Source organism: Theropithecus gelada, chromosome 4 (genome assembly GCF_003255815.1).
Source record: "Theropithecus gelada isolate Dixy chromosome 4, Tgel_1.0, whole genome shotgun sequence".
Classification (NCBI taxonomy): Eukaryota; Metazoa; Chordata; class Mammalia; order Primates; family Cercopithecidae; genus Theropithecus; species Theropithecus gelada.
The window spans coordinates 34,559,828-34,694,152 of NC_037671.1; the positions used below are offsets into that span (position 1 = coordinate 34,559,828).

Here is a 134,325-nt window from a genome sequence, read left to right on the forward strand (position 1 = left end):
AAGGAAGACCATGATGCAGACCACCTTCCTGTTTCCAGACCCTAACTTGAGCTCGCTGTTCTAAGGCACAAAGAAAGAGACAACAAAAAGGGGACTCATTCCAAGGAGGCTGTATTCCTGTTGGTCTCCCAGGGACAGACTGGTCTTACTTCAGCCAGCAGGGCCTCCAGCCGCCGCCGGAGGGCAGCATTCTCCCGGCGGAGCTGCTGGTTGTCAGCCAGCACTGCCTGCAGCCGAGCCTCCAGCCCCTGCAGGTACTCTTTCTTCTTTCTCCGGGACTGGCAGGCTGACTCCCGGTTCTTGATCATTCGCTGCTGCCGCTTCAGCAGCTTTGCCTAGGCACCCGAAAGGTCAAAAAATAATGACAGATGAATTGGCAGAGGGGGACTATGCTCCCAAACCCCAGGGAATGATTTACCCAAAGCTCACACGGCCACTCCCCTGCCTTCCTGACCCACCTACACAGCCAGAGAGGTTTTTCCTCTCTACTCAGACATTCTAGGGAAGGGGCCCTTCTCTCAAACATGCCCTGCTACTGCTTCTTAGAGGTGGGAAAGGTTACAGTGCAGGAAGAACTTTCTCCATGCTGGTGGAAACTCTTTCCTTGGTAAGTCTTTCTTCCTGTCAACCCACATTTGTAGGGTTCAAAGTTTAACCTTGTTATACCACTTATACAGTCCACCTGATTTTCCCCCAGGAGGCAGCCTCCCTCCCCAGCTATGGCCACGACCGTAGTCGTATCGTACAGTATGACTTCCTTGCCTTTAATTTATGGAGACCAACCCCATTTCTCCATCTGCAGTGACAGCAAACCTAAAGCACCCTAAAACTACCTGGAGTTGATATTCACATAGAAACAGAAGTCCACTCGGACCCCCAGAATGATCTAATGGGTCTGCTTCCTCACTTTTTGCTCCTAGGTCTCAACTCCCTCCTCATCCCACAGTTCTCTCCATGACAGACTTCCCTCTTCCCTTCCCATCACTCGCCCTACTCCTCTCCTCCCCAACACTTACATCCACTTCAGGCGGGCAGGAGTTTCCAGGCATAGGAGCAGGAACGATGCTCTTCCTCTCAGGCCGTGGTAGAGAGGCAGCAGGCCCTTCAGGCTGGACTCGAATAGCACCCTGGATGAGGACAACTGGGGATACTGGGGCAAGTGAGCAGAGGAGGTCAGAGGGTTGTGCGCTAGGTGGGGTCCTTGTGTCCACACCCACACCAGAGCACCCAAGGATTGGGAGCCTCAGTGGTTGCAAGCTCCCTGACAAGGTCAATGCAGCCCGCCTCCTTTTCTCCTTCTTTAATTATTTTATTTTCTTTTATCTTTTTTTTTTTTTTTTTTTTTGAGGCGAAGTCTCGCTTTGTCTCCCAGGCTGGAGTGCAGTGGCATGATCTTGGCTCACTGCAACCTCCACCTCCTGGGTTCAAGTGATTCTCCTGCCTCAACCTCCTGAGTAGCTGAGATTACAGGCGACTGCCACCACTCCCCACTAATTTTTGTATTTTTAGTAGAGGCAAGGTTTCACCATGTTGGCCAGGCTGGTCTTAAACTTCTGACCTCAGGTGATGCGCCTGCCTCAGCCTCCCAAAGTGCTGGGATTACCGGTGTGAGCTACCACGCCCGGCCCTTTTCTTCTTTTTCAGTACCTGGGGGTGGCTGGACGAGGGGCTGCAGAAGGACGGTGGTGCTGGGAGGCACAGCTCTGGGTGGCATTGGGACAGTGGTTAGCACCACAGGTTTGGGCTGCAGTGGCGGCTTCCGGATGGGCAGGGCTTTCCCTGAAGGAAGGTGAGAGAAAAAAACAAGAAATGTCAGGACCACAGGCCTCTCACTAGGGATTCCAAGTGTCAGGAGACCCCATTACCTGAGGACCCATCAGGGGATGGGCCCATGCTGATCTGGACAGCTCCAAGTGAGGGGGCTGGGACATCCCATAGGAGGCACCCTGAAGGGGATAGGGACTCTGTCTTCACTTCCAGGACCTCCTCTCCTATAAAAGCCTATGTGGGGCATTCCAGAGATACGTTAGTCAGGAGGAGTGTCAAGGAGAAGGAGCTGAAGAAGAGAAAGCTCTCATACCTCTAGGTCAGGAGGAACTCACTGGAGCACCTGGAGGGAGGAAGGAAGTTGGTGCTCACCTGGCTGGAGGAGTCGGCTGAGAGCAGGGAGGCCTCAGAGTTGATGGAAGAACATGGAGAGACAGGTTCTATCTTGGTCTGGACATCTGTGGGAAGCAGGATGAGGCAAAAGCTGGATATCATGTAAACACTGAAGGGTTAAGAGGGTTAAGATGAGAGGCTGGGCGCAGTGGCTCACACCTGTAATCCCAGCACTCTGGGAGGCCAAGGCGGGCAGATCACCTGAGGTCGGAAGTTCGAGACCAGCCTGACCAACATGGAGAAACCCCATCTCTACTAAAAATACAAAATTAGTCAGGCATGGTGGCACATCCCTGTCATCCCAGACACTCAGGAGACTGAGGCAGGAGAATCGCTTGAACCTGGGAGGTAGAGGTTGCGGTGGGCTGAGATCGTGCCATTGCACTCCAGCCTGGGCAAGAAGAGCAAAACTCCGTCTCAAAAAAATAAAAAAGAGCGTTAAGATGGGGAAATGGGTCCTTTCTCTTTGAACCTGAAAATAAAACTCTTCTGGCCCTAGACTGCAGGCAATCCAGGAGGGGAAGTCACAGAGCTGCTCACCCGCTGGCTCTCCACACCACTTCGCCTAGTGCTTCCCTTTCTCCTTCAGGGGCTCCTCTAATTTTTCTCATCCTGGCTCCATGTTCCTCAAGGCTGTTCTTGCCCTTCTGCTTTTCCCTCTTTCTTGTTCACAGAACTTGTCTATTCACATAGAATAGGCCTGAGCAGTGGAAGGTGCAGGGGGTCTCCAGCATTTACATGGCCCAAATTCTGATCTTGCTGGATTTCCACCTTATCCTGGCCCAATGCATCTCCATGCTGACAACTGCCAAGTCTGCATCTCCCCCTGGCTACTCACCTGCACCAGATTCTGACTTCCAAGCTGCCTGCTGGTCCCTTCCATTCTCACGCCTCAACAGTCACCCAAATCTAACCGGCCATAAATGAGGCTTCCTGATTGCCCTGTCACACAAGTTTTCCTCCTAGGCACCAAACAGCAAAGCCTCAGTCATCTCTGAGCCTTCACGGCCTCCATTAAATCTGCCTTTACGACTTGTTGATCACTCCATGAAAGAAAATGCTAGGCCCCATGTTGGTGAAATAAAATCCTTCTGAGGGCCAGATTCAGCCCACAGGTCAACAGTCCACCACTACCTCTGGTCCATACTGTTCACTTTGGTACTTAATTATATAACCACTAAGATTGCTTTTTAAAACTTCAATGTACATTTTTGAATAGATAATACGGTCATGATACAAATCCAAAGGAATAAAGGAAAATTAAGTGGAAAAAAAAAAATCTTCCCTTCCCTGTCCTCCAGCCACTCAGATTCCCTGCACAGAGGTAACCACTATCAGAACTATTTAACCATGGTTGGGCAAGGTGGCACACGCCTGTAATCTCAGCACTTTGGGAGGCTGACAGCCAACGCAAGTGGATCGCTTGAAGCCAGGAATTCGACACCAGCCTGAACAACATGGCAAAACCGTCTCTACCAAAAATACCAAAAAAATAGCCAGGCCTGGTGGCGCGTGCCTGTAGTCCTAGCTACTAGGGGAGCTGAGGCAGGAAAATCACTTAAACCCAGAAAACGGAGGTTGCAGTGAGTGGAGATCACGCCACTATACTCCGGCCTGGGTGACAGGGCAAGACTTTGTCTCAAAAAAAAAAAAAAAAAAGGGTAACTATTTAACCATGATGTATTATAACCCTCACAAAACTCCCCAAAAGTAAGAACTATATCTCATGTCCATTGAGGGTAAAGTACAGGCCCTCAAAAAATACCTAAGTATGGAGGAGAATCTGACTCTAATAACACTATCTGATGCAAAGCCACCAACAATCTTTTTGCTGCTAACGGCAGTGGGCGATCTCGGCTCACTGCAAGCTCTGTCTCCCAGGTTTACGCCATTCTCCTGCCTCACCCTCCCAAGTAGCTGAGACTACAGGTGCCCGCCACCACGCCCGGCTAATTTTTTATATTTTTAGTAGAGACGGGGCTTCACTGTGTTAGCCAGGATGATCTCAATATCCTGATCTCGTGATCCACCCACCTCAGCCTCCCAAAGTGCTGGGATTACAGGCATAAGCCACCGCGCCCGGCCTGCTAACAGTATTTCAATCCTTATTTTGTGTGTCTTCTTTATGACATTTATTAATCTGCTGGATATAATCTGTTTGTCCTTCCAAATCCACTCTCCATCTCTCCCTGCTGTGCTCTGAGATCCAGGAAGAACCTGAATGGACTGCATAAGTGGGCTCCCTGGTTGGAGTTCAGCTGGTGAGAGATGGTGCCAGGAGATCCAGAAGGTACTTTGAAATCAACAATCAACATGTCTACTGGGCATGGTGGCTTATGCCTGTAATCCCAGCACTTTGGGAGGCCAAGGTGGGCGGATCACTTGAAGTCGGGAATTCAAGACCAGTCTAACATGGAGAAACCCTGTCTCTACTAAAAATACAAAATTAGCTGGGCGTAGTAGAGTATGCCTGTAATCCCAGCTACTCAGGAGGCTGAGGCAGGAGAATCACTTGAACCTGGGAGGCAGAGGTTACGGTGAGCCGAGATCACACTATTGCACTCCAGCCTGGGCAACAAGAGTGAAGCTCCATATCAAAAAAAAAAAAAAAAAAAATCAACATGTCCAATGCTGAATTCATCATCTTCCCTGACCAGAAAGCCCCTGCTTTTGCAGTCTCCATCCAGTGAACAGTAACATCACCCACCCACAGCCATCCTAGCCACAAACCTCTTTGACTCCTCTCCCCAATGTCCAGGGGGTCACCACAACTCATCTGTTCCACTTCATTCTTTCTCAAGTCTGCTTTCTTCACGACGTCCGAATATCTTACTTGATTAACTGCATAAGCCTCTTCCTTGGTTCTCTTGCCTCCAGCCCTGCCTCTCTGCAACCCATTCTGTACTTTGCCACTAGAATCATCTTCCTAATCATATTGCTTCCCTGCTTAATTCTTCAAAGGCCCCCACGTATCCACAGGATAAAAGCTAAGAGCCCCTTAGCAGGCCCCTCCTGGCCCTGTAGCCTCTGCAGTTCCACATCACTCCCCAAATCCTTCTTATGCCCACTCTGAAGAAATGTAGGCTCCTCACACACAAGTCAACGTCCACACTGTCCTCCTGGCTAATTTCCACGTGTCCTTCAAAACTCTCAAGAAACCCTTCTTCCAGGAGCATGCCCCAGATTCAGCCCCAATGTGGATGAAATGGACCCTTACGAGCTTTCATGGTACCCTCTAATGATGTCTTTCTTTTTTTTTTTTTGAGACAGAGTCTTGCTCTTTTGCCCAGACTGTAGTGCAGTGGTGCGATCTTGGCTCACTGCAAGCTCCGCCTCCCATGTTCACGCCATTCTCCTGCCTCAGCCTCCCGAGTAGCTGGGACTACAGGTGCCCACCACCACACCCGGCTAATTTTTTGTATTTTTAGTAGAGATAGGGTTTCACCATGTTAGCCAGGATGGCCTCAATCTCCTGACCTCATGATCCGCCCGCCTCAGCCTCCCAAAGTGCTGGGATTACAGGCGTGAGCTACTGCGCCTCTACTGATTTCTATCCTAGAACGACCACACCTGTATTGACTGGTACTTGTCTTTCTCCCATTACTAAATCACAGGTTTGAAAGTCAGCATGGTGGTCAGGTCTTGTTCATCTTTGCATGCCCAAGACTCTGCTCAGTATCTGGCATGGAGTAGGTACTTAATAAATATTTCTTTTTTAAAATGATTATACCTCAGATATGATCACATCAATAAACATTTACTAAAGAAACAGCTACGAGTAAATAAACTTGAGAACACTTTAAAAACAGAATAATGTTAATTGTAGAATCTAGTTTAGTATATGGTGTTCTAGCCTTTCCGTATGTTTAAAAATGTTTATGGGCTGGGCGCGATGGCTCACGCCTGTAATGCCAGCACTTTGGGAGGCCGAGGTGGGCGAATCGTGAGTTCAGGAGTTCAAGACCAGCCTGGCCAACATGGTGAAACCCCATCTCTACTAAAAATACAAAAAATTAGCTGGGCGTGGTGGTGGGCGCCTATAATCCCAGCTACTTGGGAGGCTGAGACAGGAGAATCACTTGAACCTGGGAGGTGGAGGTTGCAGTGAGCCTAGATCACGCCACTGCACTTCAGCCCGGGCGACAGTGTGAGACCCTGTCTCAACAACAACAAAAATGTTTATAATAAAATGTTGGGTGGAGGGGAATCACACAGATAGATATGCCCTAAACTGCTCACGTTTTTAAAAAGCAAGTTGAATGGCATGACAGAATACTAGAACAAGAAAAAGAGAGAAAAATAATCTCCATCTCCTCAGCACTTCCCTTGCTGCGGTTCCCTGAAATGTTTCCTTTCCTTCCTGCCTTCCCTCCTGGTTTTCTGCCATTTCCCCTCCCGACCTTTTTCTCCCTGTCCTGCTGCCTGCACTTCCCCTCTATCTACACACACACACACACACACACACACACAACACATTCTCCTGTAGTAAAGCCGAGGATTTGAGCCAGGCTGTTATTACCTGAGCAATCATCAGAGGTGGGGACTACGTTGATCTGGACAGTTTCAAATGAGGATGTTGGGTCATCTCCCAGGAGACACAGTGGGGGTGCCAAGGACTCTGTCTTCACATGGAGCACCTCCCCTACCCCAAGAGCCTGGGTGAGAGTTGGTGTGGGGCAGGAGGCAGAAAGAAGGGCAAAAAACACGGGAGATGTTGACAGTAAGAGCAAGAACAAAAAGCTTTAGAAGTTTAGGGCTTACAAGCCATCAATTATTTGACATTCTGGTCTGAATGGTACTGAGCATCTTTCTATCCTGTTCATTCTTTCTACTTTATTTTTGGGAGAATTGATGAAGTCTCATGATTTCAAATATGGCCTTAGAGTGGACAACTTGGGCAAGAACAGTTCCAGAATTCTCAGCAGTTAATAACTCTCTTCTTCCCAGCCCCACATAACTCTTTATATTAAAAAGACCCCAAATCAGGCGTGGTGGCTTATACCTGTAATCCAAGCACTTTGGGATGCCAATTGGGAGGATCACTTGAGCCTAGGAGTTTAAGACCACTCTGGGCAACATAGGAAGACCCCATTTTTACAAACAATAATAAAAAAAATTAGCCAGGCATGGTGGCATGTGTCTGTGGTCTCAGCTACTCCAGAGGCTGAGGCAGGAGGATCATCTGAGCTCAGGAGGACAAGGCTACAGTAAGTCGTGACCATGTCACTACACTGTAGTTTGGGTGACAGAGGGAGGCCCTATCTCAAAAAAAAAAGAAAAAACAAAAAACATCTTCACTGCTAGATAACCAAAAGGGATGTGGAAAATGAGGATATTAAGGAAATGGCAAAGGTAGTGGAGAAGGCCCCCCCACACCTCACACACCTCATGACTCACAGCACACAAATCATTTAAATCATTTCTTTGTCACCCACGGGTGAAGGAAATGAAATAGAGTCCCTGCCACAGAGAGTAGTCGGGATATGGCTCTCTCACCTCGCTGGAGGGCTCTGTGGAGAGATGTGATGACTCGGAGCTGCGGGAGGAGGAAGAGCAGGGAGAAGACGGCTCAGACTTCACCTGAAGATCTGGAGGAAAGGGAGTTAGAAATTATCAGGAAGCAGAGCTTGAGAAGAGTCCAAAAAGTACCCAAGGACATGTCTGTGGGGATTCCCGCACCACAGCAAGGGAGAAGAAACAAAAATTGGGGATTGAAGGAGAGAGGATAGGCACTTACGTAGAGGTGTGAGAATATAGGAAGCTACGTAGTTTCTGGGAAACAGTGGGAAATGAGGGTTTCTGGAAAGCTGAGGGAACCACAAAGTCTACCTTACCTGGCAAGATTGGCAGGAGTTCCCATGGGGGCTCAGGGGGGCTGACATCCATCCCCACGTCCAGGGAGCTGCCGTCAAACTAAATAACGGAGGATATAAGAGGACAGGAGTGTGAGAAAGGGTGAGAAAGTAGGGGTGACTCCAGATGAGCTCTGGCCTGTGAATGAGTCCAGGTTCTGGGCTCACTTTCCACCCACCAAGGGTTAGAGAAAGGCTGGGGACACAATACCGGGACATCCTGCTCGGGGCAACGGAAGAGCTGCGTCTGCTCCTCGGCCACTTCATCTAGGCCAGAATACAAGGTGCTGTCTGCAAGGAATGCTGAGTGTCAGTGGGGTCGTTTGGTGGGCCCAGCCTACAGATCGCACACAAGCCCCCGCCCCATCCCTCATTGGCTCCGCTCGGCCAGACCCACCGCCCGCCCACTTGAAAAGTGATACAACCAGAGGACTTCAGCCCCTCCTTCTCCGACCCCGGAACAACTCGACGTTCCAGCAGGGAGCAGTTCTTCCCCGACTTTTGTATCCCCTTAATGCACGACGATCCCCCTGCTCCGCCCTCCCTCAGATGGCGGATTCCGTATTTGCCCAGACTTCCTCTTTAGGCCTCTGCTTCTTTCCCGCGTGCCTCAGGGACACAGTTTGCCATAGCCCCCTCCCCTCCCCGGGGCCTCACTCTGCAGACCCCAGTCCTCCGGGCTCAGCAGGTTGTCGGCGAAGAAACGCGTCGGGTCGGCAATCTCGCTGAGGAGCATCAGCTCCGCCATCTTTCCCCCCCACCCCCCAACCATGAGACGGTTCCCAAGGCCCGCCTCTCCCCATTACCAACTAATCAGTTGACTCTTTTAAAAAAGGGGGCGTCCCGGAAGCCCTACCGACCAGTAAAAGACCTGGATGCTGAGCACGTGAATCAACAGACGCGGATGGCTGTGTAGGCGGGCCCAATGGGAGCACTGCAGCAGGAAGTAACTTCCAGACAGTGCCAGACCCCCCAAGCGCATGCGCCAAACAGGCTCCAGTGATAAAGAGCCTGGGAGATGTAGTACCCAGTATTAAGGTCCACCATCTCCCCCAGCCACTAAGTTTAGTTTAGACAGCTTCTGTGTGTCTTCGGAGATAGCTAAGTCCCTCAAAAGGGGCGCAGTGGGACCACTGCTACCTCCTCTAGGAAGCCAAAAGCTGAGAATGGGATATGGGCTGAAACCTTCCCTCTGGCCCCCTACCCCCAAATCTCACAGCACAGACGACAATTCACAAGTTCCTGTCTCTTTTAAGGTTTAACTTTTAATCAGCCAAACATCTTGCGCAGACCCTGAGCCAGCCCAGCATCCTGCTTCTTCCCCTGAATGACCACCTTCCCCAGTTCCTCTTGGGCTGCCCGGTTTTTGGGATCTATCGCCAGCACCTTCTTGAGGTCAGCAGTTGCTTTTTCCAGGTTCCCAAGGGCAGCCTGGGCAACCCCCCTTCGGTATAAGGCCTTTAAATGGCCAGGCTCTCGCTCCAACACCCGGTCACAGCTCTGGGCTGCCAACTGAGGCTGCCCTAGCAACAACTGACAGGCAGCCAGATTGGCATGAAGGACAGTTCGTTCTGGAGGGCCAGGTGGGGGTAAAGTCAGCAGCAGCCGAAGAGCCCGTCCATAGCATCGGGCAGCTCCTTCAGCGTTGCCAGCTCGAAATAGTTCTGTGCCCCTTGCACGTTCTTCCCTGGCCAGAGCTTCCTTCTCGCTAGTCTCCAGCTCCCAGGAGTCCCGGCCTTGAGTGAAGGACGCCAGTGTGAGCCTGACAGGAGGTCCAGAGTGCCCAGGCAGCTGAAGCTCTGCTTCTTCACCTTGACACATGGACTCCAAGCATTTCTCTATGAGCTCCCCCCAAGTCTCCTCCCTCCATGGCCCTACGCCCATTGTTAGCTCTGTCCAGCCCTCTGGCGACCCTGATCCGAAAGGAAACCCCAAAGCCAGTACCCGGCAGCAGGAGCCTAGTTTGGGTTTGTCCAAGCCATGGCCACGGATTATGATCTTCTTGACAAAGCTCCCGTCGGGACAGTACCAGAGATCAGAAGCTTGAAGGGCCTGTGGCATCTGACTGGTTGATCCATGAGACTTATGAGAGTCTCCTTCAAGTTCAGCAACCAGTTTTTCAGTTCCTTGAGTATTCTCTAGAATTTGGCTGGCTGGATCTGGGCTTACTCCCAGCTCAAGTGTTTCGGTAGGAGGGTCTCGGGGCTGCTGCCTAATCTGAGTAACTGAATCAAAGTTCTCCCGAAGGTTCTTTTCCCACTGTTGTTGCGGCTGAGAGGTGTCCTTTTCTCCAGTTGTACTGACTGCTGGCGTCTCCATTTGAATGCTTGGTCCCTTCCACCATGAGTGAACAGTTTTGGTCAGAAAGGGATGAATCAGGTTCAGGTCAGCACCTGAAAAGAAAACCAAACAATGCTAATAGCAGGGTTCTTATTTAGACTCCTTTCTCGTCCTTTCCCATTCTTCTGAGACCCAGGCCCCCAGTCCTCAAAGTCCCCAATATTACTTTCCTCCAAAAATCTGCTCGAGCTTCCCCGTTCCACCCATATATAACTTAGAACTATATATTCCACAATTCCCTGCGGTTAAGGTAGCCGCGCCAACTACGGACACCCGGTCGGGTCAATAAGTACCTGCGCGGCCAAAGTGGCTAGCATGGTGACAGGAGGAGCCGGGCCACGGGAATCACCTCTCCTTCCAAAGCTAAATGGTTACTGAATACTGCCCTCGGAGCCTTGCCCCACGCGGAGAGGGCAGCCGGAGAGGGGAGGGGGGCGGGGGTGGGGGGGGCGGAACAACTAGGAAAGATACTGACGACTAACCCTGGAGTTCGCGAGACTCCGAATCTAGTCAATTCCTGGCAGCCAATCGGGAGGAGGGAGGAACTGGTTAGCCCGCCTATTGAACGTGACATCATTTCCTCCGCAACCATGAAGCTCTAGGCCTTAGCAACTGAGCAACTGAACTAGGCCAGAGCAACAGAACTAGGCAGAATCGAACAGAATTTGGCGAGGTCGGGCTGGCCAGGCCAGAATCAAAGTGGGCCAACATGGTGAGACCCTGTCTCTACTAAAAATACAAAAATTAGTAGGTCATGGTGGCGCGCGCCTGTAATCCCAACTACTCAGGAGGCTGAGACAGGAGCATAGCTTGAACTCGGGAGGCAGAAGTTGCAGTGAGCCGAGATCACACCGTTGCACTCCAGCCTGGGCAACAGAGGGAGACTCCAGACTCCGTCTCAAAAAAAAAAAAAAAAAAAGGTGGGCCGGGCGTGGTGGCTCACGCCTGTAATCCCAGCAGTTTGGGAGGCCGAGGCGGGCGGATCACTTGAGGTCAGGAGTTCAAGAACAGCCTGGCCAAAATGGTGAAACCCCGTCTCTACTAAAAATGCAAAAATTAGCCGGGCATGGTGGCGGGCGCCTGTATGCGAGCTACCCGGGTGACTGAGGCAGGAGAATGGCTTACCTGGGAGGCAGAGGTTGCAGTGAGCTGAGATCGCGCCATTGCACTCCAGCCTGGGCGACTGAGACTCTGGGAGGCCGAGGTGGGCGGATCACTAGGTCAGGAGATCGAGACCATCCTGGCCAACATGGTGAAATCTTGTCTCAACTAAAAACACAAAAAATTACCTGGGCGTGGTGGCTTTCACTCGCGTCCGTGTGAAGAGACCACCAAACAGGCTTCGTGGGACCAATAAAGCTTTTTAATCACCTGGGTGCAGGCGGGCTGAGTCCGAAAAGAGAGTCAGCCAAGGGAGATAGGGGTGGGGCCGTTTTATAGGATTTGAGTAGGTAAAGGAAAATTACCGTCAAAGGGGGTTGTTCTCTGGCGGGCAGGGGTGGGGGTCACAAGGTGCTCAGTGGGGGAGCTTTTGAGCCAGGATGAGCCAGGAGAAGGAATTTCACAAGGTAGTGTCATCAGTTAAGGCAGAAACAGGCCATTTTCACTTCTTTCGTGATTTTCCAGTTACTTCAGGCCATCTGGGTATACGTGTAGTCACAGGGGGTATGATGGCTTAGCTTGGGCTCAGAGGCCTGACAGTGAAGTGTGCCTGTAATCCCAGCTATGCTGGGGTGGGAGAATTGCTTGAACCAGGGAGTCGGAGGTTGCAGTGAGCCAAGATCGTGCCACTGCAATCCAGCCTGGCGACAGAGCAAGACTCCCTCTCAAAAAAAAAAAAAAAAGCCGGGCATTGTGGCGCACGACGGTAATCCCAGGCGGCGGGGGGTGGGGAGGGGATCACTTGAGGTCAGGAGTTGGAGACCAGCCTGGACAACATGGTGAAATCCAGTCTCTACTAAAATTTAAAAAACAAAAAAAAAAAAAGAAAATTTGCCTGGCGTAAGGCACGCCTGTAATCTCAGCTACTCGGAGGCTGAGGCAGGAGAATCGCATGAACCCAGGAAGCGGAGGTTGCGGTGAGCCCAGATGGCGCCAGGGCAACTCCAGCCTGGGCGACAGAGTGACATTCTGTCTCAAAAAAAAATTATAAAAAAAAAAAAAAAGTCCAGGCGCGGTGGCTCACGCCTGTAATCCCAGCACTTTGGGAGGCCGAGGCGGGCGGATCACGAGGTCAGGAGATCGATACTATCCTGGCTAACACGGTGAAACCCCGTCTCTATTAAAAATACAAAAAATTAGCGGGGCGTGGTGGCAGGCGCCTATAGTCCCAGCTATTCGGGAGGCTGAGGCAGGAGAATGGCGGGAACCCAGAAGGCGGAGCTTGCAGTGAGCCAAGATCATGCCACTGCACTCCAGCCTGGGCAACAGCCCGAGACTCCGTCTCAAAAAAAAAAAAAAAAAAAAAGTCAAAGTGTAGAGAAGTCCTGGAATGGAGACTGGGGCAGATGATGATAGAGTGGAGAATGGCAGAGGTGGTGGTAAGTGATAGTGGCAGCAGCCTTTTATCTGGAGACTTCAGGCCCTCCTATGTTAACTATCTTTATGTTTCCGAGCTCATTCAGTACAGGGTATTCAAAGATAAACCCTCGGGACTCTCTCTCCAACCGACCTTGTTCCTTGACTACCTGAGGCTTCTCTTCACCTTTCCTTTCACATCCATCATTGCCTTTCAAGCCCTCCTTCACCAAGAAATCTTAGTGCTTTTCAAACATAAGTGTGCATACATATCACCTAGGAAACTTGTTAAATTGCAGATTATGATTTAGGAAGTCTGGCGTGGGGCCTGTGATTCTGCATTTCAATAAGTTGGTTAATGCAGATGCTGCTGGTTCATGAACCACACTTTTTTTATTTTTATTTTTAGAGAGATGGGGTCTCCCTATGTTTACCAGGCTGGTCTCAAACTCCTGGCCTCAGGCTGTCCTCCCATCTCAGCCTCCCAAAGTGCTGGGATTATAGGTGAGCCACCACACCCAGCAATGAACCAATGGGATGAGATTCTAGAATGGTCTCATCCCATTGTTTCTCCCCTGGCTCTGTGCCCTTTTAGTTTATCCTACATTTTGCATATATAACTGGTGTAACCTGCTCCACTGGGTGTAGCAGGTCCTCCTCCTAATAGAAGATCTAGAGACCTATTGTGATTCAGTCTTGCTTGTCCAGCTACCTACACAGCCTGGGCTACCACAGTTCTCCAGGAAAGAAGGATCCTACTCTGAGTACCTCACTTTGGCTCCCTCTTCAGTTTGCTCTCACCATTTTGCCTCAGACTATAACGACCATGCCAGGACAGCCAGGAAGGGAGACAGTTTCATCATTAGCCAAAGACTGGTGTCAAAACAATTCCCTCCCTGTGTTTTTGTTTTTGTTTTTGTTTTTGTTTTGTTTTGAGATGGAGTACCACTCTGTCGCCCAGGCTGGAGTGTAATGGCAAGATCTCAGCCAACTACAACCTCTGCCTCCCGGGTTCAAGCGATTCTCCTGCCTCAGCTTCCCAAGTAGCTGGGATGACAGGCACCTGCCACCATGCCTGGCTAATTTTTGTATTTTTAGTGAAGATGGGGTTTTACCGTGTCGACCAGGCTGGTCTCAAACTCCCAACCAGAAGTGATCCACCCACCTCAGCTTCCCAAAGTGTTGAGATTACAGGCGTGAGCCACGGCACCAAGACAGGCAGATCACTTTAGGTCAGGAGTTCGAGACCAGCCTGGCCAACATGGTGAAACCCCATCTCTACTAAAAATACAAAAATTATCTGGGCATGGTGGCGGGCACCTGTAGTCCCAGCTACTCGGGAGGCTGAGGCAAGAGAATGACTTGAACCCAGGAGGCGGAGGTTACCGTGAGCTGAGATGGTGCCACTGCACTCCAACCTGGCGCCAGAGCGAGACTCCTCAAAACAAACAAACAAACAAACAAAACCAGAAAAATAAAAAGAAAAAAGAAAAATAAATGGAAGAGATTAATTGCAGGTGGAGGAAGCAGCACAAGGCGGGAGAAGTAAGGAAAGCCACTTAACACCCAGGATTATTCCTCTCCAGTTTGTGAGTCTCAGTTTTCCCAGGCTACTCCAATACTCCTTTGTGCTGCCCTGTTACCAGGCATTGAGCTGGTTGGAAGTTTTTACACTCTCACATTCCCCTGCATTCCATACTCACCACATGGAACCATATGCTGTACTTACTCTCTTCCATTTATTATCTGCACGAGAGACAAAAATTCTAGCTTTCCAAAAGCTAAATAAATTTCCCCTTCTGTTTAGCTTTGGTGGTTTCTGTGGCTTCTAGTTTTGTTGGGATTTGTGTCAAAATCGTTCCTCCCTCCTTTTTGGTCCCAAAGCATTTTACTGTGCTTCCCTTATAGGCAGGGTTTTCAAGCAGGAGGGAGGCAGCCTTTTCGGCAGTGAAGTGTTTAATGATAACAGCTTCACTTTACCAAACGCTGGCCATGCATTATGATCATAATACCCAGGATTGTTCTAAATGTCTTGTATATATTAGCTTATTTTCCTCTCACACAACTCTATGAACTGCTTATCCATTCAGTCATTCAAGAAATTTGTTTGTTTGGTTGGTTTTTGTTCTTGTTGTTGTTTTGAGATGGCATCTTGCTCTGTCACCCAGGCTGGAGTACAGTAGCGCGATCTCAGCTCACTGCAACCTCCACCTCCCGGGTTTAAGCGATTCTCCTGCCTCAGTCTCCTGAGTATCTGGGACTACAGGTGCGCACCACCATGCCTGGCTAACTTTTGTATTTTTTTTTTTTAGTAGAGACAGGGTTTCACCATGTTGGTCAGGCTGGTCTCGAATTTGTGACCTCGTTATCCGCCCACCTCGGCCTCCCAAAGTGCTGGGATTACAGGCGTAAGCCACCGCGCCCAGCCAAAGAATCTTTACTGAGGACCTCCTTTGTACCAAGCACTGAGCTACATGCTGGGAATAAGGCAGTGGAAAAAGTCTTGGATCTGTGGTAACTTACATTGAAGAGAAGATGACAGACAAAAAAAATCAATAAAATGTAATACAATGTCAGGCACTAATAAGTGCTATGAACACCATGAAGCAGGGTAAGGGGTAAGGGAATGGGATAGAAAGTGCTCCCAGCGGTGCATGGTGCTGTATTAACTTATTATTATTATTATTATTTATAGAGTCTTGCTCTGTTGCCCAGGCTGGAGTGCAGTAGTGTGATCATGGCTCACTGCAGCCTTGACCTCCTGGGCTTAAGTGATCCTCCCACCGCAGCCTTGTGAGTAGCTGGGACTGCAGGTTCATGCCACCATGTCTGGCTAATTTTTTTTTTTTTTGTAGAGACGAGGTTTCACTGTGTTATCTGGTCTGGTCTCAATCTCCAGGCCTCAAGCAATCCTCCTGCCTCTGCCTCCCAAAGTGCTGGGATTATAGGCAAGAGCCACTGTGCCTGGCTGTGGTACTATATTTAATCCAGTGATGAGGAAAAGCCTCCTTGTGGCGGTGATGTTTGTGCAGATATAAATGATGTAAAGGAGCAGTCATACAAATATCGGGAGGGAGAGTGTCCAGGAAAAGAAAAGAGAGTGCAAAGGCCCTGAGGTAGAAAGGAATTGGGTTTTTATATCAAATTCAGAAAGGAGGTCAGAGTGGGTGGAGCAGAGTGAGCAAGGGAAGGAGTGGTAAGGGATGAAGACAGAGAGGCGGGGAGAAACAGGGCCAGGTAGGTTTCAGAGGCCGTGGGAAGGTCTTTGTATTTTGTTCCACATGTGATCAGGAGCCATCAGAGGGTTTTGAGCAGGTAAATGATATCATCTGGTAATTTTAAAGATCACTCTGGTTTCTGCAGAGAGGGCAGACCAGATCAGTAAAAAATAGAAGCAGAAAATTCGATTAAGGGACAAATGAAGGGACAATGGAATCGTGGGAGCTTGGATTAGGGTAGAGGAGAGGGCCAAGAATAGAGTCCAGAGGCTCTCTAATATTTAAGGGTCTGGAAAAGGAATAGGAGCTGTCAGTGAAGACTGAGAAGGAGCAGCAATTAAGGAACTAGGGAATGCTTTCTTTCTTTTCTTTTTTGTTTTTGAGACAGGGTCTCCCTCTGTTGCCTAGGCTGGAGTACAGTGGGGTTATCACGGCTCACTGCAGCCTCGACTTTCCAGGTTCAAGTGATCCTCCTACCTCATCCTCCCAAATAGCTGGGACCACAGGTGAGTGCCATTATGCCCAGATAATTTTTCAATTTTTTGTAGAGACGGGGACTCCTTATGTTGCCCAGGCTGGTCTCAAACTCCTGGACTCAAGTGATCCTTCTGCCTCAGCCTGCCAAAGTGCTGGGATTACAGATGTGAACCACTGCACCTGGAAGGATAATTTTTTTTCTTCTTCTCTTTTCTTTTTTTTTCCCGACAATTTTAAATCCAAGCAGTATACCTGGTTGGTTGTTACATGATTACATTGCATACTGGTGGGGATTGGGCTTCTAGTGGTGTACCTATTACCCAAATAGTGAACATGGTACCCAATAGGTAATTTATTATTATTTTTTTTTTTGAGACGGAGCCTTGCTCTATTGCCCAGGCTGGAGTGCAGTGGCTCTATCTCTGCTCACCACAACCGCCTCCTCACCCCAGGTTAAAGTGATTCTCCTGCCTCAGCCTCCTGAGTAGCTGCAACTACAGGTGCATGCCACCATGTCAGGCTAATTTTCGTGTTTTTAGTAGAGACGGGGGGTTTTGCCATGTTGGCCAGGCTGGTCTCGAACTCCTGACCTCAGGTGATCTGCCCGCCTCTGCCTCCCAAAGTGCTGGGATTACAGGCATGAGTCACTGTGCCAGGCCTTTTTTTTTTTTTTTTTTTTTTCCATGACGGGGTCTCACTCTGTAACCCGGGCTGGAGTGCAGTGGTGTGACCCCAGCTCACTGCAACCTCTGCCTCCCTGGTTCAAGTGATCCTTCCACTTCAGATTCTCAAGTAGCTGGAACCACAGGTACATAACACCATGCCCAGCTAATTTTTTGTATCTTTGGTAGAGACCAGGCTTGTCTCGAACTGCTGAGCTCTAGTGATCCGCCTGCCTCGGCCTCCCAAAATGCTGGGATGGCATGAGCCATCACACCCAGCCAAGTATTTGGTTTTCTGTGTTTGAGTTAGTTTACTTAGGATAATGACCTCCAGCTTCATCCACGTTGGTGCAAGGGACGTGATTTCATTTTTTAAAATTTTTTTATTTTTTTTTTTGAGATGAAGTTTTGCTCTTGTGGCTCAGGCTGGAGTGCAATGGCACGATCTTGGCTCACTGCAACCTCCGCCTCCCACGTTCAAGTGATTCTCCTGCCTCAGCCTCCCAAGTAGTTGGGATTACAGGCATGTGCCACCACGCCTGGCTAATTTTTGTATTTTTAGTAGAGATGGGGTTTCACCACATTGGCCAGACTGGTCTCAAACTCCTAACCTCAGGTGATCTGCCCACCTCGGCCTCCCAAAGTGGTGGGATAACAGGCGTGAGCTACCGCGACCGGCCAATTTCATTCTTTTCTATGACTGTGAAATAATTCTTTCTTGTGTCCTCCAATTGCAAGGAGTTTAACAGCACGTCTGACCGCTACTCACTAGACACTAGGAGCACCTCCTCAGTTTTGTTGACCAAAACAACTCTAGACATTGCCAGATGTTCCTGGGAGTGGGATGGGAGGATCACCCACTCTTGAAAACCACTGATCAAGATGTCCCACAGGAGATACTTGGCAAGACAATGCACAGGTCAGACCCCCATGACAGAGAACTATCTGACCCAAAATGTCAATAATCCCTGAAACTGAGAAACCCTAGTTTAAACTCTAGTTGAGAACTTGTTCCTGGAACCAAGCCAGGTTCGGCTGCATTTTCTCGTGGCCCCATAATGAGAAGCAGACAAACTAGAAGAGAAGGGAATTTATTGCTGGGAGAAGATACAGAGAAGGTCGGAGATAATTCACCAGACCAATTCAAAGTGTTAGAATTTTCTTTTTTTCTTTTTTTTTTTTTTTTTTTTTTTGAGATGGAGTCTTGCTCTGTCGCCAGGCTAGAGGGTAGTGGCACGATCTCAGCTCACCACAACCTCCGCCTCCCAGGTTTAAATGATTCTCCTGCCTCAGGCTCCCAAGTAGCTGGGACTACAGGTGCCCGCCACCATACCCAGCTAATTTTTGTATTTTTAGTAGAGACAGGGTTTCACCATGTTGGCCAGGATGGTCTCGATCTCTTGACCTTGTGATCCACCCGCCTCGGACTCCCAAAGTACTGGAATTACAGGTGTGAGCCACTGCACCCGGCTAGTGTTACTATTTTCTTAGTGCTTATATAGGTTTAGGTTATGTGCCTACATGCAGTATGGCATTTACCTAAGTCTAATGGTAACTAATTGTGTTTCAACTAGAAGGTCAGAGGCAAAAAAGTTCTTGCTAAGTCTGATTAACATGTGAGGGCCCCAATACCTTCAAGGCCTGTCTACTGTGGTACTGGAGTGATTATTTCTATCTTATCTCCTTTACAGCTTGGTGCAGAGAGCTGCCTTAGATTCTCCAATGAATCTATTCAAACAGCTGCCTCTGTTACCTTGACTTGTCTCAGATATCATCGACCTGAGACAGGTCCTGGCACTAGGAATGTAAGACTGTCTCTACTATTTTGACTTGCTCTAACAAGGGAAAAGCCCATAGCAAGCCTCCTACTGACCATGTGTTTCATTTCTAGCTTTGATGTTTGGGCACCGATTTCCCTAGGTTTAACTATTTGCTCAATGTTAAGGCAATGCTGTGGAAATTTATCTGTGTAACTGGGGTGCTATGCAGGCCTGTCTGTGTGACTGTCAGGGAGAACTGTGCCTGCCACAAACTGACCCTCAACCATTGGATTTAGAAACTTGGAGGTCATTTGTGACTCTGACATGTGGTTTAAGTAGAGTGGTGGGGATGAGAGCCTGATTGAGGGAAATTCAAGAGTGAATGAGATGTGAGAAAGTGGAGGCAGTGAGAAGTTTTGTTAAGTGGAGAGAGAAGTGGAACACTGAGGGAGTGAGCTGGGTCAGGGGAGAGTTTTTAAATTTAAAAATGAATGCATTATTTTATACATGTAAAATTATAATTTATATGCACAAATATATATGTATTACAAAGCATAATTATGTGAACAGCAGGCAGCTTAAGAAGTAAAATCTTCCCAGCAGGGCGAGGTGGCTCACACCTGTAATCCCAGCACTTTGGGAGGCCCAGTTGGGTGGATCACCTAAGGTCAGGAGTTGGAGACCAGCCTGGCTAACATGGCGAAATCCTGTCTCTACTAAAACATTAGCCAGGTGTGGTGGTGCATGCCTATAATCCCAGCTACTTGGGAGGCTGAGGCAGGAGAATCGCTTGAACTCGGAGGTTGCAGTGAGCTGAGACTGTGCCACTGCACTCCAGCCTGGGCGACAGAGTGAGACTCCATCTCAAAAAAAAAAAAAAAAAAAAAAAAAAGCAAAAAACAAGAAGTAAAATCTTCCCCAGTATAGTTGAGGCTCCCTGAATTTCCCTTTCCAGATTCCTTTTCTGCCAAAGGGTAAGCACTATTCTCTGAATATTGTGCTTTTACTACATAGGTGAGTAGCGAAAGAGTTTTTTTTCTTTCTTTTCAGAGATGAAGTATATTATAGCATGTTTGTATAATGATGGGAATGTTGCAGTAAAAAGGAGTAAACTGATTAAGTGAGAGAGAGAGATAGGGGATAATTTCAGAGTAACATCTCTGAGCAGGTGAGAGGGAACAGGATTCTGGGGTACAGATGAGGTGGCAGGTGGGAGCACAGCTTCTCTGCAGTAGAGTTGCATGTAGACTGGTGAATTTGGGATGGGACCGTGAGGAAGTTCCCTTCTGAAAGTTTCTGTTTTCTCACTGAAATAGGAAGAAAGGTCATCATCTTGTGAAGTTGTGGTCTCAGATTTGGGGAATGTGAACCAAGTAGGGAAAGGCAAGCTGACATGCCACACTGAGGGCCCGCAGGAAGCAAGACCAGTCAGTATGACAGTGTGTTTCTCCCCAGCTGCTGAATGCCGGTGTGGAGCAGGCAGAGTGGGATTTGACCAGGGATAAAATGTGTCAGAGGAAGGGAGGCCAAGAGTGCAGGGTGAGGGCTGAGAGGCGATTACTGTGTTGAACCTTGGAATCTAAACTGGGTAATGAGGAAATGAAAAATTGAGATCAAACAACAATAAAAAGTAATAGAGTCAGTGGATGGGAGGCCCAGAGCGGGTTGAAGAATTTTGGGGATAGGAGTACGGGGGAACAACATGAAAAGACTGAGGATGAGATTTTAGAAGGGAAGCAGGTATTGGTGGCAACCAAGTTGAAGGTATGGCATGGGGAGAGAGGGAAGCAGGGAGAAATAAATCACTGCAAGAGAAGGGCAGGGTACTAGAGAATCTGCATGAACATTGAAAACATAAAAATAATAAAACGGGGCCAGGCACTGTAGCTCACGCCTATAATCCCAGCACTTTACGAGGCTGAAGCAGGTCGATTGTGTGAATTCAGGAGTTTGAGACCGGCCTGGGCAACATAGTGGGACCTCATCTCTATTAAAAATCAAAGGCCAGAGGCCAGGCCCAGTGGCTCATGCCTGTAATTCCAGCACTTTGGGAGGCCGAGGCGGGTGGATCACAAGGTCAGGAGTTCGAGACCAGCCTGGCCAACGTGGTGAAACTCAATTTCTACTAAAAATACAAAAAATTAGCCGGGCATGGTGGCACACGCCTGTAATTCCAGCTACTAAGGAGGCTGAGGCAGGAGAATTGCTTGAACCTGGGAGGTTCAAGGTTGAACCTAGGTTGCAGTGAGCTGAGATGGCACCATTGCACTCCAGCTTGGGCAACAAGAGCAAAATTCCATCTCAAAAAAAAAAAAACAAAAACAAACAAACAAAAAAACAGGCCAGGGCGGTGGCTCACGACTATAATCCCAGCACTTTGGGAGGCTGAGGCAGGCGGATCACCAGGTCAAGATATTGAGACCATCCTGGCTAACATGGTGAAACCCCATCTCTACTAAAAATACAAAAACAAAATTAGCTGGGCGTGGTGGCGGGCGCTTGTAGTCCTAGCTACTTGGGAGGCTGAGGCCGGAGGTGGGAGAATGGCATGAACCCAGGAGGCAGAGCTTGCAGTCAGCCGAGATCGCACCACTGCACTCCAGCCTAGGCGACAGAGCGAGGCTCTGTCTCAAAAAAAAGAAAAAAAAAAAAAATTTATCTGGGCATAGTGGCAGGCACCTGTAATCCCAGCTGCTCGGAGGCTGAGGCAGAGAATTGCTTGAATCCAGGAGGCAGAGGTTGCAGTGAGCTGAGATTGTGCCACTGCACTCCAGTCTGGGTGACAGAGCGAAACTCTGTCTCAAAAAAATACAAAATAGGCCGGGCGCGGTGGCTCAAGCCTGTAATCCCAGCACTTTGGGAGGCCGAGACAGGCGGATCACAAGGTCAGGAGATCGAGACCATCCTGGCTAACACGGTGAAACCCGTCTCTACTAAAAATACAAAAAAATAGCCGGGCGCAGTGGCGGGCGCCTGTAGTCCCAGCTACTCGGGAGGCTGAGGCAGGAGAATGGCGTGAACCCGGGAGGCGGAGCTTGCAGTGAGCTGAGATCCGGCCACTGCACTCCAGCCTGGGCGGCAGAGCGAGACTCCGTCTCAAAAAAAAAAAAAAAAAAAAAAAAATACAAAATAAAAATCAAAAAAATTAGCCAGGAGGATCACTTGAGCCTGGGAGATTGAAGCTCAGTGAGCTATGATCTTGCCGCTGCACTCCAGCCTGGGCGACAGAGCGAGACCCTGCCTCAGAAGAAAAAAGAAAAAAAGAAAAAGAGGCTGGGCTCGATGGCTCACGCGTGTAATCCCAGCACTTTGGGAGGCCAAGGTAGGCAGATCACCAAAGATCAGGAGTTCATAACCCGCCTGGCCAACGTGGTGAAACCATGTCTCTCCTCAAAATACAAAAATGAGCTGGGCATGGTGGCAGGCGCCTGTAATCCTAGCTACTAAGGCTGAGGCAGGAGAATCTATCGAACCCAGGAGGTGGAGCTTGCAGTGAGCCGAGATTGCGCCACTGCACTCCAGCCCGGGCGACAAGAATAAAAATTCTGTCTCAAAAATAAATAAATAAATAAATAAATAAATAAATAAATAAATAATAAAAATAAGAAAATGAAATGAGGTGGAAGTAGAGTGATCAGGTGCTGAATCTTCCATTGTTGAGGGGAATGATGACCCAGAATCTAATCATGGGGGAATGACAGTACCCATACAGATGTTATAGGAAGGCAGAGCCTCTCCTAGAGGATGGAGTCTCTGTCAATAGAGCTGCCAGAGCCAAGGGTGTCACCTGCAGAGCGAGGTGAGTCAGTAGGAAGAGGATCACACTGTAACATTTTATTTCCTCTTGAGGGAAGAGTTGGGTGAGGTTAAGAGATCTGAGATTAAGAAACAAACATTCCTAAGGAAAAGCAAAAGAAAGCTAAGTCATTTTTTATTCATCTCTCTCTCTGCCTAATTCCTTTCAATTCAATTGAGTTCAAAGATTGGTAGAAGAGGTTTTATCTGATGAGGATGGGAAAAACAGAGATAAGCCAGATTTGACTCCTGCTTTCAAGTAGCTCACAAGGTAAACTGTATAGGTCAAGATATCAGGTGGGAAGAGATGAGAAAATATGCAGATAACATGAATCTTAGATCTAGATACTTTTCTCCTAAAGAAAATTGCTTGGATTGAAGTCATTTTTTGGCCTTTCCACTCTCCCTGGGTGGTCCTTAAAGTGCCTGTAAACCTGTGATTCCCAACCTTGGCTGCCCTTTGGAATCACCTGGTCATGTCTTAAATACTGATGCCTGAGTTCCACCCCCAGAGATTCTTTTTTGTTTGTTTTTGAGATAGGATCTCACTCTGTTGCCCGGGCTAGACACAGTGGTGTGATCACTGCAGCCTCTGCCCCGCAGGCCCAAGCAATCCTCCTGCCTCACCCTCCCAAGTAGCTAAGACTACAGGCGAGCCATGGGACTTGGATAAATTTTTTTTTTTTTTTTTTTTTTTTGAGATCGAGTGCCTCTCTGTCACCCAGGCTGGAGTGCAGTGGTGCGATCTGGGCTCACTGCAACCTCTGCCTCATAGGTTCAAGCGATTCTCCTGCCTCAGCCTCCTGAATAGCTGGGATTACAGGCACATGCCACCACACCTGGCTGATTTTTGTAGTTTTAGTGGAGACAGGGTTTCACCATGTTGGCCAGGCTGGTCTTGAACGCCTGACCTCAGTTGATCCACTCACCTCAGCCTCCCAAAGTGCTGAGATTATACGTGTGAGCCACCACGCCCGGCCTAGGCTAATTTTTAAACTTTTTTGTAGAGATAGGGTCTCACCATATTGCCCAGGCTAGTCTCGAACTCCTGGGCTCAAACGATCCTTCTGCCTCGACTTCCCAGAGTGCTGCGATTACAGGTGTGAGCCACTTGCACTGGGCCCAGAGATTCTGATTTAATTGTTTTAGGATGCGACATGGGCTTTCAGATATTTCAGTGCTGCCCAGTGGATTCTAATGTGTAACCTGGGGTAAGAACCATTGCTCCAAGGAATGCATGAAGCTCTGTTTGGAAACCCACTACTTTAATCTAGCCAAGAGGAAAGAAAGATGCCTTTTTGCTACAGTGAGGGATGAATTGATCCGGGCCTTGAAATATATTATAGATAAAATTTGACCAAGTAGAGAGGCAGATGTGAGGAGGTGGAGAACATCATGAGCAAGAGCCTAGATGTGGTCTAAAGCCTCTGAAACTTGTGACAAGCTGCAAACAATTTGGTTTATAATAGGCAGAGATTTGGGAAGGAGGTCTAAGATTTGGGAACAGCTGGGCAGATACCTGGAGGTGGGAATGATGAGTAATTCAGTATGGTTAGAAATTAGAATGAGCAGAGAAGCTGGACAATTTTAAATTATGGAAGCTGTTAAAGGCCAGATTAAAATTTTGTAAATAATTGAGTAGGCAATAGGGAACCCTGAAGGGCTTTTGAGCAGTGGAGTTACATAAGTGTGTTTAGGAAGGCTGATCTGACAATAGTGTGGAGGGAGACTTGAGGTAGGGAGAGGTAGGAAGTAGGGAGACCTGTTGGGAAAGCTGATGCAATAATCCTAACGAGGTAATTTTTCCAGCAAGGGCTGGGGAAAAATTACAGATTCAAAAGACATTGTGGTGGCAGAACTGACTGGGCTTGAGAGCACACCAAAAATAAGGCAGGAGGGAGAGGGAGGAGGCAGCAAATTTCCAGATAAGGAAGTGATTGGGAAAACGGTCTATTAAGAGAGACAGGGAAGCAGGTTTTCTGTGGCATTTCATCAGTTTGTTTTGGAATGTGTTGATTTTAGAGGACCAACAAGCATCGTCCATGTAGCTATGATCTGCAGGCACTGGAAAGAACGTCTGCATGTAAAATACAGGTTGGAAAAGCATTTGATCAGCTGAGTCGAGTGAATGAGCTTTTCAAAGGAAAGTCTCAGAGAAGGGAAAAAAATCAGAGATGGACACTTAGCTGAAGGGAGGAGAAAAATCAGGGAGGGAAGGTAGAGGCGGAATGGTTAGAGGTCTGTGTGGAGGTGGGGGTGAAGGGAGGTCATATGTTTCTGAACCTGGGTGTGTGGGGAATTCAGGGTCAAGGGACAAACGGGAGGGTTTAGAGAGGCAGAGTACTGTGAAAATGCCATTGATTTGGGATCTGGGTAATTGGTTGCCATTTGAGAGAGAGATTTCAAGAGAATAGGGTGTGGATGCATATTTCAGCAAGTCAAGAAATAGTGGATATGAAAAAGAGACATATACAGACATATCTCTGATAGCAATATTCCCGGCCCCCCCGCCCCACTTTTTGGGATGGAGTTTCACTCTTGTTGCCCAGACTGGAGTGCAATGGCGTAATCTCGGCTCACTGCAACCTCTGCCTCCCGAATTCAAACGATTCTCCTGCCTCAGCCTTCCAAGTAGCTGGGACTGCAGGCGCCCGTCACCACGCCCGGCTAATTTTTTATTTTTAGTAGAGACAGGGTTTCACCATGTTGGCCAGGCTGGTCTCGAACTCCTGACCTCAAGTGATCCACCTGCCTCGGCCTCCCAAAGTGCTGGGATTACAGGTGTTAGCCACCGCACCCAGCCACGAATTCTGTTTTTCAAGAAGTTTGGTAAGGTAGGCACATTAAATCCAAAACATCCAAGGGAGAACCCATGATATTCATGCCTCACCCTACCCTCCTCCCACATCTCCTATCACATCTCCTATCTCAGTGCATAGCTAACCTTCTAGATTGTAAGCTCCATGAGGTCAGGGGTCACACCTGCTGTCTGGATGGACATCTCAATCAGCATCCAGCATGGAGTCTGCATGTTGCATACATGCATAAATTCAGGATAGGACCCTGTCCTGTGGGTGTACAACCAAAGACCCAAGCCCACTGCTGGCGCCATACCTTAATCACCACTCCCCTCACAAAAGAGGCCTCTTGGTTGATCTCAGGGTAGGAGAAGGCAATTAGTCCCAGAGAGACTTGAGAGGCCATTGACCTCCTCCCTGTGCTCCCATAGCAATCTGCTCTCTTTGCCTTTCCTATACCCCCTACAGTCCAGCATGTGGGGCTCTAATCCAAGTTGTCTGCCACCCTCCAGTCCACAGTCAGGAACAGCTATGGGCAGCTGGGATCTTTTCCTGGCCCCCATCACTCTATCCTTGACCATCTTCTTCACCATGGTCTGCCCTCTCTGTCATCTTGCCTTCCTGGAGTTCTGGGGATAGCAGGGAATGGAAAAGGGGTACTGGGGAAATAAAGCCTCACTGAGAAAATAAAGCCTTACTGAGAATGGACCCTAAGGTCTTCCCTGGTGGGTTCCCAGGGAGCTCCCCTCCATCCCCCATATTCATGTCTCTCTGGCGATCTGGGAATCTGTCTCCCTCACGTTAGTCTCTGTCGGGTTTTCTTTTTTTTTTCCCCTGGAAGAGGAGAGGAAGGGAAGTGAAAGGGGGAACCAAAAGCGGGGAGGGTCTTTGCGGGGCCGCAGTCTTTGGAATTGCGGGCAATAAATCAACTAAGTGTCTTTAATATTGTCTTTCAGAAGTTCACACACACTCACACACAGATCAGAACAAGGCGGGGGCCGCCGAGGGGAGCAGGGAGCGGGGACTTGGGAGGTCCCATAGCCTGGATTCCCTTCTGCCCGGCTGCCCAGGGGCTGGGATGGGTGGAAGGGAGTATTTACAGAGCGTTTACAGGCAGGTTTCTTATCCCAGGGAGAAGGATCCTACACCAGGAACTTCCCAAATGTCCTTAAAAAAAAAAACAAAAGGAAAGGTTCTGGGATTAGCAAGAAAATAGGCAGAGACCTAGGTGGAGGGACGAAAATGTACTTGGAAAAAACCAGAGTGTGTGGGCGCTACTACCCCAGGGCTCGGTCCTTTTGCCGTAAGAAAGGGAGGAGTCTGTCCGTCTGTGAGCGAGGCCTGGAGCCACAAACCCAATCACTGGACTGAATCACCCCGCGGAGAAGAAAAGAAGGCGGAGCCTGCCGACCTGGAGGCGGGGTTTTGTCTGAGTTGGGGCGGAGCTTATAGAGGAGGCTGGGTTTTAGGGACAAAACCGAGGTTGCTCGGCTGGGGGCGCTACACTTTGAGGGTGAGGGGACCTGGAGCGACTGAGGGTCCGGCGTTTGGCCGGAATCCCGGAAAGCGGCGTCCCTGGGACTGTGGGTTTTGGAGGGGTTCCTGAGGAACTGGATTCGGAGCTTGCTCGCAAGGCGAGACGTTCCGTGGAGGCGGAGTTTACGATGTATCCAAGTCTGACGGCCCCAGAAGCGGGTGTGCAGGGCGCCCATTGGGTCCGCGGTATGACTGCAGAAAGAGCCTGGGAGGTCGAGGGGCGCAGAGTGGGGCCGGACCGGGGGCGTTTTTAGGGATCCCAGTAGTTCTCGTGGTGCTGCGCGGCGATGATGATGACTACGGTGAGGATGGTACAGAGCACCATAGCCGCGATGCCCACGGCCAGGGAGATGAAGGAGAAGTTCCGGGCCTCGCGTGAAGCGATCTCGGCCGACACCATGTCTCCGCGGGCCAAGGCCGTGCGCACCTATGGGGGAGGGGTGGGGGAAGGAGGTCAAAGAGCTGCAGCCTCGTTCGAACGTCTCAGCCTTTCTCTGAGATGGCCCCAGAACGCCCAGAACTCCCTGCCCCCGTCCCCAAACCGAGTATGCCCCTGCCCCTTACCTGCACTGCCTTGAAGATGGCAATGATGCCAGTAGGCCAGAAGCAACAGATGGTGGTCAGCACCGCGATGGGCATGTAATCGTGTGGCGGGCGCCTCGGCTCCAGCAGGGCCAGCCCTGGGCCCTGGGGCGGCGGGGGGAGAGTGGAGGTCACGCCTGTCCCCCCCGGGGTCCCGCCTGCATATGGCTGTGGAAGGAAAGTTGGGGGTAAGGGGCATCACTCCGACCCTCTCCCAGCCTACCAGCGTTGGGCGGCTGGCAGAGTGGCTTTAAAAGCACAATTTTTCCTATGGCTTCTCAACATAAAGCACCCACTACCCTTCCAGGACACCCATAAATTCCACCTAAGCCCCCCTCCTCCCTTCCTTGCTTCATTAACCACCATATTCTTGGGCTTTCTACATTCTCTCTCGCAAGGTATGGTCCCACTGGGGCTGTCCTGGCCTCACATCAGACCTTGTTTCTTCCCTCCAGACACCTGCCAGGCGTCCCCTACCCACTTAGTCCCACGCTTCTCCCACATCCCTCTTGGTTCCCAGCTTCCATTTTCCCCCCCGCCAGGCGGTTTCCTACTTTCAGACCTCCTCTGAACCTCTAGGCTCCGATCCCCCTCCCAGGCCCTGACTTTGGGCCCCAGTAGACTCCTACTCCCGGGTGTCTCCCTAGTCCCTCCTGTCTCAGGCGCCCTTCTTTTTAGGGCTTGTGCCGGGAACATTACCTATTTCCTGCCCTTGTTCCTCTATCCTACCAGCCCCCTGCGTACCCCCAGTTTCAAGTCCTGCGCGCCCCCCTCTTTCCCATGTCCCTGTCTGCCCGGCACTCACCGTGCCCACCGGGTAGACCGGCACGTAAGCAGTGCAGGGCTGCAGCTGCAGGGGGTATCCGGGTGCTACGTAGCCCCCCAGCGGCAGCGTGCCCACAGTCCCCGCGTGCGTGGGCACCACGAAGCCAGGGGCCTGGGCAGTCTGGGCTGGCGCCGGCGGGGGCGGGGCGGCGGCAGCGGGCGGCGGCGGAGGAAGTGGGCCCTCGAAGCGAGTCTCCTGCAGGTAAGGGTCGGGTGGCATGCGGGGCAAGGTAGCGCAGCCGGGTGGGGGTGCCCCGGCAGCAGGGCCGGGAGGGGCGTGGTGGGGGGGTCTCGGCAGCGTGGCAGAGGAGGAGGGACCGCGCTGAGCGGTGGCCGCGGAAGAGGCCAGGCCCCCTGCCCCTAAGCGCGGGAGGGTGGCGGTGCCAGACTGATGGTAGTGGTGGTGGTGGTGATGGTGCGAGGAAGGGGCTGCCTGTGGCGGTGGGGCTGGGGGTTCGGCTGGAGGCTGAGGGGCATTGTAGGGCGGTGGAGAAGTGTGAGGGACTGAGTCTGGGAGTCCTGGGGGAGGTGAGTGGAGGAGAGGATAAGGGGAAAGATGACACAGTGATGAGTTGAGGAGGGGTAAGGGGAAACACAGTCGGTCAGGGATGGAGAAAGATAATGGGAGATACACATAGAGAGAGACAGGTGAGAAACCATCTCTAATTTGAGGGGCAAGAGAGGGGCTGTATCTAGGCCATCTGCCCCCGCTCCTTCTTCCTTCCAATCTAGTTTTGAGGTCACAACTCTCCTCTGCTTCTTTTGTGTCTTTTTCATCACCATGCACCCAGCTCTCACCTGCAAGACCCAGTGTCCTCTCCTTTGCTATAGCTGCCTTTGGGCTGGCCTATCCGAGCTAGTTCTGTGTGTGCGTATGTGTAGACATGCAACCCTGTGTTAATATGTGCTCAATTCAACAGTTGTATAAACACATGTGGGATGACATGTGTTCCCCTCTGCTATTCCTTCAGTGGGGGGAGGAGTGCCCCAACCTCTATGAGAATCTCAGGACCTCTTTTAGGAAGGATTAAGAAAAGCCCTCTGGATTTTGCTCCCTTGACAACCCCCATCTGGTCATGTCTCCATATTTCTTCACAGGATGTCTCCATGCCAGCCAGTGATTGTCCATCTGTCACTCCCAACGATGCCATCCCTGCAGAACCTGGCTGTACCTCCTTCACCCTCTCAACCTACCCCCCTGCCCATGTTGTTGGCAAGGGTCAGAGGCTGCGACTGGAAAGAGGAAAGGAAGAGAAAGGGGGAGACAGAAAGAGGAGGGGGACTGGGGGAGTGTTGAGAGCTGGAGAGAAGGGAAATGAAATAGAACTACAGCTAAAGAGGGTAAGGGAGGGGGTTGGGGCAAGGGGGAAGGAGAGTCTGGAGACAGTGGAGGGGGTGGGAGGTTTTGTTATTGTTTTTACCTGACTTTTCGGATGACATGCCTGCGGTCTCGCTGGGACAGGGTCCCTGCAGCCGGAGTGGGGGTCCCTGGCCGGTGCTGGAGTCTGGGTGCTGGATGGCGCAGCCGGCAGCAGCGCAGAGATGGAGAGATGAAGGCAGCGGCGGGGGGGGCGGGGGGGGGGGGGGGGGGGGGGGGGCGGGGGGGGGGGGGGAGCTTAAAGGGACCGAGGCGAGGGAGGGGGAGCGCTTCAGACGTTTCCCACTTGGTCTCTCTGCTCTCGGACCACCTCTCTTCTCCTCTCACCCTGGCATTCAAGCCCCCAGTTTGGGCTCCTTTGGAGTTGTCATGGAAACACGGAGGCTAGACCAGGCGAGGCGGGTGGGACTAAGGAAACGAAGGAGGGAGAGAGAACTCTCTGGAGTCTCCCCCTCCAAGACTCACTTAGTGATTATATTGTGGGAGGAAGTGAACAGGTTCTCAGTGGAGTTAATGACCCAGATGCCTCCAGGGGCACGTTGTCTCCCCGTCTTAGCTCCCTGCAAGGTGCCAGGGTCTTCTCCCAAATCCTTGGCCCCAGTTTCCCCCTATTTAGAAGAGATAAATACTTGTGTGTGAGAGAGAATTGTGCAGAGTTCAAAACTGCGATGGTCTGAAAAGTTCCCAGGATATGGTGAACTTGCCAACCTAGCAGTAAAGAGGGAGGCCCAGGTCTGTAATTCGGGGGGAGCTGGGCCTTGGGGGGAAAAGGGAGAGAGAGTTTGGGCGGTGTGCATACATACCTTCTTCATCCAGGACTAAGGAGCTGAAGCTCTTTTGGAGGGGGTAGGGAGTATGACTTAACTGCTCATTTCTGGCAGCTCTGTTGGTAATGTGTGCTGGTTTCCCCACTTTCCCTTTGCTTTTAAAGAGGCTGCTTAGAGTCTCTGGGCCGGTCAATGTTCAGATCCATTCCCTAAACCCCCCTACTCCCACCAACCACCTCCCACCAAGACGCATCTCCACCTCCTGAGTCGACCTGCGGTACAGCGTTATTAGTCTTTTTATTTGCTTATTGCATCTTGGGAACGCGTGGGTGGGTGAAGGGAGCAAGGATAGGAAGTCTATGGAGATTTACACCAGTTTTTTTTTTCTTTTTTTTTAAACAAAAACACAGCCAGATAATCATTATTCTTCCCTTACACCCCCCCAGCCCCCACCTGGGGCAGTCGCTCTCCCGGCTGCGTCCCTTTTCGTCCGTGTCCTAGCGGAGACTACAGAGCAGTACAGAGGCTCTCGCTGAAACCAGTCTCAGGCTCCAGAGAGTCAGATCACGGCTTCACACCAGTCGTTCTGGTCACTAGGCGTTCGCGTGAGCCCTCAACCCCTTACCGCCACCCCATCGTCACTCTACACCACTCCGAGAGCAAAATGGTTTGACTGAGACAAATTTAGACCAAGCAATGACCTTGTCAACAGAGAGAGGGGTTCAGACATGCTGAGAAATCCTTCTCTCTAGAGAAACGTCTTTAAATGCTAAGTAAAAACCCTAACAAGTAAAAGCCCTGAGGCACTAGGGTGTCGGGTAGGGATTATAGGCGGAGAGGTGGGACGCCTGAGGGTCTCGGTAGGGAGCCACCCACAGATAACTCAGAGAACCACATTGTGGGGGTCGCTCAGGTTGAAAGACTGGTCGAAATTACAAGGGCATGAGTCAGCGCATCCCTATGCGCCCTCCGCCCCTTGGGGGTGGGTCGCTTATAGGGAGGGGAGTAGAGTAGGGCAGGAGAAATTGGGCCAGGCTGCACTTAGCTCAAGGGGCCTGGAGGACTCTCCGCGTCTCTGGAGACAAGGGCACTACACGCACTTCAGAATGAAGAGTTGTAAGTCGCTGACCTGGGGCGGACTGGAGGGTTGGGTGGGGGTGGGTATTGAGGGGCAAGCCCGGGCTGGCATCAGCCCTCCAGGCCACCCTGCCACTCACCCAGCACACGGCAAAATGCAGAGGACTACCTTTCCCTGGTCCACCCCCCGGCCGCCCCTTGGGGAATGAAAACTTCGTGTTCCGCTGCGAGCCAGACGCCTGTATTGGGAAGTGGGGAGAATCAAGGCGGGGGAAATCGGACCTTTGGGTCGCTGGGGGCAACGAAGCCTGGAGAGGCCTTCTTTCCATTCCCATAATATGTTTGCTGCTTTTTCCTCTCCCCACCGGCCTAAATGGATCGCTCCGCCTATTTCCTCCCCAGCACCAAGAGCGCAATGGAATATTCCATTGCCCCTCCGGTACTGGGTCTGTGTAGCCTGGAACGCTCGCGCGGTTGCCAGAGAAAGCCCCGGACGTGACGGATTTGCGCGACCCCAAGCAGCCCGTCCTTCCCCCTCCCATCCGTCATTCCCCTGCGCTCTCTTTCCTCACCCTTTCCCCTCCCCCGTGGGTTCCAGTCTTGGGAGAAGTAAACAGCGGGTGGAGCGAGGCCTACGGACCCAGGCCAGGTGGGAGTTTGCACGCTTCAAGGGGCCTGGGCTGCTGCTCGGGTATTACAGAACTCCGCGTTGTTCATGGGTGGGAAGATGCTTTCATCCCTGAACCTAGGGAACAAGTCCCCCGAACGCTGAGTTGGGGGCGGGACTTCGGGTGCGCGTTGGTGCGTCAACGTGGTAGGGGGGTGTGTTTGTAGGGAGAGGGCTGGAGTAAGTTAAAAGTAGGCTATTTTGTGACAGGGACCTGGTGAGGGACCTGGTGTGGGACCGAGAGGAGGTGGCTTGATTGCCAGGCGTCTGTTCCGAGGAAGGAGGGTGTTGCCATCTCCCTCACAGGCCTTTATCACCCTTTTCTCAGGCGGGAGCATGCTGGGGCTCTGGGGGCAGCGGCTCCCCGCGGCGTGGGTCCTACTCCTGTTACCTTTCCTGCCGCTGCTGCTGCTTGCAGCCCCCGCGCCCCACCGCGCGTCCTACAAGCCGGTCATCGTGGTGCATGGGCTCTTCGACAGCTCGTACAGCTTCCGCCACCTGCTGGAATACATCAATGAGGTCTGGCAGGGGACACCTGGGTGCAGGGCGTTAGAGGCGTCTACTGTGGCAGGGGAGGGAGAGCGGGGAACTGAAAGCCACCCCTCTGGGCCTGCCCAGTTCCTCAGGGAGCTGGTGCTGGCGTGGGGGAGAGTTGGGGGACGGGATCCCTGGTTCTAGCAGGGTACAATAGACCTGTGGATGCGGGCCAGGGGTGGCGTGTGGGAGCTTCTTAGCCTATCCCCGGTGGCTGCATTGCCCCCTTCCCACAGACACACCCCGGGACTGTGGTGACAGTGCTCGATCTCTTCGATGGGAGAGAGAGCTTGCGACCCCTGTGGGAACAGGTGCAAGGGTTCCGAGAGGCTGTGGTCCCCATCATGGCAAAGGCCCCTCAAGGGGTGCATCTCATCTGCTACTCGCAGGGTAGGCGACTCCCCTGCCCCTAACTCCTAAGCCCTATCTGAGGCTTGATCCTTATCTGAGGGACACTTCCTAGTGTCCCTTTTTCTGAACCACATTGCTCCAGGCACAACCCTGGTACCTGAGCCCTTCCTTTCTGACTTCCCTCAGCACCTGGGTCTCATCTCTGTCTTGAATGGGAGGGAGGCTCCCTACACTGCTACCCCTTTGTTTCCTATTACCCATGGTTCTTGGACATAAGGGCAAATGGGGCAGGTAAAAACATCTTAGAATTAGAGGCAGGAGGCCCAGCATCTAATTCGGGCTCAGTCACTTATATGATGTGTGACATTTTGGCACAGGGTGTGCCTGCCTTCCGTAAGCCTCAGTCTCCTTTATGTACAGTATGTGTGTGTGTGTGTGTGGCAGTGGGGGTGGGGGGTGCTGCTGGCTTTGCTGTCCTTAAGTGTCTGCCCAATGTGGTGTTCTGCCTACAGGGGGCCTTGTGTGCCGGGCTCTGCTTTCTGTCATGGATGATCACAATGTGGATTCTTTCATCTCCCTCTCCTCTCCACAGATGGGACAGTATGGAGGTGAGTGGGCACTAGACCCCACAGAATGCCCTGAGTTTTGGGGGAACAGAGGTTTATGGTCACTTAACACTGCCATTCTCTTGCCAGACACGGACTACTTGAAGTGGCTGTTCCCCACCTCCATGCGGTCTAACCTCTATCGGATCTGCTATAGCCCCTGGGGCCAGGAATTCTCCATCTGCAACTACTGGCATGGTGAGTGGGGATGCTGAACTGGGGCTTCCATGGATCAGGTCAGTTGCTTCCACCTCTGCTACAACCAATAGCAGTGATAACAATAAAGATAACTAACATTTATTGAGCTATTTGAACAGGGTCTGTTCAGAATTTCTTTTTTCTTTTTTTTTTTTGAGAAGGAGTCTTGCTGTATTGCCCAGTCTGAAGTGCAGTGCACGATCTCGGCGCACTGCAACCTCCGCCTCCCAGGTTCAAGCGATCCTCCTGCCTCAGTTCCCCTAGTAGCAACTTGCTATTGCTGGGATTACAGGCAGGTGCCACCACGCCCGGCTAAGTTTTGTATTTTAAGTAGAGATGGGGTTTTGCCATATTGGCCAGGCTGGTCTCAAACTCCTGACCTCAGGTGATCCACTCGCCTCGGCCTCCCAGAGTGCTGGGATTACAGGTGTGAACCATCGCACCCGGCCCAGAATGTTTTAAGTGTGTCACCTTATTGCCTTAGAAGGTTTAGTCTGTTGTGGGAGTCAGCAAACCTTGTCTATAAAGGGCCAGAGAGTAAATATTTTTGACTTTGTAGGACACAGAGTCTGTTTCACAACTCCTCAATTCTGCTGTTGTAGTGTGAAAGCAGCCATGTACCATATGTAAATGAATGTTCCTGTGTTCCAATAAAACTTCATTTACAAAAACAAGTAGCGGGCTGGATTTGGCCCATTGGTCACAGTTTGCCAACCTCTAGACCAGACCATGGGACCAGAATACTTGGGTTTGAATCTTGACCCTATTGGGTGACTTTGGGCAAGTTACTTAACCATTCTGTTACTTACTCAATTTTCCTTATCTGTAAAATATTATAGCATATACTTCACCAGGTGGTTGTAAGGATTAAATCAATAAATGAATGCAATGTACTTTGAATAGCACCTGGCTCATATAGTAGATGCTAGATAAAAGTACTTGCTATTGCCAGGTGTGGTGGCTCACACCTGTAATCCCAGCACCTTGGGAGGCGGAGGTGGGCAGATCACCTGAGGTCAGGAGCTCAAGACTAGCCTGGCCAACACGGTGAAACCCCATCTCTACTAAAAATACAAAAAAATTAGCTGGGTGAGGGCACACGCTTGTAATCCCAGCTACTTGGGATACTGAGTTAGGAGAATTGCTTGAACCTGGAAGGCAGAGGTTGCAGTGAGCGGAGATTGTGCCACTGCACTTCAGCCTGGGTGACAGAGATTTCGTCTCAAAAAAAGAAAAGTGAGGCCGGGCGCGGTGGCTCACGCCTGTAATCCCAGCACTTCGGGAGGCCAAGGCGGGCAGATCACGAGGTCAGGAGATCGAGACCATCCTGGCTAACAAAATACAAAAAATTAGCTGGGCGTGGTGGTGGGCGCCTGTAGTCCCAGCTACCTGGGTGGCTGAGGCAGGAGAATGGCATGAACCCAGGAGGCAGAGCTTGTAGTGAGCTGAGACCGTGCCACTACACTCCAGCCTGGGTGACAGAGCAAGACTCTGTCTCAAAAAAAAGTACTTGTTACTATGTTTACAGTTATTATCACTACTATTATTATTATTTTGAGACGGAGTCTCACTGTGTTGCCCAGGATGGAGTGCAGTGGTGCAATCTCAGCTCATTGTAACCTCCACCTCCTGGGTTCAAGTGATTCTTGTGCCTCAGCCTCCTGAGTAGCTTGGATTACAGGCATGGACCACCATGCCTGGCTAACTTTTGTATTTTTAGTAGAGACAGGGTTTTGCCATGTTGGGCAGGCTGGTCTCGAACTCCTGACTTCAAGAAGTGATCCACCTGCCTCGACCTCCCAAAGTGCTGGGATTATAGGCGTGAGCCGCCGCACCTGGCCCATATTATCACTACTATTTTATTACTATCCACCTTGACTATTGCTGCAGCTTCCTTATTGGGCTTTTCACCACCAGTCTTGCCTCCTTTTTGTACTTCTTTTTCTAACTGCCCTTTGTACCCAGATCCCCACCACGATGACTTGTACCTCAATGCCAGCAGCTTCCTGGCCCTGATCAATGGGGAAAGAGACCATCCCAATGCCACAGGTGAGAATTCAGGCTCCTACCTGTGTTGCTTTTTCTGCTTCTTTGACTCCCTATGTCTCCCTCTCCAACCTATCCTGACCCCTGTGGCTGATTCAGCCTCTCTTCTTCCCATCCTACAGTATGGCGGAAGAACTTTCTTCGTGTGGGCCACCTGGTGCTGATTGGGGGCCCTGATGATGGTGTTATTACTCCCTGGCAGTCCAGGTAATAAGGGATTGTGTGGCCTGAAGATTGGCTAAAGACATCCCCCAACCCCAATTGGTCTTTATCTCATGCCTAAAACTGGCCTGCTCCTTCCACCGTTCAGTTAGTGCGCCTCCCCCCATTTCATCATGTCACCCAAGACCAAAACCTGGGAGTCATATCCCAACCCCTTGTATCAAACCAGTCACTAAGTCCTGCTGACACTTCTCCTCTCCATCCCTATCACCCCCTCCCTCATTTTATAAAAACTTTTAATTTTGAAATTCTTATAGATTCATAGGAAATTGCAAAGATAGTATAGAGAGGCCCTTCACCCAGCTTCCCCCAGTGGTTGCATCCTATGTAATTATAGCACAATATCAAAACCAGGAAATTCACATTGGTTCAATGTGTGTGTATAGTTCTATGCCATTTTATCACATTTCCTACCACCTCTTTATTTACCTGGACTATTATAACAGCCTCCAGCTTTGTCCTCTCCATCCTATTCCTTAGGAAAAAACCCATGACTCCATGGTACTATGTGCTTTCCTGTGTTATAGGTCACCATGAGTGATCTGTAATGTCACCTGAGCTACTTGAATCACTCAAGAAATATTTATTCAACATTATGGGCTCAGGCTTGTTCTGGGCCCTGGGGATGCAGTGGTAAATAAAAGAGAAGTCCCTAATGTTACCTAGCTTATATTCTAGTTTGTAAGACAGCTGATACATATATACAAATATATATGTCAGGTAATAAGGCAGGGGAAAGGATTAGAGGATGACTGGGGCCTAGTTTCAATAGTGGCCGAAGTCCTCCTGGAAGAGTTGCCATTCAATTAGAGACTGAAGGAAGCGAAGGAGAGAGTTGTGCTCTGGGTGGAAGAACCCCCCAGGGAGAAAGTATGGCCCCCATGCCCGGCCTTGCCCGGCCAATATTTTTTAATTAAAAGATTTTAACTCCATCTGGCTGGGCGCGGTGGCTCACGCCTGTAATCCCAGCACTTTGGGAAGCCGAGGCGGGTGGATCACCTGAGGTCAGGAGTTTGAGAACAGCTGGGCAATGTGGAGAAGCCCCGTCTCTACTAAAAATACAAAAAGTAGCTGGGCATGGTGGCGCATGCCTGTAGTTCCAGCTACTCAGGAGGCTGAGGCAGGAGAATTGCTTGAAACTGGGAGGTGGAGGTTACAATGAGCCGAAAGGGTGCCACTGCACTCCAGCCTGGGTGACAGAGCAAGACTCCATCTCAAAAAAAAAAAAAAGATTTTAAGACCTTTTTGTTTTGAAATAATTTCATACTTAAGAAAAGTTTGCGCCTGTAATCCTAGCACTTTGGGAGGCCAAGGCGTGAGCCCAGGGGTTTGAGACCAACCTGGGCAACATGGCAAAACCCTGTCTTTACCTAAAATACAAAAATTAGCTGGGCGTGGTGGTGTGCCTTTGTAGTCCCAGCTACTCAGGAGCCTGAGGTGCGAGAATCACTTGAGCCTGGGAGGTCAAGGCTGCAGTGAGCCGAGATCTTGCCATTGCACTCCAGCCTGGGTGACAAGAATAAGACCCTGTCTCAAAAAAAAAAAAAAAAAAAAAGTTACCAAAATAGCAAAAAGCAGACATGTATACTCCTCACCTACATTTCTCAAATGTTAACATTTTGTCATGTTTACATTAATATGTTTTTTTCTCAATATATATACATTTATTTATATATTTATTTTAATGTTGTGTTTAAAAATAAACATAGATTCAAATTGCCCTGAATATGCGCTCACAGATTATTCAAAATTTTCCAACTGTCCTTATAGAAAAAAATAATATCCAGTGGAAGATCCAAATCAGGATCTTGAGTTGCATGATCCTGTCATGTCTCTTTAGTATCTTTTTTTTTTTTTTATTGCGTCTGAGTTTTGCTCTTGTTGCCCAGGCTGGAGTGCAATGGCACAATCTCGGGCCACTGCAACCTCCACCTCCCAGGTTCAAGTGATTCTCCTGCCTGAGCCTCCCGAGTAGCTGGGATTACAGGTGCCCGCCACCATGCCCAACTAATTTTGTATTTTTAGTAGAGACAGGATTTCTCCATGTTGGCCAGGCTGGTCTCAAACTCCTGACCTCAGGTGATCCACCCTCCTCGGCCTCCCAAAGTGCTGGGATTACAGGCATAAGCCACCACACCCGGCCTTTTTTTTTTTTTTTGAGACAAAGTCTCACTCTGTCTCCCAGGCTGGAGTGCAGTGGCGCGATCTCAGCTCACTGCAACCTCTGTCTCCCAAGTTCAAGTGTGCCTCAGCCTCCCGAGTAGCTGGGATCACAGGCATACACCACCACACCCAGCTAATTTTTGTATTTTTAGTAGAGATGGGGTTTTACCATGTTGGCCAGGCTGGTCTCGAACTGCTGACCTCAGGTGATCTGCCCACCTCGGTCTCCCAAAGTGCTGGGATTATAGGCATGAGCCACTGTACCAGGCCTCTTTAGTATCTTTTAATCTGGAATGGTTTTTAGTCTTTGTCCATGACATTAATATGACATTGATATTTTTGAAGCATACTGATCAGCTGTTGTGTAGAATTTCCCTCAGTGTGGGTTGGATATTTCCTTATGCTTAGGTAATCTTTTTTTTTTTTTTTTGAGATAGGGTCTCACTCTGTCATCCAGGCAGGAGTGCAGTGGCGCGATCCCGGCTCACTGCAACCTCTGCCTCCCAGAATCAAGCAATTCTCCTGCCTCTGCCTCCCGAGTGACTGGGATTACAGGCGCCCGCCACCAGGCCCAGCTAATTCTGTATTTTAGTAGAGACAGGGTTTCTCCACGTTGGCCAGGCTGGTCTCGAATTCCTGACCTCAGGTGATCCACCCTCCTCGGCCTCCCTAAGTGATGGGATTACAGGCTTGAACCACCACACCCAGCTAATTTTGTATTTTTAGTAGAGATGGAGTTTCGCCATGTTGGCCAGGCTGGTCTTGAACTCCTGACCTCAGGTGATCCGCCGGCCTTGACCTCCCAAAGTGCTAGGATTACAGGTGTGAGCCATCTCGCCTGGCCAGTAATGCATTTTTGATGGGGTTTCTACAGAAGTGAGGTCGTATCTTCAGTGTATCACCTCATGAGGTACCTATATCCAGTGAGATATTTTTGAGTGTCCTCCCTTGCTGCCTGTCTCCCCAGTAGGCCTTGGGTTCCTTTGGGACCTTGGCCCACCTTGATTTCTTCCTTTTTTTTTCCTTTTTCCTTTCCTTTTTCTTTTCCTTTTTCCTTTCCTTTCCTTTTTGAGACGGGGGTCCCACTCTGTCACCCAGGCTGGAGTGCAGTGGCTTGATCTCAACTTACTGAGATCTCCACCTCCTGGGTTCAAGTAATTATCCTGCCTCAGCCTCTTGGGTAGCTGGGACTACAGGCACCTGCCACCATGCCTGGCTAATTTTTGTATTTTTAGTAGAGATGGGGTTTCACCATGTTGGACAGGCTGGTCTCGAACTCCTGGCCTCAGGTGATTTGCCTGCCTTGGCCTCCTAAAGTACTGCAATTACAGGCATGTGCCACTGCGCCTAGCCAGATTTTCTCCAGCTCTTCTGATAACTTCCCCACAAATCTCTTTGTAGCTTCTTTGGTTTCTATGATGCAAATGAGACAGTCCTGGAGATGGAGGAGCAACTGGTGAGCCCCCTGGGATTACTTCCCTTCCATCCACTGTCCCACCTTATTCCAGAGCCCTCTCTGTGACTCCCAAGCTGAAGGGTTCACCCTGTGGGGAGGAGGTCCAGGATCCCAGCAGTAACTCACTTTGTCTCTCCTTATGTCTCTCTTCCATGCTTCCATGCCCCTTCGACCACTTTGAAGGTTTATCTGCGGGATTCTTTTGGGTTGAAGACTCTATTGGCCCGGGGGGCCATAGTGAGGTGTCCGATGGCCGGGATCTCCCACACAGCCTGGCACTCCAACCGTACCCTTTATGAGACCTGCATTGAACCTTGGCTCTCCTGAGGATATATTCAGGGGTCCCCAGGAACTCCTCAGTCCAGAGACCAAGTGGTGGCCTTGGAAAGCAGATGTCAGGCTTTGGTGTGCCTGTGACCACCTCATTGCTCCCATATTATCCCCCACCAACCTGGCCTCCCAGAACCCCCTTCCTCTGCTCCTCCGTGAATGACAAGTCCAGGCCTCCCCTACCTCATGTCTTCTCATTTGGGGGATTGCTCCGTGCTCTCCCTTTCTCTCAAGGCCGAAGTTGGGAATTGAGAAACCATGTTTTTAACTTGTGGCTGCTTTTGCTGCTGCTGCTCCTCCGTATCTGGCTGTATGGGAGGAGAACCCACCCCCTGCCCACCACAGGGGTCTCCTTCCAGGCCACTCAGGACATTTTTAGCTTCTCTTCTCCCCATGTTCCCTTTTTTCTCTGAAGTCCCCTGTCATCAGCCCTCCTGACCCCTAAGAGAGACTACCCATGAGAGTGGGGTTCTGAGGCTCCCCTATGGGGACAGTTCCACTTTTTGAAGTGTCAGTGTTGGGGAATATCTGTGGCCTATGAGGCCCATCTCAGGTTTGGGGATCCCCCAGTCCCTATGATCAGTGTTGGAGTACCCCCCTGGGAGAGCCCAGTTTCTTTGAGGCCCCAGGCCTTCTTTTAACTACCCTTGAATGGGTGTAACCCCTGTATTTATGGAAATAAAGTTCCATTTCCTCAGTGTGACGTGGCTCATTTCCAGGTGGAGGGGACCTGGCTCCGCAAGGAGGGTGGGGACGGAGCCTGAGGCCTGGGTGCCCAGATGCCTGGTCTAGGGTGGGGACCCCCTTGGTGTTTCCGCTCTCTCTCAATGCCCATTCTTTGTGGGTTCCTGATTCTCTGTGGGTTCTTTCCTGCTGAAGACAATTCTTTTCCTCTCCCAGTCCCCAAGACTGGGGGGTTAAGCTCAGGGCTCCAGTGGTTTGGGCCTCAGCCTCATGAGTGGAATGCGCCTGCCACCCCCAGGCTAGACGAGGGGGCAGAGGGTCAGGGTGGGCATTTTTTGTGCCCCTTTTGAGCTTTGTGGGCCAGAGCTGGGTGTAGGGCTGGACAATGAGCCTCCTCTTCCTTGAAAGAAGGAATTTTGGCTGAGACAATAGGGCCCTGTCTGCTCTGGCATGGGAGGTGGTGGCTGACTCAATTCTGCTCCCCCTAAGCCCTAACAAATGTCCTCAAGAGAGGGGGGCAGTTTTCCCCTTGGTGCCCTGGGCTGCCCCCCTGCCCCTTTGTGACGACTTGCCCTTCTAGCTTTCCTCAGCTGATCTTGCTTTTTCTCCCATAACCTGACCTGCTTTGTTCCCTGCAGCTGTTTCTCTGCCCCCTAACTCTCTCCTAGTCTGTGTCGGGTTGAAGGGGGTACTGGTGGTGTTACAGAGCTCGTAGCTTCTGATCTGGGGAGTCCAGAAATAGGGGCCTCAGAGGGTTGGAAAGATACTTCTAGGGAGCCCTTTGCTGGGGCGGGGATGAGGGTGGTGGGACTTGACCCTACTGAGCTGACCCTGCTGGAGCTAAGGAGGAGGCTTGTGGGAGGGGGCAGGAATGGGAGGACTCTCTGGCCCAGCCCCTCCTCTCCTTCTTAGCCTGCCAGGCCCACCCACCAGTCTGAGCTGCTTCTGCTGAGGCTGGTCTGCCTGAAGCCTCCCAGGAGAAAGGAGAAGCCAGGTGGGAATGGAGAGAGCGAGGAAGGCAGGTGGGGAGAGAATTTCAATGGGGAGAGTGGGGTTTACTCAGAGACTTAGGGTGGGCGTGAGTTGAGGGGTGTTTTGTTGGAGCAAGGGATGTGCATTTAGGGCGTACGTGATGGTGTGGGTGTGTGAGGGGAGTAGCAGTGTGTGAAAGGTGTGGAGTTTCCAGGTGCTTGGTTTATGTGTATGGTGTGAGGGTATATAGCTAGGGTTTTTTTTTTTTTTTTTTTTTTTTGTTTGAGACAGAGTTTTGCTCTGTCACCCAGGCTAGAGTGCAGTGGCACGATCTTGGTTCACTGCAACCTCTGCCTCCCCGATTCAAGTGATTCTCCTGCCTCAGCCTCCCAAGTAGCTGGGATTACAGGCACCCAACACCACGCCCAGCTAATTTTTTGTATTTTTAGTAGAGATGGGGTTTCACCATTTTGGCCAGGCTGATCTCGAACTCCTGACCTTGTGATCCACCCGTCTCTGCCTCCCAAAGTGCTGGGATTACAGGCATGAGCCACCATGCCCGGTCAGCGAGGGTTTTGAAGGTATGAAGTTATAAGAGGGCATGTTAAAGACAGAAGGGTCGGCTGTGCATGGTGGCTCACACCTGTAATCCCAGCACTTTGGGAGGCTGAGGCGGGCAGATCACCTGAGGTCGGGAGTTCAAGACCAGCATGACCAACATGGAGAAACCCTGTCTCTACTAAAGAAAACAACAACAAAAAAAAAACAAAATAAAACCGGCCGGGCATGGTGGCTCACGCCTGTAATCCCAGCACTTTGGGAGGCTGAAGTGGGCGGATCACAAGGTCAGGAGATTGAAACCATCCTGGCTAACATGGTGAAACCCTGTCTCTACTAAAAATAATAATAAAAAAAGCCGGGCGCGGTGGCAGGCACCTGTAGTCCCAGCTACTCGGGAGGCTGAGGCAGGAGAGTGGCATAAACGCGGGAGGCGGAGCTTGCAGTGAGCCTAGATCATGCCACTGCCCTCCAGCCTGGGCGACAGAGCAAGACCTGTCTCAAAAAACAAAACAAAACAAAACAAAAAATTAGCCAGGCGTGGTGGTACATGCCTGTAAACCCAGATACTTGGGAGGCTGAGGCAGGTGAATCACTTGAACCTGGGAGGCAGAGGTTGCGGTGAGCCGAGATCGTGCCATTGCACTCCAGCCTGGGCAATAAGAGTGAAACTCCTTAAAAAAAAAAAAAAAAAAAAAAAAGGAGGGTCATAAGGGGAGGGTTGACTGTGTGTCCCTCCAGGTTGTGCAGAGGGGATGAGAAGTAGGTTAGAGGGGAGGTGGAGGGAGTGTGCTAGGATGTGAGCTTTTATGATGCTGAATGGATCATGATATGCTAAGGATAGGATAGCGCTGGGTTGTACACACAGGTGTAGGCAATTCTGGTGGCTAATATGTAACAGTGAATGTCCTGACTCCCTTAGAGGGCACCTGCAGAGTGCCCTTGGAGGGACTAGTGCTGGAGAAATTAATAGGAGAGAGGAAGGACATCCATTAACCTTTTCTTGCCTGCAGCCTGTAGGGTCCAGCGTCAAAGAGAATCATGGGGTCCAGGGCTGAGCTGTGGACTCTCTTAGGCGGATTCTCCTTCCTCCTGCTACTGATATCAGGCGAGGGGGCCAAGGGTGGATTCCTCAGAGAGAGGTGACAACAGAGGGGGTGGGACCCGGGTGAGCTCTTCTCGGGAGCCTTCTGTTGGGGATGGGGCTTGACAGGAGGCAAAACTTAACTGAAAGTTTAGAATGGGGGTGAGAGGCTGTCATCTGGAGGGGGCGCGGGGCCTCAGTAGCCTCTTGAGGGAAGTGGGACTCCTGGCTCCCCAGGGCCTGGCCTACTCAATCTCTCCCACCTCATCCTCTGGCATGGACGCAGTCAGGGAGTCTGCTCCAAGCAGACACTGGTGGTCCCGCTCCGCTATAACGAGTCCTACAGCCAACCAGTGTACAAGCCCTACCTGACCTTGTGCGCTGGGAGGCGCATCTGCAGCACTTACAGGTGAGGGATGGGGAGACGGGACCCCAAGAACCCCGACCAGGACCCGTACTCAGGGTCCTGAGCCAGGCGCTGTGTTCCAGGACCACGTACCGCGTTACGTGGCGGGAGGTGAGGCGGGAGGTGCAGCAGACCCATGCAGTGTGCTGCCAGGGCTGGAAGAAGCGGCACCCGGGGGCACTCACCTGTGAAGGTGAGGCTGAGTCTTCCAGGCCTTGCGGGGAGGCGCGCCCCACGGAGCTGGGGAGCTGGGTCATCGGTTAGAGACTGAACCCCACTTCTCTGTCTGCAGCCATCTGCGCCAAGCCTTGCCAGAACGGAGGCGTCTGCGTTAGGCCTGACCAGTGCGAGTGCGCCCCCGGCTGGGGAGGGAAGCACTGTCATGTGGGTGAGTCAGCTTGTCCTCCCCACCTACCCTGGCGCTTTCCCCCGCCCCCTCTCTCAGCCCCTTCCTCTTTTCGGTAACTAGACGTGGATGAATGTAGGACCGGCATCACCCTCTGCTCGCACCGTTGTCTTAACACCGCAGGCAGCTTCACCTGCGGCTGCCCGCACGACCTAGTGCTAGGCCTGGACGGGCGCACCTGCACGGAGGGGTACCCAGAACCCCCAACCAGTGCCAGCATACTCAGCGTGGCCGGTGAGCGGGCAGGAATACAGGCCACCGGGGGAACCCGGGACAGGCGTCCAGGCTTGGGCAGTGGTTATGTTCTTGGTCTTCTTTGTCCCTAGTTCGGGAGGCTGAAAAAGACGAGCGCGCTCTGAAGCGGGAGATTCGCGAGCTGCGAGGGCGCCTGGAGCGGCTGGAGCAGGTAAGCTAAGCCTGCTGGGTGGGGCGAGGCCCGACGTCACTATCCATACCCTGAGGCATCTCTTCCTTTGTAGTGGGCCAGTCAGGCTGGGGCCTGGGTCCGAGCGGTGCTGCCCATGCCGCCTGAAGAGCTGCAGCCACAACAGGTGGCTGAGCTGTGGGGCCGGGGTGACCGGATCGAATCTCTCAGCGACCAGGTGCTGCTGCTGGAGGAGAGGCTAGGTGCCTGTGAGTCCTCACGCTCCTCCCGCCTTGACTTCTATTCCCCAACCTTCCCCAAGACCCCTCCCCATTCAAGCACGCCCTCTTTTCTCCAAGCCCCCTCTCCAACATTCACTGTCCTCATGCTTCTCCACTTCACCATCGTTCTCTTCTGAAATCCTGTCCCCAGCCCAATAGTTTCACTTACTGTTTGGTGAGAGTGGCAGTGTAGTCCACTCCAGGCTGACCACAGCCACTGTGTCTGCCATGTCATTAACCAGGCTCCTGTGAGGACAACAGCCTGGGCCCTGGCCTCAGTCATCGATAAGAAGCCTCTACAGCACCCCTAATTTATACAGAAGCCAGACCCACTAATCCTCTGGGATTGGCCGACTGTGAGCTGCAGATAAGGCTATCAACCACCAAAGAGCAACGAACAATGGAAACTTCAGAGAGCTGAAGAAAGGGGGAGGCCTGTGTTCTGGGCCCACCCCTGAGTCTTCTGGCTGGGGGCAGGTTGCCTGGGCAAGAACTGCTTCTTCGATTCCTTAACAAATGCAACCACCAAGCACCCAGATCTTTCTCTCTCTCTCTTTATTTTCAGTTTTTTGCTGTTATCCAGATAATTAATAAAAACCAACCACGCAAAACTGGGTCCCACCCTCTCCTTTTGCTCCCAGCCTACCTCCCCAGTTGTGGGAATAGGTCTGGAGCGAGAGGCAGGGAATGGCTAATGCCACCGGGAAGAAATGAAAACTGGCTCAGAGAGGGGGAAGCCTCAACAGAAAAAGAAATAAATTAAAAGCCCTCCTATCCCCTCCAGCCAGGGTTTGTTCCTTTCCCCAACTCCCCAGGGGGCAGAAGTGAGCGCAGCACCTGATGTCTGCTTCTTCCCCTTGTGTCTGGTGAAATGGTGCAGCAGGGCTGCAGGGGGCTGAGTGGGGTCAGGTCCACTGAAGAACTGTACCATGGGGACAAAGAAAACCAGAAATGTGGAGACTGAACTGGTATCCCAGAGAGTACACAACCCTGGGCATCTGGGCAAGGGCAGGCATGAGACCTCTGAATTAGAAGGGTCCAGCCCCCACTGACGGGAGGCTACACTGGGAGGGAAGGTGAAGGTGCTGAGGAAAGCTCCCAGGATGAGCCTGGGAGGACTGCTCCAGGTATCAGCTTCCAGCCACAGGGTGAGAAGTCCTCCTCACATGGATGAGTCCATTGAATCCATGGACTTTGGGGTGGGGGAGAATTGTTCCACAGAATGGATGAGTCCACTGGCCAATGTGGAGTAGAGGGGGAGAGAAGACCACACAGGAAGAGACTCCACTGTCAGGATGGAATGTTCCCCACCCTTGTGTAGGCTGAGTCACTGGAGATGAGGGGGAGGCAACTGTCCCACAGACAAAACAGTAGGAGGTGGGGGTCAAGAGTGGAGACTGCACGGAGGCAGGAGTCCATGGATGGGGCCAAGAGGGGGCAGGAGTGGCGCTGTATCCACATTCACTTCAGAAGTTGAAGATTCCAAAGAGGAGAATAAGTGGGGAGAGGGGAGACAAGGAAGAAGGTTTGGCCCTGCTTCAGGGCCCACTGGGTGGGTAGGTGTGGGGAAGAAGATGGGGACAGATGGGAGGAGAGCTCAGAGCCAGGGTTCACCCACCCCCGCCAGGCTTCTTCAGATAGTCACCACCACCCCGGCCATCGGTGGAGATTTCCCGGAAAACAGTGAGCATGGAGTGCCGGACTCTGTCAGCCAGAGCTGGGACGTCATCTGGTGTCAGCCCTTCTGTGGGCACTGGGGGCAGCACCCGCACCTGACATTGTCCTGGGGCAAGGGGAGCACCATCATGGCCTGTCCACCCAGGTCTTTGCCCACAGGTGGGGCCCAGCTTCTGAGGGATACTCTTCCTCAACCTTTCAGTTCTCTTCCCCCAACCCTGGACAACCATCCCTGGGCTTGCCAGCTGCCACTTCTGAGGCCCTTCTATACAAAGCCTTCTCCAATTCCCAGTCCAGACATCTCCTCAGCACTCCTCCAGCCCCCCTTTACTGCTGAATGAGTGTTATTCATTACAGCTTTGTGCACACAGGCCTTATCTTTCCTGCTAGATTAGTAACAGCCTCTCTTGGTGGCACCAAGTGCTACCCACCTGGCAGGGTATGGTGGTGCTTGGTAAAGACTTATTGGCTGCTGTGGGTTAAACTAGATGACCGTGTGGACATCTCATGGCTCTGACACTGAATGATCCCCCTGCCTCACAGGGATGTCCTCCCAGCCTCTCAGGACACACCCGACCCCAGAACTGCTCAAAGCCCTCACCCGAGGTGAAGCGGCGCTCCTTCTTGCAGTAGAAGTCTTGGTAGGAGGACATGACTATGGGGACAATGGGAACCTGGGGAAGGGGTAAAGCAGGTCAGTCCACAGCTCTCTTCTGAGACTCCTACAATAAGCCCCTGCCCAGACATGAGGGAATGGTGGGGGTGGGCAGCTGAGTAGCAGAACAGGGAGCAGTAGTCACCTGGGCCTGCACTGCAAGATGGAAGGCGCCACGTTTGAAGGGCAGCATGGAGCCGTTGTGGTTTCTCGTTCCCTCAGGAAACACCCAGACCCTCACCTGGGGGAGAAAGAAGGTCAAGGAAGACAAACACATATGGAGGAGTCAGAGTAGGTGTGATGTTATAATGGGACCTCTGAGGCCCATTGGCCCTGCATATCAGTTTATTTACAACTATTCTACTTTCTATCCCTCCAATCCCCCATTTCCCCAGGATGACTCACGTCCTGGGTGAGCAGGGTCTGGGCGACCTCAGACATGACACTGATGGCATCCCCCGTGCGCTTCCGGTCGATGAAGATGACTCCTGCCAGCCAGCAGGCCAGCCCGGCAGAGCCAGCCCACAGTAGCTCACGCTTGGCAATGGGCACACAGCGGCCTGGCAGCACTTCCATCATCCCTTGGGCAGGGTGGGGGTGGGTGAGGATTGGGGTGGAGGCAGTGTCACAGAAAGCAACCCACCTCACCCAGATCATCACCCACTCTGGTAGGGACTGGAGGTGAAGGAGGAGACTAGGCAGGGGGAGCCCCAAGTGAAGGAAAGGGTAACCAAAGGTGTATGTACCCTGCTTATGAGGGCAGTTCTACCCAGGGAATGAAGGCCTGAGCGGGAGACAAGGGGGCAATGTCCCAGAGGAAGGAGAATTAAGGATCTCAAGGAGAAGATATTCTAGGGAAGGTTCCAGGAGGGGAGGCATGACTGGGGGAGGTGTGCCCTGTGGTGGGGTCTCACCAAGCAGATCGAGGGAGCTCTGGTGGTTGGAGACAACAACATAGGGCTGTGAGGGAGGGAAGTGGTGAGCCCCTCGCACCTCCACTCGGATCCCGTACAGGTATTTGATGTGGAGCAGCATTAGACGCAAGATCCTGTGGGGTCACGGCAAGGGGTCCCAGTGGGATCCATTGATGTCCATCTGCATGCCTCAGCTCCCCCCAACCCTACTGTCTTTCTGACCACCTTTGCAGTCCTCTCCCCATTCCCTGTCTCTGGTCTCTCTCAGTCTTTTCTACACACACCATGCCCCCTTCCCCCAATCCACTACTCGCTTTGTACCCTTAGGTTCCCTCATTGCCCAAGACCCCTTGCCCCTCACTTCATGTTCTCAACGTTGCGTCCTCGCACGGCACACACAGGGATGGCGAGCACAGCCAGGAAGAGGATCCAGCCATTGTAGAAGGCCATCTTGAAGAAGTACTTGGCACTGGGGCTGCAGAACCACAGGGTGGGCAGCAGGAAGAGCAGCAGCAGGAAGAGCAGCAGCAGCAGCATCCATGCCCCTGGCCAAAACTCCATTCTGGCCACCTGCAGGGGATGGGGCAAGGGACAATCAGCCTGGTTTCTGGAGGACAGTGGGGTACGCAAGGCACAGAAGGCAGGGTTGGGGACTGGTGCTATGAGGACAAGGGCCAGAGAAACAAGCTGGGGCAGGGTTCCCATTGAAACCTTCCCAGGAAGCCTCTCTAGGATGAGGGTGGTGGAGATAGAGCTCAAGACTGCTCTCCCATTCCTCTTCCCGAAGGCTCCAGATATATTCAGACAAGAGACACAAGACATGGACATCTACAACTCACAGATACCTGACAATAAATGACAATAAGAATGATAGTAACACTTGTAGCTGGTAAGGGTCTTATAATGGTCTATACTTGTGCCGTCCAAGAAAGTAGCCACCACCTACATGTGGCTACTGAGCACTTGAAATGCAGCTAGTCTGAACTGAGGTGTGCTGGAAATGTAAAATACACATCATATTTCAAAGACTGAATAAAAAACAAAATGTAACATATCCCATTATTAATCTTTTATACTGACTACATTTTGAAATTATAATCTTGGGCCAGGCGCGGTGGCTCACGCCTGTAATCCCAGCACTTTCGGAGGCCGAGGCAGGTGGATCACAAGGTCAGGAGTTCAGGACCAGCCTGAACAACATGGTGAAACCCCGTCTCTACTAAAAATACAAAAATTAGCCGGGCCTGTTGGCACATGACTGTAATCCCAGCTACTTGGGAGGCTGAGGCAGGAGAATTGCCTGAACCCAGGAGGTGGAGGTTGCAGTGAGCCCAGATCACACCACTGCACTCCAGCCTGGGCAACAGAGTAAGACTCTGTCTTAAAAAAAAAAAAAAAAAAGAGAGAGAAAAGAAATTATAATCTTTTAGATGTATCAGATTCAAGAAAATACATCACTAGGCCGGGCGCGGTGGCTCAAGCCTGTAATCCTAGCACTTTGGGAGGCCGAGACGGGTGGATCACGAGGTCAGGAGACCAAGACCATCCTGGCTAACACGGTGAAACCCCGTCTCTACTAAAAAATACAAAAAACTAGCTGGGCGAGGTGGCAGGCGCCTGTAGTCCCAGCTACTCGGGAGGCTGAGGCAGGAGAATGGCGTGAACCCAGGAGGCGGAGCTTGCGGTGAGCTGAGATCCGGCCACTGCACTCCAGCCTGGGCGACAGAGCAAGACTCTGTCTCAAAAAAAAAAAAAAAAAAAAAAAAAAAAAAAAAAAAAAGAAAATACATCACTAAAATTAATTTCACTTTTTGCCTTGTAAAAATGTGGCTACCATAAAAAAATTATATATGTGGCTTGCATTATATTTCTGTAGAATAGCACTGGTCTATATATTAAGTTAAACTCTTAAAATGATCCATACAATAGTCTAGAAAGTACTATTATTATTTACATTTTATAGGAAATAGGCCCAGAGAGGCTAAATAACTTACCTGAGATCATACAGCTCCTGAGTTAGATCTAAGCCGCCTGTGTTCCTAACCACTCGGTTATGCTGACACTGGTATGTACTGCATATATATATACGAACACAGCACACAGCATATATGGTGACTGTGACAGAACACACACAGCCATATACCCAGGGGCCAAATGGCAAGATTAAAAGTTCATGTCACTAATGCCAACACACAGTCATACAAAGACTAACATGTTCACACACAGACACAAATTTATAATTACACCCAGTGACAGATAAAATAATGTGAATGCGTAACTAGTAACTAGAAAAATCCCTCTCCACCCAGGCAGCTCCCCCATTCCTAGGTAGACTTATGGACATACCTGGAATAGTTACAAAGACCAATCCTACCTCCACACAGGCAAATGAATCCAACTACCCTTTCCCTTCCTTCTAGTGACACTTTGCGTGGGCAGGTACAGGGTGTAAGGCCTCACCAAGTGAAAAATGGAGGGCAGGGAGTAAAGGGGACATAACAGCACTTGCCCTGGGAGAGGAAAGGGCTCAAGAGGAAGAGTGGCAGGAACACAGAACCTGTGTTCTAGGTTCTTCCTCCTTCCTCCACTCTGCCCCACTGTTGGGGGCAGGGTAACAATTCACAAAAAGGGTGTACAGGCAAATACCTGTCATTCCTACTGAGGCCACAGGCACTGTCTTCCCATGACGGGAAGGGCTATGCTCAAAGGTAAGCCTATTGCCAAACAAGAAGGTAACAGGCAATAGAGGAAACAGGAGACCTTGTCAGTTGGAATACTGTAGGCTTTCTGAGCTGCTCCATCCCACTGCCCCTACAAGTTCAGAACAGCATCATTTCTCCCCTGAACTATGTGGAGTAGGCTCCTAACCCCCTCCAATCCATCTTCCACGTAGCAACCACAGAGATTTTTCTGTTAATACAAATTTTTCTGAAACGCAGAGCATTTCCCTGTCTTGCCTAAAGGTTCTTCTTGACAAGTTGACTTCTGCTTACATCTTCGACCACATCCTCACAAAACTCTTTTTGTTCCAGTCAAACTGATTCACTTCAGTTCCTCAGACACCATGATCTTTCACGCTTCCGCACCTTGAACATGCTGTTCCCTTTGGCTGGAATGCCCGGATCTTTTCCTGCCTCACACAGCTCAGTGTCACCTTTCGGAGGGCTGCCTGAACCCCTCCAGGCCTGTGCTTTCATTACACTTTTATCTTGACCAGTGGGTCTTGAAGTGTAGAAATGCAAATTATTAGACTTCACCCCAGATCTACTGAATCAGAAATTCTGGGCATTAGGTCCAGCAATCTATTTTTCTTTTTCTCACTCAGACTGGTTTTGAACTTCTGGCCTCAGGTGATCCTCCTGCCTCAGCCTTCCAAACTGTTGGGATTACAGGTGTGAGCCATCGTGGCTGGTTAGCAATCTGTATTTTAACAAGCCCTCTGGTGAGTCTGATGTGCGCTTGAATTTAAGAACCACTGATCTTGACAACACACTATGTGTTGACTGGCATTTTTGTTTCCCTCCTTAGGCTGTAAGCAGCTTAAGGACAGGGACTCTGTCTTATCTCCAATACCAGGACAATAGGAGATGGAGTAGGTGCTCAACAAACACTTGCTGAACAGATTCTAAGGCTATATACACACCCACAGAGCCACAACTAATGACAGAGATGGCAGTTCTGATCACAAATTAGATAGTTACCCTCTTGAGTAGTACTGACTACTAAAAGAAAAGTCACTGAGAAAGTAACGAACACATGAAGCCTAATGGTAACCGACTCTGAATAGACACATGCAATACATGGCCATAATGAAGGCAGAGTAACAATAATCAAGAAGAGGTCATGTCACAAGAGAAATGCACAGAATGGGATTAACATGCCACAGGGAAAGATGCTGCTCTCATCAAATGTGTGCCAACAGTGAAAAGAATGGAAGATAATGTCCATAAATACCAACGATGGGGTTCACAGCAGGATTGACCCTGTGACATGCATTGATCCCATGGACACAGACTGTACACAGTCACTGGAAAGATAATGTTTGTGTAGAGAGGTATGGGCCAGGGAGGTCACCAAGGTAAGGCATGCAGGGATGGTTCTTTGCAGACCTGGAGACCCAGTTACCTTCTTCTCTAACACTTGATATTAAGTGACCCTCTTCAGAGAACAAAAGTCCAAGGATTTAGAAATGCAATGGAGGGCCAAATTTAATGAGCGTACGGTTCATAAAATACACTGACGATAAATTTATAACACACATTCTATGGTCCTGTTACATCAGTGTATTGTGCAAAGGGGCATACACATGTGTTCTGTGAACTGTGACTGGGAAAACACAGCAAACGGGCCAACTGAGTCAGACATGAGTGTGTAGGCTATTCAGCCAAGCCATGGGATCCCACACATGAAGACTACTGCAAATGGTAGGACCACAGACATGTCAACCAAAGTAAAATAAGGTATATAACCTTCACATGCTGAAATAAACATGCCAAAACATAAAACGTGCAAGTAACAGGAAACTATAAAACAGGTGCAATATATGAAAACTCACACACATGCGGTACTTGAACATGTCAAAACTGGATGTGAGACGTGGACACAAGAACGGAGAATGGGCAATTCTGATGGAAAATAACACACCATTTCTACACAGCCTATGGAGAGCATTGGGACAACCTAGTTGCACACAAGCCATTAAACATGTCAAAGGCACACAGACTCAATGTAGAAAACATGGCTCCCATAAGGCATTTGTGTGTAAGGGTCCAGCAGTGTGGAAGGCCACTGAGAAACAAGAGGTCCTGTGCCTAGATGGAAACAGAGGGGCCTAAGGGTATATTCCTAAGAGGCAAATTCTGCTGGCCTTCTCCCCTCATGACCCCCGCAAGAGTCATGTGGGGTCAAAGGGCAAGAAAAGGAATTGGGGAAGGTGTAGGGAATTCCCTCTCCAGGATTCCCTGTGCACACTCCCAGTCCCAAATTCACAAGGGTTTCCATTTCTCCCCCTCCCGTGTCTCTTCCATCCTTCCTCCCTCTCAGGTCCCCTCTCCTATCCCCAGCAACCCTCTTCCCAGTCAGCCCCTCTCCTTTCCCCAGCAACCATCTCCCCCAGTCGGCCCTCCCAGACCCAATCTCTCCCCTTCCCCTCATCCTAGTCGCTTTCAGCACCCTCTTCCCTCCTCCTCCCATCCCTTTCCCGCCCACACCTCAGTGGGGTGGGGGGCCTGGGGGGCTGGCCCCCTCCCCAGCCAGGCTGCGGCAGCGGTGGTGGCGGATGGCTGTGTCTCTGCCTCTGTCGGGGTGTCGGTGCCAAGGGGGTGACGGGATTTGGGGGTGTCCTAGCCCCGGCCGATGGAGGGGAGGTGGGAGTGGGAGGTTGGGCCCATAGCGGTAGGAATGGTGGGGGGTTGTCCCCCCAGCACCCTCCCTCCCTCCCTTTCTGCTGTCTTTCTGAGGGCTGGGGCTTCTGCTGCCGCTATTCCCCCCCCCACCCCTCCCCAACGCCTGCTGGTTTCCGGGGCCGGCCAGGAAGTGGAGGGCGGTGATGGGCAGCCTGTTTTGCCAATCGTCTCCCAGAAACTCAGGCATCTCCTCCCCACGTCTACCAGTGTACTCTTGGGAGCCCCGCCCCAGGAGGGCTCAGGCGGGCCCTCCCTCTGCCTTTGCTCCCATCTCTGGCTCCAGCTGCATCTTTTTATTCTCTAACTCCCTTTGAGTTCTGGATCCCCTGGTGCTGTATTTCTCCTTCGGCACATTCCTTCCTTTATTCTCTATCAGCTCTCTTTTAACTGCCACTTTTACTTGGTCTCTTTTTTTCTCAACTCCGGTTATCTGCTGCTTATTCCCCGCAACTATTCTTAAGGACCCCTCTTCCCGTTCCCCTTTCAATTCTAAGCATTTATCAAACACCTACCTACCATATGACAAGCATTAAGTTCACCTCTCTTCTTTTTCTCTCCAGGACTCCATCTCACCCCATCTCACTCTCCAGCCCTCTGGTCTGGTTTCCTTTGCCCTTTGTCCCTCACTATCTCCCAGCTGTCCAGCTCCCCCCTCCACCCGCCTTCTCTGACCTTTAAAGAGATCTCTTTGGCCTCATCCCTGACCCTTTCCTTTTCCATGCTCTTTTCCTTCTGTACTTTTTCTTTCCTACTTCCTTCCTATCAGTCTCCTTACTTCCCCAAGCTGAGACAACCCCTTCTCACAACATACAATATGGGTACATCTTTTCTTCCAATGGAAATTGGGCGTCAGGAGTGCTTTCTAGAAAAAGACAAAGTGAGGAAGAATGCCGATTCCTCTGGATGAGGATGCCTCCTTAATTTGGTAGCCATGTATCTAGTTTTCCACCCCCTCTTCTCTTCCTCCACTCCCATTATCACTTTACTAGGATCATTCCATCACTTCACTCTCCTTCATTTCCACCTTTCCCTCTCAATATCTTAAACCTCCAGTTTCCTGAATCCTCATCTGCCCCAGTCCTTCTTTACGCAACTGCTAACTTCTCATCTTTCCTTACTTTTGAGTCACATGGGATCTTTTATCAAGGTCCCGCCTCTAGCCACACCTTTACCCTGCATGAGTTTACATGCCCTCGGGAAGAGGATTGGTAGTGGGAAGACTGTTACCTAGTTCTGCTCCTTTGGACACAGTGAGGGTCAGTGATTGTAGGAAAGGCCCAAACTCTCCGGGGTCCAACCCTGGAAGAAGACCCTATTTCTGATGGGCAAATTATAAGGAGGAAAGGGCGGGTCTTAAGGAGACCCCCCGCGGGTCTCCTTAAAAGGGGCGGGCCGTGCCCCTTCTGCACCAGTCACAAAGAGGGTGAGCGCAGAGCTTTTCTGCTCTGAAGGTTTAAAACGGAGTTTAAGTCAATCCTGTTCTACTCTGTGTACAACATTAAGAAAGGAGTGGGCCTTTAGTTCAGTTTTGCTCTGTAAATCACCTAAAGTGGGGAGGGCTGAGTCGTCCAGCCGAATGAGTTAACACCAGCTCCGCAGATCGATGTTCGTACTATCCAAACGTCGGGCTAATCCCAGTTCTGCTCCCTTAACTAAAAGTGAGGGGCAGACCCAAGTTCTGCTCTCTACGTCACCAAAGGAGGTTGGAGCCATTTTGAACCCTGCGACCCTAGTGTTTTCCCTCTTTCCCTAGCTCTTCGCCGTCTTTCCCGATGTCGGCCAATCAGGGGAAAAGGAAAAGGCCCAATCAGCAGAAAGTCCACAGCTGAAGGACCCGGATGAAGCGAGCCGAGGACTTGGAAGTGCAAGCCTCGCCAATTGTAGAGCAGTCACCATAGCGACAAGATAGGGGTGAAGAGGTGGAACAAGATAAGGTTGAACCCTCACGCCATTGGCCCACCCCCGTCCCGCCGCGTGCTGCGCAGGCGCGTTTTACCTAACCACCATTTTCCGTCAAGTTCTAGCCAATGAGTTGCTTTGGAGCCATACGCTCCAAAGTCCAATAGCAATCCGGACATTCTCAGAAAGAGGAAGCGAAGGAAAGAAAGGGGCTTATAGTGGGCGAGGTCTATAGGTAGTCCCGAGCAAATTGCTTCTGGCTTTGGTTATGACTGACAACTACTCAGACGAATAAAGCCCTCCGCGGCCAGGCGACAGGGTGTAGCGAGTTATTACCAATCCCTTGGCATTGCACATTGACTTAGACCGTATCAGCCAATAGCCATTGTGCGAAGGCAGGACCACACTAACCTTTTCCCGCCCCTGTCCTTTGGGCCAATCCTTTCTTTTGAATTCTTTGTGATTGGCAGGCATTCAGGCCAATAGTGATTAGGAAACCTTCACGCCTGCCCAACGATCCTGGGCAGGAGGTGGTTTCTGGTTTGTTGGGGCGTGTGTATGTGTATTTGGGGGGACTGAAGGGTACGTGGGGCGAAACAAAACCGGCCATGGCAGCAGCGGAGGAGGAGGACGGGGGCCCCGAAGGGCCAAATCGCGAGCGGGGCGGGGCGGGCGCGACCTTCGAATGTAATATATGTTTGGAGACTGCTCGGGAAGCTGTGGTCAGTGTGTGTGGCCACCTGTACTGGTGAGAATCGAGGAGAGGGGCGGAAGGCGGTGGGTCTCGCTTATATACTGGGGAGGCTAGGAGCGAATAATCATACAGTCATACAGATAATCGGAGGGCACGTTCCCATAGGTGAGGCCCGACAGGAGACATAACGACTTTGCTGGTATGTGTGGGTGGGAGTATAATGTCTCTACGGTCGAGATCTGTGGAAAGAAAGGTCTTAGGAACCAGGAGCGGGGGCATGTGATGTGCTGAGAAGAGGAGGTGGGGCGGGGAGTGGCGGGACAATGTGAGACCCGAGCCACCTTACCCCAGAGAAGCGAGGGGTCTTAGCTGTGCAGGTGGAAACAGATGAGACACAAAGGTTAAGGGGAGGCACGCATCAATTGAGTCGGGGAGAACCAGGAAATATGGATCACATTCAGATGAGATCTGGGAGGGGGTTGGTACGAAGGCACTGTGGAGAGGCAGATTTGAAAGGTTAAAGGGTCGTAAAGACAGGGACATTATTGAGCTTGAAAGTGAGGAAAAGGTGTAATGGGAGAATGTGCTAGTAAAGGGGTTTGGTTTGGAGTGATGGGGTTGGGGTTGAAAAGCGGGGTTGGGGTTGAAAAGCGGAAACCCGGAAAGAGGTGGCTAAAGGGAATTAGAAATTAACTTGAAAGGCAGAAAAGAGAGGGCACGAAAATTTGTACGTGTTTGTTGGGGAGAGGAGAAAGGAGAGGGTTGAGTGTGTTGAGGATGGACAGAGCTTTAGATGTTGGAAGATCAGACAAGCAGGAAGGCCAAGTTGGCTGGCATGGTAGAGGTTGCAGAAAATCTGAAAAGCAACAGCAGGTTGCCTGGAAAGAGGAGTGAGATGGGATTCTGTGAAGTCTGGGGGTCTGTGTCTCTCTTTTCTGTAGCTAGTTTGACTTTTTTTTTTTTCTCCCCCATCCAGTTGGCCATGTCTTCATCAGGTGCGTACTCGGGAGATGAAGAGGGAAATGGGGAGGTCTGAGGAGCTGGAAGACCCTCTTGTATACTGGAAACCACTTTTTTTCTCCCCAGTGGCTGGAGACAAGGCCAGAGCGGCAAGAGTGTCCAGTATGTAAAGCTGGGATCAGCAGAGAGAAGGTTGTCCCGCTTTATGGGCGAGGGAGCCAAAAGCCCCAGGATCCCAGGTGAGAGACTGGAGGTGTTGCTCAGGGAAGATTGAAGGCTTCTGCCCTTGGAAAACGGTGTGGAAGATGACAGGAGAAAATTCTCTGTTAACTTTCTCTCTCCTCTTCCTCAGATTAAAAACTCCACCCCGCCCCCAGGGCCAGAGACCAGCTCCAGAGAGCAGAGGGGTGAGTCTTCCTGTCCAGTTGTGTCCCTTCCTTGACAGGTTTTCCGGCTTCCCATCTGACTTTTTCTACCTCCCTAGGCATTCCAGCCATTTGGTGATACCGGGGGCTTCCACTTCTCATTTGGTGTTGGTGCTTTTCCCTTTGGCTTTTTCACCACCGTCTTCAATGCCCATGAGCCTTTCCGCCGGGGTACAGGTAAGAGTCACATTCAGCTCCCATCAGGGAGCCCTGTGAATCCCCTCAGGCCCCCTCCCAGCCTAGAAGCATATGCTTCCACAGCTTTCCTCTCTCCCACAGGTGTGGATCTGGGACAGGGTCACCCGGCCTCCAGCTGGCAGGATTCCCTCTTCCTGTTTCTCGCCATCTTCTTCTTTTTTTGGCTGCTCAGTATTTGAGCTATGTCTCCTTCCTGCCCACCTCCAGCCAGAGGAGAATCAGTATTGGGGGTCCCTGCTGACCCTTCCTTACTCATGGACCCCCTTGACCTCTCTATTTCTGTTGGCTAAGGCCAGCCCTGGACATTCTCCAGGAAAGCTTGGGGAGGAGGAGTGAAGTCTGTGCATAGATGGGAGAGCCTTCTGCTCAGAAGCTCACTCAGTAACATTATAATTCTCTGCCCTGGGGAAGGAGGATGGATTGAGAGAATGTCTTTCTTCTCTTCTAAGTCTTTGCTTTCCCTGATTTCTTGATTTGATCTTGAAAGGGGGGCAAAGCTCCCTCTGACTCTTCCCCCACTCCCATCTTATTGATTTAATTTAATTTTTCACTCCCCAGAGTCTAATATGGGTTCTGACTCTTAAGTGCTTCCTCCCCCTTACTACCTCCTTTAATACAAATTCAATAAAAAAGGTGAAATGTATTGATGGGATCTCTTCCCAAGTTTGCCCCCCTCCTTCCTCCCTCCCTCTCTTGACAGAAGCATCTTCTCCCCAACTTGAGTAGATGTTTGGTGCAGTGTGGGGGTGAGTCCCTTTCCTTCAGGGCCCTCAAGGGTGTAGGGGTGAGGTTGCGTCTCACACACATATACACAGACACACAAGAGCAAGATGTGTCAGGTGTTTACTCATCATTGTGGGGGGCTCTGGTTGTAGAAGAAAGTTTGGCAAGGTGGGGTTATACAGGAGAGAGTTGGTCTGGGGCCCGAACAGTTCAAGGGAAAAAGAAAAGGGAGCTGATGGATGGGATCTCTCTGTGGGCCCCTCAAGGCCCTCCAGTACCACTCTCGCCTGCCTCAGGTTCCTCCGACTGATTCAGCTCTGCACGCTCCTCCTCTTCCTCCTGGTTTTCTGAGGCCTTCCTGAGGAGGAAGATTGTGGAGAATGCTGCACGTTGTCGTTCCACCCCCCACCCCTCTTCACTTGCTGCCTGGAAGCCCTAGGTCTGAGGAGTCTGGCTTTCTCCACTCACCTCTCCTCTCCTTGGCGTCGCCGCCTTTGCCACAAGATGACCCCAATGAGCAGAGCGGCTGTCCCCAGGCCTCCCAGGATCCCCAGGGCCAGGGCTAGAGTTCCTGGCCCTGATCCTCCCACAGAGCCTGTAGGGAGACAGGGAAAATTGAGAGCACAGCCCCCACCACTCACCATTCCTTTCTTTTTTTTTTTTTTTTTTTTGAGATGGAGTCTGGCTCTGTTGCCCAGGCTGGAGTGCAGTGGCCGGATCTCAGCTCACTGCAAGCTCCGCCTCCCGGGTTTACACCATTCTCCTGCCTCAGCCTCCCGAGTAGCTGGGACTACAGGCACCCGCCACGTCGCCCGGCTAGTTTTTTGTATTTTTTTTTGGTAGAGATGGGGTTTCACTGTGTTAGCCAGGATGGTCTCGATCTCCTGACCTCGTGATCCGCCCATCTCGGCCTCCCAAAGTGCTGGGATTACAAGCTTGAGCCACCGTGCCCGGCCACCATTCCTTTCTTGTTGACCATCCCCGCAGTCACATGTGTTGGGGGCTATCTTCTGCTTCCCTGACTTTCTCGAACCCCTCACCTGCAGTTGGCCCCTCCTCGCCTGGTTCTGGAAGACAAAGTTGGATCCAGTCAGAAAGGAAGACTTCGGGTTGAGAGAGGGTTATTTAGTGGGAGCTCCAGTGGAGTCTTTCCCTTTCTTTTTTTTTTTTTTTGAGATGGAGTTTCGCTCTTGTTGCCCAGGCTGGCATGCAATGGCAGGATCTTGGCTCACCGCAACTTACGCCTCCCGGGTTCAAGTGATTTTCCTGTCTCAGCCTCCCAAGTAGCTGGGATTACAGGCACGTGCCACCACAACTGGCTAATTTTGTATTTTTAGTAGAAATGGGGTTCCTCCATGTTGGTCAGACTGGTCTCGAACTCCCAACCTCAGGTGATCCACCGGCCTCAGCCTCCCAAAGTGTTGGGATTACAGGCGTGAGCCACTGCGCCCAGCCGTCTTTCCCTTTTTTTAGTTCAGAGGGAAGAAGGGAGAGGCTTGGCTGCTCTCTTGGCAGAATTTGGGTGGGGCAGGGGAGGTTTGGGTGTGGGTGCACGGAGGGAGAGGTGGGCTGGCTCTTGGGGGTAAGGCCAGAATGGGGCAAGAAATTAGAGCCTGTGCTATCCTGCACCCTAGCCCCAGGGTCTGTAGGGCTTGGAGAGAGGTCTCACCGATGATGCTGATGCTGACAGCACGGCTTTCCTGGGGCCCGTGGCTGGGATGGGTGGCCACACACCTGTAGGTTCCCTGGTCCTGAGGCCCTATCTCAGGGAGGATCAGCACAGGGCTGGGGGAAAGGGGTAAGGGCACACCCTGGTGGGGGAAGGGGAGAGGAGACTATTTCAAAACTCTTGTCTTTTTGTCTCCACATCTTCAAATACCCTCTCTTCCTCCTCAGCTCCTAGCCTGCCTTTCCCTCGTTAGCCCTCTGCCCTCCCTGTTGCTAGTTATGGTTCACCCTACCTCCCAGCCCCTCTCTCCAGGTCACTCACATCCTTCATCCAGTGGATCTGAGGAGAGGGCTGGGCAGGGACTTCACAGGTCAGGGTTACGGTTCCACCAGGAGCTACTGCTCCACCTTCTGGCTCTACCACCAATTGGACCTCCTCCAGAGGCACAGGCTCTGGGAGTTGGAAGGGTTATGAGGTGGAGAGTTACACTTGTGAGTGATCCCAGTGGCCATGGGCTTGACTCCCTCTTTCCCTAAGGGTCCGACTTCCAGAATGCACTCACATGAGCTTGGAGCCCTCCCCACCTCTGCTCACCCCAGACACGGGGCTGGATAGGGGCTGTGTGCAAGGCCCGGCGTCGGGGAAGGCCTGGGCTGAAGCTACAGGAGAAGGTGGGATGGGGATTTCCTCCCCGGGCTGGGGTCACCATTAGCTCCGACTGCAGTGTGAAGAGCCCCGTCTCAGGGTGTCTCCTGGTCTCTTCCTTCACAGATACTCCTATGGTAGGAGGATAAGACAGATTATCCCAGGGTGGGTGTGGGAGTGAGATCAGGGAGAAGGCAGCTTGGCGGGCACCTTCGGACTCACCCTTCTCATTAGGCACCAGGGGCTTCCCATCCAAGTGCCAGCTAAGAGTCCCTGCAGGGTAGCTTCCCTCTGACACACATGTCCCCACCTGGGGAAAGAGTGGTGACCTCAGAATCCTTTGAAAATGAGAGATGCCACACACCCACACACACTCGCCTCCTGTTCACAGGACCATTTTCTACTTCTCCTTTCTTTCACTACCTTATTGGGAACACCAGCTGTGAGTTCAGAGGCAGAATCTATAATTTCCGGCTTCCCAGGAATCTCTGAAGAAGGAAAAATCCAATCAGAGGCTGTAATTGTGAAGGTTCTCAAACTCTGTGTGTGGAAATGGGGCCAGTGGAAGTCAGAGGCCCTCATGGGCCAAGGCTAGGGTTGAAGGCTTTTTCTGAGATAAGAGAGGGGGCCTTGGAGAAGGCCCTGGAATTCTTACGGTAGACACGGACTCGGTAGTTGGACTTGGTCTCCTTTCCATTCCTGTTCATTGCCTGGCACCGGAAAATCCCCTCATCCTGGATCCCGACAGCCGGAAGGAAGAGGGAGCCGTTGGGAAGGACACGAGCCACACTATCCCAGGGGCCTCCCTGGGGAGATAGGACCTTCCAAGCTTCTGTCCGGCCTGTATTCTAGAAGCAGAGAAGCAGGGCCTAAACAGTGCAAGGCCTTTGGGAAAGTACTGTGAGGCAGAGTGATGGGGATCCGAATCATTGCTGGTCTCCCTGGAAGTTGGGAAGCTGCAACAGGATCCCCACTTACCAGTTTCCATTCCAGCTGCTGGGGTGGTTTCTTGGGGGCCCCCTTACACTTCAGCACCAGTGGCTCACCGATCCGGGCTGTGATGTTTTGAGCACCTACTACTGCCCCTGGGAGACAGCATCGTGGTAGAGGGGCAGGAAGGTAATGAGGGCTAACAAAATTTGGACAGGGTGCGTGAGGGACCTTGAAAAGCAGTTCCCTGGGTTCTGGGAAAAGTTCTAGGGCAATTGGGGTATGGGGTTCAAGTGCTTTCTGCAGGAAGGGTCAGTGGGTGGGGGGAGTGGCTCACCCCACAGACTGAGGACCAGCACCCAGGCTCCAACTGCTGCTCCGGCTGCCATCCTGCTTCCTTCCAGGCTCATAGCTCTGTCTGCCCCTCTCCGCGCTGTGGCCTCCGCCCTAGGTGGGGCCTGTACCCTCTCTCCAGCCCCCATCTTTCAGTCATCTTGTCACAGGGAATGCTAGGAATTCATGCCTTTGGGACAAGAGTCCTTCAGGTACTAGAGAAATAATTATCACCCCACCCCTGGGCACTACCAGCCTCTGGACACAGTCACTTCCCTGGGGGATGGGGAGTGTACCCTCTAGGGTCTCATTCCCTCAGAGCCCCCTATCCTATTTATTCCATCAGTCCATCAGGGCTGCCTGGTGACCCACTGGAGCCCCATGTTGACTGGGCAAGGTTGCATCAATAGGGTTCAGGCCAGACTGTTGTTTGCAAGGGTGCAATTGGGACTGCATCGTGAAGGCAAGGCTGGGGGACAGGAGAGAAACCTGTTTGGAGCTTCGTGAAAGAAAATATATTTTTTTTTTTCTGGGGTTTCTCATGTTTTTTGAAAAAAATTCTCAACTAAACCCAGGAAAAAAAGAAACTTCTTTATTTAAAACTGCATTTTGTTTTTTTTCTGTGAAACTACACAAGTTTACAAGTGAGGAGAGAACTGCCCCCAGCCCATGCCTCCCACCCCCCCACCCATCACACTTCCAACCTGTCCCCAGTCCTGCCCAGATCTTTAATGGGAGGGGTTCCCCACTCTGACAGTCTTGCAAAATCCTGAGAATGTCTGAGGGGATCAGATGGTAGGGTTTAGGGCTGAGGATGGGACAGTGTTGATTTTACTTTTCCCCCACACTTGGCTTTTTGCAACCTCCTCCCTCTCCCTACCACTTGATTTTGGTGTGACAAAAAGATACCTCATTTCTGGGGAAATTGAGGAAGATACATATACAAGCACCCCAACCCATATTTAACATATTTGGCAATAACTCCCTTCCCATTCTTCCCCCTCCAATTTTCAAATAGTAGTTTTTTAAAAAATTAAAGACATGTCACTCACAGGGGAAGATGGCATCTTCGATTTCCTCAAAATTACTGAGTCCAGCCCTGCCCAAGGTTTGTGGGAAGAAGGGGGATGAGAGGCCAGCAGGGCAAGCCCTTCACTGCCTCCACACCAAATGCGGCAGAAACTGCCTGCATGAACAAAGAACACGTAAGTGATTTTAGGGGGCAAAGCTTGGTGCCCTGTAAAATTTACTTCCTGATGGACAGGCCTGGAGCCAGGGGGGCCTCTTCACCAGTTCTGTTTGTCCTCCCTTTCTCTTACCAGGACCCCTTTGGCTATCACCCCTAATATGGGAAAGTAAGAAATTTTTTTTAAAAAAGACAAGAAATCAACATATTTATAAAAAAAAAGCTACTTCCCCAAACTAAATTAAAAATTAAGAACCACCACCACCACCAAAAACAACAACAACAACAAAAAAAACAGATGGATCCCAGGGTTTCTTTTTCTTTCTTTAAAAAAAAAAAAAAAAGTTCAACCCCAAAGCCCAGTCAATAATTCCCTAAAGTAGCAGAAACTCCCTCCGAGGTAGATATCTGAGTCAGACACTCTCGTCCACCGAGCGATTCTATTGGTTTAAGATGAGCTGCGTATGAGGTAAGTAAGCCGTCTGGAGGGGCGGGGGTGGGGATGCATGGGGGCGTGGCCCATGTCCTCTGTCCAGAAGTCATGTCCCCATTTTTGGCATCTCTGGTTGGGCAGGGCTGGCGTCTCCAGATTCCAGAACATATAAGTGGGGTGGGGAAGGGAAAGTGGGGGAGCCCAGAGAGAGAAACAGAATAGTTGCAACTGGGAGTATGTGTGTGAGGTGTGGGAGAGGGAGAGAGAGGAAGACAGAGGAGAAAAAGGGGTCTGAGAGATAGGTTTCTGGGTATATGTATGTTTCTGTGTAAGAAAGAAAGCGAGAGGAAAAAGATGGAAAAAAGGGGGAGACAGACCCCACACTCCCCTTAGAGGCCCCATTCTTCCTGCCATGTAATTAGCACTCCCAGCACAGAGAGTCTAGTTAGGGAGGGGATGACCCCATTGGCCCTTCTCTGTCTTGTGCTTCTCCTGTATTTGGGGTTTGTCCTCTGGAAGCCTGTGTCCTCTTCAAGAGTCGCCTTGTGAGAGCCCCCACCCCTGTGACCCTGAGGGGCAAGATCAGTTGGAGGTGTCAGAGTGAACGCTCCCTGGTCCCTCCGTTGGGGATGTCACTGAAGAGGGGGTCACAGCCTCCTGCCAGCTGCCATTTGCCTGGAAGAAGAGAAAAACAGAGTATAGAAAACAGACAAGGCCCCGGGAGTCCTGTGTGGGCACAACACTACTAGGGAAAATGCCCCTCTGTCCTGCGAGAACTGGACGGAGAGGGGCTTCAGGATCCACTCACCCTCATTTCCCGTGGGCTGTACATCTGGCCTCCCCCGAGGTTCTCCCCATAGCCCCCGGGCCCCATCGAGTGTCGGAGTGATTCCACCTGCAGGCAGCGGAGGAAGGTGTGACAATGAAGAGAAGCCTCAGAGGAAAGAGGTCTTGTATCCTCAAGTAGGGGAAATGGAGTTGGGGAAAGCCCTACTGGAGAGGAGATGGGCATCTGACCTGGGAAGCAGAATAGGAATCTCCGTTGAGCCCAGGCATCCCCAGAAACATGTCTCCAGATCCTGAGAGATTGAAAGAGCCGCCAGAGCCTTGTGGGGGGCAGAGAGGGAAGAGTGTAATAGAGCCCGTGATGGTAGAAAGGGGATGAACCACAACTCTCAGCTCTTGTGGGGACGTGCTACTATACTCCAATTATCCACAAAACAACATTCCAACACGCAGAAACAGCAGGCTGTTCCTTAGCCTCCTATGGCCACCCGTGGGAAGAAAGGCAGAACTAAGTTCACTGCAGTGGCCTCTGTCCCTTGACATCTCCAGCCTGTCTCAGCTTGGTCCCTGTCACCCCAAAAGGCCCCCTCTCTGCTATGATCTTGCCTAGGTAGGAAGTGGGAACAAAAGCAGGAAGTGTGCAAAACAGTCAGCCAGGGTGACAGTGGGATCCACCTGCAGAGGAAGGGGGTGTCGGGGAGCTGGTGCGGCTGTGGCCCCCCTGGGTGACTGACACGGCGGTCTTGACAGCATAGATGTTTGCCTCCTCTTGGAACTTTCCGATGTTCTTCTTATAGCGAATCCTCTTGTTGCCAAACCAGTTGGAGACCTGTGGGGCAGAAAGGAGGGTCGGGTAGAAACATTTGCCTCCGAAGTCCTTCACTGAATAAGATGTGAGTGACAGCATTTGTTTTTCTTCTGGTCTCACTATGCTGTTGCCCAGGCTGGTCTCCAACTCAAGTGATCCTCCCACTTCAGCCTCCCTAGTAGCTGGGATTACAGGAACACACCACTGCACCTAGCTGAGATGCGTGCATTTTGCCTGACAACTCCTCCCGAAACCTCCATAATACCTGAGACACGGTGATGCCACACTTCTTGGCAAGCTCCTCCTTGGCCTCCTCACTAGGATATGGGTTACTCAGGTGGGAGTAGAAATACTCATTGAGGACCTCAGTGGCCTGTTTGCTGAAGTTACGGCGCTTTCGTCTACAGAGAAGGGAGAAGAGCGGTGAGGAGGGTGTTGGTGTCCTGGCAGGGCTGTCACATGGCGTGACCCCAGAGTCACCATTGTCATGGAGTACCACGTTGTGCAGCATGGCAGCTCAGGGTCTTGGAGAGGAATGGGAAGGAGCCCAGTGCTGGGGGCCAGCTCGGGTCCCTGGGCCCACCTGGCATCCAGGAAACGGGAACGCAGGATCATGACAGCCTCGCAGGTGCTCTGCTTGAGCTGCATCTGGATGGCGCTGAACTTTCGATGGATGATGCTCACCATGCGTTCCATCTCTTTGGGGGCCACGGGCCTGGTGCGGCTCTGCTCCCTCAGCAGGTTCATGACATGGGTCGTGAACTCATTACATGCCTGTAGTGGGGGCCAGTGGGCTGCTGAGAAGGAGCCCTTTGGCCATGGGATTCCCCTGCAAGAGCCCTTCCCTCCACCCTCCTCTCCTTACCTGCTCATACTTCTCCAGCTCCGAGTGGTATATGTGACGGATCTGGGCAAGTTTGCTGCGATAGTCCGAGTGTTCGATGGAGTTGTCAGGGGACACGCCGCCCCCAGAGGCTGCAGCGGCTGCAGCTGCTGCTGCTGAGCCGCCCCCTTTCTCGGGCCCAGCCACACCCTCTGCCAGAAGCATGTTGTCCAAGCGCATCAGCTGTGGGTCCACCGGCTCCTCCTCCTGGGAGCTCCGAATGCTGAGGCCTAGCATGCAGGCGAGTGGACTTAAGGACCCAGGGACCCCATACCCAGTGCTCAGTCCTCCTGGTGCTTCCTGGAGAGCCAAGTTCCCAGGCTTTGGTTCCTTCCCCAGTGCCCCTGACTCCTCACTTTCCTCAGGCCCCCAAGCTGTCACACTCTAGCCCTATAATGAAAAGATTTGTGTCCCCAGAGTTGAGCAACCAGAGGAGGGCCCACATACCGGTTTTCTCCTTGATTTCACACAGGACGCTAAAGAGAGCAGGCTTCATTCGGTGGCAGTTTAGGGCGTGTTTCCTTGGGAGGAGTGGGAGTGGGGAAAGAGAAAAGTTGAGGAGCTAGAGAAACAGAGCAGGGGGCCTGAGAACAAGGAGGGAGGAGGGTCAATCTGCAGAGGGAGGAAGCGGATTGGGGGTGGAATGGAGTTGGGGAGGGGAGTTCTTGGGAAAAGATCAGCTCCCAGAGCATGGGGAAGCTGCTCGGCTTCAGGGTGACACAGGGAAGATGCAGGCAGCAGGCTAAAGGCCGGGGGCTTTGGGAGATGGTCTAGAAAAGTATGAGGAGGAATTTGGGAGTGGATGGAGAAAGGAAAGTGACTTGGTAGGTTTCAGAGGTAGAGAGACTGAGGCTGGGGTTGAGAAGAGTCGGAGTTTGAGGTGGCAGAGCGGGGCTGGGGGTGCCGAGCTAACTGGGGACATCAGTGTAGTGTGTGTGAAGGGGTCCTGGGGCTGAGCAGGTGGGAAGCTTTGATGCACCTAGTGTCTGGCTGAGCCGTGGAGAGGAGCTTTAGGGGCTCCGGAGAGGGTGTGGAGGTCTCCACATCTGGACAGAATGAAGGGGCTGGGTGGAGAGTTAGGGAAGAAGATAACATAGCCCAAGAACAGTTTCTGAGTCTGGGAGCCAGAGGGGGCTCCCGGAGATGGGGCTGTTCCAGGGGAGTGTGGGGGTCAGCAAAAGGTTAGGAGTGGGGAGCGGGGCCACCTGGGGTTCCCTCTGTGAAGGTTTCAAGGCCTGGGGGTGAAGGGAGGTTTGAGAGGGATCACTTTTCTAGGGGCTCCCAGGAATGAGAGAAGAGAGCTGTTGGATCCTGGAAGAGGGCCCTGGAGTTGGGGGGCTCCCAGAAGATTCAAAGCATGTGAACGGGGTTTGCTGGGTCTGTGTGGGGTCCCGGGGTGGGGGCACTCACTTGGCCTGGGCCTCGTCCAGGCTCTGGTCGGTGATGGTCATTATCTGCTGCAGAATGTCCCCGATGTCTTGCTTCCCTCGGCCTCCCGGGACCCCCCCGCTACCCCCACCGGGGTCTCCGCCACCGGGAGGCTCGCCAGGGCCCCCAGGCTCCCCACCCACCAATCCCAGGCCCCCCCGGCCCCCGCCTGGAGGGGGCGGCCCCAGTAGCCGCTCGTCCATAGCTGGGGGGGGGCCCTGAGGCCCCCTCCCTGCTCCGCCCCTCCCCCCGCCTGGTTACTTCTCCCCCCAAACTCGCTGGGGCCGCTGCTCCCTCCGCCCCAACCCCCGCCCGTCTGCCCCCGGCTCCCGGCTCCCCCGGGGGTTCACCCCGGCACTGAAGGGAGACCTGGGGTACCGGCTGGGCCCCCCACAGGAGACCCCGGCCCCCGGCGGCGGAGAAAATGGAGCCGGAGAGAGAGAGGAGGCCCAAGCGGGGGTGTGTGTGAGAGAGAGGGAGGAGGGAGGAGGGAGAAGGGGGGGAGCGAGGGAGGGAGGCTGGGGGAGGGGAGCCGGGGAGGAAGAGGAGGGGAGAAGAGAGGAGGAACAGGGAGGAGCTGGGGGCGGAGAGAGAGACACAGAAACAGAGGAACTGAGACCGAGTGGAGGAGGGGAGAGGGAAGAGGGGATGAGGGGAGGAGACGGGCTATCTGAAAAATATGGGAAAGCCCCCTGGCTGGACTTCCGCGGCCTGGGAGTGGGGGCGTGTTGGCGGCTGCGGGGGTCTGCCACCTGGGTCCTGAATCAGGGATCTAGGCGATGTGGACTCACGCCGCTGGAATGCCTGGGTTCACCGACAGCTCAGTTCATATTTCTTGTTCTAATGACTCCCCTCCCTGTTCTACTTAATTAAAACCAGGAGAGGGGGGCTGGGGGAGATAATTAGGGAGGTCTCCAGCCGCTGCTTAATGAGCCAGTAATTAACCAGCCAGGGAGGGGAGCTGGCCTCTGGCCAGACTGGGGAGAGAGGCGGCCTCTGGCCTCACCTTCCTACCCTTCACCCCGCCCTGGTCCCCCAGACACCAGTCTTCAGTCCAGAGGGGTATTACATTTATTCACACAACCAAAACATCGGACAGACTCAGCAGCGGGGGGGGGGGGGGGGGGGCAGGGCTGAAGGTCCATTCACAGCCTCTAAACCCCTCAGTCTCAGGGATGGGGGTGCTGGTAGTGGGACTGGGAGAATAGTCTTAATCTCTCAGGTGCCCACCCACCTTCCCTTCTTACTGGGAGGAAGGGTAGAGCTGTCTCTCAGGTTATAACCTCTCAGGAGGAGGCCTGAGCCCTCAGACCCTAGTGCCTAGTAGCTTGACAATTGGTGGTGTCCCCACAAGTTAGGGAAAAGACTCCCAGCCACTCATTGAGATGGGTGCCTGGGATCCCCCTTACTGCCTCAAGCTCCCATGGACCTGTGCGGGGGGGAGTTAAATCCACGTTCCACCTCGCCTGTTCCCAGAGTTTGAGGCCTTTCACCCCATCCAGTTCCCAGGGAAGGTGATGTGGGCGATGAATATTGAGATTTGCGCTGCGTCTTTCAGTCTCTGTTACCCCCGCCAAGCAAGAGTTGAGGGCATGCAATAGGCTGCCCAGCTTTCAGACCAGGGGCGAGGAAGGGCTGGCTGGGGGCTCAAGTCTCAGCAGGTGTGTGTGGGGGGCCGGGACCTTTGCTCCTCCATTCGACCCCCACCCTGAACTCTCAGCAGCAACTCCAGGAGCTCCTGCCCCCCTGGAGGGAGGGGAGGCTCTGACCGCTGGGCTTCCATCCGCTGGCACTGGAGGAGTGGAGGCAGAGGAAGAGCTTTGGTGAGGGTCGGAGGGGAGGAGGTTCTTGAGAGGATCAAGGGTTGGTATGGGGAGGCATATAGGAAACCTGTGAAGGTGATGGGGTGCCTAGGGAGAAGCAGGAATAGAACCCAAAAGAGAACAGGGCCAAGAGACCAGGAGGCCTGGGTTTGCCTCCTGGGGGGATGTCTTACCTGGTGACTGAGGATGGTGCTGTAAAGCTGTTCTCTGTCCTCAAGAGGACGGAGTGGGGCAGGGGCTCGGCTTGGGGGGTTTTGTGGGGTGAAGAAGGTGGCCCTCTGCTCCTCTAGGCGGCGGGACTGGGCTTCAGCCACCAGGTCCAGAAGGAGCTCAGTCTGCAGGGAGAGCAGGGAGGCCGAGCGGGGTCCTAGTGCTGGGGAGAGGGGTGTGGAGGGCTCAGAGACCCAGAGAGGTTGGCAGACAGGAGCCGTGGGGGAGTGTGAATAGGGTGATGTGATTAGGGACTTTGGGTCAGAGGAGAGGCGGCGCAATGGGTAATCCCAAGGGGAGTCTGGAGGAGGTGGGGAGAGGGCCCACAATGGACTGGGCCTTGGTAATGGGATCAGGATGTGGGCACCAGGGTCAGGGCTCTCCCTGGGTGGGTAGGGGTACCTGTGTGGCGGGTCCCTGGAGGAGGAGGGGACGGAGGAGCAGATCGCCAAGGCCGAGTGGTGGAGTTTGGAGGGGGCCAGCCTTGCTCATCCTGAGGGGGGCCCTGATGCCAAAATATGTCCATTCCAGTCAAGCAGTGGTGGTTGAAGTGGGTGGAGTGGACAGGGGCTAGGTCAGTGGCCCGTTTCCTCTCTGTGTGTCTCTGTTCCTGCCTCAGTTTGCCCAAGCCTTACAAGGCCCCTGTGTCCCTACATTTCTGCCCCAGATCCTCTCACCTCCCTTCTTTCCCAGTGTCAGCCTCCCCAACCCCGTGCCCAGCTCACCTGCTCACCATCCTCTTCTTCCTGGGGTCTCTCAGCCTCCATCCCCTGGAGGGGAGAAACTGGTGGGGGAGGGGTGGCTGGGATTTGGGAGGAGGGCTGGAACCTTGGGTTCCTGAGGGGAGTGGGGGCTGGAAGGGGTGGGGGTGAGCTGGGGGCTGGATGCCTGGGTACTGAGCAGGAAGCTGGGTTCCTGGTCAGCCCCCCCACGGGCCCCGCCCATCCCTGTCAACTTCCTCCATTCTCTTTTCCCACCCAAACAGCTTGTTCAGTCTCTCTCACCCCAGGGGAGCACAGAGACTGGGAAAAACTCCTCCAGCTGCAGGAGTGGAGGGGGCTGATGGTGGGGAAGGACTCCTGGCAGTCTCATCTCCAGAGCCTCAGTAGCCCCCTAATCCCTGACTCTGCTCCCTCCACCCCACCTCCTCTTCTGCTCTTTCTGTCAACACAGGAACTAGCTACACAGGAAGTGGTTTCACTCCTCAGAATCCCCCTCCCCCCAACCAGGTCCCTTCCCTCCCTGAGATAGACCCTGCTGTAGGATTTGGCCCTCCCGATCTTCCCTCTTATTTACTGGGTCTGGGAGGGGGCATGGTTCCAGTGGGAAGTAGAGGATTCAGACCTAGGGATGTGGAGCTCTCAAATATATACATAAAACCCTAGCAATGGGTCAATGGGTCCAACACGTATTAAGTATTCAATATATATGTATTGAATAATCCCTGACCTTCAGGTATTTATAGTCTATTCAGGAGATGGTCGGCAGCTGTGGCTCACACCTGTAATCCTAGCACTTTGGGAGGCCTAGGAGGGTGGATGGCCTGAGCTCAGAAGTTCGAGACCAGCCTGGGCAACATGGTGAAACCCCGCCTCTACTAAAATACAAAAAATTAGCCGGGCGTGGCCACATGCGCCTGTAGTCCCAGCTACTCAGGAGGTTGAGGCAGGAGAATTGCTTGAACCCGGGAGGCAGAGGTTGCAGTAAGCCAAGATTGTGCCATTGCACTCCAGCCTGGGTGACAGAGCGAGACTCTGTCTCCAAAATAAAAATAAAATAAAATAAAGTAAAATAAAATATACACTCTATTCAGGAGACAAGATGTGTACCAAATGTGAGAGTACAGGAAGGCTTCATTTTGGAAACTTATAGTTTATTGCAGATAAGGGGCAAGGGAAAACCTATTTTGGGTATAAGAGATGTAGATATGGAAAAATGAGAGGCTGAGGTGGGAAGACTGCTTGAGCCCAGGAGGTTGTGGCTGCAGTGAGCCATTTGTACCACTGCACTCCAGCCTGGGCAACAGAGCAAGACCCTGTTTCAGAAAAAGAAAGAAATGAAATGAAATCGAAAAGGGAGAGGACTACCTCTCTGGCTTGGTCTTTGATCAATGCTAATCAGGTTGGTTGGCATCAAGGAAGGAGCAGGGCAGACAGCCATTTGGTACCTCTAAATGGCAGCCTGTCATGTTAGGGAGTTTATAGCTGAGTGATTTGGAATGTGAAATGTGATGAAGAGGAGATCTGGTCCTGCCACTTATTCCTTTGCAATCTTGAGTAGATCTCTGTGCCTCAATTTCTGAAAGAGTGAAATAGGGTTTTAATAGCACCTACTTCATAGAGTTGATGTATTAAATGTAATAAAGCACTTGATGCATAGTGGATACTCAATAAACTGTAGATATTATTGGCTTTCAAAATGCCTCATGACTTCATGTTTCAAACCTAGCAACATGTTGCTGCAAGGTGGACAGTTTCTTTAAGACACTCTCTCCATCTACTTGACTTGTGGCCTTAGGAATCTCCTAAGTGGCCATAACTAAAAGCCCTAGGATGAGGGACAAAGTGTGTGCATCATCTAGTGCAGTGGTCTCCTATCTTTTTGGCACCAGGGAAGAGTTTCATGGAAGACAATTATTCCATGGTCAGTGGGGTTGGGGGGCTGGTTTCAGTATGAAACTGTTCCACCCCAGATCATTAGGCATTAGATTCTCATAAGAAGCAAGAAACTTAGATCCCTTGCATGCGCAGTTCACAATAGGATTCGAGCTCCTATGAGAATCTAATGCTTATGCTTATCTGACAGGAGGTGAAGCTTGGGCAGTAATGCTTGCTCACCTCCTGCTGTGTGGCCCAGCTCCTAAGAGGCCATGGACCAGTACCAGTCTGCGGCCCAGGGGTTGGGGACCGCTGACCTAGTGTGTGTGTGGGTTCTCCCTTGGCTACTAGACTCTTGCTTTCAGATAATACCCTAAATTATCATAGGGCCCCTAAATATACTTATTCTTGCTTTTAAACTATACTTACATCCTCCATTCAATGCAAATGCTGAGCCGAAAGCACAAAATGCTGACACTATGCAGTCACTCCCATCTTTTTTCCCATTCTTCTCCCCAACTCCTCCAAAAAAAGGTAACACTTCAAATCAGCTTTATTATGGGTGACAGATTTAGGGTTCTTAAATAGTGATAGCAGTGGCTAGAAGAAGCGCTTCATCCCCGCAGTGGAGTTTCTTTGTTGTGAGGGGAGGGAATGCAAGGAGTCATCAGCTGGGGCGGCCCTTGGCCACTTTTCAGCATCTACACAGTGCCTGGCACATAGTTGGTGTCCAATAAATATTTGTCAGCCATTTGTGGGCAGTGGGGACAATGGATGAAGGGAGCTCCCTTTGGAAACCATATATAGAAAGAACATCTTACATCCCATATGCCTGTAGTTCTTGGTTCCAATTTAGGGGTATTTCCACTCCACTCTGCCCTCCTGTGGCCTTATTTTCTGGAGAAGGACTGGGCCTGCCTCATCCTAGCATTGTAAACCCTCTTTCCAGAGCTGCAGCTTCTCCATGTGGAAGATGCCTGCTCTGGTGGGCATACATTCATTTTAGGAGAGAAACTAAACTCACAACCCTTCATTTTTGGGGCTCCATCTTAAAACCAGGAAGGCCTTCCAGCCTGCCTTTTAATGGGTAATCATTTTGGAATTCCTCCCTACCATGTATTCTCCTATTTTTTGCCCTCTCCTCCTTGGTTTATGGGCATTTCTTGGTGGGCTGGGGGACCCCAGTCAAGTTGAGGGGATCCCCGCTCCGGGGACGGAGTAAGGCAAGAAGGCGGGTTTGGAATGTTAGAGGCAGGACCGCAAGCTCCCAGGGCCACCCAATCACAGGGCCAGTCATCCGTTGGGCCCCTGCCTCCGCGCCCGGCAGCCACTCCGTAGCTTCCTCGCATTATCGCAGGGTTGGGCCGAGGCCCGCGCATGCCTGCAGAAAACCTACGGCCGCGAGGGGGCGGGCCTCCTCCTGCTCCTCCTCCCGAGAAGCTCCGGCAATGATAATAGGCCCCGCCCCCCCGCACAGCCAAGTCTACGGACCAAGTCCGAGCCTGCCGACAAGCTCCGCCCCCACGAGGGCCTGCTCCGGCTGACAGCGTCCGGCAGCGCGGCAGAGCCCCGCCCCCATGCGGGGGCACGCTTACAGACGACGTCCGTGCGCGCGGGAAGGGCCCGGACTCGCGGCCCGGCGTGGCTTTGTGACGGGCTTCTAGTGGCCCCGCCCCTTCCAGCAGCGTCAGCAGATCCCAGTGGTTTCGTTGGCGAGCGACGTCCGCGGGCGCTAGCCCAGCCTGGTCCCGCAGCTCTCGGGCTGCCCCCAGCCCCAGCAGCAGCTGGGCTACTTCCACCGCTCCTTCCCGTGCCGCCAGGAACAGCGGCGTCTGCTCCTGCACAGGAGGAAAGAGCCAGGGGCGATATCAGGGCAGGCCACGCCCACAGGACTGGGCCTTTCTACCTTCACTTACGGGACCACTGGCCCCTCTCCCTTCAGGCTTTGCGGGTTACCGCACTTTCCATCTCTCCTGCGCCCGACTGTTTTGTGGGAAGCCCTCTGTCCCATCTAACCCTGCTGTCCTGGGCGTCTTTATCGGCTCCGGCCTGAAGAAGCGAGCGGGCGGCTCGGGCGTTGTTCACGGCAGCAGCCCAGTGCAGCGCAGTTTTCCCTAGGGGACGACGTGGGAGGTTGTTACCGCTGTTGGGGGCCAGACGCCTGGGTTCCGGTTTCCCACGGGTTCTGTCCTTGGGGGAAGGGCTATTTGGGCCGGTTGGTCCCTCAAAGGCGGGAAGCGTTGCCCAGGAGACTACCGGCCTGCAGGAAGTGTTGCCCTGGTGACGTCATCAGTGCGCGGGAGGGACAATGGGGCATTGTTCTGGGGTCGGTGAGACTGGGAAACCGTCCCCCCCCCCCGACGAGATCCCGCCCCCTTTCCACACACACTGTCTTCCATGCCAGTTCCCCAGTAAGCTGGAGCAGAGGGCCAGTGTGGTGTTGACGGTAGAAGTTGGGGGGGAAACTCACACGGCCCGTATTTCCACCGCATCGCAGATTGACAGCCTTAACAGCAGGATGAGAGGGAATGCCCCTCCACTGCACCTATATTTTGCACTCCATCTCCCACCCCATCTGCTCAACTTTTCTACAGCACACATCACCCCTTCCTCTACATACCCCATTTATCTCTGGCCCCCACGTCTGCTTGGGCTGCAATCAGTTCTTCAACCAGGTCTTCCACTGCCAGTCTGGCAGCCAGCATCAAGGGTGTGGTCCCGTCCTCTGTGCGAGCGTCCACTGCAGTTTGTCTGCTACGGAGCAGAAGCTGGGGAGACAGAGGGCCAGTGACCCCTGGGGTACCCTGGACTGCCAACTCAAGTTCCTTACACTTTTAACCCCACTCACAATCCATATTCAGCCATCCTCCGCAGTTTCCCTGTCAGGTTCCCAATCACACCAGTTTCCTCTTTGTCAAACTCTAGGGGATGCTTCTGTCCAGCTTTACTTGTAAGCTCGCCCCATTCCCTGTAGGGACCTCAGTGTGTGCCAACCTGGCAGACCTCGCGAGCATCAGCAGCCACAGCAGCATGAAGGGGTGTGCGCCCTGCGCGGTCTGGCTGGTTGGGGTTGGCTCCAGCCTCAAGGAGGCGGCGGGCAGCGGTTGGCCGGGAGAATCGGGCAGCCAGGTGCAGGGGGGTCTCCCCAGTGCCCACGGTGTGAGCCTGGGGACAGGCCCCTCCATCCAGCAGAGGTTCCCAGGGCCCAGGACATCCCAACCATGCCCCTTGGAAGGTCCTGGACTCTACTTCCCCACAGCAAACCGCGGACATCAGGGGTGTCACCCCATCTGTTGGTAAGACATGAGTAATGGGTCAATCTAAATGACACAACAAGGGGGAAGGGACAACATGTAAGCTCAGAGAGAATCAAAACCTGAGGTGTTGGGAAGCTAAGTTCTGGTTCTGTGTGGCTTTAGTCAAGTGACTTTTCTACTTTTCTCTGACTTCAGTTTCTTCCTCTGTAAAAGGAACCTGCAGCTTAATTCTCTGACATTCCAGGGCAGTGGTTTTCTCAAACGAGTCTGGATCAGATTCACCTGAAGGGCTTACTAAAACAGATTGCCTAACATCTTCAATTCCTGAGTCAGTAGCTCTGTAGTGGAGCCCAATAATTTGCATTTCTAACAAATTCCCAGGTGATGCTGATTCTGCTGTCTGAGGACCACACTTTGAGAATCATTTTTCTAAGGCACTAGTCTAAAATTAGTTCCTCTAGTTCTGATATTAAAGGACTCTCTGATTCTAATAGGGTCTAAAGACTTTTTTTTGGTTTTTTTTTCTTGGTCTGGGTTGACTCACATACCAGGTCCACGGGTGTCCAGGTCAGGGGCTTCCATCTCGGATTCCTGGGGAGGAGTTAGCATGGCAGCCTGAGGGAGCTCCCCACAGCCACCACTCAGAGACCAGAACTGGCACTTGGAGGGTGGGCCTGTTTCTTCAGCCTTTGGGTAAGAGCAAGGATCAGTGAAGGTTGATTTGCTCTTTCATCCCTTCCATCACTTCCAGATCATACTTGCCCCAGCCCGTTCACCTGGCCCACCTCCTCTCCCTCCTCAGGGCCTGAGCACATCACAACTCCGTCCTCATCAACTTCTGCCTCTGGCTTCAGTGCCCTGGAAGGAAATGGGTGGGTAGAGGTGACACGGAATTATGACCATCAGGGTCTCCAAGATTTCCAGTAGGGTTCCCACCCCTCTCTCCTTCCCCTATCTTTGACTTCTGCAATAGTATTTCTTATCTTTTCTAATTGTAAATATCACCATAGGAGAGACTTCCCTTCCTGAGCCTGGGTTTCTCCTCATTCTCACTTGAGGCCAATGCTGTCCTCGCCCAGTGGGGGCCGGCGTCGGTGGGGAGCTGACTGAGTCCTAGGCCGTCGAGTGAAACCAGGGGGCAGCCAGAGAGCTCCATGCTCTCGGCGTCGACGCCGGATGAGCTGGAGGACGAGAAGAGCCCCTAGGGCCAGGAGAATCACCCCAGCCACTGGGGAGCACAGCACAGGCCAGGGAAGCTGGTTGGCAGGGGGTGCTGGTGGGAGAGAGAGAGTCACAAAGAGAGGCCACTCCTGGTGAGACTGATTACTATTGGGAGACCTTTGGACAAGTTTAATAGCCTGTCTTTGCCTTGGTTTCTTTATCTGCGAAATGGGGATGATAATACAGGTTGAGGTTGGGCACAGTGGCTCATGCCTGTAATCCCAGCACTTTGGGAGGCTGAGGCAGGTGGATCATATGAGGCCAGGAGTTTGAGACCAGCCTGGCCAACATGGCAAAATCCCCTCTCTACTAAAAATACAAAAATTAGCGGCCAAGTGCGGTGGCTCACGCCCGTAATCTCAGCACTTTGGGAGGCTGAGGCGGGCGGATCACGAGGTCAGGAGATCGAGACCATCCTGTTTAACGCGGTGAAACCCCGTCTCTACTAAAAATACAAAAAATTAGCTGGGTGTGGTGGCGGGTGCCTATAGTCCCAGCTACTTGGGAGGCTGAGGCAGGAGAATGGTGTGAACCCGGGAGGTGGAGCTTGCAGTTAGCCGAGATCGCGCCACTGCACGCCAGCCTGGGTGACAAGGCGAGACTCTGTCTCAAAACAAAACAAAACACAAAACCCAAAAACCAAAAAAAATTAGCAGGGCGTGGTGGCATGCCATTGTAATTCCAGCTACTCGGGAGTCTGAGGCAAGAGAATTGCTTAAACCCGAGAGGCAGAGGTTGCAGTGAGCCAAGATGGTGTCACTGTACTCCAGTCTGGGTGACAGAGTGAGATTCTGTCTCAGAAAACAAACGCATAAAAAAACAGGTTGAGTATCCATGATCCCAATCCCAAATCTGAAATGTTCCAAAGTCTGAAACTTTCAGAGTACCAACATGACGCTTAAAGGAAATGCTCATTGTAGCATTTGGACATTGTATTAGGAATGCTGAACCGGTATAATGCAAATATTCCAAAATAAAAAAATCCGAAATCTGAAACACTTTTGTTCCCAAGCATTTCAGATGAGGGATACTCAACCAGCAGTATGTGCCTCATGGGGTTGTGGGGGAGGATTAAATGAGGTAACAATGTAAAATGCTTGGAGTAAGGCACAGAGTGAGTATGATATAGCAGTTCTTTTTTTTTTTTTTTGAGATAGACTCTCACTCTGTCGCCCAGGCTGGATGGAGTGCAGTGGCGTGATCTCGGCTCACTGCAAGCTCCATCTCCCGGGTTCACGCCATTCTCCTGCCTCAGCCTCCCGACTAGCTGGGACTACAGGCGCCCGCCACCACACCCAGCTAATTTTTTTTTTTTTTGAGACGGAGTCTCGCTCGGTCGCCCGGGCTGGAGTGCAGTGGCCGGATCTCAGCTCACTGCAAGCTCCGCCTCCCGGGTTCCCGCCATTCTCCTGCCTCAGCCTCCCGAGTAGCTGGGACTACAGGTGCCCGCCACCTCGCCCGGCTAATTTTTTTTTATTTTTTAGTAGAGACGGGGTTTCACCGTGTTAGCCAGGATGGTCTCGATCTCCTGACCTCGTGATCCGCCCGTCTCGGCCTCCCAAAGTGCTGGGATTACAGGCTTGAGCCACCGCGCCCGGCCTAGCTAATTTTTTTTAGTTTTAGTAGAGATGGGGTTTCACCGCGTTAGCCAGGATGATCTCGATCTCCTGACCTCATGATCCGCCTGCCTTGGTCTCCCAAAGTGCTTGGATTACAGGCGTGAGCCACTGCGCCCGGCCTATTATTCTTTCATGTACTGAGTTGTCTGATACGAAGACAATTAGATATTCTCAGTCTGGTAGAGAAGATAAACCATCCCTTTGTTGGAGGGCTATGACAGAGGTTAGGATAATGTGCTTAGGGAAATAAGGAAGGAGACTGTAGAACAAATGGGCCAGTGGGAGATTCAATTAGAGAAAGCGGGATTAGGGAAAGTAAGTCCCCACAAAGAACATTTTCAGTCTCAGTTGTCCTGTTTGATGCAGCCTCCATTGCCTGTTGCTAGCATGAGAGCTGGCCTGGGAACAGAGGTCAGAGAAAGTGGCAAGGGGTCACCTACCAGTGCCTGCATGAGGGTGGACAGCCAGCAGTGGTCCAGGCAGCAGGGGCTCCAGGGCTCCCACTGCAGCCATCGCAGCAAGGAAGCGGAGTAGAAGCCCAGGGTCCCAGGGACAGCGGGATGCCGGGTGGTCAGGGCCACAGCGGGACAAATCCACACCCATTACCACCACAAACCTGTAGGGGAGGCACCTCAGAGACCTCTGTGTTGGTCCTTGGCTCCCTTCCCTCCCTCTGCCCTCTTAAAAAAACTGGTGTCTGGCCCTTCCCTCCACCTAACTTCTTACCCAGCACTGAGGGAGTCGGTCTCCTTGCCCAGGGGCTGCGTTTGAGGGGCTGATCTCTCCTGATAGGAGGGGTCCCGAGTTCCTCCTAGCTTTTCTTCAGCCCGGGCCCCAGGATAGGGGTACACCATGTCCCTGCCGTCACGATCCTTCCTTACCCAGAGTCCCACCCTCAGAGTCAGGGACAACACCCGGGCCAGGGCAAACAGCTGCTGGTCTAGGGCTGGGGGGCTCAGTACCACCAGCAGGGCCAGGGAGGGCCCCCACTCTGGGTCCCCATCTTCAGGCCTGCAGTCACCTCCATCCCAGCCACACTCTGCAGTGTTGCAGCCTTTCTCACAGTGCCCGTTGTGGAAGTGATCGTGGCAGTACTGGTCATAGGCTGGACTGTGGGGTGAGGAGAGGGGGACTCAGGACCTCCCTAAAACCTGACTCAACTCTTCACTCTAGAGAGAATTCCCCATATTTTGTGCCCTCCAGGGCTTTGGTTGCTAAGAGAGGGCAGCTGTGGAGCAATGAGCTTAGTCAAGTCCTGGATGGTAGTCCAGACACCCCAATGTCTGCTAACACCCCTGTCTCCCTAGACTGTCCCCTCTCTGTACCCTCCCAAGCTGTCCTCTGTTTCTGAAGGAGAGTCCAAGGCCCTTTTCCCTCTGTGAGGTGCTGACTGCTAGGGGAGATACTCCATGGCAGCAAGGCTTAGGGAGGGAGGCTTGAGGCCTGAGTTCCCACAACCCTCAGAGAGGAGCCCAAAGGCCACGCCCCACATTAAGTATTGATGCCACCCCATTACCCTAGGTTGGAGTCCAGAGTCTTCGACCCTTATTTAGTGATAGTTATTAGGGTGGAAACTCCCTGGAGCCCGCGGCTGTGGCCACACTGTAACTCAGAGCCATCTACGTCCTTCCTCTTTCTCTCACCCACCCCTCTCCTTCCCTGGTTCCAGGGGGTTTCAGGCTCACGTGCAGGCTGGAGGGGTCTCACAGTCGTAGCCATCAAACAGACACTCTTCAGAGTCACACTGTGGGTGGCACTGCCCGTCCCGGAAGAGAAGCCAGCACCGAGAGTGGGAGGGGCAGCCCTTCCAGGGGTCTGGGACTCCCAGAGAGCAGTCCCCTCCATCCCAATTTCCTCCTGGGCCACTGCAGCCAGCATCGCACGCCCCATCTCCACTTCTGCCCTCACACCCCTTGGCTCCCGGCTTCTGACACCGGGGCCCTGGAGAGCTGTGAGGGCAGGAGCATCGAAAGCCTGGGCCCCCCAAGCCCGTGGTCTCTGAGCAGCTGCCATTGTATAGGCATGGGGAGGGAGGGCCACAGCCTTTAGGAGCTGGTGGGGTCAGGCAGTCAGGACCCTCATAGCCATTGAGGCAGGCACAGCGTGGTGGGAAGCCTGGCTTAGGGGAGGGCAGACACAAGCCTCCGTGGTGGCAGTGATGGAGGCCGCAGGAAGGGGCCCTGTGGCTGCAGGTGGGGCCTTCAAAACCCTGTGGAGGGGAGGGGAGATATTGGAGATGGAACTTGCATTATTCTTCCCACTCCCCATCAAGCAAACTGTTGGGTTAAGATGGTGCAGAGGGTCCTACAGTCTCATATCTAAAAGGCGCCTCAGAGAGCATCAAGTTAATCATTTTGTGGATGTTGAAACCATGTCCCATGGTAATTTCACACAATGACATATTACATTATTTGGAAAATGGATGAAGCACAGTTGAGTGCAACAACCTGATGGACTGTGGCATTACAGTGCAAGTTCTAGAAGACTAAACAGTTAATAGAATGTTACTATTATTATTATTATTATGAGACAGAGTTTCACTCTTGTTGTCCAGGCTGGAGTGCAAAATGGTGTGATCTCGGCTCACTGCAACCTCTGCCTCCCAGGTTCAAGCGATTCTCCTGCCTCAGCCTCCCCAATAGCTGGGATTACAGGCATGCACCACCACGCCCAGCTAATTTTATGTTTTTGTAGAGACAGGGTTTCACCATGTTTTTCAGGCTGGTCTCGAACGCCTGACCTCAGGTGATCCGCCTGCCTTGGCCTCCCAAAGTACTGGGATTACAGGTGTGAGCCACCATGCCCGGCCGGTTTTTATATTATTATCTTACTTCTTAGAAATAGGATCATATGTCTTCCTCTTCCTCTAGAGAGGGAACAGGATACAGGAGGAGGACATAAGTAGATGTAAGTTATTATTAATATTGAAATTATTGGGTTAGGTTCATGGGTGTTACACTGTTAGAATAATAAAATAAAAGAAGACCAGGCATAAACCAATGTCAGTATATCAGGAACTAAAGCTTAAGATTAGTCTAATTCCATCATCTGAGACCCATAAATACATACACATACACACACAGTTAAAATAACCTATCTGAGGCCACCCACCACGCAGCCTGAGCTTGGGGAACTCCTGACCTTCCCTTAGGCAACGCCTGTGATTTCTGAAAATTCCATTCATGCTATCAGCTGCCTGCTTTTCCTTTGACTGCTTCTGAGAGACACTTGCCACTGTGAACTTGGCGTGGCTTTTTCCAATAATTTCCACATCAGTGCTCCCCAACAGTCCCTTCTGGGATTCCAACTGAGGTATTCTTGCCTTTTGTCAGTATAGGGGGCAACAGAGAAGGCAGATTTGTGGTCACTTGCCTTGGGGCAGTGGCAGATGAAACCCAGGGGTGATCCTGCTGTGTCCTCACAGGTCCCTCCATGAAAGCAGGGTTGGCTGTGGCAGGGGTCTATCTCCACCTCACACCATTGGCCTGTAATTGTGGGGGAGATTAGATGTCACACACTGCATCAGTCACTACCTCCGTCTTAGCCCATTCCTAGATGTTGGCCCAGTGCTAGATGTGCCGGTGAAGGGCTCCTAGGGCATCTTTTCTGGGTGGGGGTGGGCGTGGAGGCAGGGGATGGACCAGGTGATGGCTGCCACATGGGTGGAGACTATCTGGCTCTCCATGGTCTGCTCGGCTGTGCTCCAGACATGCTTGTGCCCCTTGTCCTGGGGCCTCACCTGTGTGTCCAGGAAGACACTGGCAGTAGAAGGCATTGGCCAGAGAGTGGCAGGCTGCAGTGCCTGTGGGGTGGCAGGGCTGGTCCAGACACTCGTCCACGTCTCCCTCACAGCGTAGCCCCACAAAGCCTGGAGGGCAGGCACAGTGGAAGCCTCCAGGTTTGGGGGTGCAGGTTCCATGGTTGTGACAGGGTTGGGACTGACAAGCATCAAGTTCCTTTGAGCAGTTCTGTCCATTGTAGCCTGGGGCGCACTGCAGACAAAGAGGGTTAGACAGGGAACCCGTGGATGAGCCCAACCTAGCACTACAAGGGACCCAGCTCAAGACAGTTTGTCCAGTCCCCCACCTTCCAGCTCAACAGCATCACTCAACTCACCATCCATCATGGCCATGCATCACAACCCTTCTACCTCAAATGCCCATGAGACACAATTGTTCGGTGACACACAACTCAACCTTCCCCAGTCCCAAACAATCTCTATGACACACTGCCACCAAACACAGCACCATTTTTGGTAAAACCTTCCTCCCCTACAAAAATACCCACCAGGCTCTCTAATACTTTATTAATTCATAAGCATCAACTGAATGCCTACTTTGTGTCAGGCACTATTTTAGGCACTAGGAATATGAAGAAAGTTAGAACTCATTCCTATTTCCTGGGAGCTCTCAGTCAACCAGAGGAAAGAAATGGCTAGCATTTATTGCATGATTTGTATATGTAACCTAAAAATCCCCCGAATGACATTTTATTTGGGTTATCTCATTCGATTTTTACTTTGCACGTAAGGAAGCTGAGTCTCTGAAAGGTTAAGTGACTTGTGCAAGTCAAATAGCTATAGGTGGCAGAGCTGGGAATCAATGAAGTTCTGTGACTCCATAACCAATGCTCTCAACCATTTTCTGCTTCTTCATGCCACTCAGCTAGTGAAAGAAGGGTCATTGGCAAGATCTGTACCACATGCTGGCTTCCTTGCAAGAGGAAGGAGAGTGTGCAAGAGTAGAGTACCAGGAAGGCAGGCTTCAAAGAGGGAGAAGGGAATTCACAAAGAATCCAAGGAGTGGTCAGAGAGCTGGAAGGAACAGGTGATGGGAGTGTTTTGGAGGAGGGAACTTCATAAAAGAAGTAAAACTGAGTAATGGGTGCCCAGAGGTTTACTACTGATCAGTATACTGCTTTTGTTTATGTTTGAAAATGTTCATAATAAAAGGTTAAAAAATAAAATTAAAAAGTGAGAAAAGAGGGTAGGTTAGGGGATCTGTCTTGAGCCTTCTCTCAAAAGTTGTAGTTCTGGCCGGGCATGGTGGCTCACGCCTGTAATCCCAGCAGTTTGGGAGGTCAAGGCGAGTGGATCACTTGAGGTCAGGAGTTTGAGACCAACATGGTGAAATCCCATCTCTACTAAAAATACAAAGAAAAAAAATTAGCTAGGTGTGGTGGCAGATACCTGTAATCCCAGCTACTGGGGAAGCTGAGGCAGGAGAATTGCTTGAACCGGGGAGGTAGAGGTTGCAGTGACCCGAGATTGTACCATTACACTCCAGCCTGAGCGACAGAACAAGACTCTGTCTCAAAAAAAAAAAAAAAAAAAAAAAGTTGTGGTTCTATATCTCAAAATAATAAAGGCCATATATGACAAACCCACAGGTAACATCATATTGAATGGGGAAAAGTTGAAAGCCTTTCCTCTAAGATCTGGAACAAGACAAGGATGCTCACTTTCACTATTTTTATTCAAGGTAATACTGGAAGTCCCGGCCAGAGCAATTAGGCAGGAGAAAGAAAGAAAGGGCATCAAAATTGCAAAGGAAGAAATCAAATTATCCATGTTCACAGGTGACATAATCCTATATTTAGAAAAACCTAAAGAAAACAGTTTAGAAACAAATTCAGTAAAGCTGTAAGATACAAAATCAATGTAGAAAAAGTAGTAGCATTTCTATACACTAACAGCAAACAATCTGAAAAAGAAATCAAGAAAGCAATCCCATTTATAATAGTTACAAAAAATAAAAACAAACAAATACATTTAACCAAAGAAGTGAAAGAGTACTGCAATGACAGCTATAAAACACTGATGAAATAAATTGAAGGGGACACAAAAAAATGGAAAGATATCCTGTGTTCATGGATTGGAAGAATGAATACTGTTAAAATGTCTGTGCTTACCAAAGTGATCTACAGAGTCATGCAACCCCTATGAAAATACCAATGATATTCTTTACAGAGATAGAAAAAACAACCCTAAAATTTATCTGAGCTGTAAAAGACCCAAATAGCCAAAGCAGTCTTGAGCAAAAAGAACAAAGCTAGAGGCACCATACTACCTGTCTTCAAAATATACTATAAAGCGATAGTAACCAAAACAGCATGGTGCTGGCATAAAAAACAGACACATAGATCAATGGAATGGAATAGAGAGCCCAGAAAAACAAGTCCAAACATTTACAGCCAACTTACTTTCTTTTTTCTTTTCTTTTTTTTTTTTGAGATGGGAGTCTTGCTCTGTTGCCCAGGCTGGAGTGCAATGGCATGATCTCAGCTCACTGCAACCTCCACCTCCTTGGTTCAAGCGATTCTCCTGCCTCAGCATCCTGAGAAGCTGGGATTACAGGTGCATGCCACCACGCCCAGCTAATTTTTGTATTTTTAGTAGAGACGAGGGTTTCACCATGTTGGTCAGGCTGGTCTTGAACTTATGACCTTGTGATCTGCCCGTCTCACCTTCCCAAAGTGCTGGGATTATAGGCATAAGCCACCACTCCTGGCCAGCCAACTTACTTTCAACAAAGGCACCAAGTACACACATTGGGGAAAGGACACTCTCTTCAATAAATGGTGCTGGGAAAACTGGATATCCATATGCAGAAGAAACTAAACCTAGGCTGGGTGTAGTGGCTCATGCCTGTAATCCCAGCACTTCGGGAGGCAGAGGTGGGTGGGTCACCTGAGGTCAGCAGTTTGAGACCAGCCTGACCAATATGGTGAAACCCCATATCTACTAAAATTACAAAAATTAGCTGGGCGTAGTAGCATGCGCCTGTAGTCCCAGCTACTCAGGAGGCTGAGGCAGGAGAATCGCTTGAACCTGGGAGGCGGAGGATGCAGTGAGCTGAGATCATACCACTGCACTCCAGACTGGGCAACAGAGTGAGACTCCATCTCAAAACAACAACAACAAAAAATCACAAAAAACGAAACCTCTATCTGTCATCATATACAAAATAGATTAAAGCCGTACATGTACAACTGGAAACTATGAAGCCACTAAAAAAAGAAAATTCGGCCGGGCATGGTGGGTCACACCTGTAATCCCAGTACTTTGGGAGGCTGAAGCGGGCAGATTACAAGGTCAGGAGTTTGAGACCAGCCTGGCCAACATGGTGAAACCCTGTCTCTACTAAAAATACAAAAAAAAAAAAAAAAAAAAAAAGCTGGGCGTGGTGGTGGGCGCCTGTAATTTCAACTACTTGGGAGGCTGAGGCAGGAGAATCGCTGGAACCCGGGAGGCAGAGGTTGCAGTGAGCCCAGTTCGCGCCACTGCACTCCAGCCCAGGCAAAGGTGCGAGACTTGGTCTCAAAAAAAAAAAAAAAAAAAAAAAAAAAAAAAAAAAAAAAAAAAAAAAAAAAAAAAAATGTCATTTGGAAAATGCTTCAAGACATTGGTCTGGGCAAAAGTTTTTTGGGTAAGACCTCAACCCTCAACAGCACAGACAAACAAAAGCAAAAATAGACAAATGTGATTACATCAAGCTAAAAAGTGTCTGTGCAGCAGAGGAAACAATCAACAGAGTGAAGAGGAACCTACAGAATAGAAGAAAATATTTGCAAACTATCTATCTGACAAGGGATTAATAATCAGAATATATAAGGAACTCAACAGCAAACACCACCACTACCACCACTGACAAATAATATGGTTTAAAAAATGGGCAATTGATCTGAACAGACATTTCTCAAAAGAAGAGATACAAATGGCCCACAGGTATATGGATGGAAATCAGGGAAATGTAAATCCAAACCGCAATGAGATATCATCTCACACCAGTTAAAGTGGCTATTATTGAAAAGACAAGGGCCAAGTGTGGTGGCTCACGCCTGTAATCCCAGCACTTTCAGAGGTTGAGGCGGGAGGATCACTTGAGGTCAGGAGTTCGAGACCATCCTGGCCAACATGGTGAAATCCCATTTCTACTAAAAATATAAAAAATTAGCCAAGCGTGGTGGTCCACACCTGTGATCCCAGCTACTTGGGAGGCTGAGGCACAAGAATTGCTTGAATCTGGGAGGCAGAGGTTGCAGTGAGCTGAGATCAAGTCACTGTGCTCCAGCCTGGGCAACAGAGCAAGACTCTGTCGAAAAACAGGAAAAAAAAAAAAAAAAAAAAAAAAAAAACCCAAAAAATAGCAAATGCTGGCAAGGATGCGGAGAAAGGGCAACTCTCATATGCTGTTGGTGGGAATGTAAACTAACATAGCCAGTATGGAGAAAAGCATGGAAGTTTCCCAAAAATTAAAAAAAGATCTACCATATGATCAATCTACTGTTGATTACATATCCAAAGGAAATCGGTATCTTGAAGAGATATCTGCACCCCCATGTTTATTGCAGCACTGTTCCCAATAGCTAACATATGGAATTAACCTAAGTGCCATCAACAAATGAATGGAAAAAAGAAACTGTGGCATATATACACAATGGAATATTATTCAACCAGAAAAAGAATGAAATCCTATCATTTTCAGCCACATGGATGAGACTGAAGGACATTATGTTAAGTGAAATAAGCCAAGCATGGAAAGACAAATATTGCATGTCTCTCACTTTCACCTTTGTGCCACTGCCTTAGTTAGTCCTGACCTTTCTTGCATTCCAGATAGAAACTTGCATCAGCCTCCTATTGCATGTCTAATATTGCTCCTCGCTCACATGTGGGAGCTAAAAAAGTTAGTCTCATGGAAGTAGAGTAGAATTATGGCTACCAGAGGTTAGAAAGGGTGGCAGGGAGGGGGAGATGAAGAGAGGTTGGTTAACGGATACAAAATTATGGTCATATAGAAGGAATAAGTTCTAGTGTTAGATAGCAGAGAAGGATGATGATAGTTAACAATTTGTATTTCAAAATAACTAGAAGAGAGGATTTGGAATGTTCTCGACACAAAGAAATGATAAATGTTTGAGATGATAGATATCCCAATTACCCTGATCTGATCATGACACATTGTATGCATGTATCAAAATATCACATGTGGCCAGGTGTGGTGGCTCATGCCTGTAATCCTATCACTTTGGCAGGCTGAGCGGGTGGATTGCCTGAGGTCAGGAGTTCTGAGACCAGCCTGCCCAACATGATGAAAACCCCATCTCTACTAAAAATACAAAAATTAGCCTGGCGTGGTGGTGCGTGCCTGTAATCCCAGCTACTCGGGAGGTTGAGACATGAGAATTGCTTGAACCTGGAAGGCAGGGGTTGCAGTGAGCCAAGATCGTGCCACTGCACTTCAGCCTGGGGGATAGAGCGACTCTGTCTCCAAAAACAAAAAGACAAAACAAAACAAAAAAACCTCACATGTACCCCATAGATATGTACGACTACTGTGTGTCAATAACAAAAGAAAATAAAATGGCAACCACACACACAAAAAAGGTTGTGGTTCTAAGCATATGAATCAGGCTGCTTAGACCTGAATGCCAGTTTTGCCTCTCCCAGCTGAGTGACCTGGACCACGAAGAAGAGACCCTAATCAGCCTGGGGAGAAGTTAGGGACATCTTCCTGAGGAAGGTGCCCCTGAACACCAGCCCGTGGAAGAGGGGTTGGGAAGGCCATTCCAGGTAGTGTCAATAGCAGGGATAAAGGCTGAGAGGCAAGAATCAGTATGGGGTATGTGGGAAAGTCAGCAGCAGTTTTGTGTTGCTGGAGCAGAGAGTAGGAGGGTGAGATGGGGAGAGCTGAGGCCTGAGAGGCAGGCAGGGCTGGGTCATGCAGGCCTTGGACTTTATTCTGAATGAGGCGGGCAGTCACTGAAGGTTCAGCAGGGGACAGACAGGTCAGCTGGACATTTTCAGTAGAGTACCCTGGTCATGGGGTAAAAGCTGAACCTGTAGAAGGACAAGTGTGGAGGCAGGGACCATAGTTAGGAGACTGATGCAAGTATCTACCTGGAATGCAACAAAGGTCAGGACTCAGGCAGTGGGACAAAGGGCGAAAGTGAAAGCACAGACTTGAGAAAACTTCAGGAGATAAAGTGGCATGACTTTGTGGTTAGTTGGGTGTGTGGGGTTTTAAAAAAAGGGAGGAGAAATGGATACACTGGGTCTTCCCTCAGTCACTACTGTCTCTCCCATCCAGACCACCCTTGTCTTTCCTCCCCCTTCTCCTGCAGACCCTCTCACCTGGCAGAGATACCCACTGGGCTGGGCCATGCAGGTGGCCCCGTGCTGGCAAGGCCTGGACTCACATGGGTTCACATGATCCTGGCACAGGCTGCCTTGGAATCCAGGGGGGCAGTGGCAGAAATAGGAGGGGCCACTGTCGACACAGAGGCCTCCATTCTGGCAAAGGGAAGAGACGTCTATGCCTAGGGAGAGAGACAAACAGGGATATATAAAGACCAGTGGGGGGCCGGGCGCGGTGGCTCACGCCTGTAATCCCAGCACTTTGGGAGGCTGAGGCGGGTGGATCACGAGGTCAGGAGTTTCAGACCAGCCTGGCAAACATGGTGAAACCCCATCTCTACTAAAAATACAAAAAATTAGTCGGGCATTGTGGCGGGCGCCTGTAATCCCAGCTACTTGGGAGGCTGAGGCAAGAGAATCACTTGAACCTGGGAGATGGAGTTTGTAGTAAGCCGAAATGGTGCCATTGCACTCCAGCCTGGGCTATAGAGCAAGACTCCATCTCAAAAAAAAAAAAAAAAAAAAAAAAGGTAAGTGGGGATGTGGCCAGGTGCTGTGGCTCACACCTGTAATCTCAGCACTTTGGGAGGCTGAGACAGGTGTATCACTGAGGTCAGGAGTTTGAGACCAGTCTGGCCAACATGATGAAACCCCGTCTCTATTAAAAATACAAAAAAATAAAAATAAAAAAATTAGCTGGGCATGGTGGCACATGAATCCCGGCTACTTGGGAAGCTGAGGCAGGAGAATCACTTGAACCTAGGAGGCGGAGGTTGCAGTGAGCTGAGAACGTGCCACTGCACTCCAGCCTGGGTGGCAGAGTGGGACTCCATTTCAAAAAGAAAAAGATAAGTTGGGAGGATGAAGGGTATATTCAGGGCCCAAACTCTGGGTGTAGAGGCCTTTACCTTGGGGACCACTAACATTCCTGGGTGGAGGCCACTCTGGGCCCAAGGAGTTAATAACTCCTGGCACTGAAGAAATTAGAACATCGAGTTTTACCTCTCTCCTCACCCTTTCTGCCAGAATGTTGGAGACATACCTCTAAAGCTTATCGTAGTGTTAAAGTAACTGTGTTCTTGGCTTAAAATAAGGCTTGAGCAAGAAAGAATTCAAGGGATGCCTCAGGTGAGGACATGTGGCTTAAGTCTGTCCCCTGAGTTCTGCATTCCTTTGATGTTCTCTCCCTGTGATTCCCATCAGCTCTCCCTTAACTCCATCATAGTCTCTTTCCCGAGGTCTTCTCATATCAAACCTTATTCTCAGTATTATAGTTGCCTATAGGGCAGGTGCAGTTGTAGCCAGAGGGCTGGGGGTAGCAGGTCCCCCCATGGGCACAGGGTGCAGAGACGCAGCCCCCTAGCTCTGCCTCACACTCTGGCCCTGTCCAACCCATGACACACACACATGAGGATCTGGTTGTAAAGAGAAAGGGGAGGGTTTTTCTCTTCTCCTACTGCATCTGCTCCCCTCCCTGCTGCCTGGACCCCATGACTTCCTCCTCTTCTTATTTTAGTGTTCTTTGTCAAAGAGGTTGGCGTGACATTGAAGTGAATGGGGTGGGGTGAAATGCGTTGAGTGTAGCTGGATTAGGTGTGGTCCACTCTGCCTGGGTTATGATGATCAGGACAGAGTTGAGTTGTTCTACGCTGAGTCATGTCCCTCATGGTTGGGCTAAACTGGAATCCTGTGGAATGGGCTGGTTGGTGTTGCTTGAATTGTGTTAAATGAGGTAACAGGAATTGCGTTAGGCTTCTCTGATTGCACAGTTCAACACCTGTGCAATCAAGAACTGATTTGTCTGTGTGGTTTTGATTCTCAGGTGGTTGTTTTGGCCAAAGGCTGTGTGGATGCCCGCAGGAATGGGGCAGGTGAGAACACCCATGTTTTCTTCATCTGCTCTCCAGTCAGTGCTGGGGTTGGTTGGTTGGTTACCTTGGCTCAGTGCAGCCTTCTGGCAGGAGGACAGTGGGAGGTTGCAGAGAGGCCCGGTCCATCCCTGGAGGCACAAGCAGTGGAAGGAGGGCCCAGTCTGGAGGCAGTGGGAATTGCGTGGACAGGGCTTCTGGGCACATAAGTCCATCAGAGTCTGAGGGGTGGGAGGGAGTGTGAGGCAGGACACAGCATTAGATTCCCAGCCCAGAGATGGTCCTCTGCTCACTCCAGCTCCTCGAAATCCCTTCCTTCAAAAACTCTCTCCTGAATGGCCTGGGACCAGGTGACCCTCCCTGGTTTCCCTCCCAGCCACTTCCCTCCTCAGCACACCTGGCTTCAATGGCCCTCACCTGGCAGCTACCTCCGGTGTAGCCAGTGGGGCAGAGACAGCGGGGACCCTGAGGGCTGTCCTGGCAGGTTGCCCTATTCCTACAGGGGCTGAACAAGACAGAGACAGGGCATGATAGGAAGAAGTTCAGGAAACAAGGGGAAGGTAGTGTGTGATGTTGTTGGGAGGCAACCACTGGGAGGTGGCAAGCCAGGAGGGAAGGCGGAACGAGGGGTGTGGGGTGGGAGGCAGCCTGGAGCCCAAGGGGAGATGAGAGGAGGGGTGGGAAGGATGAGGGGCTTTCTCCCTTCTAGGGGTCTTTGTGCCTTGCTCACCTGTCTGCACAACTGGGGCGGATCTTTCCCTCACAGCGCCGGCCCTGGAAGCCCATGGCACAGAGGCAGGAGAAGGTGCCGGGTCTGTTCACGCAGGTACCCCCATTGAAGCACGGGGCTGGAGAGAGGAGGCTGTGAGGGTTTGGGTTCCTTGCCTGTAACCTGACCTGTGACCTCAGTCACACTGTACATAGGACATACACCCCCCCCCAAAATGACAGCTCACTGCCATCCAATTAATTTTTATTTATTTATATAATACTTTATTTTTTTTTAGATAGGGTCTTGCTCTGTTACCCAGGCAGTAGTGCCATCACAGCTCACTGTAGCCTCAACCTCCTGGGCTCAAGTCATTCTCCCACCTCAGCTTCCCGAGTATCTGGGACTACAGGCCTCAGCCACTGTGTGCCCAGCTAATTTAGAGATGGAGTTTCATTATGTTTCTCAGGTTGGTCTGTCCAATTAAATTTTAAAAAATATGACACAAGCATACCCTCCCCAGTTCCTCCATTCTCCTGTGGCCCCCAGCCCCATGACACAGTGGGCACTCACCAGACACACAGTAGTCAGTGATGGTTTGGCACTGGGGACCTGTGTGGCTTGGAGGGCAAGTGCAGTAGTAGCCTCCAGGGCTAGGGTTGCAGGAGCCACCATTGAGACATGGCCCTGAGTGACAAGCTGTCATCTCCTCACTACAGGTAGGCCCTGAAGGAAACAGGTGGGGGCTGAGAAAAGGTGTCCTCCTTCCCTCCCTCCACTCTCCTCCTCTTTCCTTTTCCTTCCCTTCCTCATCCCAAACCCTATTATTCTCTCCCATCAACCTCCTTTCTCACCACCTCCCACACATCACCCGTGTCCCCTGCAGCCCAGTTCTCCTTAGTGGTGACTGAGACACAGGGCCCATGGTCACCTGCCTTACCCTTGACTTAGGAGGTGACCAGCACAGGGTGTATATGGTTTAGGGAGGGTCTCACCTGTGTAGCCTATAGGGCAGGTGCAGTTGTAGCCAGAGGGCTGGGGGTAGCAGGTCCCCCCATGGGCACAGGGTGCAGAGACGCAGCCCCCTAGCTCTGCCTCACACTCTGGTCCCGTCCAACCCATGTCACACACACATGAGGATCTGGTTGTAAAGAGAAAGGGGAGGGTTTTTCTCTTCTCCTACTGCATCTGCTCCCCTCCCTGCTGCCTGGACCCCTATGACTTCCTCTTCTTTTGGCCCTGAGATTCTGGCCTCTTTCTTCAATGACTTTGCTCTCAGCGCCGCCCCCGTCCTCCCCAACACCTGCTCATTTTCTCCAACTAGATATGTGCATATATACGTTTATATATATGTGTATGTATATATATATATATTCTTTCTGTAACTTGCTTATTTTCTGTCTGTCTTCATTAGAATGAAAGCTGCATGAGAGCAGTGACTTTGTCTCTTTTGCTTTGTGCTGTTCCCCCAAGGCCTGGAACAGTAGCCACACAAAGTAGGTGCTCAGCAGATTNCCTTCCTTCCTTCCTTCCTTCCCTCCCTCCTTCCTTCCTTCCTTCCTTGCTTCCTTCCTTCCTTCCTTCCTTCCTTCCTTCCTTCCTTCCTTCCTTCCTTCCTTTCCTTCCTTCCTTCCTTCGTTTCTTTCTTTTATTTTTTTGAGACGGAATCTTCCTCTGTCGCCCAAGCTGGAGTGTAGTGGTTCGATCTCAGCTCACTGCAACCCCTGCCTCCTGGGTTCAAGTGATTCTCCTGCCTCAGCCTCCCCAGTAGCTGGGATTACAGGCGCCCGCCACCACGCCTGGCTAATTTTTGTATTTTTAATAGAGGTGAGGTTTCACCATGTTGGCCAGGCTGGTCTTGAACTCCTGATCTCAGGTGATCCACCTGCCTTGGCCTCTCAAAGTGCTGAGACGACAGGCGTGAGCCGCCACACCTAGTCTCTGCTTATCTTTCAAGACTCATCTCAGCCATCACCTCCTCCATTTTTAGTCTGGGTTGGCTGGTCCTCTGTGCTCCTGTAGCATCCTGCACATTTTTCTCTTAGAGCACCTCTGTGGGCTATAATCAACAGGAGACTTGTTGGTCTCTCTGTATTAGACTTAAAGTCACGTGAGGATGGCAACTGTCTTACTCAGATTTGCCTCTGTGTCTGGCATAGTAGGCACTTAGTAAGTGCTTACTAAATAAGCAAGTGAATGCCTTTTCTTTGAGCCCAGTCCTCTTCTCCCGAGCCCCAATCACACCATTTACATTGGGCCCATGTGGGCCCTACGGTAACCCCTGCCCTTGTCCCCATGGTTGTATGGTTGTACAATTGTGCAGGTTTTACACTAAATACTTTTAAAGGATACCATTCTCATTCTATTCTCACATCCCAACCATCAAACACCCGCCAATGAACTCTGCCCCAACCCAAATGGAATAAGATACTCTGCCAGTTCTTTCCAATGCCTCCCCTGCTAACCTGTGAAACCAGAGGGGCAGAGGCAAAAGAAGGCTCCTGGAAGATCAAGGCAGCTGGCTCCAACAGGACATGGGTCACTCAGGCACTCATCCACCTCTGTTTGACAGCGTGGCCCTTCAAAACCTGTGGCACAGCAGGAAGGTCAGGGACCTGCACGGACATCTGCCTCCTGCCCCGCTGTCCCCCACAGTGTGTGCCCCAGTTTACCTGGGAGACACTTGCAGTGGAAGGCTCCAGGCTGGTCCTGGCACTGCCCACCATTGGCACAGGGAGAGCTGCTGCACTCATCGATATCCTCCTCACATCGGGTGCCGGCGAATCCTAGTGGGGTGGAATTGGGTGGGGAGAGGAGGCCAAGGTCATCGAGGGAGGCACAGCATGGAAAGGTGAACTTGCAGAGCTTCCCAGAGAAGACACCTGGGGCAGGTGGGCGTGGGGTAACAGGAGAGTGATGCGGAAAAGGTGAAGCTCAGCCTCCTGCCAGCTGTGTGACTTTGGGAAAGCTGGTCAACCCTCTAGGCCCCAGTTTCCTGTTCTGTGTAAAAGGGGAATAATAATGGAACCTACGTCATGGTATTGTTAAAAAGATTAAATGACATAACGCCTGAAAAGTACACAGCCAAATGGCTAGTCTGGAGTAAGTGGTGAATAAATGTAGTTATTATAGTAGCAGGGGACAGAGGGGTGTCAGGTGAGGCTGGAGAAGAAAGGCTTGGGACAGCTTTCCCTGGGTTTATGATGAGAGTGCCAAGACCAGCCTGGGACCTCAACATGCACACACAGAGCCTGTGCAGGAGGGCTGGAAAGGAGGGATTGTTGGGTGATTTGGCAAGACAGAGATGAGAATGGGCAAGTAAGCAAGGGAAGATTTGGGGATGTAACAGTAGAGATTTTGGGGAGCAAAGACAGATTTGGAGGACTCTTTGGCTAGTCTAGAGAGAGCTTCAAGGCCTTGGGTGATTGCTGGGCCTGAACTCTGCAGGTTCAGAGACCTGGGGTCTGAGGGTGGCCAGAGTGGCATCTGTACTCACCAGGCAGGCAGATGCACTGGAAGCCATTGAGCAGGTCATGGCAACCCGCATGGTTCAGGCAGGGATCTGAGGCACACTCATTGGTTTCCACCTCACAGAGCTGCCCCTCTAAGCCTGGGGACATGGGGATCATGAGGGCTGTGGCTCAGCCAGGTCTGCCTGGGAGACCTGTACTCTAGAATCAGCCCTGCTCCCGACGTGCTCAGGCCATCCTCCCCTGAGGTGCTGTCTGTATGGGGTTGAACAAGATGAACCCTGAGGCCCTGCTGCTCCTCAGTGTGTGGCCCTGCTCCTTGAGGTGCGAAAGGCTACGGAACAGGGTGCTTGCTGGGGACCTGGGGGAGGACTGCAAGGCTTTTTTGTGGTCATTCCTGTGTATACAGAGGGCGGGGCTCACTAGGGCAGGCTGATCAGCCTGGAGGACCTTGAGGTACAAATAGGACAAATTGGCTTGGAGAACGAGTCCCGCCTCTTTTTCTGCCTGGGCGGGCCTCCATGCCAGGGAGAACGGAGATCCCAAAGTGGAGGAATTTGAAGTGCATCTGGGAAGCTTGTTGCTCCCATATTTGTCCCGTTGCTTCGGGTTCATCCTGGTCTCCACTGTCTCATCCTGAATTGAGGCGGGATCAACCTCCGGACCTTGTCTTCCTTTCTTTTCTTGCCTGAGGAGTCTGCTTCTGAAGCTCCTTGATATCTACAACACTGTCCCTTGGGTTACCGACCCGTTTTCTCTTATTTTTCTATGATTGTCTGTGGGATGACCTGAGCCAATATCTTTGGGTGCCGCTCAGTTTAGAAAGGCGATATGGGGTAGTGGTTATAATTGTTGAAGCCCTTGGTTTGAATCTCAGCTCTGCCACTTGCTAGCTGGGTGACCTTGGACAAGTCACTTAACCTCTCTGTGCCTCAGTTTCTTCAGTTATAAAATGGGCATTGTGGCAGTGCTGACCTCACAGGGTTATTGTAATAAGTAGACGAGACAATGCCTGTAACATGCTCAGACAGTACCTGGCATAAAGTCGGCTGTTATTTTTCTGATTTCATTCAACTCCTTGATGTTGCTCTCTCCCGGGGGTGACTTTTCCCCATTAAAACTAACCTGGAGGTGGGTGCAGTCTTGCAGCAATTTTTTTCTTGTTGTACCACATTTTCCTGTTGTATCACAGGGCTTTTGGGATTTTAAGGGATTACCTTTCATCTCTACATGGGAGAGTTTCTATGATTAGAGGGAGCATTCTGGGGTGACCTGAGTAAAGGCTGCAGCACGGAAAGTTTAGGAACTGCTTTTCTACCCTCTCTTGCTGGGCTGCTCTGTACAGTGGACCAGGTTTTGCAGGCTCTATGATGACTATGAAATGAATGGCAGCTCCCTCCAGAGTTGAGGAATGCATAACCTCGCTACCATCTGTGGTAACCTTTCTTCTAGGGGTCATGGGTGTCCATGAGTTTTTATCTGGGGGTAGAGAGAGAAGCATCTGTGGTAACTTACCCAACTGGCCTGAGGCTGTCCTTACTTTGGAGGGGACATTCCTAGTGGGTTCAGGACTATTTCCCTGTTTTCCCCACCCAAGGTCCCATCCAGCTGGTACCTGGTGGGCAGAGGCAGTGGAAGGTGGCAAGTAGGTCCAGACAGGTGCTCCCTGGGTGGCAGGGCTGGGAGAGGCACTCATTGTGATCAGCCTCACAACGGGAGCCCGTGTAGCCAGGTGGACAGAGGCAGTTGAAGGAGCCAGGAGTGTTGAGGCAGGAACCGCCATGTTCACAGGGACTTGGGCCTTGCTGGGCTGGGAGGAGAGAAAAGCTGGGAGTCCACAGGGGTCAGGGCGGGAAGGGCAAGGAGGTCAGACTGTCAGGGAAGGTGTGGGGGCCTGCATGTGGCAGAAGAGACCAAATTGGTGAAGGGGCTTGTATCTTTAAGATGGAGAGGAAATAAGGGACCAAATTTATGGGAACTGAGGGGCTGAGCATTGGAGAGAGGGTCATGCAGGCAAGAGATGCCAAATCTGGGCAAATTCAAGGAAAAAGATGTTTGTTTTTTTTTTTTTTTTGAGACGGAGTCCGCTCTGTCGCCCAGGCTGGAGTACATTGGCGCAATCTCGGCTCACTGCAATCTCCGTCTCCCGGGTTCATGCCATTCTCCTGCCTCAGCCTCCTGAGTAGCTGGGACTACAGGCACCCACCACAGCGCCCGGCTAATTTTTTGTATTTTTTTTAATAGAGACAGGGTTTCAATGTGGTCTCGATCTCCTGACCTTGTGATCCGCCCGCCTCGGCCTCCCAAAGTGCTGGGATTACAGGCGTGAGCCACCATGCCCAGCTGATGTTTGGTTTTTTAATTGGAAAAGCAATCTGCCCCTTTCTGTCTTCAGTGCAGAGGCCTGTCTGAGGCTCAGAGAGGCTCTGAAGTGGGAGTGGCCTCACCCATTAGACACTCATCCAGGTCCTGGTGGCAGGTGGGCCCTGAATAGCCGGGCTGACACAGGCAGAGTGTGGAGCCTGTGAGGGGGTTGGTGCTGCACTGGGCATCCCCATGGCACGGCTGGCTCAGACACATGTCTTCCAAGTGGCACAGGAGCCCTAGAGGGATAAGAGCAGGTGAGGCTCTCAGAGGCCACTTGAGGCTCCTAGCAGCCATCCTGGTGCTTCTCTCGCCCTCCTTCTCTACCTCCCACCTCCTGATACCCTCTACCCCCATACCTGTGCGTCCAGGTGGGCAGAGGCAGGAGAAAGAGCCCACCCGGTCAATGCAGGTGGATCCTGGGGCACAGGTGGCAGCAATACAGTCATCCAGATTCTCCTCACAGCTTGTGCCCCCCCAGCCACTCACACACACGCAGTGAAAGCTGCCCGCAGAGTTCTGGCAGGTGCCGCCGTTTCTGCAGTGAGGGGGACCCTGGGCCTCACACTCATCCACATCTTCGGAGCAATCCCAGCCTGCAGGGGGTTGGGGAGGGGACAGGGGCTGAAGCTGGGAGCCCTATGAGTAGGGGAGGCCAGGGGCCAACTCTCTGGGCTACGCGTGCCATGAATGTGGCTTAAACAACTCACCTGTCCAGGTTTCTGGGCAGAGGCAGGTGTAGGTGTCCAGCCCATCCTGGCAAGTGCCCCCATTCTGACATTGGTGGTTGACACAGTTGTCTGGATTCACCTCACAGTCTGGGCCTATGAAACCTGACAGGGTCGTGGAATCAACTGGGGGAGGAGGCTCCAAGGGAGACATCCTGCCCTGCCCAGAGAGAGGGGCTGCAGGAGAGCCCCTGTGAGGACACACCTGGGGGACAGAGGCAGAGGTGAAAGGTGGAGTCTTTCCCTGGCATCAGCTGGCAGGTGCCCCCATTCGAACAGCCCCTAGGAGGGCAGGGTCCTGCCCGGAGCTCACAACGTGGGCCCTCCCGCCCCACAGGGCAGAGGCACTGGAAGGAGCCCAGGGTGTTATGGCAGGAGGTGCCTTTGGGGCAGGGTCCTGGGTCCTGGAAGCACTCGTTGACATCACGTTCACAGGCATGGCCCTCGAAGCCCGGTGGGCAGCGGCACTGGATCTGGGGGTACGTGGCCAGACACACCCCTCCATTAACACATGGGTTGGCTGAGCAGAAGTCCCGAAGCTGGCACTGCTCACCTGAGGCAGAGGACAGAGGGAGCCGTTTCTAGCACTGTGTGAGTTCTAGCCCATCTGAGGTTACCCAGTGCTCACTCTGGATTATCTCTGGGTCTCATTTTCATATTTCCTTCGCTTTATTACCATACTCTCTTTGCTCTGTTCCATCACCCCTGATCTCAGTGTTGCCATGGTTTGGGAGGGTTTATCCGGAGCGACCATATCTTCTAAAGTGATGATGAGAGTATTGGAAATTGTCCTTGCCTGAGAAAATCTGGCACATGGGTGATCTGGGGGGAGGTGAAAAGCACCCCGCGTCTGCAGGCAGGAGACTCAGGTGGCACCTTGCTGTGCCACAACTGGTTGTATACCCTTGGGTGAGCCACTTTGCCTTTCTGATCCTGGTTTCCTCATCTTTAAGTGGGTTTAGGCCCCTGGAGACTCACTTCACAGTCCATGCGCACCAGTGGGAATGGCGGCCGCTGTGGAGGTGCCAGGTGCTGAGCTGAGCAAGCACTTCTGAGCATTGGCCCCTTGTATCCTCTCAGCAACCTTATGAAGTGTGACCATTACTCTCCCTGTTTGTCAGCTGACAACTGAACACCAGAAAGCTAAAATATCTTATACGAGGTCATGTAGCTGGTCAGTGGCAGAGCTGGCATTTGGATCCAGGGGCTGTCGCAGAGCCCCTAGTCTGAAGCACTAAACTTGCCCCAGGGTTTTACACTCCTCCTCCTGGGGTGGCCCCACTCCTCTCTCTGGGTCACATCCCTCCCTTCCCGGTGCCTCTCCCACCACTGCAGTCTTCCCAGGTGCTATTATGGCTCCCTCCACTCAGAATGGGAGCCATTTAGATGCTCAGAATGCAAAAGCCTGGAAGACCCCTGTATGCCGAGCAATGAGCCTCTAGCTGCTAGGCAGCAGGGAGATTAAGGGGGCTAGGATAGGCATCAGGATGGTGCACAAAGGAGGCTCATGGCACCCTTAATTTGGAAATATTTTAACATTTTAGCAATCAGTACAACCCTGCTGGTGAATGTGGGTCGTGGAGAATTGGCATGTTGATTCTCATGGCTTGTCTTCAAAGGGCTTGCAGTTTCTCAGGCTCCAGTTCCATCTTCCCCACCCACAGCCTAGCCCATTGCTCCTGCCTGTCCCCTCCTGGCCGCCCCCAGCAGCGCTTACCTGTCCATCCAGGCATGCAGGAGCACTGTGGGCGGCCTGAGGCCTGGATGTGGCAGTGGCCCCTTTTGGAACAGAAGGAGGGAGGACAAGGATCTTCAATCTGGGCCTGGCATCTCTCGCCAGTGAAGCCAGGGAGGCAAGTGCATGAGAAGTTGGGTGCCAATGGAGAGGGAGAGCTGGGGGGCCCTAGGGGAGCGGGAAGCAGGGCTTGGCAGCTGCCTCCATTCTGGCAGAGCTGGGCATTTTGGCAGGGGTCAGGAAACTGGCACGTCTCACCCAGGAAGCCAGGGGCACACCTGGGCAGGGGAGGAGAGGAAAACTCACATCACTGGTCCCTCTTCCCATTCTCGCCCACCTCCCTTCTCTGCCTTCATTTGTTTCCCTTCATCTCCTTCACTTCCTCCCTTTCTTCTTTGGTCTCACTTCCTCACCTCTCCCCCCGCGCTCTCCCTCCCCCTTTCTCTCCAGTCTCCCACCCCTGCAAGGCACACTCACTGGCAGGTCCCTTGTCCCAGAGACAGGCTCAGGCAGGTGCCTCCATTGGCACAGGGTTCTGGGAAAGTCCCACACAGCAGCCCTGAGGGTGGAGAGGCAGGCGCGATGGAAGCCCTGGGTGCCGTGCCTCCACCTTTCCTCTTCCGGGTGCTCCTGAGAGACCTGCCCGCAGCAGCTCCCACAGGTGCTCTAAACCACCTCTTCTTCACACCTGTCCCCACTCTCCACATGGTACCCAGCCCCAGCCCCAGTGCCCTCCATCCCAGTTACTAATCCCCACCCCCCTTTCCTGTTTATTCTCTGGCCTCCTGAGTCCGGCCTCGGACTCCATCTCTCGGAAGCAAGACAACAGGGGTCAGAAGGGGGGCGGAGGTGGCTCCCGGGAGGTGAATGGCTGAGACTTCGAAGAGATTTCCTCCCGGAAAGGCCCAGCATTGAGCCATCCGGGGGGTGGGGACAGCTGGACTCAGAAAGGGACTTAGTAGGCCTGACCTTTCATGTCCTCATCTGCTTCCCTCTCATCTCTTCCCCAAGCAGGTGGTCAGTGTGTTCCCTCTTCCCCTCTTCCCTATGGCTGCAAGAGTCCTCCAGTGCTAGTGCTGATGAGGTTCTTCCTGGAGGTGGGCACCCTCTCACCCATCCCCCGGCAGTCACTACCCCTGGCACCAGGCCCAAAGCAGGTCCACGGGAACAGCCGTTTTTCCCTGCAGGCCGTCTCTATTTGGGCAGTGAGAATCTCTTCCACCCAGTGTCCCTCACACAACCTGGGGCTTGGCCCTCTTCCCCCACCCCACTGGACATCCTCCTATGGGAAATGGGTCCCCCACCTCACCCACACCATGCCTCACCTCTGGTTATGACCACTGAGACACATAACAGCAGCAGCAGCAGCAGCAGTGAAGGGGGCTGCATTCCAGAGCCCCTTCTCCAAGCCCAGGTCCCTGTCCCTCTTCAGGCGGGGACCCTCAGAGCCCTCACTGAGGTAGGAGCCACCTCCTCTGCTCCCACTGCCCCTCTTCCTCCTCCTCGGCCTGCTGCAAGCCTCACGTCTGAGCTGTTTCCTGAGTCACACAATGTCCTGGACACCCTAGTAATGGGGGGCGGGGGAAGAGTGGAGGAACACTAGGGGGGATGAAGGAGGGGCCTTCTGTCCCTGACAACCCCTGGGGAAGTAGGACAGTGTGCCTGGAGGGCAGGTGATAGGAGGGGAGAAGGACTCTCGGAACCCCCGGGGCAGTCCCAGCCCTGCTGTTTGTTGATCTGGTCTCTCCTTTCTAGGGATGAGAATTGCAAGGTGGCTGCCCATGTGCCCCAGGAGGGGCAGGATCTGGAAACAGGTATTGGGTGGTTAGAGAGTTCTGTATTCCCCTTCCCAGGAGAGGATGCTTAATTTGCCAGGTTATTACAGATGCTTATCAGAGAACCTGCAACTTGTCATGGTTTGAAACCACTCACCTTGGCAAAAGGAACCCAGGGGGCTTCTGGGCCTTATCTTGGCTCTTGCCGGGACTTATTTTTCTCCTTCTGGGGAACGGGCAAGATGCTGGCTGGTCTGGGGAAATCTTGGTCTTCCTGTATAGGGGAATGTTAAGACTGTCGTTATCAGTGATAAATGAACATAGTGCACCCTAAATTTTGCAGTCTGCATTATCTGTAACTTATCACTGAATTTGGGTAGTTTTCACTTCCTCCATCTCTGCCTCCCTCCACTGCAGAAGTCGTTGGGATGTAGGGAATGTCAGTCAGAATGCAAAACTGGAGTAAATAAAATCACGAAAGCGAATTCTTTGCCTCCAAATGCTCATCCTATCTTCTTGAGTCAACCCAGGACAACTTTGGGGTCAACCACACACCGAGTTCCTCTAGTAGCACAGGGAACTGAGAGTCCAGGGTGGCAGAAGGTGTCACTGGCAGCTGTGCTCTCCCCGGTGTTGAGGCACTCACGGTTGCCGCTGGTGTACCTGAGAACTTTTCCCTACCAGGGAACGTACTTCACACCGCTTTCTTCCTTTTTTTTAAGTTTTTTATTTTGAAATACTTTAAATCTCATGGGAAACGGGCAAGAATACTACAAAGAATTCCAGGATACCCTTCACTCAGATTCATCCACTAACATCATTTGACCACATTTACTTTATCATTATTTCTCTATAAATACATATTTGTATGTTTTTCTGAACCATTTGAGAGTAAGTTGCATACAAGATACCCCTTTACCCTTAAATCTATCAGTGCGAATTTTCTAAGAACAAAACATTCTTTTACATAATACAGTACAATTATCCAAATCAGGAAACTTAGACTGATGTGATACTAATTGACGGTCCAAATTCAGGTCTTGCCAATTGCCCCATAATGTCCTTCATGACAATTTTTTCCCTTGGTCCAGGATCTCATTTGGCATCCTGCATTGCATTTAGTTGTCAAGTCCTTTCAGTTTCCTTTAATATGAGTACAGTAACTTAAATATACTTTGCCTTTCATTACATTGACTTTTTTTTTTTGAGACAGAGTTTTGCTTTGTCCTCCAGGCTGGACTGCAGTGGCATGATCTCAGCTCACTGCAACCTCCACTTCCCCTGTTCAAGCAATTCTCATGCCTCAACCTCTGGAGTAGCTGGGATTACAGGTGCCCACCACCACACCCGGCTGACTTTTTGTATTTTAGTGGAGACGGGGTTTCATCATGGTACCCAGGCTGGTCTCAAACTCCTGAGCTCAGGCAATCCACCCATCTTGGCCTCCCAAAGTGCTGGATTATAGGCGTGAGCCACCGCACCTGGCCGATATTGGCATTTTTAAGCATACGGGTCAGTTGTTTTGTAGACTGTTCCTAAATTTGAGTATGTCTGGTGTTTATGCATTTTTGGGCACGAGTACTGTACCAGTGCCTCACTCATGGAAGCCCATGAGCCAGCATCATTTATAATGGTCGCCCAGTATTCTACTAGTTCATTTAAACCAATTTCCTATTATAGCATGTTTAGGTAGGTCTCAATTTGCTTTTTGTTTCTTTAGAGACAGGGTCTTGCTCTGTCACTCAGCTTGGAGTGCAGTGGCACGCACATAGCTCACTATAACCTTGAACTCCTGGGCTCACAGTATCCTGCTGCCTCGGCCTCCCAAAGCTCTGAGATTACAGGTGTGCACCACCACACCCAGCCTTCAACTTTCAAACATATAATAAACTGAGCTGCGGTAAATATTCTTTTTTTTTTTTTTTTTGAGATGGAGTCTCCCTCTGTTGCCTAGGATGGAATGCAGTGGTGTGATCTCGGTTCACGGAAACCTCTGCCTCCCGGGTTCAAGCTACTCCTGCCTCAGCCTCCTGAGTAACTGGGATTACAGGCATGTGCCTGGCTGACTTTTGTATTTTTAGTAGAGACGGGGTTTCACCATGTTATCCAGGCTGGTCTTGAACTCCTGACCTCAGGTAATCTGCCCACCTCTTTCGGCCTCCCAAAGTGCTGGGATTACAGGTGTGAGCCACTGTGCCTGGACCTTTGGTAAATATCCTTGAACTTACGTATTTGCATGGCTGTCTAATTATTTCCTTAGGCTAAATTCTAGAAGTGAAACCACTGAGTGAAAGAGTGAAGGCATAGACTTGTTTTAAAGCTCTTGGTCTCTAAGTGTTGCCAAGCCATTCTCCAGAAAGCAGTGCAGGCCTTTCTCCTCCAGTTAGTAGTGTCTGCCTGTGTCCTTACGCTCACCAACCCTCCGCATTAGAATCCTCACCACTTTGATAGATGAAATGGTCTCTTACTGCTGCTTTAAATTGCACATTTGTTGTTAAGTGTCAACATTCTTTTTAACTGTTTAATGGCTATTCGTGTTTCCTGTCCACGCTTTTGTGAGTTTCCTGTCCATGCTTTTGTCCCATTGTGCTATTGGTGTCATTGTCATTTTCCCATCACCTTCCTTAGTTGAGGAGGCAACTGTGGGTGTGGGGAAGAGTAATCCTAGCGTAAAAGTCCCTGCTTTTGTACTCTCTGGTTTGCTGACTGGGGATTTGGTGTTGGTGAGTAGTAAAAGGAAAATAGGAAGAGACAACAGGTTTCTCGTGGAACCATGAAGACCTTGGTGGAAAGAACTGAACTCACCATTTCTGCAATGTTGACAATCTAACCCCATTTGTGGAAAAGGAGGCTGGGGCACTAGGCTGGAGCTTGAGAAAAAGAAGAAATTGCAACGGAGACAGATAAGAAATGGTTAGGTGGAAGGGGAACCAGAAGTGTGGTGGGGCAGAAGCTGAGTTTAAAGACAGTGTCAGGAAGCTGCCTTCCCACTTCTTGCTTTATCCTGCTTAAGTAAGGCAGTGTGCACCTGCTCAGGCATTATGAGCTATGCTTGGGTCCCAGATACCTTTCCTGGCCCCTAAGACCTCATAGCCCAAAGCAGTATTGATGCTCCCCCAAGAGCTTGTTTCTCCTTCCCAATGGCTTCCCAAGGGTTGATACTGACCAGGGTGAACTGCAGCATGCCAGGGACACAGATAGTTCCCTCTGGGAAATGACCCTTTTTCCTACAGTATTTCATCAAGTAGAGATTCTTTTTGTTAAAGGGATTTTCTTTCGTTGTATACCCCCTGAGAAGGATAAACCTGTCAGTCATTCACACTTCAGTCATAGGGACTTGTGACCTTAAAAGGTTAAATCCGAGGTTGGCCCTGATAATGTGTCCAAACACAAAGAAGGCAACAGGTCACTGTAGCCATAGAGATAAGCAAGAGTGTCGGGTGCAGCGGTGGCTCATGCCTGTACTCCCAGCACTTTGGGAGACCAAGGTAGGAGAATTACTTGATCTCAGGAGTTCAAGACCAGCCTGGGAAACATAGGGAAACCCCATCCCTGTGAAAAAAATACAAAAATTAGCAGGCTGTGGTGATGCACACCTGTTGCCCCAGCTACTCAGGAGGCTGACGTGGGAGGATCACTTGAGCCCAGGAGGTTGAGGCTGCAACGAGCCATAATCATGCCACTGCACTCCAGCCAGAGTGACAGGGTGAGACCAGAGTGAGAGGAAAAAAAAAAAAAAAAAAAAAAAAGAGAGAAATCGGCAAGAGTAATCCACTCTTGGAGATTATTTGTAAATATATGGTTCAGGAGATGTGGAGCCCCTCGTTGCCCCAGGCCCCTCCCTCTCTGCCTCCCTATTAGTTACTCTTCATCTCCCCAACCTCTTACCATTGTAGTGTCCATGGTTATTCCCTGGGCCTCTTCTATTTTTCTGTCTCCCTAGGTGATCTCATCCAGTCTCCTGGCTCCCTACCAGATTCAGATACCATCTATGAAGACCACCTTTGTACTGATGACTCTCAAGATCATACACTTCCTGGAACTCCAGACTTGTACTTCCAATACAAGTACCACGAACTTAATATGTCCAGAGCTGACCTGATCTTCTCCCTGAACCTTCTCTTCCTTCCTGATACAATTGAGTTTTGCAGTTCTATTATTTCCATTGTTTAGGCCCAAATCCTTGAAGATATTGCTGACTCCTCTCTTTTTCTCATACTCCACATCCAAACTGTCTTAAATCCTATGGACTCTACCTTCAAAATATGTATATCTGGAATCTGAGCACTTCTCATCTCTTCTCATCTCCACTGCCAATACCCTAGTCCAAGCCAGTGTCATCTCTTGCATCTCCTAACTTGTCTTCCTGCTGCTGTCCTTGCTCTCCTTGTCCATATCTCTACACAGCAGCCAAAGTGAGTAAGTTGAAATACAAGTTAGACCACCTCATTCCTCTGCTCAAAACTCTCCAATCACTTCTCCACTCACTCAGAGTAAAGCGAACTTCCTTACAGGGCCTGCAAGGCTCTACACAAGGCCCTTCCCTCTCTCTCTCTCTCTCAATCTCTCTTTTTTTTTTTTGTTGTTGTTGTTGAGATGGAGTCTTGCTCTGTGGCCCAGGCTGGAGTGCAGTGGTGCAATCTCGGCTCACTGTAACCTTCACCTCCCGGGTTCAAGCAATTCTCCTGCCTCAGCCTCCTGAGTAGCTGGGACTACAGGTGCGTGCCACCACGCCAGGCTAATTTTTTGTATTTTTAGTAGACACGGGGTTTCACTATGTTAGCCAGGATGGTCTCAATCTCCTGACCTGCCTGCCTCGGCCTCCCAAAGCGCTGGGATTACAGGTGTGAGCCACTGCCCCTGGCCAAGGCCCTTCCCTGTCTAACCTCATCTTTGATTACTTCTTCTCACCATCCAGCCCCATTGGCTTCCTGCTGTTCTTGAAACAGGCACATTCACACCTTAGGGCCTTGTACTTGCCCTTCTCCCTGCCTGAACTGCTTCCTTCCCCAGCTATCTTTGTGGCTCTGTCCCTCATCTCAAAAGGCACCTAATCAAGGCCTTCCTTGGCTACCCCATTTCAAAATTGGAAGCCTTCTCCCATGTTCCCCATCCCCATTGGCTTTTCTCCTCATTATTTCTCAACATCTAACACACACATATTTCATTCATATTTCTTATTTACCGACTGCCAATTCCACAAAGGCAAGGATTTTTGTCTTTTTCATTTACTTGTTTTTGGACTTGATCATGCCTCAGTTTGTGGAGCAGGACCTCAACTCAGCATGCACTGTCTCATTTAAAATACCCCCAGGAGGAGGATACCATTACCTCCACCCACAGTGAGATGTGGAGCTCAGAGAAGTTGAGTCACTCGTGCAAGGTCATATAGCTACTAAGTGTGTTTCAGATGTGAGTTATTCACATCCAAACCCATGTTCTTTCTACCCTGAGGCTCCATCTGTCTTAGTAGGGTTTATTTTTTGTCATTTTAAAAAATAATGTGGGCATAGCTGGGCAACAAGTTTCTGCTTCAATTACATCAGAAACTACAGATCCAGATATTCTCTTATGCCTTTGCTGACATTCAGTGCAGCATTCAGTAAGTACTGATACATGTCATTTGCTTATTTACTTATCAATTCATTTACACAGTATTTATTGAACACAGTGTTATACCCCGCAATGTTTTAGGCCCTGAATTTATGGTCTTGAACAAAATAGATACCAAGTAAATACGAAATATAATATCAGATAGTGATAAGGAGTATGAGATGATATAAGGCAGGGTGAGGAGAGAGAGGAGAACTTGGGAGCTATTTTAGATTGGGAGGTTGGCAGGGTGCGGTGGCTCACGCCTGTAATCCCAGCACTTTGGGAGGTGGAGGTGGGATCATCTGAGGTCAGGAGTTCGAGACTAGCCTAGCCGATATAGTGAAACCCTGTCTCTACCAAAAATGCAAAAATCAGCCAGGCATAGTGGCACACGCCTGCAGTCCCAGCTACTCCGGAGGCTGAGGCAGGAGAATCACTTGAACCTGGGAGGTGGAGGTTGCAGTGAGCTGAGATTGTACCATTGCACTCCAGCCTGGGTGACAGAGCAAGACTCCACCTCAGGCCAGGTGTGGTGGCTCACACTTGTAATCCCAGCACTTTGGAAGACCAAGGTGGGCGGATCACCTGAGGTCAGGAGTTTGAGACCAGCCTGACCAATATGGTGAAACCCCGTCTCTACTAAAAATACACAAATTAGCTGGGCATAGTGGCACGCACCTGTAGTCCCAGCTACTCAGGAGATTGAGACAGGAGAATCGCTTGAACCAGGGAAGTGGAGGTTGCAGTGAGCCGAGATCATGCCACTGCACTCCAACCTGGGCGACAGAGTGAGACTCTGTCTCAAAAAAAAAAAAAAAAAAAAAAAAAAAAAGACTGAGAGGTCAATAAGAGACGGCAACTGTAGTTTCAAAATAAGTACCAAATTAAACTGCTCATCACAAACCCCCACCATCTCTAATTAGGAATATTGCAATAGCATCCTACCTGGCTCCCTTGCTTCCAACTTGCCCCCAACTCCTGGCCGAGGCCATTCTCGATGTGGTGACCAGTGAGAGATGATTGGGGCATGGTGAGTCTGATTTGGAATATATTTTAAAACTAGAGTGGCTATAGTTTGATTGAATAAGAGGTACACAGGTTGGGCCTCCAGGGAGCTGGGTTTTTGCCCCCCACATTAATCAGTCATGGAAGGTGGGTTGCCCCTAGAAAGAGTGTGACCTTGGGGAAGCAGTTATCTTCAGTCTACAAAGAGGGCTGACAGGTGAGGGCTGTCCTTGAGCAGAAGACTTGGGTAACACTGTCAACTAACTAAATCTAACGGACATCTATAAAACACTCTGCTGAACAATAGCAGGATATACCATTTTTCTCAAGTGCACATGGAACATTCTCCAGGACAGGCCATATGCTAGGCCATAAAACATGTGTCAATAATTTTAAAAGGACTGAAATCATACAAAGATGTTCTCTGATCACAATAGAATTAAATTAGAAATCAACAACAACAGGAAATTTGAGGAAATGACAAGTGTGTGAAAATTAAACAGCATGCTTCTGAACAACCAGTGGGTAGAAGAAGAAATCACTAGGAAAATTAGAAAATATTTCAAGCTGAATGAAAATTGAAACAGAACATAACAGAATTTTTGACATGTAGCTAAAGCTATGCTTAGAGGGGATTTGTAGCTTGTAATTTCTATATTACCTCACACATACACAAAAAACCAACTCAAAATTGATCATAGACCTAAATGGAAGTGCAAAACTATAAAACTATTAGAAAAAGGCCTAAAAGTAGATATTCATGATGTTGGGTTAGTCAATGATTTCTTATATATGACACTTTCTTACATATACACAAGCAATAAAATAGTATTTTCTTTTTGGAGACAGGGTCCTGGTATGTTACCTAGTCTGGAGTGCAATCATGGTGCAATCATAGCTCACTGCAGCCTCAACTCCCGGGCTCAAGTGATCATCCTGCCTCAGCCTCCTGGATAGCTGGGACTACAGGTGCACACAACCACACTTGGTTAATTGTTAATTTTTTTATTTTTATTTTTTGGTGTGGAGACAGGGTCTCACTAAATTGCCCGTGCTTCAGATAAAATATTGTTAATTGGATTTCATCAAAATTGAAAACTTTTGTACTCCAAAAGGCACCATTAGAAAGTGAAGGTTGGGTGTGGTGGCTCACACCTGTAATCCTAGCACTTCGAGAGGCCAAGGCAGGTGGATCATTTGGGGCCAAGAGTTTTAGACCAGCCTGGCCAACATGGTGAAACCCCGTCTCTAAAAAATACAAAAGTTAGCTGGGCATGGTGGTGCATGCATGTAGTCCCAGCTACTTGGGAGGCTGAGACAGGAGAATTTCTTAAACCTGGGAGTTGGAGGTTGTGGTGAGCCGAGATTGTGCCACTGCATTCCCGCCTGGGTGATAGAGCAAGACTCTGTCTTTAAAAAAAAAAAAAAAAAAGTGAAAAGATCTGGAAATTGCCTTCATTAAGGAAAAAACAAACATAAAAACAACAGCAACCATAAGAAAGTGAAAAGATAAACAAAAGCAATAGGATGAGATCAAATATTTGCAAATCATTTATCAGATAAGGGACTTGTATCTAGAATATAAAAAGAACTCTTATAACTCAATAATAATAAAAAATGGGCAGGAGATTTGAATAGACATTTCACCAAAGAAGATATATAAATGGCCATCAAATACATGAAAACATACTGTTTGGGCTTCACTTAACTTCTTGCATCAATAAGTTAATATCTTTTGCCAAATTTGGGAGTTTTTCAGGCATTATTTCTTTGAGTACATTTTCCTGCTCCATTCTCTCTCTCTTCTTCTTAAACACTGATGACATGAATGGTAGTTAGCTCTTTTGTTACAGTCCCATAAATGAACCTCTGTTCATTTTTTTCAGTCTATTTTTCTCCATTGTCCAGATTGAGTAGTTTCTCTTCTACCTTTAAGTTCGCTGAATCTTTCATCTGTCCTCTCCAATCTGCTAAGCCAATCTATTGAGTTTTCAATTTTCATGATTGTATTTCTAAGTTCTAAAATTTCTATTTGATTCTTCTTTTTTTTTTTTTTTTGGAGATGGAGTTTCTCTCTTTTGGCCCAAGCTGGAGTGCAATCATACGATCTCAGCTCACTGCAACCTCTGCCTCCGAGGTTCGAGTGATTCTCCTGCCTCAGCCTCCCAAGTAGCTGGGATTACAGGCACCTGCCACCATGCCTGGCAAATTTTTTTGTATTTTTAGTAGAGACAGGGTTTCACCATGTTGGCCAGGATGGTCTTGATCTCATGACCTTGTGATCCACCCGCCTCGGCCTCCCAAAGTGCTGGTATTACAGGTGTGAGCCACCGCGCCCAGCCTGATTCTTCTTTATATCTTCCATTTCTTTGCCAAAATATCTGGTTTTCATTTGTTTCAAGAGAGTTTGTAATTGCTTGTTAAACCTTTTTTTTTTTCCTTTTCTTTTTGAGACAAGGTCTTGCTCTGTTGCCCAGGCTGAAGTGTAGTGGGGCAATCATGGCTCACTGCAGCCTCGACTTCCCAGGCTCAAGTGATCCTCTCACCTCAGCCTTCAAGTAGCTGGGACCACAAGTACACACCACCATGTCTGGCTAATCAAAAACATTTTTTTTTTTCCAAGGAGCTGGGACCACAAGTACACATACCATGCCTGGATAATAATAATAATTATTATTATTTTGTCGTTGTTGTTGTTGTTTTTAATAGAGACAGCATTTCCCTATGGTGCTGGTCATGTACTCCTGGGCTCAAGTGATCCTCCCACCTTGACTGCTGAAATGCTGAGATTACAGGCATGAGCCACTGCACTTGGCTGTAAAGCAAGGTTTTTTTTTTTTGAGACAGTCTTACTCGGTTGCCCAGGCTGGAGTGAGTGCAGCAGTGCATTCTTGGCTCACTGTAACCTCCGCCTCCAGGGTTCAAGTGATTCTCCTGCCTCAGTCTCTCGAATAGCTGGGATTATAGGCATCTGCCACCATGTCCGGCTAATTTTTGTATTTTTAGTAGAGATAGGGTTTTGCCATGTTGGCTAGGCTGGTTTGGAACTCCTGACCTCAAGTGATCTGCCTGCCTTGGTCTCCCAAAGTGCTGGGATTACAGATGTGAGCCAATGTGCCTGGCCTATAAAGCATTTTTTTTTTTTTTTTTTGGGATGGAGTGTTGCTCTGTCACCCAGGTTGGAGTGCAATGGCGTGATCTCAGCTCACTGCAACCTCTGCCTCCAGGTTCAAGTGATTCTCCTGCCTCAGCGTCCCGAGTAGCTGGGATTACAGGCATGCACCACCACTCCCAGCTAATTTTTGTGTGTTTAGTAGAGACAGGGTTTCACCATGTTGGTCAGGCTGGTCTCGAACTCCTGACCTTGAGTGATCCACCCGCCTTGGCCTCCCAAAGTGCTGGGATTACAGGTGTGAGCCAACGCACCTAGCCTGTAAAGCATTTTTAATACTTGTTTTAAAATACTTGCTTGCTTTAAATATGCATCAGGTGATTTCAACATTTAAGTCATCTTGGGTGTTGATGTCTGTTAATTGTCTTTTCTTATTCAAGATTTTCCTGATTCTTGGTATGACAAGTGATTTTCACTTGCATCCTGCACATTTTGGATAGTATGTTATGAGGCTCTGGACCTTATTTAAGTCTGTTTTAGTGATCATCCTTTGACACCGCACTAGTTGAGCAAAGAAGGTGCTGCCTCTCTGCTGTCAGGTTGCGGGAGAGGCCCAGGTTCCTCACTTGGCCTCTGAACACTTGAGGGAGCGTGCTCCTTGTGATTACTAGGTGCGGATGGGGTTTCAGGCTTCCCACTAGGTCTCTGCTGACACACACTGGCTGAGAGAGTAAGAAACACCTCATTCCTGTTCCCCATGTGGTCTCCAGGGATATAGGTTGTGATGGAGGGGGATTTCATACCACCAGGCTCGGCCGAAAGTCCCAGGTTCCTACTTGCTGGGGAGGGGTACCTCAGCTGGGTGCGAGTTGATGGCTAAACTCCCCACACAGCCTTTGTTGGCAGATACGGGGGTGAGAGTGTTTTTTTCCCTCTGAAATAGAGTAGTCATTGTCTAGAAGTTTTGTCTTTCCAGGATGTTCCTTTCTTGGTCCTTTGACCAGAGACTTTCCGGGATTTTTTTCATCTTCCTGTTGGAGTTTCCTGGTTGCTGGCTTTTCCAGCACCCAGTCTTGTATAAATGAGGCAAAAGCCAAACCCAGGGAACTCACCACTATATTGTTTTTTTGGGTCTTGAGATTCCTAGCCAGTCTGCCGTCTCTTCATCTTTCAGGATCTTCTTATGTTTGTTTTATATATACCATCCAGGATTGTAGCTGTATTTAGCAGGAGGAATCAGAAGTACATCTACGTCATCTTGTCTTGGAGCTTGAAGGCAGCTGGATAAGTCCTTAAAACATTCAACATAGATTTTCCATATGACTCAGCAATTCCGTTCCTAGGTGTCTACCTAAGAAAAATGAAAGCAGGCCGAGTGTGATGGTTCACGCCTGTAATCCCAGGACTTTGGGAAGCTGAGGCAGGTGAATCACCTGAGGTCAGGAGTTTAAGATCAGCCTGTCCAACATGGTGAAACCCCGTCTCTACTAAAAAATACAAAAATTAGCCAGACATGGTGGTGCATGCCTGTAATTCCAGCTACTAGGGTGGCCGAGGCAGGAGAATTGCTTGAACCCAAAAGGCGGAGGGTGCAGTGAGTCAAAATGGCGTCATTGCACTCTGGCCTGGGCAACAGAGCGAGACACTGTCTCAAGAAAAAAATAATTCAGGACTACTCTAGTTCCATCTCTACTCCCAACCTCCACACCAGATTATTTTAGAACAAACCCTTCTATCGTAAATATTTCAGTATCCTAAAACATAAGGACTCTTAAATAACATAACCATTATGTCAGTATTGTTTCTGAAAAGTTTACACAATTTCTCAATATTATCAAATATGCAATATTTAGTTTCCCCAAATTTCCGTTAAATATATATACAGTTTGAATCAATATCAAAACAATATCCGTGCATTGCATTCAGCTGATATGTGTCTTAAGTCTCTTTCTCTTCTTTGAAGTGGAATTCACATTTTAGAACAGTTTTAGATTTATAGAGAAACTGACAGGATAGTACAGAGTGTTGCCATGTGCCCTCCCTGGATTCAGTGTCCTTATTAATAACATCTTACATGAGTGTGGTATATGTGTCATACTTAATGAATCAATATTGATAAATTGGTCGGGCACGGTGGCTCACGCCTGTAATCCCAGCTCTTCGGGAAGCTGAGGCGGGCGGATCACCTGAGGCCAGGAGTTTGAGACCAGCCTGGCCAACATGGCGAAGCCCTGTCTCTACTAAAAATATAAAAATTAGCCGGGCGTGGTGGAGCGTGGTGTAATCCCAGCTACTTGGAAGGCTGAGGCAGGAGACTCACTTGAACCCGAGAAGTGGAGGCTGCAGAAAGCTGAGATCATGCCACTGCATTCCAGCCTGGGCAACAGAGCGAGACTTCATCTCAAAAAAAAAAAAAAAAAAAAGATAAATTATTATTAAAGTCCATACTTTATTCATTCAGATTGTCTTAGTTTTCACCTGATGTCTTTTTGTCTGTTACAAGATTCCATATTTCTTTTCTTTCTTTTTTTTTTTGAGACAAAATTTCACTCTTGTTGCCCAGGCTGGATTGCAAAGGCGTGATCTCGGCTCACTGCAACCTCCGCCTCCTGGTTTCATGCGATTTTTCTGCTTCAGCCTCCTGAGTACCTGGGATTACAGGTGCCCGCCACCATGCCCGGCTGATTTTTTTATATTTTGAGTAGAGACGGAGTTTCCCCATGTTGGCCAGGCTGGTCTCGAACTCCTGGCCTCAAGTGATCCACCTGCCTTGGCCTCCCAAAGTGCTGGGATTACAAGCATGAACCACCTCGCCTGGCCTTCCAGGATACCATATTTCATGTATTTGTCACGTCTCTTTGTGCTCCTCTTGGTTGTGACAGTTTTGCCAGTGTTCCTTGTTTTTGGTGACCTTGATAGTTTTGAGGTGTACTAGTCAGGTGTTATGCAGGCTGCCCCTCTTTTGGAATTTGTTTAGTGATTTTCTCATGGTTAGACTTGGAGCTTAAGTCTCTTTAAATCTTTTTTTACCCCCTTGACATTTATTTGTTGAAGAAATGGCTTGTTTCCTATAGAACTTTCCACATTCTGAATTTTGCTAATTGAATCACTGTACCATTTACCATATTGCTCTGCCTCCCCCATTTTTTTCTTAAACTGGTAGTTAGATTTAAAGACTTGATATGATTCATGATCTATTTTCTGGCAAGGCTACGTCATAGGTGGTATCGTGCTGTGTTTCTACCAGGAGGCATAGAATTCTAGTTGGCAACCATGATGAGCATTGCTAGATCCATTGTTTTCTTAGGGATTGTAAAATGCAAATATTCTAATTCTATTATTCTGTCTAAACTGATTTCATTTATACAGATTATGTCCCATCTACTGTTTTGACACGATTTATTTAGGAAAGGCAGATTGATGCCATTCTTTCCCCTTTATTTAGCAGCTTTCAGAATGAGTTTGTTCTCTAGCATCTGCCAAAGGTAACCAATGACTCTTTATTTAGTATCACTATGAGTCAATTGATTTCCATGTGTTTTCATCCCTTGCCATTATTATTTTTACTGAGGCTCCATTTATGCCATATTTAGGCAGTGTGAGCCTCAAGTTGATACAATACTAATATCTTTGATGCCTTTCTTGTTTTCTGGTGATAAGATGTTCATGCTCATCTTGTACATAGGCTGCTATATGTTTCTTTTTAGAGGAAATGGTACTAGGAGACCTCAGTTTGGGTGCTGAGGAAGGTTTGTATTTATTCACTTTTCATTTTCTTAGATAGGAGGAATAACATGTTTGCTTGCTGATAGGAGTGATCCACTGCAGAGGGAAAGGGGCTGTGCAGGAGAGGGGGTATTGCTGGAGGAGTGTCCCTGAGTAGGTGAGAGGCAGTGGGGTCTAGTGCCCAAGTGGAGGGGTTGGTTGTTAGTTCAAAGCGAGGAAGATGGGCTGAGCACATTGGCTCACACCTGTAATTCCAACGTTTTGGGAGGCTGAGGAGGGTGGATCACCTGAGGTCGGGAGTTCAAGACCAGCCTGGGCAACATGGTGAAACCCCGTCTCTACTAAAAATACAAAGTTAGACAGGCATGGTGGTGCATGCCTGTAATCCCAGCTAATTGGGAGGCTGAAGCAGGAGACTCACTTGAACCCAGGAGGCAGAGGTTGCCGTGAGCCGAGATTGCGCCACTGCGCTCCACCCTGGGCCATAGAGTGAGACCGTCTCAAAAAAAAAAAAAAAAAGTGAGGAGGATGGAGGCTGTGTAATGAAATACAAGAAAGTGTGAAATAGTTGCTCTGAAATTCTGTGAGTGAGTGGCCAGGAAAATGCTGTATACTTCTTTTTCTTTTCTTTAATTCCATGACAGGTTAACTGCTGGGTACTTCTAATGGCCAACTTGAAGTTTGTAAATCTGTGATGGGCATGGTTGAGTATTTTTTTTTTTTTTTTTTTTGAGACGGAATCTTGCTCTGTCACCCAGGCTGGAGTGCAGTGGCGCGATCTCGGCTCACTGCAAGCTCCGCCTCCCGGGTTCACGCCATTCTCCGGCCTCAGCCTCCCTAGTAGCTGGGACTACAGGCGCCCGCCACCACGCCTGGCTAATTTTTTGTATTTTTAGTAGAGACCGGGTTTCACTGTAGCCAGGATGGTCTCGATCTCCCGACCTCGTGATCCGCCCGCCTTGGCCTCCCAAAGTTCTGGGATTACAGGTGTGAGCCACCACACCCGACCATGGTTGAGTATTTTTATCCAACCACTTCAGCTGCTTGGATGCAAGCATGGAGTAGGTGGGAAGTTGGATGTAGCCAGAGCTAGACTTTTAACAGGTAGGTATGATGGAGGGAATGAGGGAAATAGGAGTTGAGACGCAAGATAGCTCTTACAACAATGGGTCATGAAACCTAAGCGGGATAAGGTTGGAAGGGCACAGGATCTCATAATGTCAGGTTCAAAGGAGTTGGAGGTCTGGAGAGTAAAAACATTGATCTCTGGAGCTGGACACTAGAGGGAGTGATCTGCAAGGACAGTAAGGGGGATACTTAAACCTGAGATTATGCAGAGGTTGCATGTACAGGTACAGGTAATGACAAGGTCTAGGTATCACTGTGGAGTGAGTGGCTGCAGTAGGGGGAGGACAAGATCATTGGAGGTGAGAAGGTCAAAAGGTCAAGGTGAGAGGCCAGGGTGTTGGGTGGAGTGGCTTGGTTGATAGAGAAGCCACAAAGAGTGGCAGCAGGAGTGGGATGAAGAGAAAGACAGTGACCCAGGGACTGAAAATGCTAATGAATTGTGAAGAGTGAGGAGTGACTGGAAGGCTGTTAAATGCTGGCAGCAGGAGCAGCTGAGGGTGACGTCGGAGGCCACATGTACTGCATGCCAGCTAAGGCCCTGCATTACTTTCGACCACCAGAGAAAAAGTTCATGTATTCATTCATTTATTCAAGCAGTAAGTCAACCAAACTTGACTGTCTACCCTGTGCTTAGCAAAACCCTCCCTCCCCTCACAGAATGGACATGTATTCATTAGAAAATCGTCCTTATGAAGTCAGGACATCTTCAGGACACTTCCAGCTAATCAGACACCCTGTCAATCCTTCTGGTTAACTGACTTTTCGTTTGTTTGTTTAGCAGTGAAGTTTAATGAATAAAACCTCTGGGATTAAAACTCTTTTTTGTTTTTTTCATTTTTTGAGACAGTGTCTTGCCGTGTTGCCCAGGCTGGAGTGCAGTGGTGCGATCTTGGCTCACTGCAACCTCTACCTCCCAGGTTCAAGCGATTCTCCTGCCCTAGCCTCCCAAGTAGCTGGGACTATAGGTGCCCACCACCACATCTGACTAATTTTTGTATTTTTAGTAGAGACAGGGTTTTGCTATGACGGCCAGGCTAGTCTCGAACTCCTGACCTCAAGTGATCCACCCGCCTCGGCCTCCCAAAGTGCTGGGATTACAGGCATGAGCCACTGCGCCCGGCCAGATTAAAACTCTTGGGTAATAAATTAGCAGATATGGAAATGCTTCATTTTCCACAAAAAATCCCCATCCTGAGTGGATACCAGTGACCTCATCACAAGAGGTCAACATGAAAGTGCTGTCAGCGTGGTGAGAGAGGTGGTGATGTCAGATCACCTGTGGAAGTGGAAGGACCTTGGAGTTGAAAGGAATCTTCGGGATGGTCTTGCCTCTGGGTTTCAAACTTTTTCTTTTCATCATATCAAATGTAGAGGAATTTTGTCCATCAAACTCATACCTAGAATCCCAAAAGAGAGAAGAGATATAGGATCAGTGCTCTGACTGAGTCTTTCCCCTCCTGAGACCCCACCCCTACCCAGAGTGCCCCTGCAAAGTTGCCATGGGATGTAGGATGCTGGGGAACACAGCCTGGAACCGTTCACTCGGTCCCATTTCTTCTTTTACGAGGCCCAGAGGAGAGAAGCCACCTGCCCAAGGTGACACGGGCCTGGGGCCCATGCCCAGTGTCCTGCCTGTTGGTCAGGAGGCTGAGGAAAGCAGAGCAGGGGTGAGGTGGGAGGAAAGGGCAGGGCCGCACTGCCTCGGTTCTGGAGCCCTCGCTGACAGTATGGGGCCTTTTTCACTTGTTGTTCTAACTTTGGGGACAAAAGGTTTTCTTTCTCTCTCTCTCTCTCTCTCTCTCCCTCTCCTTCCTTCCTTCCTTCCTTCCTTCCTTCCTTCCTTCCTTCCTTCCTTCCTTCCTTCCTTCCTTCCTTCCTTCCTTCCTTCCTTCTCAACAAAGGCATGATAAGAAATTTTTTGGTGGGCAGAGAAGAAGAGTATATAATAGTGGAAAAAACACTTAGCTTAGAAGTTTGACACAGTGTGATGCTGGTCAGACTAGCTGACTTCTCTGAGCCTCACTCAGTTCCTTCATCTGTAGAGAAAGAGGTTGGGGCCGGCGTGGGTGAGTGAGTGGGTGCTGGATGAAGAGGGAAGGAGATGGACAGGAGGCACCTGGCGGACTTGGCCAGTGTCAGCCGCTGTCCTAGGAGACTCTGGGCTGGGGCGGCATTACCGGTTATCCCTTTCCTGGGGAGATTGACAATTAACCCTGGAAGCAGTCTTTAAAATTTTTACTGGACACATATAATCATGGATTGACAATCTTCCATTTTAAATTTAGAAACTACAGGCAAAAGTTAAAGATACAACAAATGAGTTTTTTATTTTATTTTTTTCCTGACAAGGAAAGCAGTTGTGTGCTGGGGTCTAGTATGAGGAAGGAATCTATTAAAATATATTTAAAAAGGTAAATCCAAAAATTTATAATTACAAGAGTAAATGACAAGATGATTGTCAATAAAATTAAATAAGCAAAACAACTGCTTGCCCTTTAGAAAATATCTCCAAGCCCCAGGGATCCAAAGTGTTTGTGAATCTGTGGATGTGTGTGTGTCTGTGTGTGTGTGTATTTTTTTTTTGTTGTTGTTTCTCTGCTTTTCTCGCCAAACTATATGGAGCCCCGTCTAAGGACAGAGGTCTGTCGGATGTGTTTTCAGTGGAATCGCTGTTTTCTTCACATCAGGGGGATGTTCTTAGGCAGCTGAAAGCGGGGGCTTAGGTGGGCATGGGGGTTGGGAGGGCTGAGGTTTAGGATGGGAGGGTGGGTGAGAGCTAGTAAGGTTGGGTGTGGCACTGGGGGCGGGCAGCAGGTACTTGGCTGGGGCTTCAGGACCTTCTAGAGGCTGCTGTCCAGGGGGGTGGATGAAGGGGTAGTGAAGGGGTCAGAGCACTCAAGATGTGCAGTGTGGGCAGGGGACAGGCTGCGGTGTGTGACGAGGGTAGCCTGAGGTGGTGAGACTTGGTGATCACCCAGCTGGGCTGCCCTGGTCTACTCACAACTGGTCTTCCCTGTGTGTCTGGTAAACATCAAAGGAGGTAAAATCTCCAATCCCTGGCCTGTGCTGATGGTGAGGCGGGAGAAGGCTTCCCTGGGTCCCAGGTCCCCAACCTGGCACAGTCATGGGTCAAGGGCTGCCTGTTCCTCACCTACCTTCCTCACCGGGCTTCTGGGCCTGGCATTAGAAGAGTCTGTCTGCCCGGAAGGCTCTCTGGCCCCCAATGCCCTGCCCTCCAAGGCTCCCAGTCTAGGTGGGAGAGACATACAGAACAAACAGCACCGTGAGAGCGGTGGGAAGTGGTGTGAACATGTCTCCTGGAAGCTCTGGGAAGAAGCTGTGGCCACACAATGGATGTCTCCAGCCTTGACCTCTCTTGGAACTCAGACCTTTCTGCCTCTCACGCCAAACTATATGGAGCACCTGGTAAGGACAGAGGACTGTCTGATGTGTTTTCAGCAGAATCACTGTTTTCTTCACGTCAGCCACCTCCTCTACTCCCCACCAGGATGTCAACTGAAACGTGTCTCAGTCCAAATTCTTTATTCCCTGCTTCTGCAGCTACTCCCTCCCTCCCCGCAGTCCTGGCACAGTGCATTGCTTAGGCTGGACTATGGTGTGAATGTGTCTGCCAAAATTCATGTGTTGGAAATTTAATTCCCATGCAACTGTTGGGAGGTGGGGCCTTTTGGCAGAGCCTGCACAAATGGATTAATGTCATAAAAGGACTTGATGGAAAGAGTTCATCGCTTTTGCCCTTCCACCCCCTGCTACGTGAGGACACCGTGTTCCTCCCCTCCAGAGGATGAAGCAACAGATGCCATCTTGGAAGCAGAGAACAGCCCTCACCAGACAGCAGTGCCTTGATCTCAGGTTTCTTGGCCTCTAGAACTGTGAGAAAATTCTTTTCTTTTTTCTTTTCTTCTTCTTCTTTTTTTTTTAGACAGAGTCTTGCTCTGTTGCCCAGGCTGGAGTGCAGTGGCATGATCTCGGCTCACTGCAACCTCCGCCTCCTAGGTTCAAGCGATTTCCAGCTAATTTTTGCATTTTTAGTAGAGACGGGGTTTCATCATGTTGGCCAGGCTGGTCTCGAACTCTTGATCTCAAGTGATCCACCCGCTTCAGCCCCCCAAAGTGCTAGGATCACAGGCGTGAGCCACCGCGCCAGGCCTCGTTTTGCTATTCTTCAACTTCGCATGTTTGGAATGCTACAGCGTGAGGTCTTCCGTGTCTGGTTTCCTTCGCTCCCTCCCACGGTTCTAAGATTGTTTTCTGCATCCGCCGTACCCCTCCCTCGGCATCTTCCTGCTGGGAACTGCTCTTTCTGTCTGCCACCTCGTGGCCACAAGGGGGCAGCAGAGGCTGAGGAAAATCTGGTGAGATCAGCTTGGGGGTCTTTTTCCGGGCCCACGAGTTACTCCCCCTGCCCACGGAGCACCCTCTGTCTGGGCGCCTCCCAGGCAGCTGCTGCTTCTTGGTCCTGCTTCTTTCTCTGAGATCCGCTGCTTTAGAGAAGATTTCTGGAGCAGAGATTTGGAGCAAGGATCTCCAAACTCTTTTGATCACACGCTCCATTCAGTAATATATTTTGGACATGCAGCTAACAAACGTGTGCAAACATTATGCAGGTTGAAAGGACAAACGCAAATCACATTAAAAGGGGATGAGATTAAAGATTTTATAATAGTTTTAATATGTTCTCTACCTTCTTTCCTATCTCCCCACATCCCTGGAGGGCCCTTAGGGCTGGTGCCCGTAATCTGGTGGCCGCCTGTTTAGAGCTCGACTGAGCTTTGATGTAGACCTAGTCCCAGTCAGGGTTTGGCCACACGACCTGTGACCCTGGGCAGGTTTCCTCGATCGTCGAGCCTCTGTCTCTCAGCTGTGAAGCGAGGACAGTAAGGACCATCTCACGGTATTATGCTAAAATATTCACGGAAATAAGCATGTAATGTTCGGAGTAAGATGCCGCCTACTGAACAGTGGGCCTGAGTATTTGGCGGTGGTCATTAGAGAGCAGAGGCGCTGGCCTCAGGGTTAAGCCCACAGCTCTGCCTGTGGAGAGGAGACTCAGTGACAAGAGAGAAGAAAGTGTCCGGCATCCTGGGGACTGAGAATCTGCCTCTCGGGGTTGGACAGGGCAGGGCCTCTTCTGCCTCCAGCACCCCAGGCCTCTCTCCTCTGATTCTGTCAGGGACGGAGGCCAAGGTTGGAGACCTCTAGGCCTTTTTCCATAACTTGGTTCCCAAATTCCTCCCGCTAGGACTTGCGTGTTTCAGCCTTAACCGTGGATGGACCTGACCTACATGGGATTGAGAGGGTCAGTAAATTCGTCCCCGCCACTGACTGGGTCACCTACCTGGGCAGTACATGTGCTACTCTCGGCAACTCAGCCTCTGACACTGCAGTGCTGGGGAATGTGCTTGAGACACCCTGGGAGACATGTCCACTCCGGCGGCCCACCTCCAGATAGATCAGGGGGACCTGATCAGTTATTTTTTTCCTTCTCTCTCCCTCCCCTATACTCCTCCTCCCTTCCTTCCTCCCTGTCTCTCTGCCTCTCTCTTTCCTTCCTTTTTCCTGTTTCCTTTCTTATGACATCTTTCTCTCCTATGCTTTTGTTCCTTTTAATTTATTTTTGCTTATTTGTCTAATAAAATTTATTAAAATTTTTATCATAACATCTTTTTTCCCTCTGGCCTCACTCCTTTATCTTTGTATATCTCAGGGGATGGGTGGCAGGGATGCTCCCTCCCCTCCTCGGGAATCTCGGGTTTGGAAGCAGGGTGGGTTGCCCATTCAGAGGGTGGCAGGACAGGTGCTGTAGGCTGGGAAGGCTGGGGCAGACCCTGACTCTTCAGAGAGGGCGGGCGGCAGAAGGACATCTCCAAGCCATCTTTGGGTGGATATTTCTATTATGGAAAGACATCCTTTCCTGGGATGGGCTCTCCCTGCCAGAGGGGCAGATGGGCAGGCCCAGGGGAAGGGGATGGCACAGCCAGGCCACCGGAGCTCTGCTCAACAGGCAATCAGCTAAGAGTTCAGCCCACCAGTCAGGTTATGGTGGTTAGTGATTGGAGGGAAAGATTTTAAAGTTGAAACAAAAACACCACTCTGTGTGTATGTGTGTGTGTGTATGTGTGTGTGTGTGTGTGTGTGTGTATATGTGTGTGTGTGTATGTGTGTGTGTGTATGTGTATGTGTGTGTGTGTATATGTGTGTGTATGTGTATATGTGTGTGTGTGTATATGTGTGTGTGTGTGTGTGTGTGTGTATGTGTGTGTGTGTATGTGTATGTGTGTGTGTGTATATGTGTGTGTATGTGTATATGTGTGTGTGTGTATATGTGTGTGTGTGTGTATGTGTGTGTATGTGTGTGTGTGTGTATGTGTGTGTATGTGTGTGTATGTGTGTGTGTGTATGTGTATATGTGTGTGTGTGTGTGTGTATGTGTATATGTGTGTGTGTGTGTGTATGTGTGTGTGTATGTTTCTTTTTCTTTTCCAGAGAAGTCAGAACATTCTTCTTTAAACTTTTTTCTGCAATAGAAGATAACCCAGTAAACTGCTCATCTTAAAAGTGTGAAGGCAAATGAAGTTTACCAGATTGTACCCAGAAGAAAAGGGGTTGAATCCTTTTTACTGTCATATTTTCTTTTTTTTTTTTTTTTTTTTTTTTTTTTTTTTTTGAGACGGAGTCTCGCTCTGTCGCCCAGGCTGGAGTGCAGTGGCCGGATCTCAGCTCAATGCAAGCTCCGCCTCCTGGGTTCACGCCATTCTCCTGCCTCAGCCTCCCGAGTAGCTGGGACTACAGGCGCCCGCCACCTCGCCCGGCTAGTTTTTTGTATTTTTTTAGTAGAGACGGGGTTTCACCGTGTTAGCCAGGATGGTCTCGATCTCCTGACCTCGTGATCCGCCCGTCTCGGCCTCCCAAAGTGCTGGGATTACAGGCTTGAGCCACCGCGCCCGGCCTATATTTTCAATTCACAATATATTTAATGTAGTTTACATTCACTGCTCTTTTATGACTGGGGCATTTATCTGAAACGATTTTGAAAGCACTTGAAAAAACTAAAAGATAAGAGTTATTACATGTCTGTTAAAAAGGAAAGTATTAACTTTAGCACAGGATAATTTATATTTTGAGGATGAAAGATCATTCTTAGCCTAGTGAATGGTGTTTATGGTTAAAGCAGCTGGAATGTGATCTTGAGGAGCTGGGGAGGGAGTGAGGTCTGCTCTTTGAGCTCCTTCTGCCGTGCTCACCAAGTGCTCTGCCCCTGTTCTTGAAGAAAATCCGACTTCCCGATAGGGGGCTGGGATTCAGGGTGGGAGAAGCGTCCTGGCCATGTCATTGTCGGAGCATCTGAGAGTCCAAGGTCCCTTCTCACTCCTTTCTCACTTTGAGTCTTCTGGAGCTGGGCGCCAGGCCGGTTTGAGGGCTGGGGGCATGTGTGTGTGTTGGGGGGACAGTCTCCTCTCCAGGCAGCTGTAGCTGCTCCCTCACCTAGGAGGTTACTGGATTAGTATTACTAAATAGCAGGACTCACAGCTCTGTCTGTTTGCAGTCGTGACAATGAAGTGGCACACATATAATCTGCGTAGTCCAGTTCCTTACACTTAATACGTATTCAATAATATTTTATTTTCTTCTTTCTGCCCTTTCATAACATTTCCTGAATGACTCTAGGCCTTGGGAAGGCTCCCCGTGGGGCAGAGGTTGGCGGTGGCAGTGGGGCGGTGTGGGCTGCTCAGCTGTCAGTGGGGTTTCTCCGCAGGGTGTTTTGGAGTGACTGGGGATACCCTCTTTTGGCTGCTCTTTTTGTTTCCTTTCCTATAACAGGGATCCAGAGGGCAGGGCAGACCCTGCCAGGCTGCTTTTTGCAATCTTTCACTTTCAGATGGTGGAAGGAGTCATTGATTCTTCTGGGCTGGGAGTGCTTAGTGGGGGCCCCAGGGCCGGGGTCTCTGTAACCTGTGCCAGACTCGACTTCTCTGCTTTCCTGGGAACGCTCTGCCCCTCAGCGATCAGGAATCCTGGGTCCCCAGCATTGGACCCAGAAGCAAGGCTTGGGGCTCTGAGAGCTGCTAGGAGCCTGTGCAGACTCTGAGGGAAGATTCGGGGTCTGCTGAAGCCTTGTGGCTCTGAACTTTCTCAAGTGCTAAGTTTAGAGACACTTGAGGAAGTCACAGCCGTTCAACCTGGGAACAAAGCGAAGCAAGTAAGTTGCCTTTGAAGACACCTGTGGGCCAAGAAGAGAAGGCCAGGGAGCAGCCGGCTATACGAGGAGGCTGAGAAGGTGGGGTTTGGAGTGAGGGGAAGGCAGCAGCCGGATGGCAGTCTTGTTCTAAGAAGACTCAGACAACCTTAGTGAGGGCTACACCTTTATTCATTGATTTTAATGATATTTCTGTAGGATTTACTAGGACTAAGTCCTGGTCTAACTCTATTCATTACAACCTTGGAAGGGAGATGCCATTCCTATCCCCATTTTGTAGGTGATGAAACTGAGGCAGAGAAGGTCAAGAAACTTGCCCATGGTGGCCACAGAGTGGCCACGCCTAGAGGGGACCCCAGCAGGCAGCCCTGGGGGTCTGTCCTTTCCAGGACCACAGGCTGCCTCCTCCCCCTTCTCCCAAATAGGAGGTGGTTCTGGCATCTTCACTCTGACCAGGGCTCACTTCGTCTCTGCTGCTCTGTCTCTCACTGATCCTTTACCTTTCGGGTAGAATCTTCCTCAAAGAGAGAGAGGGCGAAGATTTTTTTTTTCGTTGACTCCTTTGTATAGGGAGTTACTCTGCTCCCAGGCTGGAGTGCACTGGCGTGATCTCGGCTCACTGCAAGCTCCGCCTCCCGGGTTCACGCCATTCTCCCGCCTCAGCCTCCCGAGTAGCTGAGACTACAGGCGCCCGCCACCACGCCCGGCTAGTTTTTTGTATTTTTAGTAGAGACGGGGTTTCACCATGTTAGCCAGGATAGTCTCGATCTCCTGACCTCGTGATCCACCCGCCTCGGCCTCCCAAAGTGCTGGGATTACAGGCTTGAGCCACCGCGCCCGGCCGAGAGGGCGAAGATTAAACTGTCAGTGTGGAGTTGTCTGGGCACCTGCTGAATGCAAGCCCGTGTCCTGGGCCCACAGCAGGAGGGGGCTGGGGTAGGATTCAAATTTAGGTGAAATAAATAAGCAAAAAAAGCAGGACAGGATGTTGGACCCCTGGGATGGGCACTGTGGCCTCCTTGAGGATGGATCTTATCTCTGGTTCCTCTTGGGTGATGCCCTGGTCACGAGGAGGGGGCAGCAGAACCACAAGCAGGAGCTGGCGCGTCCTTCATGGCTCGGGGCCCTGAGTCTGGGCGCTGTTGGGAGGGGTGTGGGGGAAGTGGCCACCGGGTGTGTGAATGATAAAGAGATGAAGGAATGGTTTCCACCATGGAGCCCCAGGTGCTGAGAGAGAAGGGCCTGGTTTTCTAAGAGCAGGGTTTGCCGTGGTTGCAGCTGGGGCGGGAAGGGAAGAAGTGGTTCTTCTCAGGGAGACCTACTGGTTCCCTGACACCTCAGAGTCTCCCAAGAAAGGCTGGGAGAGGCCCGGGTCAGCTGTTTGTTGGTATCAGAGATGTGTGGGACCCACCACGCCCTTGGCATGATGAACCAGGAGGAGATGCTTTGCTCTCAGGACACCAGCTCTGAGCCACTTTCTCCCCCATGAGGCTGCAGGGCTCCCTGTTGGTCTGTCTCCCTGTCTCCCTGTCTTTGGTCCTGGAAAGAACAGGTCTCCCTGTCTCTCTCCCCGGCTGTGAAGAAATGGATACTTGCTTTGACCACCCTTGGCTCTGCCGTCTCACCTCCCTGCTTCTCCTTGTCCAGCTGCACACCTGGGTGTCTGCGGGTGAGCGTGTCCCACCCTCACTCCCCGTCCTGTGTTCCCACCGCGTGCACGGGACGTACCATGCGCTCTGCTCATTCTCTATCTGGACTGGATGGGGATTTTTGGAGGCCCCAACTCTAGAAAGATTATGGTGGTCCTCCGACCACTAATTGTAATTTAAAATTCAAGAAGCATCACTAAACCATAAAATACGTTTTAAAAAATTTTAATTTCTTTTTCTTGAAAGCTCAGATAGAGAGGGAAAATAAGGAATCTTGACAATTCCACAATGATGACTTATTTTATTTTATTTTTTGAGGTGGAGTCTCACTCTGTCACCCAGGCTGGAGTGTGGTGGTGCAATCTTGGCTCACTGCAACCTCCACCTCCTGGGTTCACACGATTCTTCTGCTTCAGCCTCCCGAGTAACTGGGATTATAGGCACCCGCCACCACACCCGGCTAATTTTTGTATTTTTAGTAGAGACAGGTTTTGCCATTTGGCCAGGCTGGTCCCAAACTTCTGACCTCTGGTGATCTGCCCGCTTTGGCCTCCCAAAGTGCTGAGATTACATACACAAGCCACCATGCCTGGCCGACTTTTTTTGATGTTTTAAAGCCAAATATCAAAACTTTGAAAATACCCTTTCCTTTCAGTTTTAGTTTTTTTGCTTTACTGGTATCCTAAGCAATCATTCATTTACTCATTTTATTCCCCCAACAATTATGGGGTGTCAACTACATGTTAGGTGCTGTTCTAATAACAAAACAGACAGAGACTCCCTGTCTTCACAGAGCTTACATTCTAGCAGGAGACAGTGAGCAATAAATGTGATAAACTAGTAAGGCTGTGTCTGTCATAGGTGATGAGTGTGATGGGACAGTGAAGTTGGGTGGGGCACAGCAGTCAGGGGTGCGGGAGGTGGGGTGAGGGCGGGCAGAGTGCACAGTGAGGTGGTCAGTTTAGATGGTAAGATGGCAACAAAGACTTGGAGGAGTGGGGCTGAGCTGTGAGGATCTCGGGAAAGATGGTTTAGCGGGCGCAGCCGGTGTAAAGCTGGCTCTGTGTCTGGGGTGTTTGGGAACAGCGGAGGTAAGCATCGGCTGGAGCAGAGCAAGCCAGGGGGAGAGAAGCGGGAGTTGGGGTCAGAGAGTTACTGGTGGGGTCAACCCTGTCAGGCTTGTGGATCACTGGGAACTAAGGGGAGCCATGGAAGGGCTTTGAGCAGAGTGGGGATATGGTTTAGCTCACAAGGTAACAGGATCAAGACATGGGCGTGGGGAGAGGGCAGACAGGAGAGACTAGCCCCACACTGTCCTCAAAGGTAGAGACGATGGTGGCTTGGGCCAGCGCTGAGCAGCACAGGAGGTGAGAATTTGCCCTTCGGAGGCCCACTGCTGCCCCCATCCTGCAGGAGAGTCACGTTGTGGTCCATCTGCCAGGCCTCACCTCAGAGGGCCAGGGTATGGAGTGGGTAGAGGGTGAGGTGAACTTTCCTCCTTTTTTTGAGATGGAGTCTTGCTCTGTTGCCAGGCTGGAGCACAGTGGCGTGATCTCGGCTCACTGCAACCTCCGCCTCCCAGGTTCAAGCGATTCCCCTGCCTCAGCCTCCCGAGTAGCTGGGACTACAGGCGGGCGCCACCACGCCCGGCTAATTTTTTGTATTTTAGTAGAGACGGGGTTTCACCATGTTGGCCAGGATGGTCTCAATCTCCTGACCTCATGATCCACCCGCCTTGGCCTCCCAAAGTGCTGGGATTGCAGGTGTGAGCCACCGCGCCCGGCCAAACTTTCCTCTTTAATGTGCGGTGATTGGACCAGCTTTGTGCAGTGGCAGTGTCATAGCCAATGAGGTTGATCTGAGGTACAATTATTGCTAATTGAAAATTTTTCCCAATATCCACCATCAACACTTGAAATACAGTTGCATTGACAATTTTTGCTGGTATCTGTGGAGACTGAAAACAAACAAACAAAAAACCAACAACCCTGCCGTGACTGGGGGCTCCTGTGAGTGATGAGAGCAGGTTTTTTAAATGAAGAAGCATTTGGCTCTAGGTTTTAAGTGCACATGTAATTCAGTGGAGGAGAAAAATATGGTATAAAAACTAATAAACTTAGGAGTGGGAGTGGGAGATTTCCTAGAAGTGGTTGAATGATTAGAGTTCTGATTCAGGCCACACGTCGGTTTTCTCTTTGGTCAGTTTTCAGGCTTGTCCTGAGACAGGCCAGGTTAGAGCTGCGGTTCTCAATGTGTGGTCCCTGGGCCAACAGCATCAGCATCCTTGGGAACACCTTAGAAGTTGCTGAGCCGGAAGCTCTGGGGTGGGGCCCAGCAATTTGTTTTACAAGCCCTCCTGGTGTCTCAGGCGCATGCTGGAGACTGAGAATCACAGAGGTGGAGAGTCTTTCATGGAAGGGCCTGGGGCCAGGAACACAGGCCAGTGAGGGAGTCTCTTTGACATCATTTCTGGGTCACATCATGTGGTCAGAAGATCTCACCCAGATTCAGAGTTGTTACTGCTCAACTCATCAGGCTGCGGAGGCCATCTGACTGGACACCTGAGCCGGCACATGAGCTCACCAGATGAGGTTCTGAGAGTCCTTTAGCTGGATGGACTAGAACACAAAAGGGCAGGGAGAGCACACAGCCTGGTGATTGGGGCTGTTAGCAGTTACCCAGATAGTCCTTGGGGTGGAGAGTGTGGGCCCCGAAGGGCACAGATGGTGGAGTTGGTGGGGTGGGGCAGGTAGAGAGAGACGGGTTGGAGAGGAGGGCGGTCTCTGGATCAGTGGAGGCTTTGTGTACTGTGGAATGGAGTTTGGATGCAGGGCTGAGGAACTTGCAAAGAGAGCAGTGCTGGGAACGCTCTCTTGGCAGCTATGAGAAAGATGAATGTAAGGCCAATGAGACTGGAGGCATGGGGTGCAGTTCTGAGGTGGAGAGGATGACTGCCTGACCTCAGGCAGCGGCCAGGGGCAGTGGGCTGGGAGAGGAGGGTCAGATATCAGAGAGGTTACAAACTAGACTTAACCTAGTAAATAAATCTAGGGATACAGAGAGCTTGGAGGAGCAAGAGGGGATTGCAGAGACTCCTAGGGGTTTGCTTTGGCTTCTTGTTTAGTGTAGGAGGATTGCTAATTGTGCATCTATTACCTGTTGCTGTAATGATGCTGTGTAATGAACAGTTATAAAATCTCAGTGGCATATGTCAATAAATATGTATTTAATTTGGGCATTTAAGGGAGTTCAACTAATCTGGAGTAGATTTGGCTAATTTCTTTCTTTTTTTTTTTGAGACGGAGTCTTGCTCTGTCACCCAGGCTGGAGTGCAGTGGGGCAATCTTGGCTCACTGCAACCTCCGCCTCCCAGGTTCAAGCCATTCTCGTGCCTCAGCCTCCCGAGTAACTGGGATTACAGGTGTGTACCACCACATTTGCCTAATTTTTGTATTTTTAGTAGAGGCAGGGTTTCACCATGTTGGCCAGGCGGGTCTCAAACTCCTGACCTCAGGTGATCTACCCGCCTTGGCCTCCCAAAGTGCTGGGATTACAGGTATGAGCCACCGTGCCCAGCTGACTTGGCTAATTTCAACTGGGTTCACTTATACATCTTCGGTCAGCTGAAAAGGTCCCACGTGGACTTTGGCTGGGTTTATTCACACTTCTGGTGATCAACTGGCTGTTGGCTGACCTAGGACAGCTTCAGCTGGAAAGGCTGGGGTGACCAGTGATGCTTCTTGGGCTTCACGCTCCAGTGGCTCGCCCAGGAACAGGCTTCCCGTGGACTTGACAGAGGGCAAAAGCGATGCCGCACGTGCCTTTCAAACCTCTGCTCAGTCACATTCACTTTCATCTGCCAAATCAAGTCACATGACTGAGCCTGGAGGCAGAGTGTGAAGTCACAAAAACATATGCAGCAAAGAGTGAGCTAGACATAAAGAATAGTGAAGAACTGGGGATATTATTATAATCAATTTACCACAGCTGGAGCAAAATTATGAATTCAGGTCTATTTTGGGTTTGAAGTGTATGTGAGAAATCGTGGTGGAGAGATAGCCCACAGAGATGTGGTTGCAAGGAAAGGAAGTTTGGGAGACAGGGTTGTCAATCAATATAATTTTGGAAGTGGTTTACTAAGACAGGCAGAGGGCATGAGAAAAGATGCCCAGGAGGGTGTGTGAGGCAAGAAGGGTGGAGGTGCTAGATGGAATGCTGGGACAAAATTCCTCCTGTTTCTTCTGGGCCTCAGATTTTCGTGTTAGTGGTTGGGGAGAAGAGCCCCGACCTCTGTGCCCCTCTATGGGTCCCTGTGCTTCTTTCTTCTGTGTCCGTGGCAGGGCTACTACCTTGCCCCCTCCAGGGGCCGGCCTTCCCATAGGATCCCCAGAATGCATGTGAATGGCTCCCCTGGGAGTTGTGCAACACGCAGGCACTGCTGGGGTCCCAGGGCCCAAGGGGGCCTTCCTGGGCTCCACAGCTTCCCTCCTGCAGAGATGGGCTCTGTGTCTCAAGTGTGCATTGTAGGGCCAGAAGAGAATGGGATCCATGTGGTGTGTACGGCCTTGAGGTGGTTCCCGGAGCCCCAGGCGCGGTGGAGTAATGTCAGTGGAGAGACAGCAGCGGAGGGAAGTTCCTGGCATTCTCTGAGGCCCATGCCCAAGATGCTGAAGGGCTGTTCAGTGTGGGGGCCGCTCTGTTGGTGAGAGCCAGCTCTGTGAGGAAAGTCACCCGCTTTATCCTCAACTCTATCCTGGGCCAGGAGAAGGAAATGGCCATTTTCGTCCCAGGTCAGCACTGCTCCTCCCTCCCAGCAGGGCCGGAGGGAGGGGCTGGTATCCCTGGATGTGCTGGACTGGCTGTCCTGGGGTGTTCCCCTCCCCGCTGACTGGGTGTCTGTCTGGGCCACAGAGCTGTGCTGCCCTCAGGCCTCTCCCTGGAAGCCAGCTTTCACTGCGAGTCTGATCCTACTGGGGCTCCTCCTCTTTGGGGCTGGCTATTTTATCATGAGAGAACGTTCCACAAAGGAGTAGCAGGAACAGGACACTCTGCACCAGACTAAGGAGGAGGAGTGATGGACAAAGGAGGGGGCTCTGAAGGCTGGCGGCAAGGCAGGGCCAAGGCTGGTAAGTACAGCAGCTGGGACTGAAAGTCTGTGGGGCCAGCTGGCTGGGGAGACCCAGGGCCCAGGGCCCAGAGCAGGTGACTGAGGGGATCCAGAGAGGACTGCTGGAGCCGTGGAGGCTCTGCTGGGTCTGGGATTAGAACTTCCTCTTAGATACAGAAAAGTACTTTTCTGTGGGTTTTCTAGGCACAGTCTTTCCTTTTCTTAGGGATGGGAGTTCATGCCTTTTTCACTCTCTTTCAGATGAACTCAAGGCAGATCTTGTAAGTTCTGCTTTCCCTGTTGGGCTCTCCGTGTCGCCTTTGTAGGAGATGTTCTGGTTCTTAGCTCACCTGTTTCCTGTGTGTTGCCTTTCCGACTGGAGGAAGGCAGCTCACCTGGCTAGTGAGTAACTCTCCAGATGTCCCTCGGTCTCTTGTCCCACCTATGCCCAGATGTCTGTCTAGGTTCAGACATGGGACCCCCTTCTCTGGGGACAGAAATGGAAACTGGTGGGAGGTAGACCCCGCTCCATGGGCTTTCCCACATCTGGGCAGCTCTTTCCCACCCAGTGCCTGGGACCTGGGTGTGACAGTGACCCCTGGAGCCTGTTATGCATCATGGGTCTTGGTCCAACCCTGCCCTGTCCACCATATTGTTCATTTTTTAGCTTTCAATGCATCTGACTCTTGGTCTGTTTCTAGTAACTGTAAGTCAGATGCTCTGATGTTTTATTAAATGAGCTATATAAATAAATAAATTGGGCTATATATAAATAAATGAGTTATATAAACACATAAGTTCTGGAGTGTGACCTCCCCTCCTGACCCCACAACGCTATCCAGGGAGTCTTTTTTCTCCCGCTCCTGAAGGTGCTGAACAAAAAGTGATGGGGAAAGGACTGGACTGCTGACCTCACGTGGGAATGCGGTGGGATGAGCTGATGCTCCCCAGGATAGGGGTGCTTATCTTTAGAAAGGTTTCATCTGGGCCGGGTGCAGTGGCCCACGCCTGTAATCCCAGGACTTTGGGAGGCCCAGATGGGCAGCTCACCTGAGGTCAGGAGTTCAAGACCAGCCTGGCCAACATGGTGAAACCCTGTCTCTACTAAAAATATAAAAAAATTAGCCGGGCGTGGTGGTGGGCGCCTGTAATCCCAGCTACTCAGGAGGCTGAGGCGGGAGAATTGCTTGAACCCAGGAGACGGAGGTTGCAGTGAGCCGATACGGTGCCACCGCATTCCAGCCTGGGCGACAGAGTGAGACTCCATCTCAAAAAAAAAAAAAAGAAATGTTTTATTTGCTAAAGGCTGGAGCCACTTTCACCCCAGAACTCACCTCGCTTCCATGTCCTTAAATCACTCTCCCTTTCCAGTAATTTCCCAAATATATCTTTGCTAGAAAAAGCCATAATAATGCTTTCTTACAATCATGGAATAATTAAAATTTTATTCCCTAAAGTATTTTCACATATAGTATAAGTTTAATTCTTAGAAGCCAAACTGAATGAAGATAGATTATGAAGTTTTGAGGTTTCTGAGGAACAGACAGCTATTCGACAGTCAAAGGTCATTCAGTAGCCAGACAGTGGTGGAACTCAGCCCCTAATGCAGGCTTCCTGCCCTGTGTCAGGGAATTTCCCACAGCGGCCTGCTGCCCAGCCCCTCTCCTCCTACAGACAGTCTCACCATTCAAACAGAGAGGAGGCAAGGGCCGGTAGAACCACGCTCAGCAGGCTCACTCTGGCTGAGGTCTCACCAGGCCGTGTTCCCTTTCAGCCTGGAGGAAGGCCCAGCTGTACGTGGGTAAGTGACTGATGTTTCCTTTGGTCTTACCTCCAGCCTCTGTCCTGTCCTCTTCTCTGTCAGTGATCCCCACCCTAGAATGGGGTTGGTGTCCCTGCTCTCTTTGTCACTCTTGTAGCCTCTGTTGGAAGACTGCAGGAACTCCTCCTTGGGAACACAGGTCAGCCACAATTTTTGGCCCTTCCTCTACTGCAGGTCACTTACGGTTACCGAAACCCTCTGAAAACACCTGTTCCGCTGATGCTTCTCGCTGGTGTAGTGACAACGGAGAGTTCAGCTGTGAGGAAATCAGGAGCAGCGTAATGACTGGGTAGATCAGGAATTAATGGTCTCAAGATTTTAGAAATTCTGCTTGCACTTTCAGGGATCAGATTTTCCTTTGGGAGTCCTTGGTTCTGTACCTCTCTTACCCCAGAGTTCCAGCACTTTCTGGTCCAGTTTTGGTTTCCTGTTTTCCCCCGTCTTCTGCCTCTAGGATACTGGTTTTCTCTCTGCTTCCTCATGCTCTAACTCATGGTCCAAGCTGGGTTTCTTCCTCTAAACTTCCTTGGTTGCTGACAAATTAGTTGCTTTAGAACAAATGTTCTGAATCTGGGGTCTAGAACCTCCAGGATGTTTACGGTCCTGGGGTGGGGTCTGTGAACCACCTGACATTACATGCGAAATTCTGTGTATACGTTTGTATTATAGAAATAAAAATGCAACTTATAATTATTAACAACCGTTTGGGTGCAGTGCTCACGCCTGTAATCCCAGCACTGTGGGAGGCTGAGGCAGGCAGATCACTTGAGGTCAGAAGTTCAAGACCAGCCTGGTCAACATGGCGAAATCCTGTCTCTACCAAAAATACAAAGATTAGCTGGGCATGGTGGCACGCACCTGTAATCCCAGCTACTTGGGAGGCTGAGGCAGGAGAATCACTTGAACCCGGGAGGTGGACTTTGCAGTGAGCTGAGATGGAGCCATAGCACTCCAGCCTGGGTGACAGAGTGAGACTCCGTCGCAAAAAAAAAAAAAAAAAAAAAAAAATTATTCACAACCATTGTCTCTGCTTATAAGAGAATTCTGTTTCGCCCAGTAGGCTTGGTGCTTGGTTGGGGTTTTTAGGAGTAATGTGTGAAGACTGTAAAAGGAGAAACCTAGAGTAGTTAAAAACTGTTTACCTGAGAAAGGGTGAGGGGCAAATCGGGGAGGAGAAGATTAGGTGGGGAAGAGAGAGGAGACATGCAGGACACCTGTAGAGATTCTGGATGGCCTGGGGTTGGGGAAGAGTGGCTGAAAATCATAGCCGAGATGCTTTGAGCTGGGAAGTGTGAAGAGAATTTGCAGGTTATCTGGGTGCATGAAATATAACCACCTCCATGATACCTCTTTAAGAGATTTCAGTAAAGACATATCTATTTTTAAGTAATTTTGAAGTAAACATTTAATTGAGTTTGTCTTGATAATGAGACCATCTCACCCTTCCAGCAGTGGTCAGAGCAGGGGTATTGGAGGAGGGGTCCTAATGCAATGAAGGGTTACCTGGAGGACTCTTTAACACAGGGTGAGTTTAGGATCTGTGCCTGGGAGCCTGTGTGACATGACCTTCCCCTGCCCTGGATGATTCTGCCTATGGTCAGGGATAGAGACTGAGAGACAGAGAGGGGTGAGCCATGGGATGAAGGAGGCTGGGGACCAGATGCACGAGGAACACACCTAAGGAGTTGGACTGGTTCTCTCATAAAAAAATGAGGATCAGATAGTTT

The 134,325-nt window shown here is 50.7% G+C and overlaps 11 protein-coding genes and 1 non-coding gene across 31 annotated transcripts in view; 4 read left to right on the top strand and 8 right to left on the bottom strand.

The window, feature by feature from the left end:
- The window catches only part of ATF6B (activating transcription factor 6 beta), a 12,639-nt gene extending 3,853 nt beyond the window's left edge, over nt 1-8,786 (bottom strand). For 2 of the 3 annotated variants that reach the window (XM_025381583.1, XM_025381582.1), the window contains exons 1-11: nt 8,670-8,785; nt 8,224-8,303; nt 7,995-8,073; nt 7,657-7,748; nt 6,680-6,815; nt 2,140-2,225; nt 1,866-2,001; nt 1,648-1,779; nt 1,017-1,150; nt 150-335; nt 1-60 (exon numbers count right to left, since the gene is read on the bottom strand). The exon at nt 1-60 is cut by the window's left edge and continues 32 nt beyond it. In XM_025381583.1, the coding sequence (XP_025237368.1) occupies nt 1-60; nt 150-335; nt 1,017-1,150; nt 1,648-1,779; nt 1,866-2,001; nt 2,140-2,225; nt 6,680-6,815; nt 7,657-7,748; nt 7,995-8,073; nt 8,224-8,303; nt 8,670-8,784 (1,236 nt within the window). In that variant the 5' untranslated portion in view covers nt 8,785. Of the gene's footprint in view, nt 61-149; nt 336-1,016; nt 1,151-1,647; nt 1,780-1,865; nt 2,002-2,139; nt 2,226-6,679; nt 6,816-7,656; nt 7,749-7,994; nt 8,074-8,223; nt 8,304-8,669 lie in introns of all 3 variants that reach the window. The other variant, XM_025381584.1, reaches the window with a different exon arrangement.
- Nucleotides 8,787-9,257: 471 nt separating this feature from the next.
- FKBPL (FK506 binding protein like) lies at nt 9,258-10,887 on the bottom strand. The gene is made up of 2 exons (XM_025382957.1): nt 10,646-10,887; nt 9,258-10,405 (listed from the first exon to the last, which is right to left on the bottom strand). The coding sequence occupies exon 2, from the start codon at nt 10,329-10,331 to the stop codon at nt 9,282-9,284; it is 1,050 nt and encodes a 349-aa protein (XP_025238742.1). The 5' UTR covers nt 10,332-10,405; nt 10,646-10,887; the 3' UTR covers nt 9,258-9,281.
- A 15,613-nt stretch (nt 10,888-26,500) lies between these two features.
- Nucleotides 26,501-31,232, bottom strand: PRRT1 (proline rich transmembrane protein 1). Of its 2 annotated transcripts, XM_025383502.1 has the most exons (6): nt 31,121-31,232; nt 30,228-30,308; nt 29,944-30,034; nt 28,503-28,718; nt 27,680-27,865; nt 26,501-27,542 (listed from the first exon to the last, which is right to left on the bottom strand). In XM_025383502.1, the coding sequence occupies exons 2-6, from the start codon at nt 30,233-30,235 to the stop codon at nt 27,366-27,368; spliced, it is 678 nt and encodes a 225-aa protein (XP_025239287.1). In that variant the 5' UTR covers nt 30,236-30,308; nt 31,121-31,232; the 3' UTR covers nt 26,501-27,365. The 2 variants fall into 2 exon arrangements, with proteins under 2 accessions (XP_025239287.1, XP_025239286.1); XM_025383501.1 differs by lacking the exons at nt 30,228-30,308; nt 31,121-31,232 and having other exon boundaries at nt 28,503-29,041; nt 29,944-30,077.
- Nucleotides 31,233-31,675: 443 nt separating this feature from the next.
- PPT2 (palmitoyl-protein thioesterase 2) lies at nt 31,676-41,016 on the top strand. Of its 3 annotated transcripts, none has more exons than XM_025383498.1 (9): nt 31,676-31,783; nt 32,740-32,930; nt 33,182-33,335; nt 33,809-33,904; nt 33,992-34,099; nt 36,065-36,148; nt 36,268-36,352; nt 39,932-39,986; nt 40,170-41,016. In XM_025383498.1, the coding sequence occupies exons 1-9, from the start codon at nt 31,774-31,776 to the stop codon at nt 40,311-40,313; spliced, it is 927 nt and encodes a 308-aa protein (XP_025239283.1). In that variant the 5' UTR covers nt 31,676-31,773; the 3' UTR covers nt 40,314-41,016. The 3 variants fall into 3 exon arrangements, with proteins under 3 accessions (XP_025239283.1, XP_025239285.1, XP_025239284.1); XM_025383500.1 differs by lacking the exon at nt 31,676-31,783 and adding an exon at nt 32,166-32,393; XM_025383499.1 differs by lacking the exon at nt 31,676-31,783 and adding an exon at nt 32,173-32,545.
- Nucleotides 41,017-41,919: 903 nt separating this feature from the next.
- EGFL8 (EGF like domain multiple 8) lies at nt 41,920-45,686 on the top strand. 3 transcript variants are annotated; one of them, XM_025383504.1, is made up of 9 exons: nt 41,920-42,018; nt 43,544-43,672; nt 43,901-44,023; nt 44,104-44,213; nt 44,313-44,408; nt 44,490-44,660; nt 44,753-44,832; nt 44,906-45,059; nt 45,314-45,686. In XM_025383504.1, the coding sequence occupies exons 2-9, from the start codon at nt 43,572-43,574 to the stop codon at nt 45,358-45,360; spliced, it is 882 nt and encodes a 293-aa protein (XP_025239289.1). In that variant the 5' UTR covers nt 41,920-42,018; nt 43,544-43,571; the 3' UTR covers nt 45,361-45,686. The 3 variants fall into 3 exon arrangements, with proteins under 3 accessions (XP_025239289.1, XP_025239290.1, XP_025239291.1); XM_025383505.1 differs by having other exon boundaries at nt 41,920-41,994; nt 45,314-45,682; XM_025383506.1 differs by lacking the exon at nt 41,920-42,018 and having other exon boundaries at nt 43,044-43,672; nt 45,314-45,682.
- Nucleotides 45,612-55,829, bottom strand: AGPAT1 (1-acylglycerol-3-phosphate O-acyltransferase 1). Of its 4 annotated transcripts, none has more exons than XM_025383496.1 (7): nt 55,719-55,829; nt 48,679-48,887; nt 48,318-48,451; nt 47,809-47,984; nt 47,549-47,644; nt 47,350-47,422; nt 45,612-46,854 (listed from the first exon to the last, which is right to left on the bottom strand). In XM_025383496.1, the coding sequence occupies exons 2-7, from the start codon at nt 48,876-48,878 to the stop codon at nt 46,682-46,684; spliced, it is 852 nt and encodes a 283-aa protein (XP_025239281.1). In that variant the 5' UTR covers nt 48,879-48,887; nt 55,719-55,829; the 3' UTR covers nt 45,612-46,681. The 4 variants fall into 4 exon arrangements, with proteins under 4 accessions (XP_025239281.1, XP_025239282.1, XP_025239278.1 ...); XM_025383497.1 differs by lacking the exon at nt 55,719-55,829 and adding an exon at nt 54,950-55,473; XM_025383493.1 differs by lacking the exon at nt 55,719-55,829 and adding an exon at nt 54,239-55,052.
- Nucleotides 55,788-58,538, top strand: RNF5 (ring finger protein 5). Its single transcript, XM_025383507.1, has 6 exons — nt 55,788-56,369; nt 57,292-57,310; nt 57,402-57,514; nt 57,628-57,682; nt 57,760-57,877; nt 57,980-58,538. Exons 1-6 carry the CDS (start codon nt 56,230-56,232, stop codon nt 58,075-58,077), a joined length of 543 nt encoding a protein of 180 aa, XP_025239292.1. The 5' UTR covers nt 55,788-56,229; the 3' UTR covers nt 58,078-58,538.
- Nucleotides 58,539-58,723: 185 nt separating this feature from the next.
- Nucleotides 58,724-62,348, bottom strand: AGER (advanced glycosylation end-product specific receptor). 9 transcript variants are annotated; one of them, XM_025383485.1, is made up of 11 exons: nt 62,203-62,348; nt 61,914-62,020; nt 61,591-61,783; nt 61,359-61,423; nt 61,158-61,245; nt 60,885-61,067; nt 60,612-60,742; nt 60,291-60,432; nt 59,662-59,688; nt 59,090-59,216; nt 58,724-58,979 (listed from the first exon to the last, which is right to left on the bottom strand). In XM_025383485.1, exons 1-11 carry the CDS (start codon nt 62,345-62,347, stop codon nt 58,883-58,885), a joined length of 1,305 nt encoding a protein of 434 aa, XP_025239270.1. In that variant the 5' UTR covers nt 62,348; the 3' UTR covers nt 58,724-58,882. The 9 variants fall into 9 exon arrangements, with proteins under 9 accessions (XP_025239270.1, XP_025239267.1, XP_025239272.1 ...); XM_025383482.1 differs by having other exon boundaries at nt 61,314-61,423; XM_025383483.1 differs by having other exon boundaries at nt 58,725-58,979; nt 61,591-61,741; nt 62,203-62,347.
- A 420-nt stretch (nt 62,349-62,768) lies between these two features.
- On the bottom strand, nt 62,769-68,196 carry PBX2 (PBX homeobox 2). Its single transcript, XM_025383492.1, has 9 exons — nt 67,705-68,196; nt 66,742-66,815; nt 66,277-66,524; nt 65,995-66,185; nt 65,677-65,812; nt 65,279-65,432; nt 64,835-64,923; nt 64,626-64,712; nt 62,769-64,492 (listed from the first exon to the last, which is right to left on the bottom strand). The coding sequence occupies exons 1-9, from the start codon at nt 67,923-67,925 to the stop codon at nt 64,400-64,402; spliced, it is 1,293 nt and encodes a 430-aa protein (XP_025239277.1). The 5' UTR covers nt 67,926-68,196; the 3' UTR covers nt 62,769-64,399.
- Nucleotides 68,197-68,775: 579 nt separating this feature from the next.
- On the bottom strand, nt 68,776-71,361 carry GPSM3 (G protein signaling modulator 3). Of its 2 annotated transcripts, none has more exons than XM_025383510.1 (4): nt 70,481-71,361; nt 70,158-70,260; nt 69,719-69,880; nt 68,776-69,514 (listed from the first exon to the last, which is right to left on the bottom strand). In XM_025383510.1, exons 1-4 carry the CDS (start codon nt 70,489-70,491, stop codon nt 69,377-69,379), a joined length of 414 nt encoding a protein of 137 aa, XP_025239295.1. In that variant the 5' UTR covers nt 70,492-71,361; the 3' UTR covers nt 68,776-69,376. The 2 variants fall into 2 exon arrangements, with proteins under 2 accessions (XP_025239295.1, XP_025239294.1); XM_025383509.1 differs by having other exon boundaries at nt 69,719-69,918.
- A 1,526-nt stretch (nt 71,362-72,887) lies between these two features.
- NOTCH4 (notch 4) lies at nt 72,888-100,999 on the bottom strand. Its single transcript, XM_025382329.1, has 30 exons — nt 100,787-100,999; nt 99,939-100,020; nt 99,444-99,739; nt 97,932-98,279; nt 97,709-97,831; nt 97,358-97,594; nt 97,082-97,237; nt 96,250-96,444; nt 94,661-94,774; nt 93,837-93,950; nt 93,630-93,752; nt 93,537-93,567; nt 92,160-92,305; nt 91,738-91,890; nt 91,186-91,303; nt 90,873-90,960; nt 90,523-90,676; nt 88,585-88,769; nt 82,189-82,441; nt 81,822-81,934; nt 80,135-80,658; nt 79,176-79,559; nt 78,890-79,065; nt 76,663-76,882; nt 76,386-76,467; nt 76,158-76,296; nt 75,347-75,642; nt 74,973-75,120; nt 74,369-74,466; nt 72,888-74,190 (listed from the first exon to the last, which is right to left on the bottom strand). Exons 1-30 carry the CDS (start codon nt 100,848-100,850, stop codon nt 73,477-73,479), a joined length of 5,874 nt encoding a protein of 1,957 aa, XP_025238114.1. The 5' UTR covers nt 100,851-100,999; the 3' UTR covers nt 72,888-73,476.
- A 26,488-nt stretch (nt 101,000-127,487) lies between these two features.
- Nucleotides 127,488-127,626, top strand: LOC112624055. Its single transcript, XR_003119360.1, has one exon. It is a non-coding gene; the product is annotated as a U4 spliceosomal RNA (small nuclear RNA).
- Nucleotides 127,627-134,325: the final 6,699 nt, after the last annotated feature.

Excerpts from the sequence above, each read along its gene's own strand:
- AGER (XM_025383482.1), bottom strand. The coding sequence starts at position 62,347 with ATGGGGGCTGGAGAGAGGGTACAGGCCCCACCTAGGGCGGAGGCCACA. Across the intron at positions 61,784-61,913 it reads AGCAGCTGGAATGGAAACTG|AATACAGGCCGGACAGAAGC; the intron begins GTAAGTGGGGAT and ends CTCTGCTTCTAG. Across the intron at positions 61,068-61,157 it reads CCTGGTGCCTAATGAGAAGG|GAGTATCTGTGAAGGAAGAG; the intron begins GTGAGTCCGAAG and ends CTCCTACCATAG.
- EGFL8 (XM_025383504.1), top strand. The coding sequence starts at position 43,572 with ATGGGGTCCAGGGCTGAGCTGTGGACTCTCTTAGGCGGATTCTCCTTC. Across the intron at positions 43,673-43,900 it reads GGTGGATTCCTCAGAGAGAG|TCAGGGAGTCTGCTCCAAGC; the intron begins GTGACAACAGAG and ends GCATGGACGCAG. Across the intron at positions 44,214-44,312 it reads GGGGGCACTCACCTGTGAAG|CCATCTGCGCCAAGCCTTGC; the intron begins GTGAGGCTGAGT and ends CTCTGTCTGCAG.
- PRRT1 (XM_025383501.1), bottom strand. Across the intron at positions 27,866-28,502 it reads CGGTCTACCCGGTGGGCACG|CCATATGCAGGCGGGACCCC; the intron begins GTGAGTGCCGGG and ends TTCCTTCCACAG. Across the intron at positions 27,543-27,679 it reads CCATCTTCAAGGCAGTGCAG|GTGCGCACGGCCTTGGCCCG; the intron begins GTAAGGGGCAGG and ends CCTCCCCCATAG.
- FKBPL (XM_025382957.1), bottom strand. The coding sequence starts at position 10,331 with ATGGAGACGCCAGCAGTCAGTACAACTGGAGAAAAGGACACCTCTCAG.
- RNF5 (XM_025383507.1), top strand. The coding sequence starts at position 56,230 with ATGGCAGCAGCGGAGGAGGAGGACGGGGGCCCCGAAGGGCCAAATCGC. Across the intron at positions 57,683-57,759 it reads CAGCTCCAGAGAGCAGAGGG|GCATTCCAGCCATTTGGTGA; the intron begins GTGAGTCTTCCT and ends CTACCTCCCTAG. Across the intron at positions 57,878-57,979 it reads GCCTTTCCGCCGGGGTACAG|GTGTGGATCTGGGACAGGGT; the intron begins GTAAGAGTCACA and ends TCTCTCCCACAG.
- AGPAT1 (XM_025383493.1), bottom strand. Across the intron at positions 47,423-47,548 it reads ATCTTGCAGTGCAGGCCCAG|GTTCCCATTGTCCCCATAGT; the intron begins GTGACTACTGCT and ends CCCCTTCCCCAG. Across the intron at positions 46,855-47,349 it reads GGAGCGCCGCTTCACCTCGG|GACAATGTCAGGTGCGGGTG; the intron begins GTGAGGGCTTTG and ends CCCTTGCCCCAG.
- NOTCH4 (XM_025382329.1), bottom strand. The coding sequence starts at position 100,850 with ATGCAGCCCCCTTCACTGCTGCTGCTGCTGCTGCTGTTATGTGTCTCA. Across the intron at positions 79,560-80,134 it reads GAGACCCCTCCAGCCTGCAC|TCCAGCCTATGACCAGTACT; the intron begins GTGAGCCTGAAA and ends CTCACCCCACAG. Across the intron at positions 76,883-78,889 it reads CCACCCTCATGCAGGCACTG|CACCCCCTGCCAACCAGCTT; the intron begins GTAGGTGACCCC and ends CTCTCCCACCAG.
- GPSM3 (XM_025383509.1), bottom strand. The coding sequence starts at position 70,522 with ATGGAGGCTGAGAGACCCCAGGAAGAAGAGGATGGTGAGCAG. Across the intron at positions 69,919-70,157 it reads TCCAGGGACCCGCCACACAG|CACTAGGACCCCGCTCGGCC; the intron begins GTACCCCTACCC and ends CCCTCTCCCCAG. Across the intron at positions 69,515-69,718 it reads GCACCATCCTCAGTCACCAG|TGCCAGCGGATGGAAGCCCA; the intron begins GTAAGACATCCC and ends CCACTCCTCCAG.
- PPT2 (XM_025383498.1), top strand. Across the intron at positions 34,100-36,064 it reads CATCTGCAACTACTGGCATG|ATCCCCACCACGATGACTTG; the intron begins GTGAGTGGGGAT and ends CTTTGTACCCAG. Across the intron at positions 36,149-36,267 it reads AGACCATCCCAATGCCACAG|TATGGCGGAAGAACTTTCTT; the intron begins GTGAGAATTCAG and ends CCCATCCTACAG.
- PBX2 (XM_025383492.1), bottom strand. The coding sequence starts at position 67,925 with ATGGACGAGCGGCTACTGGGGCCGCCCCCTCCAGGCGGGGGCCGGGGG. Across the intron at positions 66,816-67,704 it reads CTGGACGAGGCCCAGGCCAA|GAAACACGCCCTAAACTGCC; the intron begins GTGAGTGCCCCC and ends ACTCCTCCCAAG. Across the intron at positions 66,525-66,741 it reads TGAAATCAAGGAGAAAACCG|GCCTCAGCATTCGGAGCTCC; the intron begins GTATGTGGGCCC and ends CCTGCATGCTAG.